The following is a 127,549-nucleotide window of genomic DNA, read 5'->3' on the forward strand; positions in this document are numbered from 1 at the left end:
CCCATGGAGTAAAACCCAGGAGCACAGCAGCTCATCTGCCCCTGAGTGCCAGCTGTATTTGGGGGTGAAGTGCAGAGCTGGCTGGTGACAGCACCTGGATTTAAGGGGAAGGTGCAAAGGCAGCACCCCATTTAAAACACATGCCTTTGTACCACCCTGCTGTGTGAAGCACACCCTGGGAGCTCTCAGGGAGCTCGAGGTCACTACAGAAGAAGAGGAAATTTTGGATGCTCTTGCTACCACATGGATTGAGGAATGTCCCTCTAGCTGGCATCACCTCCTGGTGTCCCATCAGCCTTGCAGACCCCACCGGGTGGCTGAAACCAAACAATCAAGGTGGTTGCAGTCACCCTCTGGGCCTGAGCTCCTGCCCATCCCCACCAGAGTGGAGGGAAGGTGTGTGAGCACACAGGAATGTGTACAGTGCTGCCTGCTCCTGCCTGAACGCTGGCTGGGACGGGGCTCATTAGTGCTAATAGCTTTGCTGAGAGAGTGAAAGATTTGCTCCATCCCTGCCCTAAGAACACCCAGGTCCTCACAACTCAGCTGGGGAGCACAAAGGGTGTTTGCCAAGGAATGGATCCAGTCCCCACTCAAGCTAGGTGAGTTTTTGTTTCAGGTTGCATGCAAAGTGAGTGGTGTGAGCCAGGAACACTTTCCCAACTCTCTGTCCCACTGAGCACCAGACAGGCACAGAAGCTGCATCTCTGCATTCCTGCAGCTCTTCCATGACAGATGGGGCCCAGAGCCACCCAGTGTCAGGTGAAAAGCATCAGCCTCTCCTCCCACCCCAGCACCACCCTGCACACTTGGACCTTTTCCACCTCTGCTGCCATCAGCACCTCCAGCCAGGATCTGTGTGTGGCCAAAAATGTGGTGGTTGCTGTGAAAGATACCCACAGGATCAGAGGAAGAGATAAAACCACCAAAAACAGCAGCAAGCAGCACAGGAAACTCCCTGATGACAATACTGTGGCACAGACGAAGGGGAGTGGACCTCAACAGAGCAAAACACACCCATGCTCTGTGCATCCCTAAACCGACCCTGTGCAGCCTCCTGACTCAACTCAGTTTTAGTTCAAAAGCAGCCCCAAGAAGCCCACTAGATTTCCTGAGGTGCATTGCCTGGCAGAACTCATCTCTCTCCAGCTGTTTTGAGTCACACATTGCTGCTGCTCACCCAAAAGTAGCAGTAAGGGAGTCACCACAATGCCCTGCCTGTCTTCCTGAGATGCCAGGGAGGGAGGAGGGCCAGGAGCCCCAGGAGACTGCTGTGCTGGTCTGGCCAAGGCTGCAGTTTTCCCTTTACTCCAGCTTACATTCGAAAAGGATCCAGAAGGTTATAGCTTCACACTAACACTTGGACCACAGGGTTTGGAGGCCAAGCCTGGTAAGCATGCAAGTGCTACCCCAGTTACCCAGGCATTTCCTTGGCAGAATGTGGCCAGTACCATTACAGGGCAGACAACAAAGAACAATGGCAACAGCCAAGTCCTTTGGAAAGCCAGGAGCTCAGTGTATGTGCTTCTAAATTAAGACATGTCTTGTTTTGCTCAAAGCTCCCAATCCTGTGTGTGGTCCTGGAAACAAGCCCCCAAAGCATCTACCACAAAGTCCATCCTTTTCTGCACACACTTATGTGTCCTTACAGTGACTTTCTCATCTAACACCATCCCCTGCAAGGACTAGTCAAACTTTTTTTTATCAAAGCTCCTTTTAAGTAAAAAATGCAGTTTCACTTTTTCTACAGACTGTATTTTTTTTGCAAGCGGGAGAAGGGGTGGCAGTCCCACGATGCCAAAAAGTTTGCCTGAAATCTTACCCTTATCTATTAGGATAAAAATGCGTGTCTTTCAGTGTATTCAGTCTTCCTGTTCTTAAGCAAAAGCTGACATTTTACAATAATACTCCCTCCCTTCTAGCTGATGCTCATGCTCACCAGCTCGTGCCCTGTTGCTCTGTCCACCATTCATCCTGAGGTGATGGGCAGATGTCAGAGCGGCCTGGCGTGGCTCACCCTGTGTGACGCGTGGTGTCACAGCCTTGAGCTGACTGACCCAGCTGCAGCCACAATCAGCCTGTAGTGGCCCCTGCTTTACTCACACGTTTGTTTTGGTGAGGTTTTTGTATCCAGCTGCCTCATCCTGTGCTGTCCTGCGTAGTCCAGGATCGATGGTGTTGCCATTACCACTCTGGACAACTGGAGGTTTGGCTCTGCTGCTTTTGACCTTGCAGTTGGTCTGCAGTGAACGGTGAATTTTTTAGTTCCGTGCCACAGAGTGGGATGCAGAGAGCAATGCCCCGGGGAAAGGATGGTCTGTTCTGCTGGCTGGCAGCCCCTGCTGTGGGTGCCACCTTTGTTACTCTGGTGCCACATGGGATGGGAGAGCACGGCTCAGGGAAGAGCAAGAAGCTGCCCTGCAGGTTGACTGTCAACCTTTAGCTGGAAGAGGGACAAAACCAAAGCAATCTTAGAGGGCAAATGTCAAAATGAGGTGAGAGTATCCCCAAGGGTGCAATGTAAAGAAGCCCAGCCCGAAGCAGCACGGCCGTGCCGGACTGCACGCTGCCTGCCCGGCAAGGAAAACCACCAGCACAAAGGACACTCCGGGAAGCTCTGGAGCCCAAGGAGACAGGCTGTCACTTCAGAAGGATCTGACCTGCCTCTGACCCGAATGTTTTTGCAGCCTAAGCCTCGCTTCCCTGAGAAGCCCGTGCTGCCAGGGCTAGAGCAGCGCGGTGGCAGCCGCCGGTGTAGCACGCAGCCTCCCCACGTAAGAGCAGCTTCCCCTGCATGCATTTCCCAGGCACTGAGGTCTCCGTGTCACTTGATGTCATCGAGATTGCAAGGAAATGTGGAATGGCACAAGATACGCATGGAAAAAATGTGACAACCTGTTTTTTTCCAGACTTCCTCTCATGAAATAAATACTCTAAATAAACAGTTTTTGATCCAAAAAACCCCCACAGAACATATTTCACTGATGTGCTGGGCTCCCCAAGGCAAGAGTGGATATCTTAAGCCACCAAATAACAGCTTCACTTGGAGATTCATGAGAAGAGAAACCAACAAGTAAAAGCAGCTTTAGTGACAAGCCACTCTTTTTGCTGTCAAGGGAGGGACACAGTTTGCTGTTGATTAGGGAAGGGAGGGTGGGTGTTGGGATGTCTGAATGAATTACCCAGTGTTCAGACCCATTTTGTTTTTATAAGAGTTGCTCAACCAGAAAAGTTCAACAAGTGAAACACAAAAAAGCTTGTAATGAGGCTAAACTCATTAGTGACCCCCCTCCAGGGTCACTGCTATTAACGGGCAGGGCTGAGGAGCTGAGCAGGGCTGTGGGGAGCCCTCTGGGCACTGGGACCATGGGGACACAGTTGTGGCTGCTGGCATGGTGGCTCTGTGCGGGGCTGGCATTCCAGCAGGGCAGAGCACACTCAGAAAACTGTTTACTTTGAGCTGAAGCTATTTTTAGCTGCACTAATCTGTGCAGAGATGATAAAGCTTTTCATTGCGAAGTGAGTGGCTGTGCTTTGCTTCTGGGCAATTTCACTCCACGAGCTCATCCCTTCCCCCTTCCCGGCCACTTCTTTCCACTGACCTTATCTCCTCTGCCTCTGTGCCAAACAACACCAAAAGGTTTGTCCCAGCTAGATATGTGGGAGTCTCAACCCACATTATTTTTTTCATTTTTCCCTAGGGAACCGCTTCAGTTTAGAAAATAAATTAATTTTGTGTTTAATAGTCCCCGAAGCCTAGTTCCAAGGCTTTGGTGGAAGCCCATCATGGACATGCACCTTCTCATCTTTCATTTCTGCAAAATCCCTTCTGTCCAAAGGCTCTTGCAAAAGAAATCACCTGACAGCAGAAGAAAGAAGTCACTGGACAATTACCTCTTTGCAGCTGCAACAAATACAAGCAGATCTCCAACTCAGATCTCATGGCAAGCCAGAGTCCCCAGGCAGTGGGGGACTGCCTACACCCAGCTTACACCACATTTTTCCCAAGGGGTCCCACAGCCCATTCCAAAGTCCCTCACACACTCTCTATAAGAAGCACTTTACCTGCTGCTGATAGGAGCAAGCACGGCGGCTGGTTCAGGGCACAAAGGCTACAAAACATGCATAAATCCTGCTTGGTCAGGGCTTTGTTTGTCTAAAGGACTCCAGAAGCTTCTCCAGTGTAAACCCACAAAGGTCACACATCCAGCACATGCTTCATCAGAAAATCATCCCTTGTGGTAAAAGCTTTCTTGTCTGGGGCACAGGGTGAATAAGGTCTCTGTCAGCTCAGAGTGTGTTCAGAGGGGGGAAGAACATGCAAGTATTAATTAAATAGGTTCATCCTGCTTGCTAGGAAGGGTCAGATATACAGAAAAAGCCAAAAATGATTGTCAGGATAAGAAGGTGCAGTAGGAGAGGTATTGCTTAAGCTGATCATGACTGACTGCTCAGGTGTCACTGGCAGGTAAGCAGGAGATGTCCTGAGGTCCACAAACAGGTACTTCTTCCCTTTGTCCCTCTGAGTCTGACAGAGAATGTAGCTGGAAGAAATCAAGGACCAGGCTGGGTTGGCAGCTGTGCTTCTCCCTTTTGAAGAGCAAAGGGGTTTGCTGATAAATGAGAAGCAAATAGTCATCTGTGTCAGTGTTTAATACATGCCAGAGCCACCCAGCCAACAGCTGAATGTTCACCGGTGGTTGGCAACCAGACAAGGATTCCTGTTGCCCATGTGCAGCAGACAAGTAAATATTTTGATTCCAGCTTGTGCTCTCAGCTAAATGGGCTTTTATATGACTTTATTCCACAAAGTCTGCAAAGAGGACTCCTGCTCTGGAACAGTGAGGGATCCAACTCATGATGTTAATCCTCTGTGTGAGGCAAAGGACTGCAGCCTTCCGAGTTCTCCATATACACTCACGCTCTACCTGTGGTTGGGAAAAAATTCAGCCTGACCTCTTGTCAAGTTTCCTTGCTTTCCATGATTAAGGGAGTACATGTAACCAGATGCCTTCTTGTGAAGCAGCTGACCACTGCAACAGGCAGGATGAGCCCAGCAAGGCTGCTCCTGTGTCCTGGGCTCTCCCATGCCCTCAGACATGGTGCCATTTATCTATTCCAGCTCTTCCCAAGCCAGACCCTGAGGTCAGGGAAGTGCAGCATCGCTGTGACTTTGAGAGCAGCAGGAATTCACAGTGCTCCATGGGAAGAGCTCTGTGTTCTGGTCAGAGAACAAAATATTCTGTTTATGCCAAGAGTGTACATCAAATAAAAACGGGGTTTGGCTGGTGACCTGGGAGCACTTCCCTGGAGCCCTGCACACAGCCCTCTGCTCCCAGCACCGTACTGGCAACATGCCCTGGGTTTCAGGTGTTGCCCAGGTGTGCAGTGGCTGACACAGGGAGGTGGAAGATGCGGTGACAGGGCTGCCCTGCACATTGGGTGGCCCAGACAAGGGCTCTGCCACCCCAGTGTGGACACAGTGGCTGAGCCCTGTTCTTTCTTACCTGCTGTGGGCAGAGTGGAGTGCTGGCTCCTGGGAGGAATGCAGGATGCTGTGGGGCATGGGATTTGCCAGAGGCAGAGCCATCAGCTCTCAGTGAGTTACACCAGTGTCTCCATCTGAGATCCCTTCCTTACTGAAGCAGTACATCCTACAGCATAGACCCAGCCTCAGAAATCTTATTCCTTTAAATAGCTAAGACAGACAAAGTTAAAGAGGTGCCTGTATAATCATCATCTTTTGGCAGGTGCCTGGTGGAAGGACAAGCAGCTAAATGACTGCTACAGGAGAGATTTTCACCCAGCCCAGAACATTCACCACGTCTGCTCTGTTACTGGAGCTCCTCTATGGCCATCTCAGATGGATGTCTCGATGCTCTCGTGGGTCTGTGCCAGCAGACAGACCTTCCTCACCCTATCATGGCCAATCTCACTCCCTGCTGCTTTGAAAAGTATTTTATCTACTGCTGTTTGTGTCATGACTATTCCTTTATGGTTATTCCAGGACTTCCAGGGAAGGGTTTTTCTTATTCTCTTAGTTCACTACATTTGTTTCAGATTCTTACTTTCTCCCAAAGCTGGGCTGGGTTTTCCTGGACAGGTGTAAAATTTTCACTTTCATGCAGGATTATGGCTTTTTGGAGACAGAGTTAAATGTTTTCATACAGATCCCTGTTGCCACTCACTTCTATGGATTAAATAATTTATTTTTATAACATCTCTCAAGCAATTGTAAAGCTCTCAACTTTGTAAAACTCACAAAATATCAAGGGTCTTATTCAGATTATCCATTGCAAGAATAATCTAGCAATAGCATTTAAACAGACATCAGCTTTCTGGAGCTATATGTTAAAACCTTAGCTCCACACCATCCCACGTTAGATGTTTCACAGGAAGGTCTTGCAGAAGACCCTTTAATAAAAGCCACCATCCAGGCTGTCTTGGGCCACACACTTTCAGTCGTATTTGATCTAAATGCTGTGTTTGGGGCTGGTTCCTTGCCCTCTGAGTGAGAAGCAAATGCCAGTCACTGCCCAAAGCCCCCTTTGCCCAAATTGCTGTGGCTCCCAATGCTCCTCACTCACACAGCAGTGGGGGCAGTGATGTGACCTGTCAGGTATGCAGCCAGCCAGCAGGGTGACAGTTGTGCTGTTATTTCTGTATGGACAGACACATCACTCTGTTTGAGCCACTTTGATGTGCTGCCCATCCTGCACAGGCGTGTTCCAGGGAGGAGCCTCTGCAGCACACTGGACACCTGCCCGTGTCCCATGCCAGGGCTGAGCTGCTGACAAGGGGGACGTGGTACCAAACAGGCACTTGCAGGGCAGAATTGTTACACAAAAGGGCCTCAGCTCTCCATCTCTATGGTAACCAGCAGGAGATCTTGCAGGTCAAACAAGAAGTAGCATTACCTGCTTTCCTGCAGGAACGAGGGCCCAAACTGAGAGACCAGGAGGGAAAATCCACTTTATTGTGACTAAGAGGCCCTTTCAGTTATTATTTATCCAAGTCACTGTAATTTATCATTAATAATAAAATAGATTCTCATCTGTCTTCAAGGATGAGTTGAACAAGAATGTAGCCAGCTAGGCACCTGGAAGCATTCTTTTATGCCTCTTCTTTGCAGGGGAAGTTCATCCCTGTCTCTCCAAGAGCTCCACCAAACACACCGCTTCTGTCCTGAAGACAAACAGCCACCAGCTTTTCAGTATCTAAACAAATTTGGAAAGAAAGTCTGCTAGATGTTGTGTTACTGGCGAGCAAGAAATTGCATGAAACTGAGAACTAGAATGAATAGAAAAACAGACCTGCTTTTCCCATCTTTATTTGCACAAGAGAGAAAAACAGACTCTTTAATCTCCTGGTTTATTATATAAAATTAAGACGCAGAGTTAGAGAAACCTGATATATTTGATATTGAAATGTTGGATGTTGGAGGGAGAAGAGTGTGATCCCACGTGCAAAATAATTACTGTTTTAGAGTAAACCACTACATGACAGGGTTCTTTAGCCTAAGAAACAATATGGAGGGGCTTGTGTGCTCTGAATTTCATCACAATTTGCTGCATGCTGACTTCCTCGTGTAAGCAGGTCATTTTTGGCAAGGCTTGTGGAATATTTACCACTATTTGTTCCATGTTGCTTCAAACTGGGACACCACCACAGTCCAAACAACTGAGCTGTGCTTGCTGGCCACGGATCCAGCCCAGTGAGAGCCAGGAGCTGGCACTGTCAGTGATGGTATCCACACAAGCCACATTTGGGAAGCAGTTAGGAGTCATCTTTAATCATTCAGCACTTTCTGTTGGGTTCGTTTAGTTCCAAGCTGGGTAATTACAGCCTCATTATTTTTCTTTTTACAATGAAGACAAGCCTGCAAGCCAGGCAGAATAATTTCTTCTGCTACCGTTGCCAAGATATGATAGCACATCTACGCCATAAGGAATTTGTCATGGTATCAGTTTTATTAATGGTAAATAATGACTCTTCAGTTAAGCAACATCTTCACATCAGCTGGTGCCTAACCATAAAACACTAAGCAAATTTGAAACCCTACAGACAGGTAATTGAGTTGAGATTCCCAGTGCCCAGCATGTTTCTTGCTGACCAGCATGTGTCAAGTTTTCCACGTTATTTTTTTCACTGAAATTAATACCCAGCTACAATCAGACTTTAATTTTAAAACCACAAAAGCTCATCTAAAAATAAGACATCAAAGTTCCCGTGGCAGTAGATAGAGGCCAGGACTAAGGGAACGGTGGTAGATCAGGTATCAGGGAGTAATTCATCCTGTCTGTCCACCTTCACTGGCTGGAGGGACAGCTCAGTTCTTGCAGGGACTATTTCTCAGCCAGAACCCACTGCTAGTGTGCCATACACTGAAACACACAGGGACATTGCTGTGATGGATCTTGCATCAAATTATTTGAAGACTGTAATGATACAAAATACATGTTTGAAAAAACAGCTTTCAAAAGAAAATAGCCACTGGATTAGTCCTGTGGGCCTGTCCAGGCTTTGGGTTCTGCACAAGCCCTGAAAAACAAGGTAGGAAATACAGTTATACAGTTTAATTAAAAATTTTAAGTCGTCCTGTAGAGTCTGAAGAAATTTCTGCCATTAGCTCAAAAAGCCAACAAATCCAGAAGAGAGCTATCATTTGTAACAGGGGGAAATGACTCTGCTTCTGCCACTGAAACACCTGGGTACGTCAGGCTGAGCACTGTGACCTGCTTTGGTTTCCTACGGCCACGCTCAGGTTGGCAGGAACACGACACACTCAACGAGCGCTTTCAAAGGACTGTGCGCATTTGTGGCTCAGCTCTCTCAAGCGTGCTCTGCAGCAGGAAGCTGGTTGTAAGATCCCCTGATAAACCAACACTCAGCCCTCAGTTCTTCCCCTTCCTTCCCTTCCAGGATTAAGATTGTGGCTGTTTCTGCCCCCAGTGCACGTGGACGCTGTGAATGCTGAGCCTTGCCAGCCCTTGCCCTGCACTGCCTTCTGCAAACCACTTGATTTACACCCTCTTGGGCAGCAGCTCTATGGAACCCAGAGATGTGACTAGCACGGCATCGTATTATTAGACTTCCCCAGCACACTTTTACTTCTAAATCATCTGGGATGGGAAAAACAGTTAGATAAAGAAGAATGTCATGACTCATTCCCCAATGCCACGGAGGTTCAGAGCAACCAGAAAGGAGTTAACAGCACAGCCACCCCCTCCCCCCCCCCCCAGTAGTATTTCAGAGTTTCTAAATACAGAGTTCCTTTCTGAGCTGGATGCCCATTTTGGTTATCTTAAAAGTATTTCTGGAACTCTTGGCCAACTTTAAACAAACAAACAGGGAGAAATATTTGTGAAGATAACACGGCTGAGAGCGTTTGGTCACTGAGTCTTTCTAAGTTTAAGGTTTTAGTTTTTAGGCTATTTCTTTAAAGCTTGTGAATAGAAGAAAAAAGTGCTCTGGAGATGTTAAATCACACAACCATCCCAGCTATGGCTTTGGAATAACAATCATTCAACTTAGCAAATATCAGACGTGGGAAGGGATTTATCTGACGCATCTATATGATCATGTGAACTCCTTTCTCAAGGAGAAACAGTCTCTGCTGGAGACACAAGAGGAAGGAACTGTTTTGCCTTCTTTAAAAAATATAACAACATAAGCAACAGTAACATGCTCAAAGCTTCCTGGCACAAATGCAAAAATGCAACATCTGAAATGTCAGCTGGTACGCTGGGAGGATTTACATGATTTAAAAGATTTATGAGAAAGAACTATTTCACTGGCTTCAGAGCATCTTGGAAAGCAGCAGTGGGAAAAAATCTCCAGCTAAGAGAAATTATCATGGCCAGTATGGTTCTGTATTGCTCTTTTTAATGCAAGGAAAAAAATGGGTCAGGCACTCTTAGGATTTTAAGCTGAGTTTAAAGATGAATGAACGGAGTCTGCCATGAGTCTGGGATATGCCCATTTTCTCATATTGCATATTGACTCACATAGTCCTGTGGCTCACCTAAAGCCACACAACTCATTGCTGCTGAAGGCAGGATTAAATCAAGAAATTCCTGACTCTTCCTCCCACTGTTGTTTCACTAGAAGCTGTTCTGCTGATACGCAAAGGCTGGCCAGCTGGATTTCAGTGCAGGCTCTCAGGGGAGAGATGGGGTCACAGAGACAGGGGAAATAAATCCTGCCTTAATAAAAAGATAATATATCAAGCAAGGAAAAGGCATGAAACCATTTGAAACTATAAACTCTGCAACATTTATAGATGTGCTTTGGCAATGCTCAAGTGGAAGATTAGCTTGCTTTGTGGCTCCTGAAGCAGGTACTGAAGAGCATGGTCCTCAACGTCTGCGCGCCTGAGGTGCTCCAGCACCAAAGGTGAGCCCAGCTCAGCTCTGCCAGGGGAGCAGGGGTTGGTGCTGGCTCTGCTGTGCTCTGCTGGGCTGGGATGGGGGTAGGTGCCAGCTCCAGCAATGCCTCTGGCTCCAAGGCTCCTCCTGGGACAGGTACAAGCAGCTCACATAAGCACAGGGCTGGGGCTGATCCACGGTGCCAGCCCTGTCTGGGTCAGATCCTGCACCCCTGGGGGCCCTGTGCTGTTTGCAGGGTACCACATTCACCAGTCATGAAACTGTTCACTTCCTCCTCCTTTTTACCAGCCATCTGTTGCTAGTGCCTTCCATGGTTCAGTCACAGATGTCACCGCAGATCTTTTGTGCAAAATATTCCTTCCCGTCTATCTCTGTTTATGTTTTATTGTTATGGGGTCTTTTATATAAGCTTTTATTTAATTTTATTTAAATACTTTTCAATACATTTAAGTTTCACGAATGCTTCCATAAACAATGAGATGAAAGAGCTCAGTAATATCATTCCAGGGTATTAGATTGAGGTGGACATTTTTCTCCATCTGTTTCACCAATAACCTAAACTAATGCAGTTTCCAGACCAGAGCACATGATCTTAAGTGAACTGAAAGGAGCGAAAAGGTCTCTGGTGACATATAAAGACTTAGAGGAGATTGAACAAAGGTGTCCAATAAAATAAATTTCTGGCCAAACAGAACTGGAAAGACACAGAGATTACAATTCCTCTATCATAACAGCAGTGACTCATCCAGTTGCATAGTCACTTGGGGTGAAAAAGAAAACAGTTACTCAATCTCTCAGGGATTTAGGCACAGAAGAATATATTATGCAAGTTTTAGCTGCGTTACTAATGGCCTTGAAGCACACAACTCTACTATGACTCTCACTCAGCTCAGCAGATCACAAATAAGATGACTCACGTATCCATGACATGATAGGAAAATAGAGAGCCTAAGAAGTGCAGAGGCAGGTGCTAATACAGTCACAGAGCATGCAGTCAAAGGAAGAAGAGAGTTATAAAATCAGGAGCAAAGGACTGCAGAGAAATCAGCTTGTGTGTTTGGAGGCTCGAGGGCACGGACTGGGTTGATTTTTCTCAGTGTCACATCAGGAGGTTGTGAGTGTGAAGCCAGGCTGTGTGCAGAGAGGAGCCAGGCCCCTGGGGACCCTCACCTGCATGTGCCCAGGGAATGGCAGCAGAGCTGGCCCTGCTCTCTGCACAGCAGAGCTGTGCACAGCACACAGTAAGATCACACACCACTGAAACTCATCCGCAAACTTAACAATATTTATACTTGGCAGGACTTCCTACCCTGCTGGTGCATCGTGATTTTGTAGAAGCTGTTAACTCTGATTGTTTAAAGACTAATTAAACCCGCTGGTGGTGCCAGCCACAGCAGTATTTTGCCCATTATCTCATGACTTACCTCCTCATGGATGAGGGCTTTGACAGCTATTCTCAAAGCACTGGTTAAAATCTGAATGGTTGGGCAGAGCTCAACTCAAATTCTGCACTAAACAGCTGGAAAAGCAGTTGTTCCATGAAAACTGCAATTCTTTATGCTCTGGAGCTCAAATCAAAGCACAGGTGTAAATGAAGCTTAAAGCTAAACACTTTACAGAAGTCCAATAATTAGGAGGATTATATTAGAAAGGTATGCCCATATCTCTAAATTTGGAAGTTTATGCAGGTCAGAGCACAGTAAGATGTTTAAACCTGAACATAAGTCAAGCCAATGCTACTCTAGAAACATAGACTATGTCTGATTATAATTTTTAAATTTTTACAGACAGTTTGGCACAGCCATCCCAAGTTGCAGTTCCCATCGCCTGACTGAAAGATTCTGGATGGTCAAAGGATTATTCAATTATAATGTGTCTGTGTGATCCATTGCCTGCAAAAACACAGCCCATGCAAAGCAGGAACTCTCACATACTCAGGGGAAGATCGGGAGAAATTCTGCGTTTTTGTTATCACAGAAAGGAGACCCTTGAGAGTAACAAGAATAGCACTAACGCACAAGCTTGAGTGACAATTTTTATGAGCTCAGTTGCACAAAGGAACTGCAGAGAACTGCTTTCAAATGACTAAATCTGACACATTTCCTTTAGATATTACCTAATTCCAAGGGGTTTATTCTAGGCATTTCAACTCACATATGTATGGGATATAATGTATAGATACAGAAGGGATGCACCATTTCTTTCTGCTGTCAGAGCTGATTAACAAACCAGAGCAGGGTATTTTTGTACTAACCAGGATAACCTCCTGCCATATCCTGTCTCCTTCCCAGAGCTGACAGTCCTTAGGCTGACTTCATCCTTATCTCCTGTTAAACATGCAGGGGTTTAGGTGATGTGATGCAGAATCAGAGGGGGTTTATGCTGGGAAGTAAAATGAGCACTTGGAAATGTCTTGTTACGTGGACAGTGGAAGGAAAAAGCTTTTTATCTGCATCCTTTGTCACTGCCCAGCACAACCCAGTGGAGGATCACCAGTACTTAACAAAACTATTTGTCTCATAAGTTTCCTAAGAAGAAAGCACTTGCAGGTTCAAGATTTAGATGAGTTTCATTCCTGCATTACTAATACACAATATTCCAATGTATTGGAGTTATTTGCCCAGGATTACTGGGAACACAGAATTTGTGATTGTGCCTTTATTCTGCATTTATTCACTGGAACAAACAGTGAAGGAGCAGGGATATGGCAAAAGCCTTCTTAGAGATCCAGCTGGTGCAACCAGAAGGGTAATAAAAATACATTAGCAATAAAGTAAAGGCTCATCTATTATCTGAAAGAAGCACAGTTCCAATGATTTATGGAATGACCTTTTTCTGAAAGAAGCCTGTATGTCCTCCTGAATAAGGCTGATTGCAAGAGATGATACTGCTAACATAGTGTTCATATATTCTGAGTGTTAAAACTGCTGTGGAAAATAAGTGGCAGGTTTACTGGATGCTCTTTGTCATTTCTTGGCAATTTTAGAGGGCAGTAAAGCTGTCATTCTGATTTTTAGTGCCTTTCTGTGATGGAAGCAGGTTTTTTGGACAGGGACTGTGTGAAGGGTCTGACAGAGCGTAAAGTGATGTGCAATAGCTGGAACTGTTACAGCCAAAAAATATCCTGTAACCCCAGCTGGTCAGTTCTGACCCTGCCCTGTGATATTGTGCAACACTAATGCCAATTAAAACCAATGCAAACCGCTTTCCTAAACCTCCGTGCAAACTTCTGTCAAATCCTTGTGCTGTTACATCATCACAACCAACACTCACCCGTTTCATTTGCTCCCAGACTTTTGTGAGGAGGAGTGAAATCACTCAGCTGTCCCTCTCCAACTCCTCCAGGCTGCAGCCTGTGCAGTGTGCTGGGAATCCAGATCCAGGGAGGCTCCTGTGCTCTGGGCAGCAGCAAAACAACCTTTCCCATCCCCTGGCTCCTCCACCTGCCTCTCTTCCCTGTTAAAGGAGCCCACCCGCAGCTTTTGCTGCCGTGCACCTTCCAAATACGAACTGAGCCAGGTGTGAACTGCTGCAGAAATGTCTCCTTGAGAAACTCCACCTGTGTGTGACAAGCTGCTGAGCTTTCCCACTTCCACACAGAGCTCTGCTTAACACTACGGGCCAAAATTCACGGACAGTGCTCGGCGAGTCATAAAGGAAAGGAGGGGCAGCAAAGTGGTACTAGGAAAAGGTTCTTCATCCAAAAGGACAGGCTGGGACAGGCTCCCCAGGGCACTGGCCACTGCTTCAAGCCTGCCAGAGCTCAAGCAGTGTTCGGACAACACTCTCAGGCACATGGTGGGATTCCTGGGCTGTCCATGCACGGCTGTGAGCTGCACTCCATGATCCTGATGGATCTGTCCCAACCTGGGACATTCTGTGTGAGTTCTGGGATTCCTGGGCTGTCCATGCATGCCTGTGAGCTGCACTCCATGATTCTGATGGATGTGTCCCAACTTGGGACATTCTGTGTGAGTTCTGGGATTCTTGGGCTGTCCATGCACGGCAGTGAGCTGCACTCCATGATCCTGATGGATCTGTCCCAACTTGGGACATTCTGTTTGAGTTCTGGGATTCTCGGGGCTGTCCATGCATGCCTGTGAGCTGCACTCCATGATCCTGATGGATCTGTCCCAACTTGGGACATTCTGTGTGATGTGAGTTCTGGGGCACAAGCACTTGTGTCTGTCACCACGATCGCTCAAGAGCGGGAATGAGTTACAGATTCTGCCACGGCCAAACAGCTTCGAGAGGCTGAGCGGGCCCCTGGCGCCCCGGCAGGGCAGGTGACAGCAGTGCCACCAGCCCCCGGGCCGCGGCCATCGCTCGCACCACGATCCACAGGGGCTCGACGTGAAGTGGCAGAAGGCTCCCCGCTCGCTTCCTCCGGCATCCCGCTTGAGGCGGCGCCGCCGGTGAGGTCACGGTGACGCGGGTGTCACTCACCCGGCCGTGACGCCTGTCACCGCGCCGGGTGCGCCCCGCGGGCTCGGGGTTACCCGGGCCACGAGCCGCGCTAAGGCGCCCTGCGGACTGCTGGCGCCCAGGGGAAGGGAAACGCGGTGTGCTGTGTCACAATGCCGGGCGGGGCGGGGCGGGGGAGGCCCGGTACCAGCCCGGTGCCAGCCCGGTGCCCGCCCGCTGCCGGCCCGGTGCCCGCCCGGCGCCACCCGCGCTGCTGCCATGGCAACGGCTGCGCGCCCCGGCCCCGCCGAGCGCCCCCAGCGGCCGCGGGCCGCTATGGAACCCCGCCGGGCTACCCAGCGGCGTCACTCATTGGCTGTCACGCTGTAGGAACCTCCCACTCACTGACCTTTTAACCAATCAGCGCCCTCTCTTCCCCTTGGCGAAGGCGGAAGAAGTGTTGATAAACAACATCGCCCCGCCCCTGCCCTCGCCGACCCTCCCGCTCCTCCCGCGGGCGCGCGGCTGCATCGCGCCTTCTCATTGGCGGGCGGCCGCCCCCGCGCTGGGAAGCAGCCAATGGGCGGCGGCGGCGGCTCGGGGCGGGGCCCGGCTGGCGCCGCCCCCGGCCCGGGCGGTGGGCGGAAGCCGGAAGCGGGCGGAGCGGCGGCGGCGGCGCCATGGGGGCCGTGCTCGGGGTCTGCTCGCTGGCCAGCTGGGTGAGTGCGGGGCTCCGCTCCCGCCCCGAACCTGCCCTTCACACCCCGAACCTCCCCTCCATCCCGGGGAGCGCGGCCGGCCCGGAGCGGCGCTTCCGCTGGCGGCCCGGGTCGGGCCGGGCGTGGGGAGCATGCTGAGTCCCCGCGGGCGCAGGCCCGGTCCCGGTCCCGCCGGAGCCGGGACCTCTCCAACCCCTCGGAGCACAGCGGTGCTCGGCTGGAGCCAGCCCTGTCCTTGCCGGAGCCCGTGGCGGGCGGACGCGGCCCGCCCTGGCGAGGCCCAGGGGCAGCCCGGGCCGATAAACCCGCTTATCTCCGGGCTGTTCGCAAGCACGCTGTCCAAACCGCCCATTAGCGGTTTATCTGCGCGGCCCGCGAGTGGAGTGTCTCGAAATGGGGCTCGGGTTTTCCCCTCGGTGTCGCCTGACGCGCAGGTGTCAGCTTCGAGGGGAATGCCCTTACTATTCCTGTCTGTGCCCTTCAGATTCCCTGTCTGTGCAGCGGTGCCTCGTGTTTGCTGTGCCGATGTTGCCCCAACAGCAAGAATTCGACAGTGACACGTCTCATCTATGCCTTCCTCCTCCTCCTCAGCACTGCGCTTGCCTGCATTATGCTGGCACCAGGCATGGAAGAGCAGCTGAAAAAGGTATGGAGGGGGAAAACCTCTTTCTGACTGTTTTAAATGCCATTACTTGTGCCAGTGACTATTGATTTTCTTTACTTGGAATGGATTCTGTGTGAGACACAAACACCCAAGTGTCCTTGTTCCCGAGTTAAGAGGCTGCGTGTACTGAATGGCTTCTGGCTGAAACAGCAAATTCAGTCAATGTTCCTTTTTTAGTGCTTGCCTGGTCTCTGAAATCTGACCAGACCTGGAGACTGTCAGTTGTTATCAGAGGCCTGCTGCTGTGCTCTCTTAATCTTCCTGGGTGAAAAGTGTTGACATGGGGAGAGACAGATGATAATAAGGTCCGAGCACAAGGTCTTTTGTTCTCTCATCTCTCAGAAGTTTATTGACTGAGAGCCTTGGCTGCTGCAGGACTTAGAAAATGTGATTGCAAATGCAGACATGAATTCACAGTGGAATGTGTCTTTACCCAGATACCTGGATTTTGTGACGACGGGCTTCACACTCAGATCCCCCACCTGGAGGGCTTTGTCAGCTGCGATGTGTTTGTGGGCTACAGAGCTGTCTATCGTGTCAGCTTTGCCATGGCCGTGTTCTTCTTCCTCCTCTCCCTGCTCATGATAGAAGTGAAAACGAGTAATGACCCGAGAGCTTCCATACACAATGGGTATGTGTGAGCCAGCTGGCTGCCCTTCCAGCTGCTTTCCTCCTTCCAGCTTCCCTGCTGAATGCAGTGGAAATTCCTTTGTGCAAACACAGACAGCTTTGGCTTTCTTTTGGACCCGATACAGGGTTATGCTCTGGGCTCCTTAAAAGCTCCTGTTTATGTTCAGTGTCCTGGTTGAGGGTGCCACTCTGAGGTGGGGTAAGCAAAAGGGCAGTGCTCTGTGTTTTCATAGAGGTGCCAGAGTGCAGCTCGTTTGTATCTCCAGCCTTGTGCTGCCTCTGGCACTCATTGGGTCACTCTCAAGGCCAGTCTGACTCAGCCAGCAGAAACTGGTTTCTGATTTCCAGTTCCCTGATTTAACTGAGTGAGTTTTGGGCTAGATGACTGAATCATCATAGAGGCATTTAATTGGAAAGGGACCTTTGGAGAGCCTAGAATCATAAAATTCCAGCATGGTTTGAGTGGGAAGAGACATTAAGACCACCCACTTCCAACCCCCTGCTGTGGGCAGGGACACCTTCCACTAGACCAGGTGGCTCAGAGCCCCATCCAGCCTGGCCTTGGACCCTTCCAGGGCTGGGAAATCCTCAGCCTCCCTGGTCAACAGGAGCACATGATCCAAAGCCCTGGCTGGAGCAGGACCAAGCTGCTTACAGATCATGTAGCACATGACTGCTGTGTGTGAACTGACCGTGTGTGGAGTAACACCAATATTTATGACTTCTATCTTCTTTTAAAGGTTCTGGTTCTTCAAAATAGCTGCCATTGTGGCTATCATGGTTGGAGCATTTTATATTCCTGAAGGGCCTTTCACAAGAGGTACAGTTAATGTTCATCATGGAATTCTGACTTGTATAAGCTCAAACCTTTTCACAGATTAATAGGCAATAGTGGAAGTTTTTTTGTAGAAGATGCATTTCTGCCCATCTTTGTTGGAGTACCTTGATCCATCCAGTATTTTGGTGACCAACTGAAGTTATGGCAATAAGAAATCCCTTTTCAACCTAATAGATTTTGGTTATTAATAATTTTCTACTTCATGAGGCAGCCACTACTGAGCTGAGTCTTCTGACCCTAGAATGGGGGCAGCTCAGAACACTGACAGGTGCTCAGTATTTCCCTAGAGTCTCTGAAAAATCTCTGTGGGAAAGCTGTACTGTCTGAGCTCAGCAGAGGAACTTGAAAGGGTTGTTGACCCTCAAAGAAATGTGGCCTGATGGCACTTACGTACACAAAGATGCCACATGTTAGATGTTGCCTCATTCTGAAAATGTGTTAGGCTAAACATTGCCATGCTCAGCTTGACCAGCATTGGCTGCATCTCTGAAGAGCTGGGACTCCTTCCATGCTCCTGCCAGACTGAGGCAAAGTGATTGACAGCATCTGCATTTCTAATTACAGTTTCAATTTTTTTTCATTTAAATGCAGTATAATCAGGACCTTTTTTGTTTTTAAACAGAGCACATGATGAACATGAACATAGCATGCACATGATGAAAGCTGACCTTTTTTTTTCTTGCACCCTTTTCTAGCTTGGTTTTGGATTGGTGTTTCTGGAGCCTTCTGCTTCATTCTTATCCAGTTGGTTCTACTCGTGGATTTTGCTCACTCTTGGAATGAGAGTTGGGTTGAGAAAATGGAAGAGGGGAACTCTAAATGCTGGTATGCAGGTAAGAATCTTAACCTGGAAAGGATTTGTTTGTACTGGCCAGTAGCCTGCAGAATATAATTTACTGGTTTGCAGACGTACCTAGAATTAAACTGCAGTGTCCCTGAGTCACAGCTGTGAACACCTGAAATTAATAGCAGCAATGGTTCCTTTTTTTCTTGTTCCATAAAATATTTTAGCTTGTGAGTGGCACATCTGACAGTCCTGATAACCCCACTTGCCTGGTTTGCAGGGTGTGTGCAGAGCTCAGAGCCTGGTTCTCTTCAAGCCTGAGCTTTGCTCTGCCCCTCCCCTGCTGTGTCCCCAGGAGCTCAGCTGTGTCTGTGACAGTGGCTGCAGCACCACACTGATGTGCCTTGGTGCCTGCTCCCCAGCTGGCCACTAATTACAAAGTGCTAATTGTTGTGGTTCTTAGCTCATAGCCAAGAGTGCTGCAGCAGCATTTTGTGGCTTCTTACAAAGAACAGAGTGGAAACAAAAATGGGTGACCTCAAGCACAGGAATCCAGGGCAGGTAAATGTCCATGAAAAGTGTGCAAAAAGCACTCCCTCATTATGCCACTGTGGCCTGATACCAGTTAAACTAATTAAACTGCTGCTGAGAGGCAAGTCCTTTCCCCTGATGGAAGCCCTGGCCTTTCCCTGAGCTATGCTGCTTAGTGACCCCAAGCAGAAATTTAGCCATACCTTACAAAAATGCAGTCTCCTGGTCTGGTTTTGTGCCCCAGACTGCCAGGTGAGGAGTAAAGACTGTCTTATTGCAGTTAGCTGGACATTAAGCCATTTTAGATGTACTACTAAAGCTATTTCTGTAATGTAAATTTTTTTTCCCTCCAGCTCTGTTGTCCTGTACAAGCTTGTTCTATGCCTTGTCCCTGGTTTTTGTTGTTCTCTTCTACGTTTTCTACACGAAGCCTGATGACTGCACTGAGAACAAGTTCTTCATAAGCTTTAACATGATCCTGTGCATTGCTGTCTCCATTGTTTCTATCCTTCCAAAAGTTCAGGTATTATTTTTCTCTGCTCTTTTCTTCTGACATACCAAGCAGGGAAGTGAGAAGGATGTAGCAGCAGTTTAGTCAGACATTAAAACTTTAAAACTTGGCAATCATGGCTATGCTAGTTAGGAACTTGAAAAAATCTTGCTCTGAAACCATTGCACTACATAGTGACACATTTTCTGAAGAGAGGCTTCTTTTAGCTACCATGGTTTTGGACTTTGTTTCCATGTGGAGGACTGCTGGCATGGTTTTAGTGGTGAAGGTCCTGGCAGAACAGAGGAATCTGTTAGGGAGTAGCAAAGTAGCTGGAAGTTTATTTGCTTAATACTGTGGCTTTGAAATTAGGGGTAAACTTGTTTAACATAAGAGGGAAGCTGCATGTTGCTCGATTCTGAACTGGTAATCCTCAAATCACCTGCTAGATTCACATCTACAAAATTGTTTGAAAAGGTTGAGATTAACTCAGTAGCAGCTGTAATTGGGCACAAAAAAAAAGGATTTGGTTTGCTTATTCCTTCTGTTTGAGTTGCTTTTTGCATAAATTATATAACTAAGGAGTTTCTTCCAGTCTTTTGAACGTAGAACAAAGCCCAATGCATTTCCACAGCAATGGTTTTCTTGCTGGTAATAGTTTCATCTGTGGCAGTGGGGGTAAAGCCATCCAGCTCTAGGTAAAACTTGCCCTTTTGACCTTGGCTTGCTCTTCTGCTTTGCAACAGGAACATCAGCCTCGCTCAGGCCTCCTCCAGTCCTCTGTCATCACACTCTACACCATGTACCTCACTTGGGCAGCCATGTCCAATGAGCCTGGTAAGCAACTCGCTGTCTCGAGTCATATTTTGGTGTGAAAGCAGAAGTTGATGGTTATTACAGATCACTCTGTGGGAATTGCTGATCTGTTCAGATGAAATCCAGTGAGGCTGAAAACCTGACTTGACTGAAACCATCAAACTGCCTCTTTGCAGAACAAAACAGGAGTGTTGTAAGGGGGAAAAAAGAAACAGTGTCAGGGCATTCTGATGATACTTATTTATTATAGCCTTGTCTAGCTCACAGGCAGGAAAAATATTGCAGGCAATTTCTGCCTCTGGGGAATCAAAGAGATCAGCAGTTAAAGGGAATGAAAAATTGCAAGCTTACCTGTCATCTTTTCTTAGCTACATGCTGGCAAAGCTCATCTCTCTAATCTGCCTTGAAATCCCTTTCAGAAAGAAACTGTAACCCAAGTCTGCTGAACATCATCACCCAGATAGCTGCCCCCACAGCTGTTCCAGCCAATGCCACTGTCCCACCTGCCACTCCTGCTCCGCCCAAGTCCCTGCAGTGGTGGGATGCCCAGAGTGTTGTTGGACTGGTTATCTTTGTCCTTTGCCTCTTGTATTCCAGGTAGGATCTGCACTGCTACCCACTGATAAAGAATTGGGGTTTGCCTCCTTTGTTTGAGTCTGGGTCTAGTGCAAAGTGTACCTGCATTTATTCACACCCAGCTGCTGTCTCAGGCCCGAGGCCAAATGTGGCTCATAAAGCTGTGTTTTGCTTTGGGCATGAGGATAAGCCTTGTAAGCCCAATCCAGATAACAGAACAACATGTGCTACCAGATGATTGGAGGGATGGAGCACCTCTCCTGTGAGGAAAGGCTGGGAAAAACTGGGTTTGTTCAGCCTGGAGAAAGGAAGGCTTTGGGGTGACCTAATTGTGGCTTTCCAGTGCGTGAAGGGAGCCTACAAGGAACATAGAGACTTTCACAAGGACATGGATTAAAACTGGAAGAGTAAGTTTAGATTAGGAAAAAAATCTTTACTGTGAGGGTGGTGAGGCACTGGAGTGGTTGTCCAGAGAAGTTGTGGGTGCTCCATCCCTGGAAATGTTCAAGGCCAGGCTGGATGGAGCTGTGAGCAACTTGGTCTAGGTTTAATGAGTCCCTGCCCACAGGAGGTGGATTGGAATGAGATAATCTTTAGGGTTCCTTCCAAACCACACCTTTCTATGATCTGGGACTAGGAATGCTGTTTAATTAAGTTAACAAAAGCTTGGATGAACACAGTTGGAGGAATTTCCTTATGCTTCCAAATGGATGTAAAAACATATTATGTGCTAGTCCCAGACATTCACTGGGGTCCATTGCTTGCTTGATTATCAAACACAGCTGCCTGTAAAAGGAGTTGTTAACCAGGTCTCTCTTTGGGTTACACTGCAGCATCCGCTCTTCAAGTAACAGCCAGGTGAACAAGCTGACCCTGTCTGGCAGTGACACTGCCATCCTGGAGGACACCGTGGGGACAGGCAGCAGCACGGCCGAGGAGGGAGAGGTGCGCCGTGTCACCGACAACGAGAAGGATGGCGTTCAGTACAGCTACACCTTCTTCCACTTCATGCTCTTCCTCGCCTCTCTTTACATCATGATGACACTCACCAACTGGTACAGGTAAGGCCAGAGGGGAAGTGATGGGTTCTGTGTGCATAGGAGACTCCTGCTCCTGCCAGGCTGCTGAAGGTGCTGTCCTGTGCCAGCTGCAGTAGAGCTGTGCCTCCTCAATTTAGTGCTACTGAATTCAGATGCGAGAAGGCAGCACGGCACAATCAGCAGGCACAGTGGTTCCAGGGCACTACTTCAGAGCAAGGGCAGAAAGCGTGGCTGCCGTTCTTCAGCTGCAAGAGTAGCAGGAAGGATACACATGGAATTGGTTATGGTGGCCTCCTGCAGAGTTTGTTAGAAGCCAAACTTCTACACTGCTGTTAGTGGCTCTTCATCCTGGCAAAGACGGGCAGGGACACCATACGTGCTGCTCATCAAAGATGAGATTTCCTACATCTGTTAGAAACACTTGGACATGTCCTCTGCTGCTGCAGCTCAGGACCACTGCTCCCAGGACATTGTATAAATTAGCAAATACCTCCTTGAACAGCAGCACATCAGCAGGGGTAAGCAGGCTTGAAAAGTGGGCTCCAAGAACAACAGCCTGTGAAGGAGCCACAGGACACTGCTGGCTTAGTTGTCTCACTGTGTTCTCACAAAGGGTCTTGCACTGGAGTGCCCCCAAAGGATTGCCCTCACTTCAGATTCATATGAGAGGTACCAAGGAACAGGGGGAGGTGCTTTCTGTGTCTCCTAATGGACTTCTTTACTTTTTAGCCCTGATGCAGATTTCAAAACCATGACAAGTAAGTGGCCAGCCGTGTGGGTGAAGATGACCTCCAGCTGGGTTTGTCTGCTTCTCTATCTTTGGACCTTGGTGGCTCCTCTTGTCCTTACTAATAGAGACTTCAGTTAAGTTCCTGCACCTGTCTGAGCTTACAAAAGCGGGGAACTCTTTGCTGACAGCCAAAATGTTCATTTATTGCTTTAGTTACTGTTTCTTATGTTGGTATTAAAATGCAGTTGGATAGACAGTTATATATTGCATAATGCTTGATGCAGCATCTAAGTTATCAGTTATCTTTCTATTTTAACCTTTACCAGGGTTATTGTATTACTGCATTTTTAAAATTCACTACATCTGTGTTGTCAAAGCACAAAAGAAATTATCTATTCTGTCTAAAAGCCACAACCTTCTACTGAATAGAAGTTAACATTTAGTTAAATATGAAGTAATATATTTTAAAGAACAATTATAATCAGCATAATGCACTACTCTGCTCATGCTTCAGTTTCTGGAAGTGTAAGCCATGCTGCTTGATTTCTACATTCCACTGCTAAAGTTTATTTACAGGAAAAGTTTATTTAAATTACTTGGTGTTGTGGCAAAAAGCACCCTTATTCCTCACCAAAAGAACAACTCTGAAGTTGAAAAACTGGTTAACTCTTAATTCTTTTGAAGACAAACTTGCCCTTTTTAAGAGGCAATTTCTATGGTAACTTCTTTTTTAGGATGTTTGCCAAATAGAGTGGTAAGTGTATGAGCAGCTTAATCAACTCTATGATTATGTTGGAAAATAGAGCTTATTGATTGATTGGTTTCAGTTGTCCAATGTGCTTAATAAAAGTAACATACATGGAGTTATTATTATTGGCTCTAAGGTATTTGCACTGTAAACTCATTTGAATAAAGCAAACTAACTACTGGAAGTGGCCCAGCTCTGTTGAAGTGTTAAGAAGCTGCAGCTCCTTCTGCAGTGGAAAATACCCCAGGCAGTGCTCAGCTGCTGCAGTGTCCAGGTGGATGTGACTGGGGGTTTTTCTGTGCAGTAAATACTAAGTGACAGATTTTTTGAAACAAACCAGTATCTTCCTTGCAAGTCTGTGAATCTCAAATCTTATTCCTTGAAGTTGCTCAGTTCAAGTAAACTTTTGTTTCCAGCAGAAAGCAAAACCTTCTGCTAATGCAGTGCTGTGCTGATTATGTGTAGTAGCAACTGTGTGTAAATGTGGAGCTTGTGTGTTGTTACTGACATTTACAGTGAAATATCTCAACACCACACAAGACAAACATATTGAAAATATCAAATGAGCAGCTGTTACAATGTGTTTAATCACCCAGTCATGCATCATAAACTTACACATTTTTGACAACTTTCTTTTATAAAATGCAATATAAAAATAAATTTTATCAAAATAAGATGTACACTTAACCACCCGACACCTCTAGGCCCACATATAACAGAAAGCAAAATTAATATCTGAATAACACAATGATTAAGTCAAGCCAAAATGAGATTTAACAGAAACGATACTTAAGCCAGTTCCTGAAAATACCTCAGGGCTCATAACACCCATTTACAAGAGTATAAATTCAAGTACTTTTCTGTACAATTTGCAGCTACCTTTTGTGCCACCGAATGCCAATGCAGTTCAAGTATCCTTCCTTAGTATGTGTTGGATTTGGCAGGGATGGCTTATGTACTGGAAAGGCAAATATAAGCATGGAAAACAAAGTTATTTCAAGTGGGAAGAAGGAAAAAAGTGGTTGTAGTGCTGTAAAAACAAAAAAACTACTCCCCCTCCTGTAAGCTTTCCTAGCTATTCTCTTACCTTGCAGATAAGGAGATGCTATACGTGACAAAAGTGTTTATTTTCTAAACATGAGAAATTCTGGGAACAAACTGATGTCTTTAGCACTTAGTAGCAAAGCTCAAAGAACATTCTCAGCTCTGTAGCCAGGCACACAGAAGCCAGAGCTGTGCTTTCTGTAAGACATGCCAAGCACTGGTCAGAGAGACTCCAGGGTTAGAGACAGCTCAGTGGAGCTGCAATTCCTGGCTCGGTTCTAAAGCCAAGGAACAGCAAATTAGAAGTAACAGATGCCTGATAAAGCCTGGCTTAATTCAGTATCCTGACATCCACTGCCCAGAAGCCAGCTTTAAGAAAAAGAAGTTCTGGAGGCACAAGACTGGCACTTTTCAGCGTTGGCAGTTGTGGTGGTTTAACCCCAGCCAGCACCATGGCTGCTCACTCACCCAGGGCCCCACCAACTCCTGTGAAGGAAATTCTACCCCAGCCAAACCCAGCACAACCCTAGAACCTCATTTATTATGTTTAAATCATATTCTTTATTCTTGGTGAGCAGAGGAAAGAAGAGGGTGAGGTGGATCTAGTCTGCCTACTATTTAAGGCATGCAAGAAAATATAAAAGCCTGAAAAAGGGTGAGTTTTGTAGAGGTTCCTCAGCCTTCTGCTGAACACCACTAGATTTATTTCTTTTTGAAGGACACTAAACTGAATTTTGAATATCCAACCTCCCTCTCTAGTAGTAACATAAGGGGATGAAAGGAGCTGTTCCTACAGTCACTATACCCCCACTTCTAACCCTGCAACACAAATAAGGAAAGACTATCAGTGAGGCCTGCATCTCTAGGTAAAATGGTCCGTTCTGGTTTTTTTTCAGTGGTACATTGTGACTGGAATTAAGAGGCACTAAAACAACAGAGGCATCACTCTGTTCTAGCAGTTCAGCAGTGTGGGCAGCCACTTATCTGTCCAAGTCCTGGTGCTGTGTGCTACTGGCTTCTAGGTAGCAAAAAACTGAATTAATTTCTGCAAAACAGCATATTCTGGTCACAAAGGAGGAGCTGCCCAGCAGTACTCTTTTACCTTAAGCAGATGAAAAGGGTAGTTGGTTTTTTCCCTGCACTAAAGGTAATAGTTACCAAAGAGGAGTTAAAATTGACTTGTAAAGGTAAGAAAAATGAGATGCTTTCACTGAGGAAAATTAATCTCTTCCCACCTTTAATCTACAACTGTTCATGTGATGAGTTTTCTGCTCCTATAGATTCTGAACTGCCACACAGAAAAGAAAAAAGCTTCATGGTTTTACCCCTTTTCAGAACCCAGTCTCTTTTTACAATGTCAGGATGACAGGTATGGCATTTGCCACCCTTTACTTCCAGGATGAGGTCTGCTGCCAGGTCAGGAAGTCATCACAGAAGTATCCTTTTGGCAGTGCAGTCATGCTGCAAGGGGGCTAAGAGGAAGAAAGACATTCAAAACAGAGTTTGGCACTTTGAAAAATGAATGTCTGAGATCCTCAAGATAATTTAGTTTTATATTTACAGAAACATAACTGGTGCCTATAATCACATTTGGCACTAAATCAAGATTTCATCCAGAAAAAGTGCTCTAGTGATAAGTTCCCAATTAGAAGGGATGTTCTTTTCCACCAAATAGTGAATTATTTCACCTTGAAGTAACAGACTGTGCTTTCCTCGTCCTCGTGAGGTTTCCCATCTCCACACCATTACAGTGCAGAAAAATGTGTGCAAAGAGTGTGCTGAGAGTTAAGTCGAGACCATTAAATAAAATGAACTTGGGGAGTGGTCACAGCTTATTCAGACACAGGTATCTTACCCTGGTTTGACATCAAACTTAGTTCTGTCTCTAGACAAAGACCTAGAAGCACAGGCATACAAGTTATGGATAAATATCACAGAGGTGATTCAAGTCTAACTTCATACAGGAACATGACAACCAAGGACAAAAGAGGTCAAAAAAGTAAAAAAAACAAGTTGTAACATTTCACAGAAGAGCTGACAAGCACAGTGAACAAAATGCTACAATATCAGGAAATTTAAGAATGTGCTTTTAAAAAAGCCTGTCTGCATTTGGTTTCACAGACTTAAAACTCAAATTCAGCCCAAAGTAACAAGCTAAAGCAGCACCTTGCTGTCTTACATGAAGTATTGCCTTCTATACATCACATGCCAACTGCTACAAAACCTCCTCACACACCCTGGGTAGGAGGTACTTACCCAAATTCTTTATCTCAACCAGAAAAGAACTGTCAATGTGGGAAAGTGGCTGACACAGCTTTCTTTTATTTGGTCCTGAACCTCATTATTTGAGGCTGTTGTCCAATCAAAAGCCTTAGTAAATGATCTGAAAAACTTGTTTTCTGAAAATGAAGATTGCATCTGCTGTGTAAACCTTGGTATAGATGTTAGGGTAGTTAATCCATCAGTCACAGCTCCTCCAACTGTGAAGAAGTTTAGGAGATGATCTCCAAACAGGTATTCATGAGTAAATTTTGTTCTGTAATAATTTGAAAGAAATATTTACTGAGATATTTCAGAAACACCAACTCACAATCTGAACCACGTGACAGAGGACAGGCCAAATTAGACTTCTATGGTTTTAAGCAATCTTCACTACAGAATTATATTTTGCAGGGTTCAAAAGCCATTTTCTTTCTTTCACCAGTCTTTCATTACTGGTGTTTGCAGAAGGGGAAGAGACCAGATAATCACAAAGCTGGTACATCATCCTCACTTTTCACCTGCGTGAGGTGGGGACAAGAAATTGTCAAGCTTACCTATCTGCAGTAATTTTTTCCCTTTATCATTAGAAAGAAGAGGCCAGTTTGCACCATTCACACAGAGGCTGATGAGCCTCAAGTCTTCTACAGAACTTGTGCTCTTTGCTTTTACCCTCCCCGAACTCTGCCCTGCCCCCATTGTGCCCTCCCCAGCTTCCTTTGGTTCTACAGTGTAAAGTGCCTCAGCAGTCTGTCCCTAAACTGCAGGTTTAGGAGTAAGGCAGAGTTCACAACATCACCTAGCAGAGCAGATCTTAACTGTGCTGGGAAACTTCCCTCCAGGGCTTTGTTAGTAACAGTAATAGAGCTGAGGTTTCATCCCTCGCAGGGAATCATCACACTGCTTTTCATCAGCATCCCCACTCACTAGCAGGTCATGGGGAGAGCTGTCACACGGGAGCACCAGCTCTGAGAAATCATGCAGGAAGTCCTCCTCCGAGGCCAGCAGCAGCTCGTTCCAGGCAGAGATGTCCAGCTTGCCTGCAGTACCACCATACTCTTCAGGAAGGATCACTGGAGGAATGTTTTGGTGAAGGGAATTCAGATCACAGCCATGAAGAAAAAACTGAAGGAGAAAGCAAAAGAGCTTTAAAAGTGCACATCAAACACTTCGCAGCAAACTGCTAGAACAGTCAGCTAACAAGCTTATTTTGAGCTAAAGGACAGCTTTAAGAAGTGATGTGCTCACGGGCAAGTGGCAGCACAGAACAGTGGGCAGGTACAGTCAGGCACACCAGTGAGAGAAGTCTTGAGACAAAATCCACACCTTGTGCAGATTACATCCCAGCAAGAGAGACATGACATGTGCCTGGGCTCGAGTTCCACATTCAGTTCATTCCCAAGTTCACTCATGGGATTGAAAGTACTTATCCTTGTGGACAAAAAAAAAAAAAAATCATCCTTGGCAAGAACAGTCCTGTGGAGAGGACACTGGTGCCACATAGGACCCCTGTGTAAGGGAAAAGAGCAAGGAAGGGGCAACACAGTTTTCCTGTGACACCACCTCATGAACTAAGTGCCACTGGGCCAAATAATCAACCACAGGGATAATGTCCTGGATACAGAGCATATGTACTAAAGTTCCATATTAATATTTTGCCAGTATTGAGTTCCTCGAAGTTTCTGCCTCACAGAGAATTTTCCCAACAGGTGTATTTTTAAAATTTAAAGCAGAAAGTAAAATGGCACAAACAATTTTCTAATTGTCAAGTATTATATTTGTTTATTTTTTTTAATTAAGACTGGCCAAGCAAGGAACTTTCAAACATTAATATTAATGTTAAAATCACATAGATCCTTACCCTGTTTGCAATTTTTTCCTTCAGAAAAGGCTTGATGATTGCAAAAATGCCTTTGAATATACGAGGCTCATTTATTATGTTAACAGCCTTTATTCGAATGGGGAATCCATCCTGAAGGGTAAAGAAGATTTTTATAATGCAGTTTAAAAAACATTTGCCATCTTTGTCTTCTTAAAATTTTCTGAGACTGACTGCCAGCACAACCCACTGGCTCCCCAACTTTAACCTGAGGTACTGACATAAGCCAATACAACAGAAATTCAACTTGTTACAGAGGATGACATCTGTGAGCATAAAAACAAAATCAAGGGACAAGAAAACCATCAAAAATACACTGCTGTCAGTAAATCCTCATTTCTAATGTTGATGCTTATCTCCCTTGACAAAAACACTTCGATAACCCCTGTCCTCTGGGTATTCCCAGCCTTGATAAGGATGCAGTCACAAAGTGATGTCTGCAGCTCCCGAGGAGTGCATCACACTCAGTGCCAGAGCAGGCTGCTCCTAACAGTGTGTCCAACAAGATTTAATGCCCAAGACACTCTAAAATGTGTTTTTATGTGAAGAAGGAATCTAATATCACTAGGAAACACAGTTTCCCATACAGGCCAGTTTAAAACAACAGCTTATTATAGAATTTTTGCTGCAGAAATTTATTTGCAGAAATATTTTTCATAGGCAAAAGCTCATAATCAGCACTTAAGGACTCAGTGAGGTTTCTTTGCCCTATAACCAGCTCTACATATACAAATCAGTCAGTGCTTGGAGTGACAAGCAGACAAGAGGCACTGCTGGAATATTTTTCTCCATAGGAACATCAGTGAATTACCTCATCTTTACAGGAGCTGCAGCTCATCAAGGTTGATGCAACACATTTATATTCCACCATACCTTTATGTCCTTCCCCAAGTCCAGCTATTGTTTTGTGAATATCTTCCAGTAGGAACAGCAGGACACCCATGGCTTTATTTGTACAAATTAAATATGGGCTTACAGTTAAATGATACATTTAGATCATAATGTAAAGGAGTGACTTCTTATAAAGGCCTTCCTTATCTCAGCAGTCTCATCTCCTACACTCCCCTGATTCACCCTATCCTTCCTGATCCCCCCATGGATACAATAAAGGGTGTAACCAGCTCAGGCCACAACAAAAGTAATGATGGAATGAACCCATTCAAGAGAAGTTTACTCATCTCACTCCTCCAGACTGTATCAACATCAAATGAAATCATCAGACCTTTGGCCAGGCTACTCCTGAGACCTTTTCCCTTCCCATTTTGTCCAGCTTCACTGTGGTTATACCCTTGCTCTAACTTGCTCTCCAACACTTTCCTTCCACACATCCAGGCAGAGCTATCTTCATTATATCTCTTGTGCTAAAGAAGTCTCTGCCTTCAGGGCATGGATGGAAATCCTCCTCAAATCACACCCTTTCAAAAGTCCTCTTAACATTTTTGCAGCAGCACTTGAGCTGGAACCTGCACTCGCCCCATGGTTGGCTCCATCTCGGCTGACAGGAACCATTTAAATACAGGAACCATTTAAATACCCTCACTGTCTCATCCCTAACTGTAATTCTCTGCTCTCTTTTCTTCCTCACCACTCCCCAGCAGAACTGCTTTTGTCTGTTCCAACTCAAAGTCTGCATTTCTAATGCAAGTTTAGTTTTGGGTATGCAAAAGTCAAAAAAAGGGGCAAGCGAGGTAAGTTGGCTGTAAGGGTGTGAGAAACTGGTTGGGCAGAGACTTGTTTAACTCTGCTAGTGAAAGCCAAGATGATGACATTTGTGGTGACATAGTCAAGAACTCTACACACAGAAGCAGTCATTTACAATGCACAAGCTTATTTTCCCACCAGTTCAGGTCTTACCTGAAGAATTCCAATCACTTTTTTGGCTACAAAAGGACCAAAATGAGACGCCTTAGATAAGCTGACTCCTTTGTAGTCTGCCAGGATTACAATTCCATTCACCTGGGTCTCTTCGGACTGAATGAGTTTTTCTAAGGTTAAGTATATGGCACGAATGTTCTCAGTAATCGGATAATTACTGGGTGTCCATCTGTCTGAGGTTACAAGACAGGGATGGTAAGTCGGAGAGTGAAGATAAGCTAACAATACACATTCCAAAAAAATGATTTTCTGTTCTCCTGGACTCAAAAGTTAGTCTGTATAGCCACAGTTCTAGTTCAGAGCAGCCTTTCTTAAGCAAGAGGTAAATGGCAACTCACGTTTACTTCAGGGAGCAAAGGCAATGGTTTTAAGAACCCCATTCTCCACCCAGCACAGCTCATTAATAGCACTTTCAGCTCAGAAAGAAGGCAGGTAAATGGAAAAGAGGAGAATAAATGGAGAGAAATTTACAGCAAGCCTGGCAGCACCAAAAGCACATGAAGGACTCTGATTATTTACACAGGAGTCAGAGCTATAGGTTTCTCTCTCTGCTTATTGTAAAAACAAATTATGAGCTTCTAAGGGTAGGCCAGCAGCCCCGTTTCAATTTGAGTGACTGCATAATAATTTTCCTTGAGAAATTATATTTCCTTGAAAATTTTCATTGACCCACCTCACTGCATTTTCATTTTGCCCTGACTGCAGTTATTGCTGACACAGGGAAAGGAACTGGAATAATGCTGGCTAAGGACCAGCATGTCCCTTCCCCAGTCAGCTCTTCAAATTTGAGAGAGCCCACATACTCTGTGCAAGCCACCACTGCTCCCAGCAGAGCAGGGCACAAGCTTTTGGCCCAGACACACCTCGAGGAAGGGCAACAGAGACACTCAGGACTGAGTACCTGGGCGGATGCAGACGACGTGACGTCCCTGCGGGTCCCGGTGAGGCAGCACAGTGACAAAGCCTGACTCCAGGACAGGCTTTATTGCGGATGGCTTCAGGTTACTGAACACCTCTGGCCAGGTCCTCCTGCAGGTGTGGTAGTTCACCAGGAGCTGAAGAGCTCGATCGTAATCAAACTTCCTGGCTCGGAGGAACCTCAGCAAAAAAGCATCGTCCAGGCACGTCCCCAGGGAGGGATAGTCCTTGCACACCATATCCCGCAGCGCCTGCACGTCACGGAGCCTCCATTCAGGCTTCTCCTGGAGCTCCTCCCGGGCTTTGGTAACAAGATCAGGAGACAGGGTACAGACATACTTTGGCCGGTCTGGCAGGAGCTCACTGTCTGATGGAGACCCTGCTGACGGACTCGTCCTGGTGCAGTCGCTCTCTCCTGACATAATGCAGCAGGAATCTGTCAAGAAACAAGTGCTGCACGTGACAAACAAACCCACAGACTTACAGCCACAGTGACTGTTTACATATTTCTTATCTTCTGTATCCCTCTGTTTCCTAACCGAAGATGCTGCCTTTCCAAGAACCAGCGCTACGGTCAAGGCACAAGGTTCATTTTAATGCTCCTACCAGGATTAGAAAGTGCAAGTTACTCTAATCTCTTTATCCTACCTTGCAGGTAGAATGCTACCTTGGATGAAATCTAACCAATTAAAGTGAAAATACAGACTTACACAGCTCCACTGCAAAACACAGAATTTAACATTTATTTCCTATGCTTTAACGTTTATTTCCTAAGTCCAGTTGAAAACTAAAGCAAAGCAAACACCCCATTTTATCATGATTCTCACATTTGGCTGAAATACACCCTCTTCTGAGATGCTCACCCATCTAAGCCCAGACAGCCAGGTGTTTTCCTTAACTTCTCTGGCAAAGACATGCACTTTCCAACACCTCTGCCCAGGTGAATGTTTTGAGCAATTCAGGAGGAGCAGCACTCGGGAATATAAGAAATGGCTGCAGGGCACAGACTGGATGAGCAGGTAGGAAAATTGCAGACTCTTATGCCAGCACTGCATGGATACTGAGGCTAGCTTAATCTACTTCTAACTTTTCAGTGTGATGTCAATATGTCTGACCTGGGAGCTGAAATTCCAAATCGAGTCACAAGCGGATAGAGAAGAATAAAAATTAGAAAATCACGAGCCTGCCATAATTCCTCTAGCTGGACCTGGGGCTGGCAGTGAAACCTGGATGTATTTTGCTGAGCACATCACACCGCTCCTGGCGATCACACGGAACCGCCTGCCACAGGGACACTTGTCACCAACACCCGCCCTCCTCCCGCCCTGACAGACCCTCAATGCCCCGCTCCCACCTCACTCCCCAGCTGCTCGGGACGGCCCCGGGACCGCTCCCAGGGAGCGATGGAGCCGCGGGGAACAGCCTGGGCTGGGCAGCACCAACCCCGCCGGAGCGGGGCACGGGGCGAGGAGGCTGCCAGGGACCGCCAGAGCCCGCGCAGCCCCCGGGCCGCAGCCCGCCCGTACCGGAGCCCCCGGGCACACAGCCCGCCCGTACCGGAGCTCCCGGGCCCGCAGCCCTCCCGTACCGGAGCTCCCGGGCCCGCAGCCCTCCCGTACCGGAGCTCCCGGGCCCGCAGCCCTCCCGTACCGAGCCCCCGGGCACACAGCCCGCCCGTACCGAGCCCCCGGGCACACAGCCCGCCCGTACCGGAACCCTCGGGCCCACAGCCCGCCCGTACCGGAGCCCCCGGGCACACAGCCCGCCCGCACCGGAGCCCTCGGGCACACAGCCCGCCCGTACCGGAGGCCCCGGGCACACAGCCCGCCCGTACCGGAACCCTCGGGCACACAGCCCGCCCGTACCGGAGCCCCCGGGCACACAGCCCGCCCGTACCGGAGCCCTCGGGCACACAGCCCGCCCGTACCGGAGCCCCCGGGCCCACAGCCCGCCCGTACCGGAGCTCCCGGAGCCTCAGAGCTCCCGGGGCCCAGCAACGCCCGGCCCCACGCCCGCCCGTACCGGAGCCCCCAGACTCCGCACCCGCCCGTACCGGAGCTCCCGGGCCCGCACCCGCCCGTACCGGAGCAGCCGCGTCCCGGCCCCGCCGCCCCGGAACGGCCCCGGCCGCTCGGAAGTGACGCGGCGCCGCGGCTGCGCCATGGCCCGGGGCGGGGCGCGGCCTCGGGAGGGGCCCGAGGCTCCGGCGGGGCCGGCGCCGCTGCGGTTCGGCCGGGGCCCGGCATCGGGGCTGCCTCCGGCTCTGGCCTCTGCTCCGTGCGGCGAGAGGGAGGCCCGGGGCCGCTCCCCGAAGGGACAGCTGTCCCTCAGTTCCACCTCATCCTCTGTGACAACGGCAGCCACTGCCTCCAGCCGAAGGCAGAGTTTTATATTTTATATATACAGATACGCACACGTATATACATACATATACCTACACACAAATATATGTAAATAATATGTATATTTTATAAAATCAATAAATACATTTTACACTTGCAAAATACATTTTGTATGTATAGAATGTATTGTATAAATGATATATATGTACAGAATGTATAAAAATATTTTTATTATGTATATATGTGTGTATATATATACATACGTATGTATGCATAGACATTTAAATACACTTGTGTGTACACTTACGTGTACATATGCATATATGTATGTTATGTCTATATAATAATATTGCTATATAATATGTGTAATTATATAACATACAGTGAGTATATTTACAGATATAATCTATAGATTACATCGTATTTTATATAATATAGAATCACACCTTTAAAAATACATTTTATTTTTACACACACACACATATATATATATATACATACATAAAAACAAATCCTAATATTTTCTATACAAATATGTATCCCAGGGCCTGTCCCTGCCAGCCTGAGCTGGTGTGGGATCACTGCCAGAGCTAGGGCAGCCTCAAAGCAGGCTCCAGGCAAGCACAGCTGGATGGAAGCAGGGCTTGAGAGATGTCCTGGCTGTATCTTGGATTAAAACCCCAACAGAAGGACTAAATGTTAATAAAAGGAGAATTTTGGGGTAGTTTGGGTTTGGATTGCTTTTTGACAGGACAGAAAACCATATTATCCCACGGGAGGTGAGGCCTGGCCTGTCTGCATGGAATTTGTAATAAAAAAGATGGTCACTCCCAGGTTTGCTGCATTAAAAAGGGCTCGCTGGGGAGGGGGAAATGTCTATGTATATATGTAGATGTAGGTGTATATTTGCCACGTTTAACCCCAGAGCTGAAGGGACGCAGAGGCTGATTGCAAAGGCTCCGCACCCTGCAGGGACTGTCCCCAGGGCGCGGTGGCTCCTCTCTCCTCTCTCGCTGTAAGCCGTGCTCTCAGCCAGGAGAGGGAGTCGAGGATAGTTGGACAAAGAGTGGGAGCCCCAGGAAGCTACAGTGGGAATCAGGGCCCTTCTGCAGCATACAGGCTTCAGCTATGATTTGTTTCCCTTCCAAAGCAGAAAATGTTTCAGTGGCGCTGTACCTGGTAAGCGAGGTGCCAGCATGGAAACAAACGGTGTGTCACCGGTGTCACCCGCTGTTCCCGGGAAGGGCAGTACATTCATTCCAGACCTGGGTGCAACCTGGCAAGCTGGTGCCTGAAGCTGGGTCCAGTTTGGATCTGAGTAAACTGGACCTGTTTGTGATGTTGCTCTGTGCCCTTTCCAGTAGATTTGTGGGATAAATGAGGTTGGAAGGGACCTCAGGAGGACAAAAGATTTTGCATTGCTCCCATTTCCATTCGTACAGCTCCTGGGCACAGAGACCTGCTCCTCCTGCACAGAGACATGACAGAAGCAGCCGGGTGGGACCTGGAGTCCCAGGTGTGTGCTGAAGGGGTGACAGAATTTCCTGGATCACCTGATCCACCTAATTGCTGATCTGAGAAAAGGCTTCAAAACACCAAACAGCTGGGAAGCACTGGAGCTGCAAACAGGAATTTATGCTTAAGGTTGCAAAATCCGCTTGGAATTTGCGCCTCTCAAACAAGGGAGGAAAATTTAGCAGGGAAGTGACAGTTCCAGTCCTGACTGGTTAATGTCTGCTGCAACAGGGTGTTAGGAGTGAGCAGGGGTGTTTGAAAGGAGTGACATGTGAATGAAGCTCTGTTTTGAGGAACAAGAAGGGCAGGAAATAAGGGAGAATCAGTAACAATCAACTGAGATATGGACAATGAAATCAGAATAAGAGCAAGAGCCTTAGGCAGGTGAGAGAGAATGATGAAGGAAAGTAGAAGTGAGGATACTGCACAGTGAGGAAGAGCTGGGAGTGGGATATAATCTGGGGATGGCCCCCAAATGAAGCAACTGCCTTACCTCAGCTTTTTTTACATGGAGAATGTTGAACTCATGGAGAGCAGTGGGTAGTGAATGGAAGTGAGGGGGTTCAAGCATCAAGCCAAGTTGTTGGAGGAGTTTGAAAATACTGGCACAGGAAATCACAGGAACTGTAGCAAGAGCTTCTGTAATTTACTCTTCCTGGTGCTGGCATCCTGTGACTAGAAACCAGTAAAGGCAGAACCTGTCTACAAGGAAGTAAAAGCTAAAAACTGAAGACAAACATCTAGGAACTGACAGTCCCAGGAGATGTGATAGCTGTAGCCTGAATTTAAATTCTACTTCCTAGGAAGGAGAGTTTTGTCCCTGTCCACTGCATCAGAAGGGAGAAGGACATGCTGCACCACATGCCCATAACCCTCCCCAGCTTAGAGGAGGTGAACCCCACCAACTCTGCCACTCCATCAGGTCCAAACCTACAGGCATTGCAGGAGTTTTTGTCAGGAGTTGTGTTGTGACCTTGGGAACCACACCCCGAGCCCCATGGGGAGTCCAGCCCTTCTCATGTTCATCTCTCCTATCACATGTGATTCATGCCTTTCTCAGCTCGGCTCCTGGGTGCTCCCATGCTCTGCCGTTGTGTTATAAATGAGTGGCTGTTGGTGTTGGTTGATATTTAATGAAGTCCATGTAATACTCTTCACTTATTTACTTACCCGATCCCAGTCTTAATACCCAGCCTGGGAAAGTTATCTTGGCTTCTTGAAGCTTTTCCACCATTAGCAATAAACGTTTTACAGTCTTGGCAAGCTGAGGCTGAAAAGCGAGAGCATGACTTCAAACAGCACTGCTCACAGAGAAGGCTTTAAACTGATATTAAATCACTAAACTGTGCAAACCTAACAGTCCTGTCATAAAGATAATCCGTGAGCAGTTCAGTCCAGGAGGGGCTCTGGTCCTTGGGTTGCAGGTGGAACCTCTGGGCCCCACAAACTACAGAACCCTTTTGGGCAACTCAGAGTCGGAGCAGAGAGCCACTCATGCTGCAGTGCTGGATAAGGTCTGCCTGAGTGTCAGGGCTTCCATCTCAAACCTGAGCAGCTCCTCCTGCACCAGTGCAGCAGAATGGGAAGGGCTGTAGGGGAGCAGCCTACAAATCACCCCAGGCAGGGCCATCCCAGGCTCCAGACATGGTGCCTGGCTATGACACAATCCACCAGCTCTGCTCTGCGCTCAGAGGATGAAGTGACAAAGAAAATATGCCCTAAATGACCATAAATATTCCACTTAAAGCCGGGAAGTGTGCATCCTCCAGGACAGGCTTCCATGCCTGCTGTCACCCTGCGTGTGGTGTGTGAGGAGGGGATCTCACAGACGGGAGCCTCAGCTGGGAGCAGCACACACTGGGCTGCAGGGGCCATCCCTGCTCTGCTCATGCCCTCCCCACGCACAGATGGCACGCCAGACCCACACACAGAGCTATGGAAACAGGCACTAATGTGCAAATGCACACAAATCTGTAGCATCTGCTGCCAAAGCAGCTGTACACAGGCAGCACCACCACCCAGGCACATAAAGCTGGGCTAAGGTGCTGACAGACCCCCAGAAAGCCATGTGTGTGGTGGGACACAGACACACAGCCTTACCCAGCCCAGGCTTTGAGGGAAGACTTCCCCTCTCCTTGGCTCTGCCAGCTTCAAGATGAGCAGTGTTTTTGCAAAAGCTTGGTGAGGAATGTGCTTGGCAGGACCTCTGAATGTTTTAAATATTACGGGATTTCTGCAGTTTAATTTTATAGAATCACAGAATAACTTAGGTTGGAAGGAACCTTTAAAGGTCATCTAGTCCAACGCCCAGTTTGCTCTGAACTGAGCATTTCCTTTCACTGCTTTTCATGATGCTCTCTGGAAGGAGAACAGCCTCTCAGAGGCAGGATGGGTCCCTGGCAGGATTAACCCTTGAAAGGGGCTGGGATGGGACCTTGGCAGCTGCTCCTTGCGGCCCCTCCATGGCGCAGGCTGCGGCTGTCAGAAGCACTCAGGTTAGCTCCTGCAAGAAACCAGTTGGTAAATGGTGGAGGATACTTTCCAGGGGCAGAATTAGGGAAGCATTGCTGGGTTGCACTGGGAGCTCCAGCTCTTGGGGCTTTCAGCCTGGGGTTCATCAGAAGCCCATGTATCAGTGGGAAAGAGTGAAGCAGGGCTGGGTTTTAGAGTAACCCCTGAGTGATATCTTTGCACATCTTTGGGGTGAAGGAGTGCAGCTGCATGGTGGAATGTGAGGGGACGAGCTGCATGCAAGAAATAGTAGGATTTCAATGGAAAATTAAGAGCCTCTGGATGCTGGAGCTCTCTCCACTGCCTCCTCAATGGGTGTGCAGCACAGCAGGTCTCGAGTGTGCCCTCCCAGGTGACAATGTGCCACTCTTATCCCACACCTTACAATATGGTTAAGAGAGGGATAAAACCCATTTAGAAGCGAGGATCCCAATGGTTGTTCTTTATCTGTGCTGGAAGTGCTGTAGGTCTGAGTCAGGCATTCTGGGTTTGGCACTAAGGTTTCTCTTTACTGCTTCTGCCTCAAGCTTTTTTCTCAGTGGCTTGTCCCTGCAAATCAGCTCTGAGTGGATTCCAGGATATGCTTGAGCCAGTGTGCTCCATGTCAGTGGTTAATGGTAAGTCACCCATCAACAGGATTAATTAAAAAGTGTTTTTAAGGGACAGTAGTGGTGTTCTGGGGAGTCCTGGAAAGGAGCAGAGTATTATGAGTTACTTTATTGTAATGACTTTCCCTGTCAGTGAGGGGGAACATGTCCTTTTCCAGCCAGTGCTGACACCTGGCTTGGCAGCAGCAGAGAGGAATTCCTGTCTGACTTGGGATGCTTTCTGTGCTGGGTGTCTATCCAGGCATTCCCTCAGGCAGCTCTTGTGCTGTTTCTTGCACCCAGAGCAATTTCTAGGAGGAGCTGGGGAATCACAACAGCTCTCCCAGACCCCTCATCTGGTGTGGGGTCCCTCAGACTCACAACGGGTCCCTGGTCTTTGTGGCACCAAGGGACTGCAGGTTCCAGCCAGGCAGAGCCAGCAGATGGGAGGAGCTGGAGTGGAGCCTGGCAGCAGAGCTCGGGGCTTTGTGTAACCCACACCTAAACCCCAGGTTAGGGGTGTCCTCAGGCCTCTGGAAGATTTTGGCCAGGCAAGCCTGGCATCACTCCAGATCCAGAGCCAGAGTAAACCTAGGAAATACAGTTCCCAAACCACCTCCTATCCCAAACCCAGGTTAGACTCAGAGCTCTTCTTCCCCTGGGTTTGAACTGGGAGCACTCTCTTGGTCCCAGCAGCCTCTTCTCTCTCACAGGACACTGAACTGCAGGTTGTGACTGCAGGGTTGTTTGTGCCAGGCTCTCCTGCTCGCTCTCACACAACGAAGCTGACAACGTACTGCCATTTTTATTGGCCTGGCTGGCAATTTTTCAGGTGCTAGGTGTGTTTATGATTGTCAGGGTCACACCTCAGTTTGGAATGGGGAGAGGGATTTTAGACATACCCACACCTTACCATTCCTCTTCCAGCCTCTCTGAGTGGAAAGGACTTGTGCAGTGTGTGGCCTGAGTTCCCCAGCTGCTTGGTGATATTTGCATTAAGCCCAGAGGGAACTGGCCAGCCTGGCACATGGAATTGCCTGGCTCAGCAGTGCCACGTTGCTGAGCTGTTCCTGCTGCCTCTTGGTGTTCATGACTATCTGTGCCTGTGTGTGCACTCGTAAGTTTAATAGCAGCAATAGTTGCTTTTGTCAGAGATGATATGCAGGTCATAAAACTTGTTTGCCTTCCCCCCCGCCCCCCCTAAGATATGAAAGCTGTGGAAAAGGCTCCAAAGCCTGCTGGCTCTTTCAGATGGAAGTTATATAAGGAATATGAAAAGAATGCATTTCATGGTGGCCAAAGGACCTAAAAATACCAATTTCACAGATCTTTGCTTGGACATGATGAAAAGATTTCGCAGCTGGAGATGGTGCTCTCCAGGAAATCATCCCTAGGCTGAGCTGCAGGCACAGAAAGCTCCTGTGCTCAAAAACAATGTAAGGGAAGTTGTGTGACAAAGGCCAGTCCTCAGAACCATCTCCTGTGACATGGGACATGGCCTGTAGGCTCCAGGGAGCCCAGCAGGATAAAACACAGCCCACAAGTGGCAGGACCAGTGTTTCAGGGTGATTCCAGGCTGGAGTGACAAAAGAGGTGAGAGTTGGGATTGAGGTCGCCAATTAAGGACAAGGTTGCTTCTGGGACAGCTCATGGAGGTTTTTTCCCAAGCGAGCTGAATCCAGCAATAAGAAATCTCCTGTAGGAAGTGCACTGATTTAAGATTAACCAGGTAAAGGGCAACCTTGACAGAGCAGTTCATGGGAAGGAGCCCAGGAGAATTTATTGCTTCGAAGATTTGATATTACATATATGGAGTTATATGGAGTTTTTAGGGCATATACCCAGGTAAAACTAACCATGAGTCACAGCAGAGGAGTCCCAGGGGGTTTTTATTTTAAAAAGAATTAATGAAGTCCTTTTCTTTCCCTTGACTGGACTAACCACTCAGTCCTGTGTGTGCTGGGATAACATGTCCTGTGCCTGCCTTTGGTTCCCTTGTTCAGGCACCCAGCAGTGTTGCTGGGGCTCTGGATCATCACAGGTGCACAGGGAGTGAGGGCAGGTTATTTGAGATCAGTCCTATTCTCCCAGGTCCTTGACTCAGAGTGGAGACAGGCTCTAAATGCTGTCTCCACATAGTCCTCAAACACAGTCTGGATGTCATCTCTGCATCTCATCCCTGCTGACAGTTTTCACCAGCATCACTGTCACTGGGACACCCCTGGATGTGCTACTGGGATGGAAGATCAGACTGCTTCTCATCCCTTGTACCTGGGATGAGACTGCCCACCTTGACTCTCATCAGAGGCAGGAGATGGGGGAACACGAGGGCCAGCTCCTGCAGACCAGAGCTGGAAATGCTGGAACTTGTTCCTTCCCAGAGACCTAATCTTTACAGCCATCTACACCTCTCTCCTCTCTTCCTGTTCTCTTCCTGGGCATGCTACAGCTGAGCACAGGCTCCCGTGGTCAGAAAAGCAGGTCATTAAGAGCCTTCTCTAATTGCCATTGTATTTCTTCACCTTTACAGCCAGTGATAAATTGATTTTCACTTGATCATCTTACTGTGCCCCACAGGCTCAGTCTGGCTCCCACCTGCTGCCAGCAGTATGGTGGCTGTGTTTGAAACAAAGGACAATCACTCACCCCAAAGTGCTCAGAAATTACCTTTGAAATACAAGAGGGACAGAAAATGAACATCTTTGAAATGTGAATAATATATTTTAGCGTCCTTTACCTGGCTTTCAGAATGTGGTTACTTCAAGCCTTTAAGCTCCCTGGAATCATGAAAGTAAATATTTATTATTCATGTTTGTTTTTCTTTTAATGAAAATTGGGATTGTCATTCAATCTTATGATTCCAGCACACGTGGCTTCAGCACAGACACGTTGGGCTTGCCAAGGAAATAGTGACAGCTGGCAACAGCATCAAACACTTGTTTGGGCTTTTTTCTCCATACACATAAGCTTTGTGCTCAGACCAACAGGGAAGTTATCCCCTTGATTTAAAATAAATCCTCCCAGAAGAAAGAAATCCATCTGTCTGGGAAAAGTTAGAAAATATTTTTTTTGTTTATTTTTCTTTTTTTTTTTCCTTTTTTTTATGAATACAAACTCTTGTGAAGAAATATTCCTCTGTTTCCATTGGAAGGCAAAAATTAATGTACAATATCGAGGAATACTTGGTGCAAATGGACCAAAAAGGATTCCCCACAAAGTATGTCTACGTACAGGAAAAAACGTTGCTGCAGCTGGAAAAGACAGCCTGGTTATTACAGGGTTGGGTGTTTTTTTTTTTTTTCATTTAATCTCCCAATTATAAATAATCAATGTGATTTACAAAATAATTTACAGAAAATGATTGGATTCATCATTGCAATAAATTACTTGGTACGACGCCTCCAGCACTGGGGCCATACAATTCCTCTGACACCGCCAGCACGACGTGTTTCATTTTGCATTGGAAATCAAGGGACAGACCTGCAGCTCCTCTGGCTGAGCTGGCTCAGATTTGTCCCCACCAGAGACCTCTTGGCAGCCGTGGGGCCACCATCCTCATCCTCCTGAGAGGCCAGCAGTGGCTCAGGCCTGCCGTGGTGCAGGGCTCTGGGAGCTCCAGCCCTGCTGGCACCTGGAGCAGGCGCTGGGTGCAGGAGGGCTCCTTTCCTGCTTTCAGCTGTAAACCAAAGGTCAGATCCACCGGGTTTTGGCACAGGCAGGCACAGAGGAACAGGGGCAGGAGGGAGCAGAGCAGGCTGGGCAGACCCAAGGCTGGGGCAGGCCCAAGGGGCTTGGGTGAGGCAGGGTTATTGCTTGACCTCTGTGGCTTTTATGTGCAGGACTCAAAGAATTGTATTTTTGAGGTTGGTGCTCTCAAACACTCTGAGGTCTGAAGGAGTCATAACGAATTCTTATCATGTTATGAAGACCTATAAACCTGTTATCAGCCACTCACTCTAAGTTGAAGGAGTGGCACTGCACTAGAGAAGTAGATTGTGTGGCATATCTTAGCATTAAGTTGGGTCTGAACTGAAATCCTGGGTCCCAATGCTCCCAGCACTTAGAAAGCCCAGAACCTTGGTCCAATCTGTGAGGCTCAAGCTCCTCTCACCCCATAGGTCTTTCCCCTTCCTACATCTTTCCCCCACTTCCTTCCAAACAGGCATCCAGTGGTCTTCTTCTGACTGCTGACAAGCAGTAGCTTGGCCAGTGATATTTGGGCAGTGCTGCCAGCCTGCAAAGGGGTGACCCCATCCCGTTAGCTGAAATCTCTGGAGTCCCATGGTCCCTCTGATTGCCAGGAGGCAGTGAGCGGTGCAAGGGAAGGGCTTGGCAGTGGTTGCCTCTCCGAGCATTGTGGTGAGAGGGCAGGCATGGCACGGAAATATCAAACCCCCTCAAGAGGCAGAGGGATCCAAATAGTGGAGTATCTTGGTGGGCCAGACTTTGCCCCAGCATCAGCTGAAAAGATTTGTTAGGTCTGGCTGGGGGGCTTAGTGTGCTGGTGGGTGACACCACACAAAGACCTGGGACTTGCCAAGGCTGAGGAGCAGTTCTGGCAGTGCTGCCTGGGCAAACCCCATGTGCTTCACCTGCTGGGAAGCTCCTGGGGGAGCTTCCACCTCCACCAAGTCTGGCTGGACTGGGGACTGTCAGGGAGGCTGGCACGGCTGTGGGAGGGAAGCCCTCCACTCCCACGGCACAGGGAATTGCTCGTTCACAGGGTCTGTTGTGGCTGAACCAGTGCTGAGGTGGCAGTGGGGCAGCAGCCAGTCACTGCCACCTCCCCGCAGAGGGAGGCAGGAATCTCGCCCTCCTTACAAGGACTGAGGGTTTTGGCAAGGCTTCAGCCTTAGCTCTGGGCCTCTGGGGCTGCCCATGGCACGTGCTGTCCGTAGCTGCAGGAAGACACCTTCTGGTGGTGGTCAGTCCAATAAGCAAGTCCGTGTGTCCGTGCCCAGGGACCTCTGGATGGCTTCTCTTTTCACAGTGGCAGAGTCAGTTTGGGCTTTTCTCCCACATGGTGTCCTGAAGGAGGCTGGTTGGGTGGGGGTTGCTAGATGACCTCCTGTTTTGTGATGGCAGGCTGTGGGATGGATGTGGGCTGCTTTGCCACGGTTGCAATGGCTCCAGGCAGCAGCTTGTACTGCTCCGATCCTGAGCCCGCCGGTGGAGAAGGCTGTGGAGTTTCTGGAGTAGCTGAAGAGAGAGAAACCGAATTAAAAGAGGGCCTCCCAAAACTGACAGCATTGAGATCTGTCCTCAGTCGTGCAGGGTTCAGACATCAGCACAGCAGAGGCTCTTAAGGGCTTGTGTGTTTGCTGTGGGGCAGCTCAGACACGCAGGCATGGTTTGATGCCCCAGGAGAACCACAATAACCAACATCAAATAAGGGGAGCTGCTGACATTTTGACCTGTACTAACCACATTTTTGGTCAGCCAAGCTCATCTCAGTGCAAGGTCCCCAGTGGTGGCTCCATGTGATGGGCCAGATCCTCCTGTGTTTTTGCAGAGGGCAAACTGAGGTGTGTCTGAACCACTCAAGGGAAGGGAAGCCTTTCCACTGATTTCACTAAGCTCTGGGTAGGATCATTCATCCCTTAAGGGCTATGTAAAAGTTGCAGTCTGCCAAGGAGTATCTTGTTGAATCAGTTAGTCTGGCCTAATCTAATCTAACCCACTTCTCTGTTTGTCTTTCCCTCTTTTCTGCATAGGAATTTCTCACACACTCATTATCTGAGACTTTGTCTTGCTTGCAGATTTCCATGCAAGGTAGAAACTACCTCCACAGGCACACTGGAAAGCTCCTGGTTTCTCCCAGGAGCTCTCTGTCTCTCTGGATATACTCACACATCTGCCCGTTGTGCATCTGAGGAGGCATTGTGTTTGCCACAATGACGTTTGTTCCCAGGTTCTCCTGGATCAGGTGAGGGTGCAGGTGGTGGTGGGTGTGCGGCGTTTCACTTGATGAGCCTAAGAACATGCAGAAGACATTAATTGCCACGATGGCAGAAGGAGACAGTTCAGATGGGCAGACCCACTGCATCCAAATGTCCGAGGCTTTGTGCACCATCAGCTTGTGCACAGGTGACTGGAGCACACCCTTGCCTTTTTCCTCCATGCATGCCTTGAACTAACTAACCCCTGCCTGCTGCCTGCATGTCCACTTATTCAGGATTATATTCCTTAGTCACACCTCCACATGAAGAATAGCACAGTGGGAACTTTTCATTTCTTTTTGTCCCATTGGATGCTCCCACTAGAAAATCTAGGGTGTTCTTTCAACCTGAGCTTTCAGACCTCTTTGTTTTAGTGAGTCCCTTCTGACAAAGGAGGATTGGTGAAACGGCTGCCAGGCAGGAGTCTGGGGGGTGCACATCAGAGCTTGTCTGTGTGCAGAGGGCTGGGGATGCCTCTCTGTAAACAGAGGCACAGCCGATGCTTCTCTTTAGGTGAGAAGAAGTAGAGGACCCTTGGTTACCCCTGTCAAGGACAGGGGAGATGATTTTCTGTGAGTCAAGGGCTGACCTGCAGACTGGCTGTCTCTAACTTTGCTGGATAGGGAGCAGTGACTAAGGGGGGGTCTCAAGGGGACAACAGTCAGGGAATGCCAAGAGACCTCTTGTCAGACCCTCAAGTACTCACCTCCCAGCAGCATCTCCTGCAGCAGGTTGTCAATCTTGGCCATGCCGAAGAGCTTGACGAACTGGATCTGCTCTATCATCTGCCAGGTGATGCTCTGCAGCACGGGCAGCAGCAGCAGCAGCTCCCCGAAGCGGCCCCGCGAGTCGTACTGCCGGTCGTTGATGTAATCCTCCAGGCTCACCTGCACCTGGTACCGCATCCGCTTGATCTTGGACGGGTCGCTCAGCCCCTTGGCATCTGCAACGACCCGCACAGCCAACTCTCCAGGCTGCTGCCCTGGGAGCTGCCTGTCAGTGACAGCACGAACTCTGGGCACAGCCTGGGAGCTGCCTCTGATTCCCCATTGTCTGCTGCGATGGACAATTTTTCTTTTCTTAGACTGACTTCTCTCCCTCTCTAAGAACAGTTTGGCCCACACAGGAGACCAGGTAGCTTTTCCACCGCTCGGGACTGGGGTTAGTCAGCACAATCCAGACTAGACCCCTCTGATGGTAACCCTCCCCAAGCTGGGGCATACCTGGGTCAAAGAAGATGATGGCTTTCAAGCAGGCATATTCGTTGTCATCTATCTGCAGCTCCTGGAAGGGCAGGACCAGCTCGTCCAGGATGCGGATGGCCACACGGTTCACCTCCACCAGCTCGGGGCAGTTCCGGGGGATGATGTGATCATTGCCTTCAGACAAGCAGCACAGAGACCAATTATCCTAATCATTGCTCAAGACTTAGCTGGGGTGACAAGGAGTTCAAAATTCAGGTAGCTAATGCTGAGATAATTTTGGGGTGGAGAAATTAAGAAATTCCTCCTTCAGCCCCTGCTCTGTCTCAACACCAGAAATTCTGATCTGTTTTACCAGAGCAGCTACTCATTACACAGAAGCTGCTCAAGTGAGGAAAAGCTGACCAAGGAGTGAGAGCTTTTTTTCCCAATCCCACCACTACCTGCTTACACAAACCTGGGGGTGCACCATGAATGTTCACACAGTCCCCAGTTTTGCCACACCTCATGGCCTTGATGTCAATGTCAACCAGGCCTACCTGTGCTGGGCTTGCTAAAATACAGAACAGCTCAAGCCACCACCCTGCAAAAAGGATTTCCACAAACACTGAACCACCCTCTCCTTCACCCCAGCAGGGAAGTGTCACAGAAGCAGATGGGCTGGGAGCAGAAGTGCAATTTTTACCTAGCAGCAAGACATCCTTGAACACCATGGACCTCTTGGCAGCTCCCAGTAACAGATGCTCCCCTGCGTGTGCACGTAGCAGTGCTACCTGCAAGGGCAGGGAAAAGTTATTTGGGTGATGCAGAGACTGAGACCAATCTGTGATTTCATGTCAGCAAGAGGGAAAGCTCAGCACTCCTGTACTGCACTCAAGGATGGGAGTGAGGGCCCCTCTTCAGTTACAGACAGAGAAAGAGATCAAAAAATGCTCTGTGCTAAACCAGTTATAAATCCAGCAGAACCAGCAGGTAGGAGACAGCACCTGAAATGTGCCATATTCAGGACACATGCCATGAGCAGGACCATGCTAGACTGTCCCAGGACCTCCCACCAGTGTGGGCTGTTTGCAGACAGCTCCTACCAAGTGCAGAACCAGGACTACACTCCATCCTGGGAAGTGGGGAGAAGTACAGTCCCTGCTGTTGGACATTGCTGTCCCTCTGGGCTGTGCCCACCTCCCACTGCAGTCACACCCATGGGGACCCATGTCCAGCTGGCCACTGGGGTCACCCCCTGGCCATTCATCCCCTGCACAGCCACAGGAACTGGCGACAGGGAAGCCAAAGGGATGTTTTTTCCCCCTGATGTTAATGATTGAAGTGTTTCACTTTACACCCTCCAGTGGCTCCTGAGAATGTTCTGAATCTTTTGCCCTCCTTCAGTTAAAAATTTCAGATATTTAGGCAGAAAGAGAAGTTAACAATTGGACATCCTGACACAGAGACTTCTTAATGTCCAGCCAGGACCTTCTGCTGGAGAAAACAATCATTAAACATTAATAGAGAAATGCTGAAAAGTATGTTCTGATGGGAATGATCCACTTTTCCAGTGTGTTACTCTCAGCATCTGTCAAAGCCAAGAGAAGTCTTACCCTAGCAGGAATGCAAGGAGAATGTATCACCCATAGAAGAGAGCTCTGGTTAGGAAAGATGCTGATGTCTAGGAGAGGGGTTTTTGGCTTTTTTTTCACCCCAGATGGTAAAAAAGGTTATGCAAAATAAATAGAGATCCTTGCAAAAAGGCTGTGCACACATGATACTGGGGAGTCTTTATCTAGATGCCAAAATCTAGCCTCTCTCTGTTGCTGTCCAAACATGGGTGGATATGTTAGAACTGAGCTGTTGGAATTACCAGAGCAGCACAAAACTCAGCTTTCCTCCCTGACAAAGCTATGACAAGGAAAAACTGCCACTCTCAGGAAAGAGTGAAGCTCTCAGCTAAAAATTTCCTGCCTATTGCAAATTCAAGAAGGTTCAGTTTGTAACCACCTTTTTTTGTGTCCATAGAATTTCCTTGTTTGAGCAGGGTTAAAGTGAATTACTTCAAGAAGGCCAAAGCATCTCATTTGGTATTTGTTCTTGCAGTGATGAGCCTGAGATACATCGTTCCAATGTGAATTAGGATAAATATACAGTTGTAACACAACAAGGCAGAACTTGAACTTTGAGATGAAACATCTTTGCCCCACCAAACATGGTAGTTTGGATATTTTGAGAATGAGGGCTTGGGTACAATCTTTTCTACAAAAGGAGATCTGTTTTATGGAGCAGCCTCTCCCTTGTGGGAAGGCAGGGTTCAAACTGTGCCATCTTTAGGCTTTGTTTTCTCCTTTGAGGAATTTTGCAGCCCCACAACTGTAAAATGAGTTCATGTGGAAGTTGCTGCAGTTTGCAGAGTTATTGGCCAGGTTTAGGGCCTCTGTTCCAAATGGCAGAAGGATGTGATGGGTTGTGCAGAGCTGTCCCAGGTCTGTGCTGGGCTGCAGCCTGTTTATTTGTATATTCTCTGTAAATGGCATTTGCCATTGGAGTCCATTGTGGTTTTCATAAATTATTAATTGTATTTTCCTTAGCAGTTTAACAGATTTCTTTTAATTTTAAACAATTTAGCACTTGCACACAATAGAAAAGAAGGAAGCATGCTCCCGTTTTAGGAGCACTGAATTCCTCAGAGCTCTGGGTGCTGCTGGGTGGTTATTAAAGAGCTCAGATTTAGGATTTAGGGGGTTTTGATCAGCTGGACCCTCTCAACTGGATATCCTAATTCTTCATGATATAAAAATTACCTCCAAGTCAATAGGGATGAAGACTGGTCCTAGCTGAAGAGAACACATTCTGGTTTTGTGACTGCACACTGGACAGACTGGAAATACCTTCCTGCCTGTGACAGGACCTGTGCTGGCCCTGCCAGAAGTGCTATCCCAGCCACATGTGCTGTTCAAGGCTGGGCACACATCATGTCCTTCAACATCTATTGCAGATCTCTGAAATTTAGACACCCACAGGAGGCCTCTCCTTGTACCTCTTTGAGGCTGCCTGAGATCCTGCAGTGCAGTTCTACAGAGGACACCAAAGCCACTGTGCTTATCTTCATTGGGGAACCCACAAATGCCATTTCAGTAATTTCTGTCAAATGCAAATATATCCTTGCTTCTTAATCCTGGAAAAAAATTTTCCACTGCCCTGGGAGCAAACTAGTGTAATTCCATACAAACATACCCCTAGGCAGGAAGCAGCAAGAGACAGGCAGATTTTAAATTCTGGGCAGACCTTAGGCCAGAAATCTCTCCTGCTAATTCTGATTACCCCAAGCATTTGTCAAGCACTTCAGGTTTTCAAAGTGCTGTGCAAACCATAATTAATAAATGACTGGCTGACCCCAAAATGCTCATCTGATAACGACCTAATTCAAGCTCAGTGTTATCTGGCTGTGTTCATGGGCTGATTAGCAGCACATGCAAGTGGCCCGTGCTGGCATTGTATGGATGCCTGGCCCGGGCTGGCATTGTATGGATGCTGTTCCCAATCAGCTGCAGCAGTCAGGATAAGAGAGTGCACAATGAGCATTTTCTCTCAAGGTCTCAGCTGGTTTTGGCTCCCTGCTGCCTCTACCAGGGCAGAGAGAGGTGGGGTGGATGGGGGGGACTTGCCTGGTCATCCAGGGGCAGCTCACAGAAGGGGGGGATGTACTTGGCCCACTCCACCAGCACCAACAGCTGCTGCTTCATGGACTCACACACGTCGGAAATATTGGCAATCTTCTTCCCTCGGATGTCTCCGTTGAGCACAGGAACTGGGGATGATATCTGGAAGGAGAGAAGAGATCCTTCAGCTTTCAGTGCCACAGAGGACCCACGGAGAGGAAAATCCCCAGCCCATGGGTTGTGTTGATGCAGACTCCAGAAATAATAATTAGATTTTTCTGTTGCACACACCCAGCTCCCAGAACAGGTGAGCCAACAAGAGTCATTTAAACTCAGATCAGCTTGGGTATCTGTGAACATGAAACACTGAGAGCAGAGGCTGTGGATCATCTTGGTAAACTGCAATGCCTTGAACAGACTGGAAAGCACAGAGGAAACAATTCTAAAGCCAGGATCTTCCTCCCGCTGAACAAGTGTGCTCAGTCAAGGTCCAGGAGGGAACAGAGGGGCTTGTGTGGCAGTCAGCCTCACCAGTAGAAAGGGCACATCCCCCAGTGCTGCTGCACAAGCTACTTGGTCCCACCAAAGCACAGAGAGCTGCTCCCCTTTCAGCCTGCTCCAGAGGCTGGGCTTGGCCAGAGCTGCCATGTCTGCTTTCCACAGGAGGCGAGCAGGCTCTGCTCCTCTCCTGAGTCATCATGAGCTCACCAGGCCACAGCTTTCTAGGTCTGACATTGCTTTCTGTGAGCACCAGACCATTAACATCACCCGCTCTGAATAGCTAAGGACAGACTTTAAAGATAAGGGTCTCACACCTCCCATTGGCTTTTAGGTCCTTTTGGCAAAACTGGGCAAGTTCAAACATGCCCACAACACGGGTGACATTTGTTACGTGGCAAATTACTTGTGATTGCCACTTCATTTGCAAAGGACAACCCTGACAACTCTGCAAGTACTGTCACACAGAGATGGACAGAACATCTCCCCCAAACCAGGCACCCAACCTTCTGCCTGGTTCTCATGCATAGCTGCTCACCCAGGTCATCTAAAAATTTGCCCTTAGTCACTACTTTATCCTCATGCTTCTGTAAGCAATTAACTCAACCCCATCACTGCCCTCTGCCTGCCCTCTGTGCTCTTGTACAACATCAGCTCTTCCTGTCCTATTCCTGCCAGCATTTTCAGCTCGGACCCTGCTGGCCTCCCCAAGGAAATGGAATTCAAATGCCACCTGCATTTTTTTTTTTTCAGGTTGCATTACCTGGAGGCTTTCCAGCTCACCAGCTATTATTGAATAAATAAGATTGTAAAAATCTCACCATGTATTACCCTAATCAGAGGGCCCGGAAGGCTTAGCAAATAAATAAAGACCTCTGGGTGAGTGACCCTAGATCTTGGAGAAAGCAGCTCCTCAGCAGTATCTTGGTCTAATTAGCAAGGCACATAAAAGTTACCAATTACCGTGCTGGAGCCTGCCTTGTTTAATGAATCTCTCTGTGCTCTGTGGGAGAGCAGGAGCTCCCCTGGATTTGTCCGTGGTTGTAGTTTTTATCAGCAGACCCTGCTTACATGTGATGGCACTGCAGGAGTCTGAGCCCCAGAAATGTCCTTCCCTTGTAGATTTGGTGACTGGAGACCCCATTATCTCACACCTCTGGGAGCAGCATCAGTGTTATTTTTACAGGGTATGTAGATATGTTCAGGCCTGCTCGGGACAAGGTGGGATGAGATTGGATGTGCTTTTTGTGTACAAGATTGGCCCTTGGCCATTCTGGCATACCCCTTCTTTGGGGAAGTGGACCTTACAGCCTGAGCCTCATGTGGAGCCCAGAGCACAGCACGTCCTGTCCTGGAGCATCTCCCAGGGCAGCCTTCAGGGCAACCTGACCCTTGAAGCAGCATGGACTGCCAACTCAACCCCCTGCTCGTCTTCCCCAGGACACAGAGTTCTGTTCTCCCCAGCTCCATGAAGAGTGGCAGGTCCTGCCTCCAGCACAGCTCCATCCTTGTCACTTCTTCTCACAGACAAACCCTCCCTGCAGGCTGTGTGTGCCCATCCTGTCCTGAGCTGTGTACACCATTTGCAGTACCCAGCCTCTTAAATCAGAGTCATCTTTTCAATGTGAACTCTCTAGGAAACGAATCTTGGCAGTATGCGAGTGGAAACAGGGAATTTCAGGCAAGCACTGGAAAAGGTATCTGCATAAAACAAGCAGGAAACTGATTCCTCATGAAACTGTGCAGGAATCCAAAGTTCCTAACAGCTCATGGGGAAGGGAGGCTGCTCACGCAAGGCCAGCCTCTCGTAGGCTTAGGCAGCCACAGCTCTTTGGATTGCAATGATTCTACCCTACTTTATTCCATCAGGCTCTCCAGCCTTCCTGTGTCCCATTAAAGCAGAACAAATCACTGCATATTGCTACAACTGAGTTCTGGAGTAAGGGGATTCAAAGGGAAGGTTTCAGGTAACAAATGCTTTTTGAAAAATCAGTGTTGAGTTGGCAGATAATCCACTTAAAAAAGAGGTGATAATTTGAAGACTTGGCTATTAAATACTCAGCTGGCTCTACACACCAGGTAGTGCCTGATGCTTTTGTATTTGATAAAGAAGGAAGAAGAGGTACCTGCTGTGCCAGGGCTTCTGCATGCAGGAGGGCATTGATGGAGGGCAGGCTGCTGTCCTCGTAACTTGATCTGCGGGTGCTGATTCGGTCCCGTTCATTTTGTACAGCTGCAAGAGAGGATTTTGGCTGAGCTGCAGGTGGTTCATGGCAATGCACACTGAAAACTAGCACAGACTTTTGGCGTCCCCCTTCCTTAGCTGCAGTTTCCCAGCTTCCCTGCCAGGCAGGGCGGAGGTGCAGCTGTGTCTGGTTTGGGATGGATGCCAGTGAGAGCTAACTGCATCTGGTGGATCTGATTTCTTATTTGCTTTATTAGACTTTCCAGAGATGGGGTTGATTCAGAACCCAAACACCTGTAGAGTTCAGTGGGGAAAATTTCCTGGCAAAGAATCTGAGTTTTTTGATTTCATGATATGGGGTTTGAAACGGTGGCCATGCTCATGTATGCAGCCCAAAGCTGCTGTGTGAAATGGAGGAGTATCTGCAAGGTTTCCTTGCCCACATGGCTCCTGTGAGCTCCATTCAGAAAAGCTGTTGCACTGGGTAGGTGTAGTTGGAAAACTTCTGTCTCAACTACAGTAAGGAAGTGCAGAACTGCTGCTGCTTACCCATCCAGAGCAAAAGAGCTCTCTCATACCTTATTGTAAAAGCATCCCAGGACAGGTTTGACCCCAGTGTGCGTCCCTGTTTGGTCTAGTCTTGAGGGCTTGGAGGGGGAGGATTTGCCTGCTCTGTCTGTCACGAGGCCTGGGCTGGCTGTAACTCACCCTGGCCACGCCACTCAGAGCCATCTGCTCAAATAAGCTATTGATCCATGGCAGGGGAAACAGCACAGTCCCTGCCTTGGGCTGGTGGCTCTCTGGATTGATACGTTCTCCATGTATAAATCCACCTGATAAAAAGCAATAATGAGGCTGGGCCAGGAGAAAAGCCCTGCAGTCAGCGGCTGTAAATAGGAGCTCTCAAGGTTATGCTGCTTGTTATCAGTAGCAGGCCCCTGAGTTCAGTCATGCCACGATGTTTTCCAAATGTTTGCTCAGTATTAGCTGGTCATGCACCTAATGTAACTTCTATTGAATATTAACAGACAACAGCACAGCTCTGGGCAGGGGATGAGCTGCATGGAGGGGAGGATTCCTATATTCTTCAGGAAAAGTCAAGAAAAGTTGCTAGTGATACCACATCTCCTTTTACAGGGAATAAAGGTTCCTGCTCAGAGGTCTTCCTGCAGCCACCAATGTACCACTGGTATTTCCCTGTTGTCTTCAAGGACCCTTTTACTCCAAAGTTTCTCCTTGAGGCAGTATGAACTGGGAGGAGCATGGGGTTTCATTTCCCTGCATGGAATAACAGGGCTGAATGCCTCCCAGTTATGCCTTTGCAGACATGAGTGGGGTGGGTGAGCTCTGTGGGATGCCTGGAGTGGGTGAGCTCTGTGGGATGCCTCTGCCCTGGCAGTTTGTCCCTCCACTAACAGGAGAGCCATCAAGGCCACCAGGTTCTCCTGCCCCTTCTCAAAACAGGACTAAACAAGGGGAGAATCCTGACAGGGGGACCTGTATGGGCTGCAGAGACAGGGAGGTAGGGGAGCTGAGGGGGTGAGCATGGCCCATGTAGGGATATCTCTGCTCTTTTCATACAGTTAAATAGCAAAAATGCTCCACTTTACTCTGGATCCTTTCTGCTGTGGTGAAACTAAACTAAACTCACTGCCGCTCTGCAGAGGGTCAGCAAGAACCTATATATCTATCAGGGAAAAAAGGTGCAAAATGTCAGTGTCACTTTTGCTGGCCAGCTGTGGGTTTTGTGGTCACTCTGAGATAACAGCACTTGGAGCAGTTTCACCAAAGTATTTCCAAATTCCCAGGCCTTCTTTGAAGTTTCTGCTCCTCAGTGATGTGCAGAAGCATTCCCAAACCCCTCCAGTGCACTGGCCGTGTGGGAGCCCAGGTGCTGTGTGTGTCAGTGTGAGCAGGAGTGAGCTGAAGAGCCCTGGGGTGTGATTTGTGTGCACAAACATGGGCAGTTCTGAGACACAGGCATGGACCCTCCCTAAATCCCCCTGTGGTGGGGGTCAGGATCTGTGCCCAGGAGAGAACAGTGCAGGGAACACAGGGCTGAGGTGGCTGGGCAAGTGTGCACCTGGCAGGGACCAGCCTTGGCTGCAAGGGCTTCCTCAAACACCCAGGCAGCGTGAGGGACTGCTGCTGGGGGAAGCCAGAAGCACCCACCTTCCTTCTTCATCCCTGCTCGGAAGCACTTCTTCAGCCTGCAGTACCGGCACTGGTTTCTTTTGTCTTTGTCTACCACACACTGCCTGTTAAACCTGGGAAGGAAGGAAGAAGGAAAGGTGTCAGGACTAGCAAGACTGAGCCTGAGGGCAGGACAAGACTGAGCCCCAAGCTCCAAGACATGCTCAGAGAAGGTTCCCAGAGGCTCACCCTTAGAAAGGAGCCCCAGTCTGTGATTTTTCCACTCTTGCTTTAGCCTGTGGTTTCTTTTTTGCATCAAAATCTCAGCTCTCCCCTCTGCCTCTGGAGGGTCAATAAGGACAGACTAGACTGAGTCACATGCAGGAGCTCAGAATACTCAGTAACCATTAGGGATAGGATGTCTATAGTGGACTAACAAACCCCAGGGAAGTTAAAAGTGTGATCTAGGAGGGTCAGAACCAACTTGGAAGCTGCTGTTGTAAGTTAGATCCCAGTAGAATGGAAGGAAGAATGCCTTTATTGTGAATTTTAATTTTAAAAAGAGGTGGAAGGTTGTAGTAGCCCATTTGTGAGGTTAAGAAGTCAGTTTAAGTCCTTGCATCTCTCCAGAGCTGGGAGATTCTCAGAGGTTGTTTCTGACCTCTGGACAGCGTTGCTGCTCTGCAAACTGCTCTGCTGCCACTTGCACTTCAGAGAGGACTTGGGAGGGAACCAGCTCCTTCCCTCCAGGCTTGTGTCCCCAAATCCCGTGCGCATGGTGGGGAAAACTGATCTCCCATGTGTGTGACTCACGAGCCTGGTGGTCACTTGCAGCATGAATTTCACTTGCAAATTTGCTCTAATTTACAGCAGATTGATCCAGTTTGCAGAGTGAAGACAAAGGAGTATAGAGCTAGAGAAGGGCTCCCAGCCATGCTGAATTCTGTAGCTTTTGAAAGGGCTTCCTTCTACTCTGCTTTTTAAAGCCCCCAAACTACAATTTGCCCAAGTGGATGCCTGAAAGCAGCTCTTAAAATATTCCTGTAGTTCATATAAAAGCCTCAGTTTCCAAAGAACTGGGCACCTTGGCTTTTCTCATGGAGCTGTGGGGAGGGGGCTCTCTGGGCAGCCACCTTAAATAACCTTGGGGTGCAAATGATGATGTGCTTCACAGGCACTCATAAACCTGGGGCTTTCTTCTGTCACTCAGGTTTTAGAGTCATGTTGCTCTTCATGCTCTCCAAGTGGCATCAGGAGTAACTGACTCAAAAAGCCCAAGGGATTTAGACACTGTGAACTGAGGATTGAAGAATCCTCCGTTTCCTTTGTGACTCTCTTCAAGTGAGTTGCTCAAAGCCAGCAGCAGGCAGGTCACAGCTGCTGATGGCACAGGAGAGCCATGGGCTATCCCCAATGGCTTGAGGTGCAGTGCATGAATCTCAGGAGCAACACAAGTGCCTCATCCTCAGAAAAGCGCGTGTAATGCTGCCCCTCTTGGTGCTCCTCAGGTGTTCTTGTGTCATGTCACAGGCAGTGACAGCATTGTAGATGGATGGCAGGCACACATCCATCTGGTGCTGGAGAAGGATTGCCCCCCGGGAGAGCAAGGTTTGTGGTGCCCTGAGTAGTGAGGTTCTAAGTCCCTGAAATGGGGCTTCTCCCCTGGCATCTTGCTGCTTGCTGGCCACATTCATGGTTGGCCGTACCATTTGCAAGAACATGTGCTTGGCCCCTAAAGTATGAGGCAAGACCTGCCAGGGTCTTTCCCCAGTGATCAGTGCAGGGCAGTCCCAAAGTCGGGGCAGTCACTGACCCCTCCCAGCTGCGGGTTTAGCACTGACCCCTTCCTTAGCTGAGGAAAGCGGAGCAGGGTGCAGGGAGGATGCAGGGCCATGCTGCTGCATTTTGAGGGCCTTGCCATTGAGCTGTGAGGGGCTGTTCTGTCTGAGCCAGGGTCTCTGTGCCCTCTGTCCTCACCTGCAGGAGTACATGTGGTTCTTCCTGACGCTCCTCCTGAAGAAGCCTTTGCAGCCATCGCAGCTGGAGGCCCCGTAGTGCTTGCCGGTGGCGCGGTCCCCGCAGATGGCACACAGCGTGCTCACCCCAAGGCTGCTGGAGCTGGTGAGGCTGGCTGCTTCTGATGGAGATGTGTCTGCTTGGGGAAGGACACAACAAGAAGAAGACAGTGAGACAACAGCCAACATTTGCTAACTCAGCTACCGGTCAGAGACTCTTGGAGAAACCTGGCAGCTGTGTGAGAGGTGTGTAAGGAGAGAGGGTGTAAGATCTCAGTGTTTAAGTAATTGCATTTTGGGTGCACTAAAACTTCCTGTATTCCATGGTGAGACCCCTCTTCCCAAAGGCCTGGCTGCAGCAATGCCTTCAGATAAAGTGGAAGCCCATTTGCAGGAGTCACAGGGCAGAGCCAAAATTCCTCGGGGATTTGCAGACACTTTGGGCTGCAGTAGTGTGGCCAGAGAAAAAGTTGATGCAGAGTTAAAGCTGTGGTATTACAGCTCAGGGTGAGCAGCTGATTTGTTAGGGAGGTGTTTGTGCTGCAGCACTGAAAGAGCCCAAGACAGCCCTGAGCAGATGAGGTGAACAGTTCCCTTCTCCAGGCATGGAGCTCCAGCCTGCACAGCCCTTCTTTAGGAAAACAAGGCTTTAGGTAAATAGCAAACTCAAATGACTTCAGCTGGAAAACTCATGTGGACAAAGGCGACCCATGCAAGGAAGGACTGATTAAAGAAAAAAGGTGTCACTCTGGCATGGAGAAGGCTGTAGGCTACTTTCTCCAGAGTCTAGTAGGATCACAGTGGAAATTGATTTGTCTTGCAGTCCTTACAGACCAAGGGGGACTTGCAGGGCTTTTTTGGAGGACAGGGAATTGCAGCAGGCTCTGGAGGAAAGGACATCTGAAAGGCTAAAAACCATACAAGGGCTACACTAAACCCCTCCAGCAAGCCAAACAAACCTCAAGGCTGAAGGGATCAGCCCTTAATTCAGTTGATCTAATTGTCCCCTCCCATGTACATTTTTCTGTGTCAGCACAGGCACATCCCCCTCCCTCAGTGGAAATGCCAGTCACAAATCATACCCAGGATCTACAAAGCCATAGAAACCTGCTGGGATTTTTAATGCTTGAGTCTACTGGCCCCTGATTTCTGGGTTTTTGTAGGGACTCAGTTAAGGCTCACCCTGGAGGGACCACAGCTGCTCCCACCTGGCACCCAGCAGCAGGGCTGGTCCCAGCTGGGCTCCCCATGGTAGCCCAGCTGTGGTGCTGGGAGGCCAAGGCAAGTCTGGCTGGGGCAGGGCTGCATTTTTAGCTTCTGTTTGGCAGAAAAAGGGGTATTTCAGCAGGTGCTGCACATCCTGCTCATGCCGCCCCTCAGCTGGAGTAACTGGCACAGAACCAGCAGTGAGTGAGTACCGGGGTTCTTGAGCTCCCTACCTCTGGCAACTTCTTTCATTTCCCTGCCTGCTTTCTGTCTTTCCAGCTCCTCGTGTCCCTCCTGTATTTCTTTGTGAGTCACTTTGCTGCCTCTCTGTCCCTGCCTGGCACACCCTGTCACGCAGCTCCAGCAACACCAGTGCAACGCTCCTGTCTCCACTCCCAGAGCCCTGAGCTTTCCCAAGGCTGTTCTGGCTGTCTCTTGTCCCTGTGAGCAGCTTGCTTCTGAAAACAACCTTCCTCCCTGCATATCCCGAGGGCTCAGCTAAATGCAGCTCACTCCAGAAGGAAAGTCAAATTCCCAGCTCCAGCTAAACATAGGACTTAGATGTGAGAGGAAGAGCTGATCTGCCTGTAATCCCATTGCTTGTATATCTGTGGCAGCCCAGATAAATCCCTTTTTAGCAATCTATCAGGCTGTAATCAGATGAACATAGAGCAGGAAAAACTGGCACTCTTATCAAAGAAATTGCAACATCTCAGTCTAATAGTCAACAACAATGAAATTATTGCCTAATGGATAATTTTCCAATTAAGGTTATTCTGACAAATATGTGCCAAAAATGTGGGCTCTGTCTGCTGCAGTCAAGTGGTTGGAGTTAAGGTAAATGGAGGAAAGAAAAAAAATCTGACTTTGATACCTTGCAGCTGAGCTTTTTCTTAGGACAGGAGCTACTCAAGAGATCCCTGAGCCTGTCTGAGCACAGGATGCATTTTACCTGTGAGAGGCAAACTTGGTCCCTGCTGAGCTGCAGCCCTGGGGCTGAGCTGCAGAGCTGTGGCTGGCAGTGGATGGGCTCTGAGCAGTCCTTGGCCAGAAAAAGAGGCACAGGTTCTGCTGGTGGAGGTCCTGCAGGAGGTGTGTCCTCCAGGACAGCTACTGCAGTGCCAAAACAGCCCGGGAAGCAAGGGCTGTCCCTGGCCTGGAGCTGGGCCCAGGAGGAGAGGAATTGGTGCTGCCTGCCCCAGCTGACTCATCCACCCCTGGAGTGTCACAGCACACTGGGTCTTGTCACAGGAAACTCTCCTGTCCCTCTGCTCCATGGAGCCCTGGGTCTGGGGTGGGCAGATCACAGCCCCTTGTGCAGATGCTCGCTGGATGGGAGAGGAACACGGGGAGGGAGCAGGGCCTGAGCTTGTCCCAGAGTGTCCAGGTGGACATCAGCAGAGCCAAAGGGGGCGACTTTTGGTCCTGAGGCATCTAAAGGGGTAGGACCAGCCCCCAGGAGTGGAGAAGGGGGTGGGACCCACAGTGGTGGGGGGGGTTATTGCACAGCAGAGCCACTTTGGCACCAGTGTTACATACCTGACAGAGCAGAGCCATAACCCAGGGAAGACCCACACAGGCTGTGATGGAAGAGTCCACACAGCCAGCACAGCCCTTCTGGGACAGAAGTGCCCAGCAGCCCCCATGCAACACATGGGAGGAAAGGGCTCAGAGGCCCACTTTCTGTGGCTTCATTTAGTCATTAACCTCATATTTAGAGAGACTTTAGGGGGAACTTGGAGAATAATCTCTTGTTATCTCTGAGCATTTAATCACCAAGACCCTTTTTTCCCCTAATGGGTGGGCCAGCATTGTGAATTCTTCAGGGTTAGGTGTGATGCTACCCTCCTGAAGGGATGGGAACATTTGTCTATCCTCTCAAGGTCCCCCTGTCCCTCTGACTGGGGGCTGAGCCAGGGAAGGGGATGCCACCCCACACCCCAGTGCTGCACTGGGGAAGGGCTGTAGCTCACAGCAGCTGCAGCGGCAGCTCCTAAATCCCTTCTGACAGTGATTTTCACCCTTACCAAGGGCTAAATGCCTTTCTGCTCCAGGGAATGGCCCTCAGCTCTGCAGGCACAGGGTCAGTTGTCTGTCTGAACCATCAACAGCACTTCATGCAGAAACTTTTGGCTGGGGTCTGGGAGACCCCCACCATGTTTAGCCCCAGCCCCATTCCCTGGGCTGGATGTCTGGAGGGGACATCTCATTCCAGCCAGCTCCTGGTGCGTGCCTGCTGCCAGGGGCTCTGGGCTGCAGGACACCATCCCGCCTGTACCAAACACAGCTCTGCTCTCTCCACTCTATTTTCCCCCGGGGAAACAGAACCCCCCTGGGAGCTCCCCATCTGACACCCCTTCCCTCCCCGGGAACATTTTTGTGGCCACCCCAGGGACTTCTCCTCCTGCAGCCCCCAGCTCATCCCACCCAGCAGAGGGGAGAGGACAGAGCGGACTCACCATTGCCCATAGCCAGCACCTGCATGTTCTCAAACTCCAGGGTGGTGTATGCCGGGTCTAGCGCCGCGCTGTAATCTGCCATCTCCATGTCTATGAGGGCTTTGGAAAGGCGCATTATCCTCGGCAAACACGGGCCAGATTGCACCGATTCCCTTGGCCCAGGCTATTGGCCCTCCTGCCTCCCTCTGCCTTCACTGCGTCCCCTACCTGTTGTCTTTTAATTCAGATATTTCTCTGAAAGGATTTGCTGAGCCTCAAGGCCTATACTCCCAGAGGGGTGGAGGCAGGAGGCAGGGGGTTAATCTTTAATCATCTCACCCATTGCCGAATACTGCTAAGCTTTTTTTTTTTTTTTTTTGGTGGAGCAGCAGTGATTCTTGTTGACTGTTTATTATTGAATGCCAAGGTGTTTCTGATCCTGGCTCCTGGGTGCAGGCAGCACCACAGCAGCAGGCACTCACCAAGGGCTATTGACCTTGATGCTGAGCTGCTGGTGTTGCTCTTAATTATACCTGGGGTGGAAAACTTGGAAAAAACCCTACCCAGAGAACAAGGTTCTTCACCACTTCTGTCATTGCCTTCCTCTCCTCACCACTGATTGCCTACGCCCTTGTTTTTCCCTTCTCTTGCTCCCTGCATCCCTTCTACTCCTTCTCCTTTTCTCTCCCTCATGGTCAGAGAAGGTCAGCTCCTGCCTGGAAATTTACACGTTGCTATGTAAAGTGAAATGTATGACTCCTTTTACTTCCCTATAAACCAAGTTTTACAGGGGTTTGGATGCCCTATAAACAGATCCCATTCTGCAGCCATGCCCAAACAGTGAGCGGGGCCAAGGGGTGGCACAGACACCCTGGGAATGGCCAGGGTGGCTCCAGTCCCACAGCTGAAATCACTCTGTGCTGAACACCCCCAGCCTCGGGTACTGGCTGATCTGTCATAAAAGTTTCATGAGACAGGTTTCAACAGAGCAGGAGGAGCTTTCCTTCTGTGGGTGCACTGTCTGCTGTCAGCCCCAGCAGTGGTTCTGTGCCTCACCCAGACCTGGGTCTGACCCTGCTGGTGCTGGGCAGTGGGGCCAGAGCTGCCTGTGCTCTCCTCCCCAGCTGCCTCACATCACTCCTCCACTTCAGCCAGAACTGAGAGTTTTCAGTGCAATTGCGAGATCATTGAGTGGGAATTTAATCGATCTCTGAATGGCACTGGCTCACGGTGCAAGAGAATCAGCAATTAATGATTTGGTATCAGTTTGTTCTGCATTGAAAACAGCCCCGTGGTTTCGCAACCAGCGGCAACTGAGTCCACACGCTGCTGATCTGGGCTCTCAATGCCTTGTGTTTGTTCTTCCCAGGCACCCCAATGCAGCCCCAACCCCACTGGCACCACAAGCTGCCCTGGCCACTGTGCCATCACTGCCACTGCGTGAATCCAAGGTCTCTGGCTCCGAACCAGTACATGCCTTTGGGCAGTTGTGCTAGTGATGATTTTCTATTCACATTTTAGGAGCACACGGAATTGTTCAAGCAGCCCTTTGCCCCCCAAAACCATGACCTACATAGCACTTCTAAACAGCTCTTCTACCCTGAGGCTACGGGTCTGCAGGAGTGAATCTGAGCACAGGGGAGAGCCCCTGCTTTCTCACTTGGGAATGGTGATAAATGATCCTTTGCCGCAGGGGAAAGAGTCATTGGGTCAGTGTTCCTAAAGGACAGGCCAGAGCACATGTGCTGGTGGCTCTTTCTTTAGGCAGATACAGTCCTTGCCAGAAATTGGTTTTATGATGTGCAGACTGGGATGGAGATGCAAGAGTCGAGTACAGCCCCCTCCACAGCCTCATCCCAGGGACCTCAGTCCCAATCCCAGCCAGGCCACGGTGATCCCTTTGATTAGATAAATGCTACAGACACCAGGTCAAATATGTGCAGGATTTGCCGCAGCGTCTAGTAAAATATCATAAAAGCGGGGCCTGTTCTGCTCTGCTCAGCAAAACAAACCTTTTGCTTCAATAGCCTGCTGAGCAAGGGGGCTGCAAAGGCCATTTGCTTCCCAGGCAGGAAGGATTAAAAGGGCCAGGAATAGAAATCAGAGAGGCAGCGTGTGCAGGAGAGCAGCAGATAAGGAGCAGGGAAGTTTGGAGAGCATCAGGTGGCTCACGAGGCCGGGGCTGTCAATGGGACGTGGTGTTTTCCGCCCAGGGGTTGTTGTTTTCTCACTGCCAGTGTCCTCTGTGGGTCACCAGTGGCCCCTCCCAAATCCCTCATGTTGGTGTGGAGGTCGAGGGCCAGACCAGCCAAGGACACCACACACTTCCTTTGCCCTGGAGATGGGCTCTGATGGAAGCATTGTCGGTTCCCTGGGCGCTGTTGCTGGAGATGATGTCTTCCATGGTGTCTCCCCCTGGCATCCTCATGTAGTGGGTTTTGGGAGAGCTTGCCAATGCAGCTTGTCATGGCTTGTACTGGCCAACAGGACCCCGCAGCTCTGTAGCTGTTTTAGGTGGGAGATGTTCGAGTCAGCAGCTGTTTGTGGGGCTGTTTCAAACACTTCTGGCTACAGAAGATGTTTTGCCATTTTTATTCCACACAAAGAGACAACTCATAGCTGGAAGACCCCCACTGATAGGTGAAGGTTGTTCCCAGACTAGGTGCTCCAGGGAAGTTCAGCTCCCAGATCTGCTCCTCTCTCCTGTCCCCATTTTCTGTACACTCCACCCACTGTTTCCTGTGTCAGGACATGGTTGCAAAGGAGACCATGACAGCTCTGGGGCTTGTCCTGTTCTGTGCCAAGTGATTATTTAATTTTTGTCTGTTGAGGAGCAGCAAATCTTTTCCCACACTGGCACATCATGGCACTCATTCTGCCTTATCTATATATCCATGTCTGGCAAATTTATACAAACCTAAAGGGGATTCCCTGAAGATAAGATCTGTGCTTCTCAATAGGTGAGGATCAGGAACAGAGTATTTAATAGGGCATTTTTGGAAAGGATTCTGTCACCTACTGTGCTTGCTAACTCTGCATGTCCAGCAGGTGAGCAGGCTCCTCTCAAGGGGCTCCTCCCTGGGGCTTCTTGAACAGGGTGTTGTAGAATCAGAGGATAACTGATGTTGGAAGGGACCTCAGAGTCTCTGCCCCAGGCTCCTGGGCCAACTGTGAGAGCAGCATGGGCTCCTTGCTGCTTTATCTAGTTGGTTTTGAACACCTCCAAGGATGGAGAGCAGCCTCGGCAGCTTGACTGTCCTCATGGTTAGACACTGGCTGAACCTCTCTCCAGTTTTAATGCCCCGTGATCTCCGGCCATGCACCCTGTGAGGAGCCTGGCCCCATCCTTTCGATGCCCTGTGTGTGTCATGCTCCCGCAGTTCCTGCTGGCCCATCTCTCCCCCTGCTGCAGGACACAGCCCTGCCGGCCTGGATCGACCAGGCCCCCCACTCTGGGGCTGCCTGCAGACTGTCTGAGCGTGGACCATGATCAGGGGCCCTCCTGCCCTGTGCTTTTCTCTCTCACAGCTCTGCACTCTTAAGAAGTGCCTGGCAGTAAAGCCAGTGCCCAGAGCCAGCAGGACCCCCTCAGCGTTCATGAGCAATGCCATCGCTGGCCTGGCAGCCCGACTCCAGAGCTCTGCTCCCTGTCACTCGCTGCTCCAAGGCCACTGTCGAGCTGCAATATTTCACATGGCTTTTTTTTTTCCCCCCATGCACACGAAGCAGAGATGGGCTCAGGTGTGAAACCTCTGCAGAGCAGCAGAGCCCTGAGCACGGCCCGTCAGGCCCTGCCAGGCCCGTCGCCATTTCACGAGCGAGCCGTGGGGAAGCAGGAAGCCCAGGTACAAGACAAAGAACAAAAGTCCCAGGGGAACGTCACCAGCGTAGTCATCTCCACACATGCAAAGGTCCCTTCTGCCTTTTTTTTTTTTCCCCTTTGAAATTTCAAATTCCAGTTTGTGGACAAAGTCCTGCCTATCTGAGAATATAGATCTCCGACCACTGACCAAACTCCACTTCAAGCAGTCCCGAGGACTGCTCTTCCCCTTGCCCACGGATGTGTCTGCTCAGTCCTTGGATTTCCTAGGATCACACTGAAAATTTTGCACTGGAGCACAGCACTGGTACTTGCACAAAGTGGATTTTGCACGTAATGTCAGCAGCTTCCTTTCTGGGAAGAACCTTGGGAATAACCAGGTAGGAGCCTTATCACCTACAATTCATTTGGCCAGCCATTGCAGAGAGAAAAGGAGAAGGAGGAACAAGGGCTTCCATTGTGCTTGTAACAGCAATTTTAGCTCATCATTAAAGTAAGGGAAGGGGGAAAAAAAGCAGCTTCAGAGGGGATGATAAACTAGAGGGAACATGAGCTTGTGGAGGCAGAGCCACTCTGTATGGTTAACTGATAACTCCAATTTGCCTCTTCCCTCTCATCTTTTCTGATTCTCTCAATTAAGCTCAACTTATTCTCATGCTAATCATTTCTTGACCTGTTTATTCTGCATTAAAAAATTAACAGAGAGCAGTTTACTGCATGACTTGCTCACACAGAATTGCTACAGATTAGCAGGCATGCTTTAAGCCCCTACACAGGACTTTTGGGTCTCGCAGCCAGTCTGCACAGCTCGAGGATGAGCTTTTTTTCCTGTTTTTAAAGAACAGCTTTTTCTAAAGTCAATATAAACCCCCCTCCTTTCATGCCTTGAGTATATTTGCTCGGTGACTATTTCCAAATGGGAAAGATAAAGCCAAGGGCTTGTGTTTTGTCAGACTTTTTGTAAACAGGGGTATTTAGGCCATACTGTCAAACCCTCCTGCCTTCTGCCTCGGTGTGCTGTGACTCCAGAGCAGAGTTGTCAGTGTGTTAATAAGCAGCTCCAAGGAATATTTTGGGGTGGAGGGCTGCAGGTCAGTGCAGCTGCACAAGCCCCCAGCTCATGGGGCAGATCTTTGCCTCTGCTCTGGGCAATCATATGACAGACACAAAGATGGGGGTCTGCTCCCATGTCCCTCCCCAGAATGTCCCCAGAAGCTGTGAGAAGGCTCCAGGAAAACAGATGATTCAGCAGAGGTTGTTTAGAGTCTGTTTGCCCCTTGCCAGCTGCACACTGCACATCCCTGCCCCAGCAAAACACTTTGTGGAGGTGAAAATGAGCCACCAGCTCCATCCAGGGAGGTGGATCTGAAAGATCCAGCAATGAGAGGCAGGAGGAGACCACAGCTATGTGCCAGACCTTGCCTGGGGAAGATGCAATCAATTTTATCATCCTGTTCCACACCAATCACTCTTGGTGATTTACTTTCCCCAGGGCTGAAGCGCCTGTCTCTGGGGTTGGGGCAGATTTGCTGTTTGGAGCTGGGGGCAATGGCCAGGACAGACAAACCCTGGGCAGACCCCAGACACACTGTCACTGATGAGCACGTGACATGTGAGCACCCCAGGCTCCCCAGCACAGCTCAGGGTGACAGAGGCAGCTCCGTTGCAACCTTAGGCTGTTTCTGAACAGAGTTATCCAAATGTAGCCAAACCAACCAGTACTGTCCTGGTCCCCAGAGCACAAAATCCCCATGTGGACAATTGAGGCAGCTTTTGGGCATGGGGAAGAGTCACTTTAAAGAAGGTATAAGACTCTGCCTGAACTCCTGTCCAAAAGCAACATGTGCATTTCAGACAAAGCTGGGATGATGCTGAGCCTGGAGGCAATTATTGGAGCTAAATTAAATAGCTGCTCTGCAAAAGTGGTAGGGAAAGAACTGCAAACATGGGGACAGACAGACCATTTCAGCATATACTGCTCTGGTGATAACACTGTGCTTGCCTTTCACCCCAGGACTGGAGAGGGGTTTATTGTCCTGCCTAACAAGGGCTCTGAACTCTTGAGGAAGTACTTATTATTTCTCCTCGGAGCTCTTATTATGCAAGAACAGTAAATTTGAGCTGTTCCAAGAAGGGTGGCTGTACTTGAAAATGCCAGGGCATTTGCTGATGTGTATTTGCCATCACTCTGCCTGCACTGGAAGCAGCATCTGGTTCTGGGACCTGCAGTTTTGCAGTTGTAACTCTGGAAATCTGTCTCTCTGTTTTTATATAAAATCATGCAATGAGCCCGGGCCCAAGAGAGGAAGGGGAATAGATTCATCTTCTTCCATTACACCACAGGCTGCAACTTGGCCCAAGCTCCAGCTCCCACCACTGATCCCACTTGTCCCCTTCAAACCCTACACCACAGGCTCTGCACTCCATCCAAACCCTAACCCAGCAGAGACCCAGACACTTTCCTGCTAAACACTCTCCTGCCTATTTGGGAGGAAGTCCAGAAAAGCTCTTTCTTTGCCATGAGCTGTTCCAGGTTCACTGACTACAGTGGCAAAAGCTTGGCTGAAATCCTGTGGTTTAATCCCCATTGAAATGGGGGAGCAGGAGCCTCAGGGAAGCAGCAGCACTGGAGAGAGGGTTTGCTGCCAGCAGGAGACACCTATTGCTGTCAGTGCCTTGCCAGCTCACACATTTAGTGTGGCAAGGATCTCAGCAGCCTGCTCTGGAGCTGGGGAGAACTTGTTTAGCAGGTGGATATGATTCCTTTGCACCTGAAGTAATCCTGAAGCTTCCAAGGAAAAGGATCCCTACTGAGCTCACAGTCTGGCAGGCAAGTGAGTCTCTCCCTTCAGCCCTGCCAGCTGTTTGCAGGGCTTTTAGGTTTCATTGACTTTATACATTCATTATACACACATGAAACAGCCCCTGAATCATTTCAGCTGTGGAGCAATAGGTGAAGGAAGAGAACAGCCAAAATCAACAGTGGTTACACATCAAGTTTTACCTTTTTTTTTTTAATATCTTTTTGCAAAGCTAGGTGCATCAGCAAGCCATGCCTGGAAGTGACCTCCAGTGGCTGCTGGGGCTCTTGGGATCAGCCCTCCCTCAAAATTAAGGCAAAAGACTGCAATGCTGCTGAGGAGTGGAGGGAGAGCTGCAATAGGGCAAGGGTGTCAGGGCCAGTCTGAGCCCATGGCCCTGGAGGAGGGCAAGTCAAGGGCAAAAAGCATCTTCTTGGACCCAACAGCTCCAGCTGCCCTCCTGCCCCAGTCTGGCTGGCAAAGTCAGCCCCAGCTGAATTGGAAAAGCAGGCTGGGCATGGAAAAAATAAAACAGACACAAAGAGGTGGTCAGTTAAAATTTGGGAGATTCTAGTTTCTGGAAACAGAAGGAAATAAGTAGTGCAAAATGCTTTTTCTCTGCAGGGGTGTGCGGAGTGCCTGAGTAACCTGTTGTGTCCCCAATGTCCTCAATCACCAGAGCACAGCAAGGGGTGAGTGAGAACCAGACAACACTCAGGAGCTCCACGTCCACAGCAGCTGCACGCCCCCCACACACCCTCCTGTGTGACACAACCCTCTTGTCCACTGCCAGAGAAACAAAAACACAGCAGAAAGCAAGGTATGGGAACATGGGAACACAGCAAGGGCAGGGGATCACACGTCCCTACAGTTCCAGAAACCCACGGCCAGGACACTGCAGGGACAACTGCCTGGCTTCCAGCTAACAAACATGGGAACTGCTGATCCGCCTGTGAGTATTCAACCTAGGTCTGCAACACTGGATAACACTATTGTTTGTCCCTTTACATTCCTGCAAGTCCCAGTGCCATTAACCTCTTGTATCATAAAGAAATTAAAATATATTATGACCATAAACGACATCATTTGAGGAAATGAACCACTTCTAGTGAATGTATCATGGGACACTGAAGCCATGAACTCTCCTAAATCAACTGCCAGCTTATAAAGAGTGCAGGTACTGCTGGGAGCAGCCCCCAGCATGTGACTCCCCACTGGCATGGGGTGGTGGGGATGGTGACTGGGGGTGCAGGCTACCCCAGGAAGCACAAACCCCACCACCAGCACAAGCCCTGCTTGGGAGGAATTGCTCAAGCAAGAGGAGCAGCTCAATTTTTGCTGAGTCCCAGAGAGGAATGGAGACTGTTGGGGTGTTTTGGGGATGAGGTGGTGTGAGGCACAGGGGTCCAGGGCTCAGGAAGCACCAAACATGTCCAAATTCCTCACGGTGCTGGCAGTGGTCTGTAGGAACTTGGACATGTTTGGTGCATGCTAAGCCCACCCAGCCTTCTGACCTCCACACCAAGGTCCCCATGGGTGATGGGGCTGAGGGGCTGAGCACAGAGCTGGCTGTAGGGGGCCACAGAGGGAACCCTAAAAACCTTCTGGTAAGGACTCTGTACAACCAGTAAAGTTTACACTGGAAGTGCTTTTCTCTTAGCTGCTTCTAAGCTTTCATTCTGCGGGCTGGGAAGTCCCGCTGCAGATCTGGCTCAGGAGCAGAGGCTGTGCTGCGAGTGGCAGGATCTGTCCCCAGGCCAGCTGAGGCTGCAGCCCAGGGCAGCAATGCCAGGCACTGGGAACTGGCCTGACAATGACTGAATCACTTCCCAGACAGCACAGGCAATCACTGGGGTATCCATGGGATGCCAGCCTGACTGTACCACCTCTTCCCCCGGGAGTCACAACACCCACCATACTGCCCATGCTGGGGTATCTGTCTTGAGCCCCAGAACCAACCTAGGGACATGAGCCATCACCACCCACAAAGCTGGTATGTGCACCCTGCACGAAGCAAAACAGAAACCAGAGACATGGGGGTCCATGCTCTGGGGACCAGCAATACCAGTGGAAATGAGCGTATTTTGGCAGCTCCAAACCCATACTGGACACCCTGTCAATGCCCTTCATTCACATAAACTCTGCAGCGCTGGTTCTGCAGCTGCTTCTCTCCCTGCTGCAAGTGCTGGGGGAGCAGGGGGGTACCTGGTGTTTCCTGGAACAGGTGGTATCTGCTGCCATTCATCTTCCAGGGGCGCTCAGCTCCGTGGGCAGAGCTAGGGGAGTCTGGCCCCTGGATGGGGCCGTGCAGCTGGCGAGCCCCCCGTGGGCAGCGGAGCATGAGCCATGCCCAGGAGCTGCTTGTGGCGCAGAGGCAGGGACAGGCTAATCCCTTAATGCTGGTCACAATGAGATTTGATGGGGAGCAGCAGTTTGTGCTGCAGAGCCACGGGTTTTAAAGGGTTCTGGCCACTACGCGGAGGAAAATTATAAGGTGGCTCTGGGTCTGTGCCCCGCTGCCAGTGCCCGCAGCAATGCCCGCTGCTTTCTGGGCCACCTTTCTGAGGTCCCTCAGCATGCTCTCTGCCCTGCCACTGCGTTTCTTTAGGGCAGTGGTACCTGACCATAAGTTCAGGCCTGGAGGTTGATCCAGAAATTGTGCTTGGGTGTGTCTAACAGGAGGAGTGGGTCTGACTCCTCAGGGAGAAGCTGGCTGCTTTTGCTTTAAAGTGTTTCTATATAAATAGCCAGAACACCATATACTTGAGCAACAACCTTGGTCTCCCCTCCCAGCTGACATCACAGTGCAGATGATTCAGTCCAGAGGGGAGCAAGGAGGCTGCTGAGCACCCAGAGTTTTCTTCTCTGCAGGAAGTGTGGTCTGGCAAGCGTGGCCCTGTTTGTAATGGAGGAGGAAGATCGTGTGAGGGAATAGAGCGGCACTTCACTAGGGTTTCACAGGCACTGAGTGACTGAACTGCTGAAAGGGAGACCTGGGCACCTCTGAATTCAGCCTTGGGCTGCATGCCTGTGACCCAACTAGGGCCAGGTCTCATCAGCCTCTGTGTCCAGAAGAACCAACTCAGGGACAAACCCATCTGAAACACCCATTTTCCTTCCTCCTTGGATGACTCTTCATGCCAAGCCCACCTCTGCTTTTGCTGTGCCAAGGAGAAGAGAGCTCATTCCTGCCCTCCAGATATCACGCCTCAAGCACCACCTCAAAGGCACTAGTCTAATGGAGCAAAAGCATTCCTAAACCATTCCTGTCCTGTCTCCACAAGCTTCTGCTTCCACTCAGGCCTGCCTGAGGCATATTTGAGTTAATTTGGAGTGCCCATAGTCAGCAGCTTCCAGAATGCTCCTGGTGGGTCAGGAATGGGGAGTGAGCAGCAGCTCTGTCCCTCAGTTCTGTGCCCAGGGAGGGGTGTTGGCAACAGGGGCTGATGCCCAACATTCCCACGTGGAGCAGGGAGCAGCACCAAGGGCAGGGCTGGGACTGAACTGTGTGTAACCCCATGACACCTCCCTGCACCCCTGTGTTGCCACACAGGTTTTAGTGGCTGTAACAGGGAAACACACCCAAGTCAACCGACATTTCTCCCAGACAAGGGCAGTCTGCAGGCACACACCCACGGATGAGCCACAGGCAGTGCTGGGCTCTGCTTCCACCACCTTGGTCCCACCACCTTGGTGGCAGCAGGGCTGTGGATCCAAAGCCTGGCTGCTTGTCCCCTTGTCCCTCCTGCCTCCTTATTCCACTCTTCGTTTTCTGTTGCTACCTTTGGCCTGCCAACAACGAAACTCTGCATGAGCTGCGTGAGCTGCTCCCTCAGGCATCCATCAGTGCTTTGTCCTTTCTTCACTGCTGGGCCACCTCCACCTGAGTGTGCCTGTCCCTGGCACAGGACCTGCTCAAGCAGCAGCCTCTTACCATGGGGTACCAAGGCTTTGGGGACTGTGTGGCAAAATGATCAGCATCCCTTGGGAGCAGAGGAGGAGAGAAGTGGCTGAGTGGGCCCAGCAGGAGGAGCTGGGCTCTGTCTCCATGAAGGGCACTGGGCCATAAACCCAGCACGGTGGCTGTCGTTTGTGTGTCAGCAAACACGTTGAGTGAGCTTCACTGTTGATTCTGACCATATAAACCAGTGTTGTGGCACTTGTTCAGGTTTGTGCAGGTTTTACAGCTCTTGTTCTGAGAAGTACCCATGTATTTGGTTTTGCTCCTTCCTTCAGGTCTATCTGTTGACATTGGCTCTCCTAACCAGAGCGTTAGGCCATGCCAGGAAGCTGGGTGTGCGTCTCTCCTTGTGTTTCCCACTTTCCCAGGAGTTATCACCTATAAAATCTCACACACACCCATGGCTGGGACTGGTTTCTGGTGCAGAGGCAGGTGAAAGGTGTCTGCTGGTCCCCACCACTGGTTGGTGGGTTTGGGTTCCCTGTGCTCAGTGACAGGAGATGAGCCACCCACCCTGAGAGATGGATGAGCAAAGCTGCAGGGAAGGTCCTGCCCTGGAATTCTGGAGTGGAGTGAGCAAGGCCTGGGTTCTGTAGGGCTGTGATGAAAATCAGGCTGTCAAACCAACTTGGATGTGCAGAGAAAGAGAAGATGCTCCCAGAGCACCATCCCAGAGGATATGGGCTATTGCTGGTCACCTACGATGGAGGCACACACTGTCACCCATTCCTACCTCCAATCCTCTTCCCAGCAGGAGCTGCCAGCAGCAGTTGTGCCCTCAGGGACAGCTTGGTGCTGGAGGCTCAGAGGGCTTGAGCTCACAGTGATGGTCCCCATCTGTCTCTGAGCACCAGAGCTCCATTACCTTGGGGATGCCACTGGAATCCCTCTGATGACTTCAGGATTTTGAGATAGAAAATCTGGTCCAGCCTCGCAGAGCCAGAGTCTATTTGCTCCTTGACAGCTGGTGCATTTTCACAGCCACTTGCTCTGCCTGATCTACTCCTCCCATCCCTTTGGTGCAGCATCCTGAGCCTACCTTTATTTTTTGAGACATGTATTTCCTGAAGGGATTTGCTGAGTAATCTCTGTTGATGCTCAGGCTGAAGCTTGGACAGAAGCTGTTCCTGGGAGGAATTGCTTCTGGGACCCAGCTTTGCTCGGTGGCCCCGGTGCCTCTGCCCAGGTTCACCCCACAACCCCTACCTTGAAATTCGCCTTCCGTGAAAATTCTGCAACATTTGCCATTTCCACATACATTTCTGCCAGGAACCTTGTTTGCTTGAATATTTGAGGAAAGCAAACAGAGAAGGAGCCTGAACACAAACAGTCATGGATATTTTTTCGCTGTCTTTGCCCTGTTCTAACCCCAAGCCTGCTGGCAAAGATACTTGCAGGCATCCCCTGATGTACCCCTTGGCTCTGCCCTGTGTGCTGTCCTGTGCCCCACTCCTGGCCCTGGTCCTGCTCCAAATACTGCTGTATGTAAAAGAAACTCACTCAGCCCTCGCTGTCTGTGGGACCACCATCACTCACCACCCCTTTGCACTCATGCTAAATAAATATTTTTTAATGCCATTTGAGAAATGTCAGCAGATGACTAACAGAGTATGACTGGCAGACCTACATCTGCCCTGCTGAGCTCAGAACATTTCTCAGGCACTTCCTGAGCCTCTTGCTGCTCACCTTCCAGAGCTGGAGCTCATTTCCTGCTGACAGCAGCCCTCTGGGCTCAGTCCCCCTATAAAAATACCATTGTGTTTCAAGCAAAGCCGAAGTTGAGGGTGTGCTGCTGGCCCCATAAATGGCTGGAATGAGGTGGGAGAAGTCACAGCCCTGTGGGTAAGTGCAGACACCCTGTGACACTGTGCAGCATCCCCAGCTCTTCCCCAAGGAAACCTTCACCAAGCACCAGCAAACAGCTCTTGGGAGCAGGCCAAGGTGCTAACACAGTGATTGTCCCTTTTTCATCCCAGCAAATACCTGTGCTTATTCCTGGCTGCACCAATACCCTGCTCAGGCACTGGAAAGTGCTGACCTTGCCAGCATCAGTGTTACAGCCACCCCAACATGCAGCAGGGGTGGCCAGAGTGGGGACAAGGAAGAGGGCTGTTCCAGGTGTCCTAAAGACCCATCGGTTCCTGATGGCTGCCAGGCCTTGGACACAGAGACCAAGGACTAAACAGAGGAATTAAAGAGCAGATGATGTGAGCAGTTGAGGAGGAAAAGCTCAGTTCAGGTCATATCTAGAGGAAACCTGTAAAAAATTCAGTGCATCTAGCAGTGAAAATTAAAAGTCCTCAGAAAATTGGCTCCCTCTTATGTTTCTCAGTTGAAACTATTGCCCACATCTGACCAGAGCTCCTGAGCAGCAGTGACGTCTGGCATTTTTCAGCTGTTTTCCAAAGCTGCTTTACTGATCAGCGCCAGCCCTGATCAAGCACTGGTCCCTGCTGTAACCACCAGCCCTGGGCATCCCTGGCGCTGAGGAGATCCAAAATATGAAGGGGTGGTGCTGCCTGCACTGGGATTGAGAGCAATTGCCCAAACCATGCCCAAGTCTCAGTGGGAGGATAAAGGTGGATCAAGGGGCTCATCCCTTCCTTGCTGCCCAGAAGGAGATGTTCCCCTTGCCCCCTCTCCATCCTTCACCTTCTCACACATCTATTTGCAACTTCCTGCAGGGATTTAGCACCAGTGGAGCCCTTCCCAGCTCACAGCCTGTCCTCTGCAGGTGCTGGTGAGGATTGTGAATGTGCCTCCAGCTCCACATCTCTCCAGAGCTGCAGCATCACTCCCTTCTCCCCCAGGGACCCACCCAGGGTGCTGGGGGCAGGCCAGCTTTGCCACTGCCTGGCAGGGCATCCTCTGAGTCCTTTACACAAGGCACAGGTCTGATGGGAGGGAAATAAGTACCCCCAAGGGGTCATTTAGGGAAAATGCTGGTGAGAGTCTGGGAGAGGGATGGGTGGGGAGGGTTGCAGTAACTGCAGTGGAGGGATGCTCTTACTGATGCCACCACTGCCAAGAGAGGGCCAGACCTGCCCCCAAGGCTGAATGCCAGTGCCAAGCTTCCCCATTAGAATGTATCCCTGGCTTCAGATGGATGCTGAAATCCTGAGGCTCTTAAGACAGATGAGGAGAAGGGAAAACCAGAAGAATCCTTCCATCTATTAAAAGAAACTGAAAATAACTTGTGATCTTCTCCAAGGCTGAAGGCTCCTCTGGAGGACCCAGGTGTGTCTCCATCAGGCATGCCAGCTCCATGGCCTGTCCTGCTGAGGGCTGGGAGCTGCTGGCTGCAAGGGCATCACTGTGGGCACAGCTGGAGCTCAGCACCACCACTGCTGTGTGAGCTCCCCTACTGCTTCGCAAGGGAATAAACTTCCCAGTGACCCTGGGAAGGGTTTGGCCACCACTTTGCCATCTGCAGGATGGTGCATCCCAGCTGCTGTGCCCACTCTGCTGCCCAGCCCCAACCCAACCCTACAGAGCTGCCAGGGAAGCTGGGCACTGCCCAGTCGCCATCCCACCGAGCCTTCCTCACCTCTATTTGGATAACTTTTTCACCCATTTTATTTATGAGGACTCCCCTCCTTCTGCCAACACTCAGTTTCCTCTCGCTTTAGTCTGGGAGGCCCATCTCACTTTTTTATTCTCATTATTTCTCTCTCCCCCTTGCCTGGCCCCAGGCTTGCAGCGGGTGCTGGCCAGAGCCTGCTTTTGTTCGGCCCCGGGAGCAGATGGGGAGAGTGGCTGCAGGAGGGATGGGCAGTGATTCCTCCCCATCCACCCCACAGCACCTGGCTCTGCCTGCACTTGCCCAAGCTCAGCACGTGGCTCAGTTACTGACTCTCAGACTGAAAAGTTAAAACAAAAACAACTTTAAAAATTGTAATTAATAAAAATAATTTTTAAAATTTCAGGAGAAAATTACTGTCAGAAATGTTTATCTGCCTGTGTTTAAGGTCACTGATGTGCCAGGGCTGGCAAGTGGCTGCTCACATTAGAGCCAGCTGCAAGTGGGCAGAATAACTTCATCCTAAGTGATTAAAGAGCTTGTTCAGCTCCTGTTGCATGTACCAGGCAAAGCTGGTTGCTCACTGCAGAAATAAGGTTGGCTTTGCACCTTGGGGCAAAGCTGGATGCAGGCACCCTGGGTGTGGGGACAGCCAGACCTGACCACCCTGCACCACCAGGTCTCCCATGCTGATGGGAGCATCCCTTGAGCCTCCCCTTCTCCTGAAAATGAGATGCAGGTCAGTCCCTGGGAGCTGGGTGGGTCAGGAGCCATCTCCCACCAGCAGCAGGGGCTTCAGCCTGGAGGATGCTCAGCACTGGCTCCTCCTGGGTCAGTTCCTGCTCCAGGATCCCACCCTCTACACATCTCAGAGGAATCAATCCTTTGTTTCACCAGCTCACACGTGTCCTTCACCACATGGCTCCTTGCACTTTGTCCAAGCAGCACCAGCTGGACACAAAGACACAACCTGCACTGAAGAGACCAAAACCTGGACAGTTTTCTGGGCATTTTCCTGCTGCTGGCTCCTGCAGCTCAGAGGCAGGAGTGAACAGAGCTCCTCCAGAGACCTGGCTGCTGCAGCTGGGGATGCACTGCCTGATAAAAGCAGGCTAAAACTCAGCATTCTGTAACTGCATGATCACAACTGCCTGCTCCAGTGACACTACAGCAGATCCTATACAATTCCTACACATTTCCATTGCCATAGGCCACGGACCCACCAAAATGCTGACATGCTGACATGCTGACATGCCCTGGGTCTGACATGCCCTGGCCATGGCTCACCGTGGGGTGATGTTTCCTGAAATACAGTGATCTGCAGGGTACTAAAGTGCTGGGGGCTGGGGCAAGGAGGCGCAAGGCAGCATGAATGCCACAACAGAGGTGTGTCAGGGCTGGGGGTGACACCTGTGGGAGGCTGCAGGCCTGGATCAAGAGAAGCAGCCACCCAAAGAGAGGCCATGAGCAAAGTGCAAAAAGGTGGTCTGGGAGTCCCACGAGCCCTGCTGGGACCTGGGTTTGCACACATAGTACCTGGAAGGTGGGCTGGGCAGGGGCTGCATGCTTGTAAAAGAGAAGAGGAGCAGGACATGAAAAATAGAGTGAGAAAAGCAAGGTAGTATGATGGAGAGCCCCATGGGGTGTGATGGAAAGCCAGGCAAAGCAATGGAGAGCCCTTGAGAGTGATGGAGAGCCATGAGAATGTGATGAAGAGCCTCTTAACTGTGAGACCTCAACCGCTGGGACCTCACTCCACAGCCTGTCCATGCCCAGGGAACCAGGGTTCCCAGAACACACGGGACCAAACCAGCTGTGTGGGGATGCTACCATACAGGCACAGTTGTCCCATCCTGAGGATAACTATGGGCTGATGTCAGCCCAGGCAAGGGCAGCTGTCCCCAGGGGTCCACGTGCATTTGTTGGGAGCTGGCATCTGTCACAGCCAAGGAGCACAATACGGGCTGCTCCAGGCTGGTGCCCACCGTGCCACACCGGAGCCCGGACACAGGCCTGGCAGGCATCTCGCTGTGGCCAGGTGACCAGGCAGCATTGTGCCACCTGATGCTGTGTCCCGCAGAGGCTGGAGGCTGCTGCTTGTCCAGGCACTACACTCCCTGCTGGGAAACCTGCCCAGCCGTAACACCAGCCCTCAGCAGGAGCACGGCCCTGGCAGGCGCTCGCTGTGCCCACTCACACGGCCCGGGCGTTCCACGGGCCACCCACAGCCTGTGCATCGGGGCTGGCTCTGTGTCCTAGGGCAGCACTTCACCTCCTCTAAACTGCTGCCACTTGTGCAGCGAGCCCGGCAGCAGCAGCAGCCCCTCTGCCAGCACGTGGGGCCGCTCTGCTCCCTCAGGCACGTGCCTTCCTCTTTGGGTCAAGCCGAGTGAAAGAGAGAAAACACACATAGAGGATTTACATCACATCCAAATCAACCAGAACCCTTCTCCTGCCTCCACCTCCAGCCTTCCCTGGGGCGGGGGGAGCGCGGCGGGGCTGGGCCGTGGGGCTGGGGGCTGCTGGCCGCTGCCAGCCCCGCTCCCCGCGAGCGACGCCAGGCCGGCAGCGCGGGCGGTGGGAACGCTGTACTCACCATATGGAGCCTCCATCTTAGCGCTTAGCTGGGTGCCTACATTGACCATGTCTCGCCGGCTACTGCTATGGGGACTTGGGGCGAAAACCAGAGGAAGTAGAGGAATAAAAAAGAAATCTAAATAAATAAATAAAAATGTCTCTCACTAAGGAACTAGGTGAAGGCAGGAGGGAGCGCAGAGAGGCAGGGCGAGGAAACCTGCCTCTCCTGTTATCTTATTGATTCGCTTAATCAGGGCTAATGTGGGTGGAGATGTTAAATAGTAACCAAGCTCTTATGGAAACCAATCTGCAAGGTGCCGTTGCTGTAGCTATAGTAACTGCTGCCAAGCTAGAAACTCAAACACGGCTTTTACTGGACTCTTTTGGGGCTCCCTCTTCCAGATGGTGTCAAGGCCGGGGCAGCCGCCGGGCCGGGGTTCACCCCTGGCCACGGGGAGTGGGGGCAGCTGGATCCAGCTCTGCAGTGCCCCGGGTGCTGCTGGGTTTTGTGCCACTGCCCGCCCAAGACGGGAAAACCAGGTCTGAGCCTGTGTACTGTGAAGGGAAAACACAGTACGGGGGCCAGGGGCCGTGGGGCAAGTGCTGGGACTGGCAAGGGCAGAGCAGAGCCTGGCTGAGGCACAAGGGGCAAAATGCCCAGGCCACGAGTCAGGGCTTGTCCACCTGGTACCAAACCAGAGAGGTTGCTTGGGGATGCTGTGGTGGATTCAGGGTGATACCCTGCACAGGACTGGGCGCAGGGTGTTTGCAGCTCCTCCCTGTGTCTCTCTGTTCCCCAAATCACAGGGTGCCACAGCCGCTTATGGTTATCTGTGCTCCCTCTGGGACTGCTGCATCCAGGACCTCATGGTAGCGGATGTGCAGATGGGCTCCCCGTGAGGTTGTGGCAGCCCCTGTGCCACTGGGGGCTCCATGTCAGGAGCAGTCTGGGCTGCCAGGGGCTGTGCTGAGGCCAGCAGGACCATGTGCAAGAAGTGTTGCTGAGAGGACACCAAGTACCTGGGGAATCCAGAGCTGAAGCTGAAAAAATGATTATCCATCAGGACAGAGCCTTCCATATCTCCTGTACATCTCAGGAAGAGACCAGGCTGGAAGAGGCACAGGGGGGTCCTTGCCAGTCTCAGGATCCCCCCAACACCTCAGCTATAGAAACCCTGCAGCCCTGAGGGGACCAAATTAAGGGTATCTGCTCCTCTGGAATGGAAAAGCACATCCCAAGGGAGCATGCAGTGGGGAGAGTGCTGCTGGGTGCAGAGGGCTGCAGCACAGGAATCCACAGCTGAATGCTCAGATCCAAGGACTTTTAATTCAGGAATCCCTGAGTTTGCTGAGTGCTGAGAGGTTCTAGAGAGGGAGGGGATGTGGATAATAGGGTGTTCAGTGGCACTGGGGGTGAGGTAGAGCAGTGGGATGGTGTGGGACAGCATGGGCGGGACACTGAGTTTGTGGCCCTTCAGCGTCATCACCACCCTGTGTCCCAGCAGTGCTGGCTTCTCCCACACGATGGAGCAAAGCGCCCAGGCATCTCCTGTATCCGTAGCCCATGGCCCCACTGAGGGCATCTGCCCCCCCCCCTTTGCTGCTTACACCCCAAACCAGAGCAAAGGCACTGGCTCGGTGTTACCCCAAGGCTTCAGGCTGCGAGTGAGGGAGAGCCAAGACAAGCATGGGGGTCTCCAGGCTGCTTTATTGGGGGACTCAGAGCTGGGGGCCCCACAGTCAGAGGGGCTACTGTGAAGCAGGAGCATGCTTGGGGCTCCCCACTTACCCAGCTGCTCACCACGAGGGGAACATCTTGGTATTCACTTACACCAGCCTCTGCCTTAGCACCGGGGGGGCAGTGGGGAAAACCCCCTGAGTCTGCAGAGCAGGGACATGCCAGCCAGTCCCACTCCCTCCACGCACCCCTAAACCATCCCCATGTCAGAAAATAGGGACCTGGACTGTCCGTAGTTCCCCCAAAGCGGGAAGCAGCCAGACAGCACTGCTGGAGACATGTGTTAGAAAAGCATTTTCCTACGTGGCATTAGGATGAAGCAGGTTGGACAGCCAGGCTGCCGGGGGGGTCAATGTTATAAATAATTCTTGTTCACCCCATCTCCATTCCCAGGGCTCCTCCTGGGGCTGCAGCCCTAGAACCAGCTGACTTGGTTGGATTTGACTCCGCTGAAGCACATGTTGTTGGAGCAGCCCCCGCCGTAGGTGGGAGGGCAGGCTGAGCACGGCCGCCCCACCTTGTAGGGCGCTTCTCCCAGCCAGTTGCCCCTAAAAAGAGAGGAGGGTGTCACCTCTGAGCATCATCAGCCCACTGCTGACACTGCTGTGGGGAGGGAGGATGGCACGGGGGGCTCTCCCCAGTCACTTACTTGATGGCATAGTTGCAGACCAGGAGGATGGCGTGACGCCACGTGCTGCCCCACACCTGCACGTTGGCACAGGTGCCGAGGGCACAGCCCAGGCGGCTCGAGGTTGCCCACACCATCTGTGCCAGGACAGAGAACAGACACTGTTGGTGCCCATCCACCCAGACATCCCACAGCTGATAGCCCCAGGATGCCAGCACAGGGCTCTGCTCCCCCAGGGAATTGCGTCCCAGCTGCCCCAGTCTCTCTGGCTGGATGCTGTCCCATCGCAGGCAGTGCTTTGTTACCAGAGGGTGACTTTTCATTCTCCCTCTCCTACCTGAACCTGCCCTGCTCTGCACAGGATTGCCTTGCCAAGCTCACATCCATGAGCAGCAGAGTCTGGGTCACTGCTCCAATTTACCCAAATTAGCTCCTAAACCTCACACTGAATCATGGCCAGCAGCTTACCCTGCACACAGGGAGGTCGAGCAAAGACTAAAGCTCCTCCTAAAGCCTCTCCAGGTTAAATCTCTTCCATAAAAAGTGTATATTGCCTTTTTGTAACCAAGAGCATCCCTGACTATTCTCATGGATGAGCCACCAGATGCTCAGGTGAAGGTTGGAGCCATGAAGAAGAGGTAATTAGGGGTTGGCAGAGCTCTGCTGCCAGGCAGAGGAACAGAGGAGTTTTCCACTTTGTGCTGGCCAGGCTGTGTGGGGATGTGCCAGGGGATGAAGAGGCTGCATTCCCAGAGATCCAGAAACAGCTGGGTGCTATGAAGCTGTTCCATCAGAGAGAAGAGGATTCATGGTTGGCAAAAGTACAAAGCGGCTTTTTTTTTTCTCTTCACCACCTTTAAGTTGCCAGAGGTGGAGTGAGGAGAGAAAGGCCAAAGGAGAGGGAAAAAAGCCTTTTAAAAAATGGAAACCTCCTTGTCAACTGGCCAGAAGGTCCCAGTTGCTCCTCCAGTGGGTTGTGAACCCCTGGGACCTTTCTGCAACAGCCCAAATGCTGGAAAAGCCCAGGGTGGGAAGGCATCACCGGCATCCCTCCAGCAGATACACTGCCAGCTGCCAGGACCGCTGCCTGATCTGAAGCTGGCAGCAGCCAGGGTTTGACCCTGGATCCCATCTGCTGCTGGGAGCAGAGCTGTGAGCTGCACAAGGCACCCTTTGCACCTGGATCCTGGGGGGCTGCAGTGCTCACCTGCGTGTAGTGGCTGCAGACAGAGCCGCTGCATTTGGAGGGGCAGCGGGGGTTGCACTCACGGGGGTGGGGGAAGGAGTAGTGCTGCTTCTCCTGGTGCCAGGATTTCACCATGTCCATGATGGAGCGGTACCTGCAACGGTGCTACAGGTGAGGTGGATCTCCTCCACATCAGAGGTCATGGGAGAAGGAAAGGAAGGGAAAGCTCCACACTGAGGAAGTGGAGGAGAGAAATGGTTTGAGCCAGGGCTCATTGGGAACAAGCATTGCTGGGAAAAGGGGGGTAAGGACATCCTTGTGCCAAGCCCACTTGTGCTCGAGGCCAGAAGACCAGAGACACCTGAGCACTCAGCCAATGGAGGAGATCCAGGACCCATATCCCCCTGGTCCGGGTGCCTGGCAGAGAGGGGAATAATGGCAAACTTCCCAAATGAGCAGCAAACACCTCTGCTTTCCTGTATTTACCCTTCTGCGGGAGCTGGGCCCTCCTCCTCCACCCCAGAGTCCTTGACGTGCCTCTCAGCTCTATCTCACTCCCGTGCAATGCCAGCTCAGAGCCCCTCTGCTCCTTGGCTGAGGGGCTGCCGCTGCTCCTCCTGCAGTATTGTGGGGTGTGGGGGTTTCCCAGGAGCTCACTGTGCCCACAGGGCACTCACCTGCCCGATTGGATGGAGAGGTTCTGTCCCACATACTTCATCAGCTCGGGGGGGCCGTGGTCCCACAGGCAGCGCGCAGCCCACGCCTCCGCTGCCCTGGCCAGCCGCTCATCCCACACCTGGCCACGGGAAAGGAAAAGGGCAGGCAGGAGTTTTGGCTTCCCAGAGGAGGGAAGAGGAGAAACCTGCTCCCTTGTGCTATGTGGGCTTTCTGAGCACCCCTGAGTGTCCAAAAAACACTGACTCATGCATCAGGCTAGAGAACGCCCAGGGGAAGGAAGCACAGCAGCATGTCCAGGAGCCATGGACCTCCCCAGCTGCTGCCACAGCTCTGGACACACAGTGTAGCAGAGCAGGGATGCCCTGCAGTGCTGCGAGCCCTGTGTGTGTGATTCCCTCCAGGAATGAGCTCCTGCACAAGGTGGAGCTGAGCACGGGGGTGAAACCCTGCAGGCCTGTGCTGCTGCTGCAGCTCACAGCTGTCCCAGCCCTCAGTGCAGCCCCGGCCACAGCCTGACCGGTGAGCACAGCTGGTTCCTTCATGCATTATTTAAAGCTCCCTTACCCATCCTGAATGCCTTTGGGGAGATGCCTGTGTGAGTTACTTTGGAAGGCAGGAATTTAGGCCAAGCCAGAAGCAGTGCAGGATGCTCCTGGGCATGTCTGACCTGCTCTGGTACCCAGCAAGTTGGGCTGCTCTGTGCTTCTCCAAACCACATCCAGGGACCACCCAGCTGCTCCCCCAGAGCTGCTCCCCTTCCTGGGAGCAGAGCAGCATGTGGCACCTCCTGCCCTGAGGTCCTGCCCTGTGTAGGCTGGAAACAGCTCCTCTTGGAGGACCTTTAGGGCTGGGTTAGGAGCTCAAAGCAGGGAGGACAGAACCTGGGGAAAGCTCTGTGCAGAGTGACCCTCATCTGGAAGTGCCCAACCTGCACATCCCCTCCTTGACTCACTCCTGAACATTTATTCTTCTGGGAGCTGGCGCCACTTGGAAGACTGAAAAGGCACCCTGGAGATTGTGATGGGATCATCCTTCACAGGTGTAATTGGGGAGAGGCTCCTACTTGGGCTTTGGGTTGGGAGCTGAGCTTTCCATGCTTGTAGCCACCTCCCAGATGCCCCAGACACAGGCCCACTGATCCTAAATCTGCCCTCACGGGGAAACGTCTCTGTGCTAGGACTCCATCCCTCCTGCACAGAGGCTGCATGGGTCTGCTTAGCCCCTGGGACACAAAAAATCCCCCAGGAAACGTGTTCAGCCAGGATTCTGGCCAGCACCCTGACATCCTACCTAGGCTGGGCCTCCCACATCAGACGTAAGCCCCTTGATCCCACCAGAGCTGTGGACCCCAAACTACCCTGCCACAGCCCAACTCACCATGTATTCCATATTGGCAGCGGGGGGGGACACCTGTGCCCGCACTTGGTTATGGAAGTCCAGGATGACACTCATGTCGTGGGGGGAAAGGAATCGCTTCCGCCGGCCCCGCGGGAGCCCCTCGCCCCTCAGCAGCCCCGCGGCCGAGCCCGCGGCCGGGGACAGCAGCTCGGTGGCGTTGGGCAGCAGGAAGGAGCTGGACAGCTGTGTCAGCCAGCAGCCCAAGGCTGTGAGGTACAGGTGCAGGTGGAGCACAGCCATGCCAGCCCGCCCGGTGGGATCAGCCGGCGGAGTTCTGCTCCTGCACGGAGTTAAGCAAGGACAAGGGGGATTGCTGGTCCCTGCTGCTGGTGTGCAGATCTAGGAGAGAAAACAACACAGGCACACTCAGGATTGCAAACACCATGCAAGCACCATTTCCCAAAATAAGGTGGAAACAAATGTTCTTCTTCTTTTTTTTCCCTATTTATAATAGTAGTTTTTCCCTATTAAAATAGTAAAATTTAAAATTTATCCCTTTAATAACCTTATTTATCAGAACAAGTTCCCTGGGACTGTCAGGGATATGCCTGGGGAATTGATTTTCTTGTTTGTTTTTTAAAAAGATAAAATCAGTAGAAAGTCTCCCCCATTTTTTCGCTCATGGCACGTACCTGTGGCACAGGGGATAGTTAGGAGTATGCTGAGAGGCACTGCAGCCGCCTGCCCTGTAACTTCCCAGGAGTTTGGTTTGTTGAATAAATCCCCAGCACAAACAGAAACCTCACACAGATAAAGAAACTCACGGCAAGACTTAAAAGCATTGTCGAGAAATCCCAACGACTCATTAGCATTTAGGTGGAAAAGAAAAATTGCCGCTGCAAAAGCCGAGTATTGTAATTTTAAAAAAAAAAAAAAAAAGGGGAAAACGCTGGAATATCCCCTCATCCGTCAGCCGATGCACCTCCTAGCATCCCTGCCAGCCTTCCCGGAGCAGCGGGAGGATGTTCCCGCGAGCACGTACCGTGAGCGCTGCGCTGGGAGCGGCGGAGCCCGGCGGCGGCGGCGGGACCGAGCTGCGGGAGCAGCCTGCCGGGGCAGATGCGGACACAGCCTGCCGGGGCAGATGCGGACACAGCCTGCCGGGGCAGATGCGGGAGGCTCGGCGGGACTGAGCTGCGGACACAGCCTGCCGGGGCAGATGCGGGAGGCTCGGCGGGACTGAGCTGCGGACACAGCCTGCCGGGGCAGATGCGGGAGGCTCGGCTTAGCCCCGGCGGGCAGCCCGCTGCGGCCGCTGACGCACAAGCTGCATCTTAACTCTTCCCCCGGGGAACGTCCTGAAGTTTGGGAAGAGCCCTGCCAGGAGATTTATAGGCTGGTGAATGCCTCCGCGCACACGGGCTCACGCAGGCACACGGAGCCCCGCACGGGGCCGGGGGGAGCCAGCAGAGCGCGGCTCGATGCCTCGGCGGGCGGAGGGGCTGCTCCTCGCTGCTGGCTGGGGGTTTGTGCGGGCTACCTACAGGGAGAGATTCCCAAAGTCATCTCTTTCCTGTTCGTTCTCTAGGTGCGATCTTGCTGGAAGCAGTGGACAGAGAAGTGGACCCAGGGCGGTGAGGGATGCGCAGGGGGCTTTGCCCCGGTGAGGAAGCAGCAGGAGCCCCAGGGTCACCCCACTTGGGTGCAAGCTTAGCAGACGGCAGAGATGTCCCTTATGGGGGTGGCTGGGAGGGGACCTGGTGGCCACACACGTCCTTGGGTCAGCAGCTCTCCCCGTTATAGATGAAGCCACTAGCTGGGCTGGGCGTTGCCACCTGTGTGGAACCCAAGGACAGGCTTGTCACAGCCCACAGGGACTCTGCCGTGGCCCCACCACTGACCTGAGCTGGCAGTGCCCAGCCAGGGTTATCTCAGGGGAAAGCAGTGGGCTGTGCTCCCTCCACGGTGCCCATGTGTCTGTCCCCAGGGAGGGGAAATGGCTGCAGCATCTGAAAGCCATATCCTGCAGCATCAAGTATGTTTCCCTACAACATCCCACACAGTCACGATGCCAGGGGACAACTGAGTTATTGCAGGTCACAGAGACACCTGGCTAGCTGGAGGGGTGCTTGCAATGCCTGTCACATCTCCCTCCCACCATGCTCAGAGCCAGCACAGGTGGCCATGTGTGACCTGCAGCAGGGCTCGCTGCTGTCATTGCCCCATGCTACAGTGCCCCAGGTAAGCAAGGTGCTGGTCCCCCTGTGCCTCACCAGGTTTGGGTTCACCACAGGGGGCTTTGGAGCCAGGATCTGGCTCTTCAGTTGCATCAAGAGGAGCCTCAAAGCCAAACTCCCACTCCTGAGCTGTCAAGGGGCACAGAGATGGAGCGCAGGGAGGAGAAAGCAGTCCCACAGCAGCAGCAGGTCCCTGCTTCTCATGCCCACAGCTCTCCCCATTATAGATGAAGCCACTTGCTGGGTTGGGAGTTGCCACCTGTGTGTAACCCAAGGACTGGGACTTGTCACAGTTCACAGGGACTGTGACAAGAACTGAGGATCCCATAACTCCTGCCTGGGCAGGGACTGACAGCTTGTCCCAGAGCTGCCATGCAGCAGAAGCTGACCAGGAGCTCAGGGAGGTGCAGACCTGAGCATGGAGCAGGAATAAGGCCAAGGTGCTGAGCTGATGTGCTGTATCAATACAGCCTCACCCTGCTGGGAGCCTCCAGCAAAAGAGACCCCTTTGTACATTTTTTCTGTCATCGTCTCTCTCGTAAAGCAATTCAAGATGCCGTGGGCCCCGGGGGGCTGCTGAGACGTGTGCCATAGGGTATTTCCATCTACCCCTCTGCCAGCAGGTGGGATGATGGTTGTGCCAGTGAGGAGACAGGGAAAATGCAGCTGGGGCATCTCTGGCCCCACTGCAGCACTGCAGGAGGGGATCCCTCAGTGCAGAGAGCAGCAGCACTCCATGAACCAGCAGGGCTGGGTATCCTGTGGGGGGCTGTGCTGTGGATGGCACTGGGAATGCCAGGGTGTCAGGGTGGCTCCCATAGCCCTCTGACTTTCTAGGCTGCCTGTTGTAGGAGTCTAACCAGCTCAGCTTCACCTTCCAGCACCAGATCACCCCAAAACACCAGCCACCTCTCTGCAGGTGCTGGGCAGAGTGCCATTCCCAGTTTGCCTGCCCTGCAGACACCCCTGATTCATGTTCATCTACGGGGACAGGTGTGTCAGCCCCAGGGACCAGCAGCAGGACAGCGCTTCATGCTGCACCAGGGGGCAGGCACTGGTGCTGCCTCCCTCCACTCAAACCCAGATATCAAATCTCTCATTAGCGAGGCTGGTAAAGGCAGTTTCATTCCCAGCAGATTAAAAAGGCAGATGGGGACATGCAGCAGTGATCTTAACTGGGCAGACCGGGAGGTGCAGCTGCTGCCAAGTGCACACTGAGGTAAGGACGCTGGGGCTGTGTTGTGGAGAGGGTGATTTTTAATGATCTATTATTTCACAGAAGACAGAGCCCTGAGCAGCAAATGCTCATCCAACACTGTGAACTGCAAAGCTTTTAATTTGGGATTTTTTTTTTAAATTTTTGTCTCCCTGGGGACTCGGGGAGATTGAGCCCACCGCAGCTGCCTGTGCCACGCAGCAGCTGAGCCTCTGCGCAGAGGCAAGGCGAGGGTTTTGTCTTGGGTGCAGATTGAAAGCACTGCTTAATCAGCACTCCACGAGACAATCCAAATTCCAGGAACTGGAAGGGGTTTGTGTCCCTGCCAGGCGTAATATCCTGCAGCCCAGACTGGCCCGGCTGCCAAAGCACACGGTATCTGCAGCGAGGACCTCGCTGGGAGCCAAGAAGCACATGCATTCAGCTGGATACAGCCACAGCAGGCAAATTCCCATTTTAATGAGCATCAGGGGGAACAAAAAAGATAAATCACTGCGTTCAAGCACTCTCTTGGCAGAGACACCCTCTGATGTTTTATGACCAACAGACAGCAGCTTGCTCCAGAATAAGACATAATGGGACTTGCAGGATTTCTCTGTCATGTTTATTTCTCCCATCTGTTGGCTTTGGGTATCACCCATCACCCACATTCCAAGGTGGCAGACGGTGACATGAGCCCATACAGGACTGAGCAGGGCTCTGCCCTTTGCTGACGTCAGGATCTGCTGTGCTCCCTGAGCATCCTGATGCCTGGAGCAGGTTCATGTGGATTTCCATAGCAGGGGCCTTCTCTTTATTGGGGTAAAATACAATGAAACCAGGGTCCTGTCTGAACAAAACCTTCCCCAGGCAATGCAAAAACTGTTGCTTGAGTAAAATATTCCCCACCTACCAATGGACAGAAAGGCTCATTTTCCATCTTCGCTGAAAATTGTTCCTTTCCCTCAATCCCACCCCAAAACATCAACAAGCACTCCAGCTACTTTGGTGCCCAACCTGGGAGAGAAGGAAAGTGGGGCTTTTGGTGGATGTTTTTATTTCTGGAGCCCTGTAGAGGTCCAGCATATCCAGAGCTTGGTTCCCCCTAACACATCATGAAGGGAGAAGGGAGATCTTCCTTCTGACTTGGAGGTTGGAAGATTTGATCTCCAGGGCTTGTGACTTGAGTAAGCCCAGGCTGAGCTCCTGTACATTCTTTTGTGATCCTCCAGGAGTGAAACACCCATTGAGGTGTAATACAACTGTGATCAGTCCTGAAGTCTGAGGACTCCAAAGTCATCCTCCTTCCTGTTTAGGAGTTCTTTGTAAATGCTGAATCCCTTACTGAGCTAAGCTGAACCTTGGAGGAAGATCTACTGTCAGACCTCACTGAAGAGGTGACCATCAACAGGGACAGGAGTTCTCCTGGAGCCTTTCATACAATGCCCAGCACATCCCTCTGCTGCAGGTGTAATGTCCTCTTATAACCCACAGTTCCTGCTTGTGTATTTGCTAAGGTGAAGAAAACCCTTTCCCATTTTATATATATTGATGGTGTAGGGAGCCACCAGTCGAGAGTGTGGCCAGGAGCCTGCACGTGTGGATCTGACCACCCAGGCTGGCTCAGCAGGGCAGCACAGAGCAGCCTTGCCCTCAGTCTGGCTCCTGACCCCTCTCCAAAAGTGACCTGGGCACTACAATTAGCTCCTTTTAGTGGTACAGCTGGCCAGGACCAATGCTTTTGCTTTACTTCATGTCCTGAAGTAAAACCCACTTGTTTTGGGGTATTAACTAAGGCGTCCCTCAAGGCTGACGTGATCCTCCATGAGCTCCTTGGTGAAGAGGTGGGTGTCAGCCCCCACCTCTCCCCACAGCACCTGTGGCACTGTCAGAGCTGTGGCCCCACCATCAGCCCATGACTGCCTGCGAGGAAACTTTAATGGCCAGTGGCTCCAGCCAGCACCAAGATATATTTAGAACCTTTGAAAGGTGAGAAATTTTTCCACTAGCTCTAGAAATAAACACCTCTGAAGTCAGGCTCTGTGGACAGTAGTTGCTCGTGAAGATATTTTTTACAGTAACTGGGCTAAGTTTAGAAATTCACTTAAATAACACGGAAGCTCCTCTCAGCACAATTTGGAAGATAGTTAATTTGCTGCTTGCTAACAAATGGTCATTTAGCCTGGTGCTGTGGGTGTGTGATGGTCTCACTGCACACTGCCAAAGTGAGAAGAAACCCTCAGCTCAGTGGGAACAGGGACCCATCACACCCCGAGTCAGCTGAGACCAAGACAGACCCAAACCTTGGAGCTGAACATCAGCTGTGAGCTCCTCAACCAGGCTGGGTCCTGAGACCCCTGCCCCACAGCAGTGCTGTGCCCACCTCCCCATCCCCACTGCACACCCACGGCTCACCCAGCAGGTGCAGCCCACATCCAGCTGTGCCCACGGACACGTGCCAGAACCAACAGCCCTGGAAATACGGTGCTGGTGGGGTTTTTACTCTGCTGCTGCCAGATTTCTGCATGATTGTTTTCCAGGCTCAGTGGTGGGAAACCCATCGCTCACACCCAGGAGTCCTGGTGGGAATTTCCCATCTCAGCAGCCTGCACAAAATTCATCATCTGGGGTGAGCTGAGATCATGTCTTTCCTCATCATCTGACACAACCACTGTGTAGTGGTTGGGAGTGGTCCAGCAAAGGGCTGGATCAGCTGCTGGACGGGGGCTAGTGGATCCCCGCCCCGAAAGCCCAGACCCAGGGAAGTGAAGTCAGGACACCCTGGCAGCCTCACCGTGTAATTTTCTTGCTTGGATGGGGGTGTGCCACAGCTTGACTGCAGCCCCTGTGTATTCACTCCATTCCCTTTTTTCCAAGACCAAAATTAAGATAGAAACTGAGCACCTGGCAGTGGTTCACAGGCAGGTTTTTCGTGGCTGCACAGGGAGGTCTTGTTCCCATTGCTCCTCTTCTTGGGGTGGCCCCACTGCTCACATGCCCATAACTCCACTGGGGCACCAGCAAACACCCTCTGACAATCCCACCAGTGCAAGCCTCCTTGTCTCCAGCTGAAAAAAGGTTTTTGCTGTAGGAAAACGCTGCCAGTGTTTGTTTGGCTCAGATTAAATGACTGGGGCTAAGAGAGATCCTGCTTTTCCTCCCTGCCTCTGAAGGAAGAGGGCGATGTTTGCAGTGTTTTTTCATGCCGTGGGATGTTGGGATGGGTGTAAATTCTCCCAGGGGTCTGCCTGGGGCAGGAAGGTGGAGATGCAGCTTAGGTGGGTGATGGTCATCCAAAGCCTGGGGGGATCTAAAAGCAGGCTCTGGTGAGCACAGTAAGGTGGTGCAGAAGGAAAGGCAGAGCACAGGAACTCTCAGGGACATCCAGAGGTGATTCAGGGGCTTTGGGCAGGTAGGACGTGCCCCCAGAGGCTTTGGGTGTGTTAACATTTCTGCACGAGGCTGGGAAACAGCAGCAGTTCAGCTCTCCCCAGCAGTGCTGAAGCAGAGCAAGCCCCTGACAGGTGACACAGGGATGAAATCCAGAAGCTTTCCATCTCCAGAGTGACCCTGAGCAAACCACTTTCCATACATATTTCTCTGCCCATACTCTCCCATCTTGATTGATCACACCTACCAGAGGGCTCTGAGGGGTTCCTGTGACCTGTCCTGCATCAGAGCCAGTCCTGCCCTTCCAGGTGAGCAGGGCAGGACTGTGCAGGATTTCTGCAACATCTGTCAGTTCCTGGCATGGAAGCTGAAAGGAGCCTATGATACTTTTCCTCACTTTTAAAATCTCTTGCTGTACCTGCACATCTTGGGGCTTCCTGACTTCTGCCTACAGAAAGTGAGAAGTTTGATGGGCATTTTGTATTTCCCCTCCACTCTCCCATAAAGATGTATTGTGAATCTTTGCCAAGAAATCTCCTTTTTCTCGTGGGACTTCCAAGATTTCTCACGTCCAGCTGGCTGGATCCAAGCCACCAGATTTCTCTCTGCCTAGACCTGAAATTACTCAGGTTCAACCATGGAGGCTCAGAAGTTTGCAAGAACCACTTTGCTCAAAGTTGGAAGAAATCTGGGAAAGCAGAAATTGAGACTCTTGGGATGCTCAGCAAAATGGGAGCCATTATCTCTACATCTCTCTGAGAAGGGAGACACAATTCTCAGGGTCTTTCCTCCCTGACCAGAGGACAAGCTGACATGTGAGTCCCAGAAAATCCTGGAAGTGGGACACCTCCTCTGAAGATGAGTGCTCTGAGGCTGGTGTGAGTACTGGCAGCTCCACTGTCCCTGTGTCCAGCCTTAGAAGGACAGAAGGAGCAGAATGGGGGATTCCTGCAACTCACTGGCCTCTCTGTCCATCACTCAGGCTGTGTCCCCTCTGTGACACAGAGGCCTGACGGTGGCTTGTGCTGACTCACCCACATTGGTCTGACCTTGCCCACGAGCAATGGGGAGGAAGGAGCAGCAGAGCTGGGCACACCCCAGTGCCAGGGGCACACATCCCACAGGCACCTGGGCTTGTGGTGGCCTGTGAGGACCAGAGCTGATGAGGTTCATGCTGTCTTGATGCCCCTCCTGTGCTTCCCCTGCTCAGAAACCAGGGGAGGTGAGAGTACAGTGCCCCAGGCACAGGGAGGTGGCACCCCCAGAGCCTCCCCCAGCACTTCCCAGCCCGTGTTCCTCAAAGACACCCTTAGGGGCTTTGCATATACCCAGCTGGACCCGTTACAGCCCCTGCACTTCCTTTTGTGTTTTTAACATCCAGCTGAAGCTTTCTGGCAGTGAGAAAGGGAGGGTGGCATTTCCCTAGGGGCCGTGTCAGAGCAGTGAAGGTGCAGGGTCAGGTTTGGGAAGGGGGGTGAGGAATTAGCCCAGCCTCATCCATCTGCATTCATCTCACCTGGTGCTCAGCTGTTTCTACTTTTTCCCTTCCCTTTTTCATATTGAAGCTGCATTTTCATGCTGAGCTGATAAGCAAGAGGAAGCCTGGGGGCATTGGTGGGTGGTTTGGTGGCTGAGTGTGTCTGAGTTTCCCCCTCCAGCAGCTGCTGCAGTACAGGCATCATGGGCAGAGTGGTCCAGCAAAGCCCTCTTTCCAAAACAAACACCCTGAGTCCGCCTGCAATGGGTTGGTGGGATGTCAGAAGCCAGAACTTGATAAATTCACGGGAGTGTTGTATGGTGGTGGTGTGTCTGCTGGAATAGGTGACTCACAGCGTTCATGGCTGAACCTGCAGCAGCAGGTGGGACATACAATGTGCTCCCTGAGCAGCTGATGCCCATCTGGAGTAACTGGCATCAATGAAGTTGTTGTAGAGCTACAGCAGCAGTGCTGGGAGCAGGACTGGTCTTCTCCCCAGACAAGAAAAGGATTTTCCCCTCAGCCTGCTCCAGTGATGGAAAGGATGAGGTGTGTGCAGGAGTTCATGGACCGTGCTGAGGGGAGGCCTCCAGGTCTCCTGGCAGTGTTTTGTGTCTGCCCACCTCCTGAAGTGGTTCAGTAAATCAACAAGGCTCCCCTCTGTGCCTGCTGAAACCCCTCCAGCCGTCTCACACCGATGACCATTGAGGTGATGAGGGGGGTTAATTGACTCTGACAAATATTTACCTGTTTCTCTGGTTTGGAGAAACCTCGCTCCAGCCCCCGCTTTGAAGTGCAGTTCAAAGCCCCAGCAATGCTGACGTCTTGGGAGGATGGAGCTCACCCCAGCATGCAAAACCTCTCCTCTGAAAGGAGGGAAATGAATCCCCCATCCTCCTCCTCGGGCACCAGGTGCAGTCCTGGCATTTTCCATCATCTCACAGGGTCCTGCTCATCTTCCCACCCCAGAGCAAGTTCTGCTTTGCCAGTTGTTTGGGGCCTACATCAAATAATCAGCCCAAAGAAAGGCCTTGTTCCAGCAAAGAGGCAGAACATGTTACACGTGTGTTTTTGTTCCTAACCTCCGAGTGCTGCCAACAGAGATTGGGCTGAGTCGCACATCTGTGGTGGGCTTATATTTAAAAAATTGTCTTGTTTGAACTGTACAAATAAACACTTGTGAAAAGAATCTTGTTTCTTTAAGTGAAGTTGGTAAATGCTCTGATTTAGTTAAAGCATTAGGATTTGGCTTTAATTTTATTTTTCACCAGAATTAAAGCTAGAGGAGGAAAAAAAAAAAAAAAAGTTGTTTATTCTCAGAACAGGTAGAGTCTAGGCAGGAGGAGTACAACCCTCATCACCTGCCTCATCCTCCTTGGGCTGTTGGTGACAGGGCCTGGTCTCTGTGCACTGTTGGCCACCCTCCACACCTTCCTCCCACTTGGTGAGGTGCAGGCTGGGTTGCTGTATTTTGGGAGATGCTGTGTGCCTGGCAGATGGGATGTGCTTCCTTGGTGAAAGCCAAGAGCAGCCAGGCTGGGCCCCCTCACACTGAAAATCTGGGCCAGCCTGTAATGAACCAGTAATGGTGCTGCCAGCCCCTCGAGCCTGACAGTGAAACGCCAGGAGATGCTTGGAGAAGGTTCAGAAGCTCAAGAGCAGACACTTCAGGCTAAATCTGATGTTTGGGAGCATTTAAGCCTACTGGCAGTTCTGTTCATGGGGCTCCAAAACTCCTGCAGATGCTAAAGGGAAGGGTCCTGGATGGTGTAGCTGTTCCATTTAACTAAAATATGACACCACACGATGGGAAAAAGTGGGGAAAACTGGAGGCCAGGCACCAGAACAGCTCTGAGCTTTTACTTGAGGCAAATTCCTTCCTCCCTGCCCTCACCCTGGGGATGGCCGAGCATCCTCACACTGACCCACCCTCTCACCTCAGTGCCTCCCTGCCCCTCTTGTCTTTCAGGTGCCACCCATGGCTGATGACCATGACAATAAATCCCATGGCCTGGGGCATCCTGGTTTCTTCTGCCAAAGGTTGAAATGTGGGGCAGCCCTGTGGTGAAAGCATGGCAAGGTTAGCAGAGGTGTTGAGCTCACTGAACACAGGGAATGCATAGGTAAAATCCAAACAAATAACTTTCAAAAATAATAATTTATAATATTGGGTATCCAAATTAAGCCTGTGACAGTACTGAGTGCACTGGCTCTTCAGCACACCCTTTGAACATCTTTGTAATTATTATTTTTTTGTCTGCTGAGCATTTAAATGGTCATTGTGGTCAGGAAAAATCCAAATCACATTTCCAGCCAACACTTTTATCATTATCCAAGCCAGTAAAGCGCAGATTAAATATTATGTATGCATATATTTTAGATTTATACTTAAATATTTATAATTATACATTGGATTGAAATAGCTCATGTTTTGTGGCTGGCTGTACCTGGTATCCAGTCAAGAAACCAGGACTGTGAACTGTGGTCCTGCAGCTAATCAACACAAAGTCACTTCCAAATGTTACACTCTGATTCTTTCCTGCAAATATATGAGCTAAAAATGCACCAGTGAAGTTTGAAAAGTCCATATTTCTGAATTTGCAGTAATAAGCACAGTTTCCTTCCCATGTTTGATCAGTTGCAATAAAGAGTAGTTTCTCAATCTAAAAATAAAATTTAAAAAGCAACATTTTGGTACAGTAGATCAAGGGCCACCCAGCAAATGGTTTCGTGGAAGTTGTCATTGAGTTTTGTGTGATCTTTAATCTATGCTTGATAATCCTCATAGAAAGGGAATAAAAGGGAACAATAAATAATGCTTTTAGTGCGTGGCTAACAGGAAGGTTAATTGGTCTGGGCAGGAGTTAATTCCCCCTAACTGCTGCTGGAAGAGCACTGCCCACTCAGCCTACAGGGAAAAACTGAGCAGCTACCCCTGAAAGAAAACATCGAGAATCAAATTAATTCAACTGCACAGGTGTGAGGATGAGGAGGTTCTCTGGCAAACACAGAAGGTGTGAATTATGTGTTGTGGGAAAAAAGGGGAGTATTTCATCAAGGAGCTGCAAGTGCAGCCACCACAGCTGCTCAAGGAAGTCAAGCAATTAGAGATAAACATGAGTAATTAAGATCATTTTATGCCCAAGTACATGTACCCTTAATCACATGAATTATATATTTTTTCACATGTAATCTCATCCCCACTTCATCTGCTAATGGGCTCCTTAATCTGTATTCTATGCAGAGTAGCTGTTTCACATCTTTGTGAACTCTGTTTATTTTTAAGCCCTTCAGACCATCATTGCACTCCTCTGCTCCCTCACCATTTTCTCTGAAAGACGTTTAGGAGGGAAAAGAACAGAATCTCTCCCATGCTCTGCTCAGGGCGTGGGGATACAGAGCCTAAGGGTCTGTGGCTGGGGAGGAGTTTGTCAGAGCCACAAATTAAACTCAGCTCCTCATGCTGGTCACAAGACCATTCTCTCCTGTAAATCAAGCCCTGTCATTAGTCTGCTCTGCTGTGATCTAGCTGTGCCAAACAAGAAATGTAAATATTTTGTAGCAAGAGGTATTAATTTTTAGCATTAATAAAGTTTGCGCCGCTGAAAACTGAATTGGTTCTTTCTTATGCTTTGCCCCATATACCAAAATATTTTGATTTTTGGATGTAACCACCAAATGCTGCAAATTCCCTGCAGCTCAGATCATACCCTTTCTATTCACTTGAGGGGAGCTGGGGAGGAAATGTGTGACCTGCAGAGGTTTTCAGGCTGGGTCCAGCCAGGTTCACTCTGTCTAAATTCCCTGGGGTAATTTCCACAGCTTTTTCTAAAATTCTTGGTGTTTCAGGACAGGGCAAGACCTTTCCCATTTATTTGGGCAGCCACACAGGTGATGAGTTACCAACATCTCCCTTCTGTTTCCCAGCTCAGCATCTCCACTGTACACAGCACATCATCCCCTCTCGGGTCAGCCTTGGCTCTGCCTGGACCCATGGCAAGGCTGGGGCTGGCAGGACGAGCATCCCTTCCCCTCAGAGATGGGCAGCAAAGATCCAGGCCAGCATGACAGAAAGGCTGCTGCGCCTCCACCCTGGGCTGCATTTCAAAGGCATCACTGACACAAGGGAACAAAGCCCAATATTATTTTTTGATCTCTTTTCCTAAGCCAGCAGTGAATAGAGAAGGCTGTGGGGCTCAAAGCACTGAGGCTGATGAAAGTGTCTCAGCAAAGGGCCAAAACTATCTTAACTTCAAACTTAAGCTCCCATTAGGCAAAGAAAATACAGCCCAAATTATGCTTATGTAGCACCTCTCATGCAAACATCCCAGGACACTCCAGGATCAAACCCAAACACAATCAATCATGGAGATGTGAGCAGTGCTCACCAAGGAAAACAGAGAGCAGGGGAGGCTCGGCAGGAATGAGCACCTGGCTCCCCCAGGGAAGGGCTGGGGGCTGCCAGGGCCCCGGGCGGGCAGGGATGGCAAAGCAGGTGCTGGCAGGCTGTGGGAATTGCTGGGAGGGAGGAGGATGAGCCGGGAAGACAGAAGATCTCCCAGATCCAAAGGGGTTGTTGCCACTGGGGTAACTCATCCCCACCGAGTGTGGACACGGGCTGAAGGCTCTGCCAGCCCAACAGGCTGGACGCTTGGATGGGCACCCACCATCTGCTCCTGGTGCCCCTGGAGCACACCTTCCCAAAGAACCCACCTTACCCCAAACGTGGGTCAGAGAAGAACCATTGCTTGAGTTTAGTAAAAAAAAAAAATAATTGTGCTATTTTCTCTCCTTCTCCTCACAGCATCCCTCCTTGGCCACAACACAGAGCAGTGAACCCAGAAATCTCATAAAATAAAATTATTCCTATTTAGCACTGTTAAGAGGTTTAGTTTGACTGCTTGAGCTGAGATTTCAATTCAAATGTCTTGGTCCTGTTCCACAGCAAACCTCCCAACCTTTGCCAAATTATTTTTAAATGTCAGGACAGTCAAGACAGCTGAACATCCTGCAGAACTGAAGAATTAAACTCCAGTAACTCATCCTGTGATGGCTTTAAGGCATAACCAGCTTTTCAGTAGCAATCTTGCCACTTTCTATCCTGAAATATTTTTAAGTGATCAGCAGGAAGAACTTGTGAGCAGGGGTCTCGTGACATTGAGGGGTGAGGCTGTGACCCCACTGCAGCATCATTTTAATCTCAGCATTGAGGCGACAGCAGGTCACAAATGCAGCACTGGGCAAAGTGCCACTGTCTTGCAAGGCCTGAATTTCTCCACAACTAAATTTAAGTGTGCAAATTAGGGGAACAGTTGCCCTGGGCTCCTGGAAAGGGCTGCTAAGGCTGTCTTTCCACTGACTATGTAGAAAGAGGTGTCTGTTTCAAGATGAGGAGGTTCAGTTCTGCAGAAAGTATCCATGCCATAGTCACACATCAAGGAAGCAGACTTCTTTGCACTCAAAATGATTAGCAGATAATTAACAGAATCACCAAAACAAGACAAATAAAATTTCTAAGCAACTTAATAATTTAAAACAATTAACAACTCCTAGTGCAATTATTCCTTCTCTAATTAAGAGTTGATACCATGTGGCTCTATGAACAGGAAAGATTTCCCCCCAGCCTGCTGCAGGTCACAGGTGAGGATGCTTTTTTCAGCTCTGCTGGATCCAATTTCAAATCTCTGGTCAGGGAGCTGGGATCTCCCCATTACCTGTCCAATTAAGTGTCCTAAGCCCTGGTGACTGGGCATGAAGGGACAAGCTTACCAACCACTCTTCAGCTCTGGAAGTTCTTCTACAGCTCCTAATGAATCTGTCTCTGTGGATTTTAGAGGCAAAATGGGATTTCTCAAACAGAAGCAATTTGTTGGAGGCCTTGGTTCAAAATAAACCAGAACAATAAATTACTCCCAAACCAGTTTTTAAAATCAAATAGTCTGAAAAATTTTAGCTCCAATAAGGCAGGGATTTGGTGGGGTTAAGGAAGAAGTTTAAATCATCCACATCTTCTGTACCTGACAAATTAACTCAATTTAGTGTGGTTTATACCTGCCACACCTTGACCAAGTATCCATGAGAGCTTTTTAGGAGCCTTCTGCAGTTCCCTTAGGACAAACCTTAGTCCTTTTTAGGAGTGAAGGCTTTATCTGCTGTTTTGAAAGACCTAAATTCCACTTCTCTGATTCTTTACAGAGGTATGGCAGTCGGCTCCTCAGAAGGTCCACTGGCCTTGGCTTGGTGCTCAAGGCAGCAAATACATGGCCTGAAAGTAGAGATTTTCTCTAAATCTGCAGAACACCTGGACCCAGCGAGCTTTGCTCACTGCACTCGCGAGAATCCGTGATTTACAGAGATAATCCTCAGACATTTCAGGCTGGGCTGAGGATAGACAACATTTGCAGCCCATGCCATCAGCTGCATTCATCTGGAACAGGTGCCAGGCTTACGAAATGCCCCTGGTGTGGCAGACACCACAGCACGCCTCATTAGCAGCCAGCCGAGCAGCTCCCACCTGCAGCGCCGGCACTGCAGACAGTCTGCACATCGCAGAGCCGGACCTGGGAGGCACAGGACGCAAGGTTTCAAAGGCAGAGGGGATTTAGGCAGACAATGAGGGACTCTGTGAAACCTGCTCCCAGCTTCACTCATTTGAGTGAGCGCAGCTGCCTGTCGTTTCTAATTCGGGGTGCGACGCTGGGGCTGGGAGTGCGAGACATGGCCGTGGCAGTCTTGTTAAAAACAACAGCTAATAAACTGCCAAATGCCATTTACCCTGGATAACCTCCTTAGCCCAAACCCTCCATATCTGCTGGGGCTGCTTTGATGTGTTGCTCTGCTCTCTCAGCCCAGATGTTGTCACAGATTTGCTGACGATGACGGTGAAACAGCTTTGAAATACTCTGGCAAGAAATACTTTCCCATCCTGTCTCAGATAGGATCTGCTTCTCCCCCCCACCACTCTCACATTTTTCTTACTGAGGCCATTGGGATGAATAAAGGCTCTTTGTTCATTGAGCCATTTCTTTTCTTGCTGATGATTTTTTTATCTTTTAAAAACTAAGCTGAAATGACAGCGGCAGCTGTTCAATAGATGAAATAGGTCTCAAACACCACAGCGATGGCTGGTGTTTGGACACCACTTTTAGCCATAGACATGGAGAGTGAAAAGGCATGAGAGCCTTAATAGCTCCAGAAATTCTTTCTCCCTTCCTCTTAAGACCTAGGAAAAATTAAAATAATTCTACTGATTGAGAAAATTCTCAGATTTTCTCATTAATATCACGGTAAGAACCTCTTTTCAGATGTAGTGGTAACCTAGTTGAAAGTAGTCCTTGCTCCTTTATAGGGCAAGAGAAAACAGCCTCAGGTTGCACCAGGGGAGATTTAGATTGGAGATTAGGGACAATTTTTTCACCAAAAGTGTTACAAGCACTAGCAGAAGGTGCCCAAGAAAGTGGAGGGGTCACAATCCCTGGAGGGATTTAAAAGATGTGCAGATGTGGCACCTGGGGACGTGGTTTTGTGAGTGGGTCTGTGGGGAGGCGTCTGTGTGGATCCATGTGGGTGGGTCTGCATGGATGGATCCGTGTGGATGGATTCATATGGATGGGTCTGCATGGATGGATCCGTGTGGATGGATTCATATGGATGGGTCTGCATGGATGGAGCCATCTGGATGGGTTTGTGTGTGTGGGTCCATGAGGATGGATCTGTAAGGATGAACCTATGGGAATGGGTCCGTGGGGATGGATCTGTGGGCGTTGATCCTTGTGGGTGGATCCGTGTGGTTCCCTGTGAAACCGTGTGGATGGATCAATGTGAATGGCTCTGTGTGGATGGGTCCCTGTGGATGTCTCCATGCAGATGGATTCACATGTATCCATGTAGATAACAGAACCTTGCAGGTCCCAGTGGATGGCTCCCTGTGGATGGAACTATGCAGGTAGATCCCTGTGGATGGATCCGTGTGACCAGATCCCTGTGAATGGATCCCTGTGGACAGATCCCTGTGAATGGATCCCTAAGGGTGGATCCCTGTGGGTGGTTCCCTGTGGACAGATCCCTGTGAACAGCTCCCTGTGAGCCGATCCCTGTGAACGGATCCCTGTGAATGGCTCACTGTGATCGGATCTCTGTAATCGGATCCCTGTGAATGGCTCCCTGTGAGTGGATCCCTGTGAATGGCTCCCTGTCAGTGGATCCCTGGGATCGGATCCCTTTGAGCTGATCCCTGTGATCGGCTCCCTGTGGTTGGCTCCCTGTGGTTGGCTCCCTGTGAATGTCTCCCTGTGAATGTGTCCCTGTGAGTGTCTCCCTGTGTCTCCCTGTGAGTGTCTCCCTGTGAATGTGTCCCTGTGAATGTGTCCCTGTGAATGTGTCCCTGTCAGTGTCTCCCTGTGAATGTCTCCCTGTGATCGGCTCCCTGTGATCTCCCTGTGAGTGTCTCCCTGTGAATGTGTCCCTGTGAATGTGTCCCTGTGAATGTGTCCCTGTCAGTGTCTCCCTGTGAATGTCTCCCTGTGATCGGCTCCCTGTGAGTGTCTCCCTGTGAATGTGTCCCTGTCAGTGTCTCCCTGTCAGTGTCTCCCTGTGAATGTCTCCCTGTGTTCGGCTCCCTGTGAGTGTCTCCCTGTGACCCGATCCCTGTGACCCGATCCGCGTTCCCGGCCCCGCCGCTCCGGGCGCGCTCCCGCGGGCTGCCAGCAGGGGTCGCTGCGGGCGGTGCGGGCGGCGGCCGCGCGGGGGCGCTCGGGGCCGGGGCGGGGCGGGCGGCGCGGCGGCGGCGGCCATGGAGCGGCTGGAGCGGAGCGGGCGCTGGCTGCGGGCCGCGCTGGCCCGGGGGCGGCTGCGCCGCCGCCTCCCCGCGCTGCTGCTCGCCATCGCCGTGCTCGGCTCCGTGCTCAAGGACAGCGACCTGGTGCCCGACACGCCGCTGCAGAACAAGCGCAACCCGCTCAACGTGTGAGGAGGGGCCCGGGGGTCGCGCCGGGAGGGAGCGGGCTGAGCGGGCAGACCGGGCTGGGGGCCCGGAGGGGGCCCGGGGCCGGGGCCGGGGGTCGGTGCTGGCCGCGAGTGCCGCGCTGGGCCCGGCGTTGGTGCTTCAGGTGATGATCCTGACTCAAAGGTTTCAGAAGATCGGGCATTTTCTGGCTCAGTCTTTATCGGAAAGGGAAAAAATGAGTTGTTTGGTTTTCTTTTTTTCCTTCTTAACGTCGCAGATAATTCCTCGTATTTGAGTAAACTGATTTCACTTTCTCCGGCGGGCGCTGGCAGGAGCCGAGGGCAGGGCCTGGAGCTGTGTCGGGGAGGGCTGGGGGTCAGGGAAGGGTTCTGCATCGGGAGCGGGCTGGCTGGGGGTCAGGGAAGGGTTCTGCATCGGGAGCGGGCTGGCTGGGGATCAAGGAAGGGTTCTGCATCGGGAGCGGGCAGGCTGGGGTCAGGGAAGGGTTCTGCATCGGGAGCGGGCTGAGCACTGGGGCAGGCTCCCCAGGGCAGTGCTGACAGCGCCAAGGCTGACAGAGCTCAGCGTTCTGCCGTTTTGACAGCATTTTCACAATGCTCTCGGGCACACGCTGTGACTCTTGGGCTGTCCTGTGCAGGGCCAGGAGTTGGACTCCCTGACCCTTGTGGGTCCCTTCCAACTCAGCAGATTCTGTGATTCTCTGATAGTTACTGAGCTGATCCAAAACCCAGCTGAAGGAAATAGGTCTTTTAGCATCTTTCCTAAAAGCAGAGTGGCTGCCATCCTTTTCTAGCACTTAGGCAATGAGCTAACTGGCTTAGTCATTCTGTGAAACTAGTTTGAGCATTTTGAAGGAAGCAATGAGCTGGGCTGGAGCACATGTGCTGTCCTGCTACAGGTCTGAAAGTAAAACTCGAATTGCTGTTCTCTGTGACTTGGGGAGCTTTGGACTTTACTCATTGAAATGTGTCATTCGGTGACATGGGAGAAGAGCTGTTTTTTAGTGTGGTTGAAAGAGCATTGACAGGAAACACTTAGAGAGCAATTGATCTTACAGTAAAAGCATATTTCAGTTCAGTTCTTCTTTTTAAATAGGAGAACTGTACTGACAGTGATCTGTACTGACAGTTTGTGAAGTATTTTTCCCTGCAAATTACTTGCCTCCTGGCTTGTCAGCAGTAACCTTGGTAGCCTTTCTTGCTTTTAAATAAAATGGGGGGTTTATTTTCAATTACTGTTTCATGGTAGCAGCTGCAGTTGCCACACAGGCATCGCTTCTGTAAAGTTAAAGAGTGAGTGAGGTCCTCCTCAAAATCCTGGGCAAGGCCCTGACAGGTTTGTTAGGGTCATAAGGAGGATGCAGAACTCCAGACTGGTTTGGCTTTGCCTGCCAGGCTCAGGTGAGGATTAAATGATGACTGTGTGTGTCTGTCCATAGCTCAGCCACAGAGCAGAGTTCAGCTGTCTCTGTTTTCAAACTGGATGACAAAGGGGCTGCACAATTCCCCTCTCCCACCAGCTGAGAGGAAGCAAGCTCCATTGGAAGGTGCTGGTGGGAGAAGCAAGATCCTGCACTGTAGCCTTCTTAACTCATTAATAAATTCACTTACACGTGCTCCAAATCAAGAATTGAAAAGAGAAGGAGGTAACACAATATTGTCTTCTGTTAAACAAGATATCAACACATCGTCAGCTGTGCTTCAAGATTTTATGGGCATCATAGCAAAAGTTTTCAGGGCAGAGAGGGAATTTAGAGATGAAAGGATTTGTGGATGCTAAAAGAAGGCTCTCATTGATTGAAAGGACAACAAACGAACAACATTGAGCTGCTTCATTTATTTAGAAGGACGTGAGAGAGGAGAAGCTTCACAGGCTGATGAGGGGAAAGAGCCAGCCCTTCTGGCTGTCCTAAGAGGCTGAGGTTGTGAAAGGCTTTGTAAGCAAGGATAATTGAGATGGTGGAAGAGTCAGAGAAGGGGTTACTGTGGTCAGGCTGGCAAGCTAAAAATACATTCTTTGCAGCTGCATTTTGAGTAGGGCAGAGTTGAGCTGCTTTGTAGGGTCAAAGTGATTGCAAAACTGAGCTGCAAATCTGCTGCAATGAATTGAGGGCTCGTGGTCCAAGGCAGTGCTGCCTTGGGAACCAGTACCTGGCTGGCTGAGGAAGTATTCAGGTTTTGGGCTTGAGGGAAGTACTGGAGAGAGGGTTAAGATTGTGGCTAAGCTGTATTTTGGAGGAGGGCACACGTGTGGCATTCACATTCTTTGAAAAAATCCTTTCTCCCAGGATTTTTCTCCTGGCAAGCTGAGAAGCCTCAGAGAAAAGGAAAACAATTCTTATATTGTTTGCTTCTCCTGTGTTGTGCTCATCTGGAATGAGTTTGGGGATTGTTTACCCACAGGTGATGGTTTATTGGATTCTGCTGTGAGTTGTTTTCACTCTTTGGCCAGTCGGGGCCAAGCTGTGTCGGGACTCTGGAAAGAGTCACGAGTTTTCATTATTAGCTTTTTAGCATTAAGTATCCTTTCTGTATTCTTTAGCACTGTATAGTAATCTTTAATATATGGTAGCATTATAAAGTAATAAATTTGCCTTCTGAGAGCATGGAGTCAGATGCATCACTCTTGCCTTCATCGGGGCACTCCCTGCAAGTACAATAGGCACAAGTCTCTAATTTAGACGGTTCTGAACACTGACCTTGAGCACTGACTCCACCACTTGCCCCACTGCCCTGGCGTTTCACCCATCTGGTGTCTCCTTTGCCTTTCCTCTGGCAGATACTTCGTGAAGGTGGCCTGGGCTTGGACGCTGTGGCTGCTGCTGCCCTTCATCACCCTCACCACGTACGAGCTGGCCCGCAGCAAGTTCCTGTACGGCCGCACCAAGAGCGCGCTGCTGGTGCTGCGGCGCCTGGGGGCCCTGCTGGTGGGCACGGCCGTGTGGTACCTGTGCACCGAGCTCTTCATCTACGTGGAGAACCTCACTGGGGAGTGCTCCCTGCAGGCCAGGCCCGGCCAGCCCCCCCGGCTCTACGCCTCCAAGCGCGAGTGCCACCGGGACAGCGGCGTCTGGAACGGCTTCGACATCTCGGGGCACTGCTTCCTGCTCTCCTACTGTGCCATGATGATCCTGGAGGAGCTGGCTGTGCTGGAAGCGCTGTCCCTAGAGCACGGCTCCAAGCTGCGAGCGGTGATCAACGTGCTGCTGGTTTCCCTGTGTTCCCTCACCGTGATCTGGGTGTTCATGTTCCTCTGTACTGCCCTGTATTTCCATGACTTCAGCCAAAAGCTTCTCGGTGTGCTGATAGGTCTGTCAGCTTGGTATGGGACGTACAGGTTTTGGTATTTAAAGCCCTTTTCTCCTGGACTACCTCTTCCAAATATACCTTTGAGTTCAAAGAAATACAGCCATAGCAGATAAAATAAGGTTTGAAACGTTGTGGATTTTGCTTTCAGTACTGGAGTAGTTGAATGTAGGAATGGTTGGTTACTGTATTTCCACTGTAAGGAACAAGGTGATGGGTTGGAGGAAACCAAATCTGTATAGCCATTGGCTGGCAGGTGGTAATGAGCTTCTTCCCTGGGAGAAGAAAAAAAAATCAGGATTGGAAGAGGTCTGCTCTTGTTTAGGAGCTGACAACTGGGATTGTCAGCAAAGAAATCAGGAGCTGAATCTGTTTCTCTCACTAATAAATGCAGTAGCAGACCCAAGGCTAAAAGAGGCCTTTGATCTTTAGGAGTGTGATTTATCTCAGTTAATTCTCCCTCTTCCTTTTTGAATTATGTCAAGATATTGTGGATGATCCAAACCTCAGGCTTTTTTTAATGTTCCTATTTGTATTGCCTTATGGGAAAGCTCTAATAGCCACAGTGCTGCTAAGCATTGCAAAAATATCAATTCTTGTGGAAAGCAGTTCTGTTGTGAAACTGGAACATCTCATGTTCTCAAGTGTTAAAAACACTAACTTGCAGAAATGCCTCATAGCTGCTTCTGGAACAGAGAGTAAAGCTGATGAGCAGTGTCTGAAGCAGACTGTGACTCTCAGTTCAGGCCATGTTGGAAAAGGAAACTCTTGGAAAAACAAGCCTTAATTTTCTCCTTAGGTGAGGTAGATGTAATAATATTTTTGTAATTTTATTCTTGTCACTAAAAAACCCAAACTCATTTCTGTTTTGCTAAAAGGTCTAGTATGAGGATTGGGGTTTTAATTTTTTAAAAATCTAATCCGCTGCACACTTTGCAACAACAAGTTCCTTGGGTTTGTTCTTTCTTCTAGAACAACAGTGGAATTCTGGTGTTCTGAACGAGCTAGCTGATCCTGCTATTTCCCAAATAGTCTGCTTGGTAATGAGTGAAATGCATTGTTTATCCTGGGAACTGCAAAGCAGAGTGCCTGAAGCAATATTTATTCTTGCAATACCAATAAGGTATTTAATTTTGATTGCACATAAAGCTGTGGCCACTTTTGATGTGGCTGTAAACCCACTACTGAACAAAACACTGCTATTAGATAATGAATAGGGGTGAGATGGGTTTGCTCATCTTACCAGTCTGATGTTTAGCATAGTTTTTATCTCCAAAAGCTTTTAATTGTTTTATAGAGGCTCATTGGTGATGCAGTTGCATGAAGTGTGTTTGACAGTGACGACAGGACAGCCAGGCAGGGCTGTGGGTCACCTCCACTGACCCCACAGTGGGGCCACTCACACTGCAGAGTGACTTTTTCTGGATACAGGGTGTGATGCTCCATCAGGTAATCTTGGCACGTTTTGCCAGCTCAGCATCTCTCTTCCAGCAAGAGAGTGGAAGCATTTGCAATTCCTCCAGCAGTGTTAGTTCCATGCTGTGGTGTGCCTCTGAGGAGAGCTAAATTCACTGGAATTCCCACTGAATTTGGTGGCAAGTGGGAGTTGTGTGTCCTTAGAAAGAGCAATTCACCTCTCAGAAAGAAGCTGTCCACAGGGTTATGTCTTTTCTGTCAGACTCCTCTTGGTTTTGTATTAAATTGCCTTTTAAGCTGACTCTTTGAAAATTGCACTGATTAACTCATGTTGGGTTTAACTAAATTTGTTTAAACAATGCAAATATATTTGCAGACACTCTTTTGATGTAATTTAAGCCTACTCCCAATAGAGCTAAGCTAGACTGCAAGCCACTTTCACCATGAAAAAGGATTATATACCCAGAAGGTTTTATGATTAATTTCATTAAGTTCCTATTTTAGGTTATCTTTATGTAACTTTGCTGTATAGACAAGCCCTTGGAACAAGAAATGCTGTTTACTTAAACCAGCTGACTTGCTGAAATGATGTTCATTTTCACAAATGTTTTGTGCAATCACTGTGGATATTTCTGTCCACTTTAACCAGTGTCATGCAGATTATTTTTTTTAAATGGAAATAATGTAGGATATGGTTATTCTCTTATTTAAACAATGAAAGAAAAACATTTGAAAACCATATCAGTGTTTGTGTCTTTGAGAATCGGTTCCTGCTGTCTGTGAAGATGCTGGTGTTACTCTCCACATCCCTGGATGACCCTGCCCCCCAGGGTTTGTGTGGCTACTGAGATGTCTGATCAAGCTGGCACTGAAAGTTCTGCACTGTTTGAAAGGGTTAACAGAGGATGGGTTCTCAGGAGTGCAGGGTTTTAAAAAGAAACAAAACCAAACAAAAGCCATGGCTGACTAAAGCCACTTTCCCAATGGGTGCCTGTTACGCCAAGCAGTTCATTTTGTAAGCATGGACATTGGTTTATTGCAGCAGAGGGAAAGCCTAATCCATTGAAATGTATGGGGAAACTCCCATGGGCTAGAATACTCCTTGTGAGTTTGGAAATCTTGGGGTCTTTCTCAGTGCCCAGACACCATGGGCCAGCTCTTGGCTCCCTTGTGCTCCAGACCTTATTTGTGCTTTTCGACTCTGCTCCAGAGCAGCAGTCTGCTTCCTTGTGCTTCATCTGGAAACTTAAGGCTGCAAATTTCCTGTTCACGTATTTGCCATCACATTTATCTGACTTCCCTTTCTCTCCCAAATTTTATCATTAAAATAAAAATTGCAGCCTCTCCACAACAGATTTGCAGCCAAAGAGAAACAGTGCTGGGAGCAGCGGTATTTGGTATCCTGTGCCAAAGGCACAAATCAGCTGTCAACAGGTATTACTGGTTTGTTTGAAGTGTTGGGGTGGGTGGTTTTTTGCTTTTTCTGCATTAAAGTATTCCTGTTGTTCTCACAGAGCTGTCTTTCTTTCTGTAGAATTACCTAGGGAATTTTGGTCTCCGGCATCTTACTAACATATTTCAGTGTCTGTCTGCTGATCGTTCCTTGCTGTGTTGGGGCTGTTTTGTGGGCCCTGTTTCACAGTTCTTTCACAGTTCTTTCACAGGAGCAGCATTTGGCCTGACTGCAGCCAAGGCAGCTCTTGGTGCCTTAAACATTCTCCTCTGCTGGGAACAGGTAGAGCACAGTGGGAAGAGAAACTGCCTTAGGATTCATTTCACTCTTCACTTACCTGGGACTCATTCAAACGTTGGTGTCACTGCAGGTGAGATCAGGCAAACAGGAAAGTTGAGGTCTTTCATAAGAGCCATGTGAGCAGCTCAGACTTTAAACATGCCTGAACCCAGGGTTTGATTCTTCCTCCAAGTGTGTTCAAAGCAAACGTCATCCATGAATGCTTCCCTGGTGCTAAATGATATTCCTGGTTTCCCAATTTATTTGCGTGTGCTGAAACTTGGGTTGTGGGTGGCTGCAAAAAAAAAAAAAAAAATCCTGTTTTCTGTTTTGGTGTGTGGCAATTGGTGACAAAGTGAGAAACACCCAGTTATGCCCTGGGGTGCACTTCAATGGAAGAAACTGCTGTGATACGTTAAATATTTTGGGAAATCAGTCTTTAGTTGTGAACACTGGTCACCTCATGAAATGGTAACTGATTTTTCCACTGTAGCTTAATGTTCCTCAAACCAGGACACTTAAAGTAGCTCCCTGCAGCTTGTCTGCAATTGGCCTTCTCCAGCTCTTTGATCACCTTGTGTTATCTCCTTTTGCTCAGAAACCTGTTTCCTGGGATTATTTCTTTTCAAAGCTTCATCTCTCCTCCTGGAGCACAGATTAGTAATAAATGCTCTCCACCTCTGCAGGATGTGTGCTCACTCAGTATTTTGCCGTCCCTTCTTTGAGGTATTTTGCAAAGCTTAAAATGAAAGTAATTAATAGACACAAAAAGGCTGTTGTGACTCTGAACTGATGTTTAACTGTTGTTAAACAGAGCTGCTCTGTCACTGCACTGGTGGAAAACCTGGAGAAAACCAATGCTTTATTCATTGAAGCAGAACTGCACCTGATGTGCTTGAGCTCAGGGAAGGAAAGAGGTGATGTGTCAGCAGAGCTCGATGCATTAGGAGAGTTACTTTTGTCCTTCTCTTGGGGTCCAAGTGCTCACTTCAATGGAGGGTTCTTTCATCCAGGTGCTTAGCAGGAAAAAGGTAATTTGGATATGGGAAGAGTCCCTTGGTGCTTAAAAGAAAGACAGAATGAGAGCATAAAGTTTAAAAGCTGAAAAATCAGACATGGAAATGGCTATCAAGATTGAGTGCAGTCCATGAAATCTCAGGCAATTATGTAATTGTATTATTTTCTCTGAAAGGTTATTTATTTTTAAACTACTCCCTGTCCATCACAAAACAAAAAACAATGCCATGTGCTTATAACAAGCCAAATTACTCCTCTGTAAAGCTTTGGGACTGAAAGATCGTGCAGAAAATTAACAGTAGGGGAAGAGCTTTACCTTTCAGGAGGGTTGGATATCATGGGAAAGCAGCGGTTGGAAAATTTCCTTTCCCTGTTGTGCTCTTCCTGACAATGTGTGCAGTGGCCGGAGATCTGTGGCAGAGCTGAGCATCTCCCTGGAGGTGAAGGCTGAAGAAAGGAAAATGTTCAACAAGAAAAAATGCAAACAATTCCTTTTTTCCTCACCTCTCCAAAGCCTTTTCCCATGTCCAGTCTGGGTTAATTTTGCAGGTCTGGGCTGTGCGTTCCCTCAGTCCCGGTTGATGTCAGAGCAGTAACTGGGCACATCCTCAGTGTCAATGTCAGCTCTTCTGAAATGCCGTCCCTGGATCCTGCCCTGCCTGCAGAGCCTTCCCATCTCACGGGCTCTGTGCTGGGAGGTCACACGTGGTGTGGCCGTGTCGGTGACAGCCGTGGCTCACCACCGAGGAGAATCCAGCTGAACGGGCTGTGCCTCGGAGCAGCCGACTGTGGTGGGGAAAGCCACGCAAAAGGGGTGGAAAACAAGGATACTGCTCAGCCCACAGAGCCTGTTGGCCTGATCCAAGTGTGTGAATTGTTCCCACACCCAGCAGGACTGCGCTGCTGGGAATGGCACCCTGGGCCTGCCCGCTGCAGGTTTTGCAGGTGATGGCAGCGAGCAAGGACCTGGTGTGGGCTTGGTACAGTGTCACTCTAGACCACAGCTCTGGTGCTTCAGCTTTGTCACAGCCCGACCTGATTCCATTCTTAGAAGAATGGGAGTGATAGAGGTTTGAGGTTTATAAGAATATATGTATTTTTTGTCTTGATTGTCATAGTTTGGAAGTTAGGAGGAAAAAATGGTTTTTTGCTTTATTTTGTTTACTGAGGATTTTTCTTTTTTGTTTTCAGAGCTTTTGTTTGGGTTTTTTTCTTGTGACCAAATGAGGAAAAACCTATTGCTGTTGTGTAGTGCTTAGATCCAAGGGCAGAGAATGGAAAGAAAATGCTTCCTGTAAGCAAAAATAGAAGAGTGTTCAGGAGGCTGGTGGTGGAGTGACATGACCTCGTGATGTAAAGAGCCTGTGCGAAACTGCACTTAACTATGCAGGAGACTTGGTTCTGTGTCAAGAACTGCCTGCAGCATTACACAGCACCCTCAAACCTGGTTACACTGCTCTGATTGCAAAGTAGCTTTATTTGGATAACTCTCCCGGTGCTAAAAAGGATTTAGGTTGCAGGAGAGATGAGATGCTGGTAGGAAAGGGCTGAGAAGGGAGGCAATGCAAGTAGGGGGATGGATGGTGTTATTTTTAAAGGAATGTTTTAGAAATCATTGATCTGTGCTGTTTGTTAAGAGGTTTTTAGCAAGATTCCATCTCCTTCCTTTCTCAGCAGTTCTTCCTCAGACGGGGGAAGGCAGGGTGATGCAGAACCCGACAGCCCAGGGACTCCTGACAACAGGAATATCTCTGGGGGTGGTCATGCATGGCCTGCTCTCTGTGACAGGAGAGTGACATCAGGGAGCCCAGGAGAGAGCAAAGGGGTAGGACAGCAGGGAGGGGTAAAGAAAAATAGGGGCTGAAAGTAGATCATTGTGCAGAGGGAACAAAAAGGAAGAAAAAATACTGTGAGCTCCTGAGAAGTGGGAGGAGGTTGACATTTTGCTTATTGAAGCTCTTCAGCACCAAAGTGACATGGAGATGGAAATGATCTCCTCTCTGCAGGTAGAGCCTGGCCAGCAGCACACAGGTACTGCTGCAGTGATGGACACCTGTGTTCTGACAAAGCAATTCTTCATCCTCATTATTTATGGCAGAGCAGCTATTCCTTCTTCCACTGAGAGCTGTTCAGTGCAGGCTGTTTCCTCTCTCTTTAATCCTCCAGAGGAAAGCGAGTTAAAAGGAAAGACAACGACAGTGAAATGTCCTTTGGGCACATTTGGGGATCAGCACCAAGGGAAAACCAGGAAATGTATTTGTCATGAATGTGCTTTATCAGAGAATCCAAGTTCCTGTGTGTTTTTATTACTGCTTGCAACTTTAGATTCAGTAGAAATGGCAGGGTCTGAAACATCTGCAGTTTGGCCACTGAGGCCATGCTTTGGGAACTCTTTCAGGCATGAAAAATCTGTTCCTGTTCACTACATACAGAGATGATTTCACTCTCATTCACACCATTGAACTTTTCCATGGGCACTGCTGCTGAACTGGGGGCTTTATTCTATCCCACCATGACAGAAGGAGCTTTTCTATAGACTTGTGTAGCAAGAGCAGCTTTGCTGTGAATAGAAATTGCCCTTTTATCCCCAGCTATGCCACAGGTAATTGCAAGTTTGGGATTACAATAGTTAGCTCTTAGGTTGTACATTATTTCCTGTTTCTTTGGGGTTTTAGTTTTTAATCTCATATCATCATATTTTATATTATCCCTAGCCATCTCAAAATACTATATTCATATTATCCCACGTAATTTCAATCCCATATACCTTTCAGCAGCCTGAGGGGTTTAGTTGCTGTCATTGCCTGCATTGTGGATCCAGTCTGGATGGTTTTGGTTTGATCCTAGTGATGGCAGTGAATGCCACCAAACACAACTTGATGTTAAATATTTTCACAAGCTTCAATGTTTTGGTGTTATGTGGGGAAATCCTTCATTTACTTTCACAGCAGAAAGGAAGGAAGGGGCAGGTCTTACACCATCCCTCTTCCCTCTGTAGCCTGGATTCTGAAATTGCAGTTGGGTGGTGAGGATGGTTTTTTTTCATTTGAAAACAGAGGAGCACTTGGCAAATACTTTCTGACAGGGCCACCAAATGGTCACTAGACATTCTTAGGCAGCTCTTGATCTTGATTTCTTTGGCAAGTTGTGAGAGGCTCTGTGGTGTGTTCCCTGTCCCTGTCCAGCTTGGTGTTGAAATCCTTTGTTCTGCATGGAGAGATCTTCTCCATCCCTTGCCAAGCAAAGGAGAACGCTGCCAGCCAGCAGTAAGCCTGACATGTACATTTTCAGTTCTCATAATCGAGTCTTTTGAGCAAATCCTGTAGGAGTAAAAAGATTCAGAAGCTGTAGCTCTGCAAATGTGACCACTGGGAGCCTGTTAAACAAGAGGCTAGGGAGGCAGGAGGGAGAGACTGTGTGTCATGAAGCTGCATCTCAGGGGTGCTTGGACTTGATGTAAAGCCCCTGATTTTCATCCCGCTGATAATTAGAAGTGCCACACCTCAGCACAAACACAGATTTTAAAGCACTGAAGTGTCTCAAAGCACATTTGTCTCTAAAACATAAGGATTTCAAAGGATAAATATTTTCTTGGGTAAATAAGTACATCTAGAGTAAAGAAGGAGCCTGGCTGGGGCTGGGTCAGGCACACAGGAGTGTTGGGTCCAGGACACAGCAGGAGCCATTCCCTCTTCTCTAAAATATAAAATAGCACCTCTGAGGTGCCTCACCTTCCAGCTCTTCCCCTTGGGTGCTGCACCTTGCTGAGAGCAAAACACAGAGTCCTGGAGCGAGAAACCAGATTTTTGCCATCATTTTCACGTTTCTGTGTACAGAACATGCCCTGGGCAGTGAACAGGCCAGTGCCTGGCTCATGGCCAGGTCGTGCAGTGGGCTCCCCTTCGCAGTGGAACTGGAGCAGAAAAGGTCTGATCGGGCTGAGATCAGTCAGAGCAAGAGCAGCTTTTTATGATGACAGCCGGTAATCAGCCCAGGGCTGCTGATGGACCCGGGCTGAGGGGATTGATCGGGGCTCTGGCATTCATTGAGGGATCTCACACATCAATCCAGCCTCTGCCTGCCACAGTAATTGTCTTTTATCACTCTCACCAATTGCTTTTCCCTGGAGCAAAGTCCTGGGACTTTTTCATTACCAGGACAGGAAAACAAGGCTTAGTGACAGGGAGTGGTGCCATATTTTTTTTTTAACATTTTATTTTTATTTGGTCCAGAACAAAGTCTTATTATTGACTATTTCTAGCTGAGAACCTGTACAAAATCCACCACTACAGCATCAGTGGCTTCCCAGCAGCCCACACTGCAGCACTGGTGACAGCTCCTGTCCATGCCTTGTTCCAGTTGCTGGATCTGCCTGGCTTCCCTGTAACAGCTGCATTTTAACAGTGTGCTCCAAGCAAAACACACACCTATTTTCTCCAGTGTTTAGAGATCTGATTTGTTCCATGACTTTAAATTTATTCTGTGGTTTAAAATACAGAAGTAAATAAAATTAAGGAGCAAAGTAACCAGCAGCAGTCTTGCGAGGCAGCTTCCTTCTGCCTCATTCTTGGGCTGAAATCCTGGCAATGGAGGAAGTATTTCCTCTCCTTCCCTCTGGCTTTCCTGGCCTTGTAACCCATTAATGTTCCTTTCTACACCTGGTGTGTGCATTTCATCAGCTTTTGGAGATCACCAGGGAATGTGCATGTAGGACCACAAACAAAGGGAAAAGGCTGAAATCCTGGTAAGGGTTTTATGTTGGTGTACCTTTATGAGCCTTTCCTGGGGGGTTTATCACCAGCTAATTGACAGAAGAGAGGATGACCCCTAGTTCATCTTCGTACACCTTTCAGATTCAGCAAAAGGGAGGAGCTCAGGGCACCCTCCTTCCTCCCTCTTCAAAAAGAAGGAAACTAACTATTTCTTCTGAAGTTACCAACTCCACGAAGCAGATACTGAATGTATTTGGGAGAACGTGTGTCTGCAAGGTTTCACTCAGCAGCCTCAGCTGCAGGGGCCAGGTGGATCTGGGCTCTCACACACCGATTTTAAGTGCTTACCCAAGCCCGGGGTGGGTAACTGGGATAACACAGAGCCTCTGCAGCTACACAGCCTGTTGTATTCCAGAAGCCTGTCAGATCAGCCTTATGACGAGCACCATATAAATGTGTGTTTTGCACTCTGGATGTGCTCATCCCCTGTAATTCCTGCTAAATATTCCCAATTCTGTGGCTGCCAGCTTGTATCAAAAGGTCCCGGGAAATCTTGCTGTTTGCAAATGCATAAAGATAACCTTTGAATCAGAGGCAAATGCAATTCCTGTTATTTCAGCCACACTTGGCATTCGTTCCCAAGCCCTGAGATGCAGCATGGCTCCCAGGGATCACTGGAGTGCCTGGAAAGCCAGCAGGCTGAGCACTGACAAAAATTAGTGGTTGGAAGAGGAATACATATAATTTCCATGCAAGTTTTATACCAGTGCAGTACATGAGCCAAAGCACAAACCACCTGCACATCCCACTGCCCTCGGGCGTGCCTCGCACTGGGACCAGAAGGATGTGGAACACATTTAGAGATGCGAAGCCATTACTCCTCCCATATGGTTTATTGAGGATCTCAGTTTCCAAAGCATGAGTAGCAGTGAGGCCTGTTATTCTTTCCAGCATGCAAAAGGCACAAGAAAGTCATCAATGTGATTCTGTGCAAAGTGTCCCTAAGAAAACACACAGCGAGGAAATGACAGAAAAGAGCCCCCGATGGAAGAAAGCCAAAGCGCCTTCAGGAAAGTGCTGAAAAGTTCTGAAAATGGTGGTACTTATTCAGAGTCCAAATATGCTCAGTTGGTGAAAGATGCTTTGCAAATACGTGAAAGAAAACTCAAGAGACAGAGCCAAAAGGCTTAAAACAATAATCTCCTTCATGTGCCAGAATTCAGGATGAAAGTCAAAATGATTTATCTCAAGAAAAAAGTGCGGCAGTTAAAGACAGACATTAAATTCTTTAAAAAAAAGCCCACCAAAACCAGACGTAGAAAGTGGATACATTCTAAGAGCAGCTCAATAAAAATATTCCTTTTAATGAAAATAATTTTTAAAATGGATACTTGAAGAACAGAAATCCACCTTGACTGTGACCAGCTACTGCACCCTGCTCCCAAGAAAGCCTCTGAGCACGACAACACAACGCCTTCTAGAAGAAGAAAGTCCCCACTACCTGCATGTGTGAAATGTGGCCAGTGAACAATTTGGAAACACAAACGCACAGGACCAAGTATCCAAGTCCCAGTAGTCAACTTGGGTGCCAGGAAGCCTCCTGGGATGCTGTCTCTGCCCCTGGAGCTGGCTGGTGCTGGAGGCAGTGCCACTTCCCGGTGGGCACGGCTGAACCCTTGAGCCTCTGGCTGGAGTTGAATACCTAAACCTAAAAAAGGCATTTACAAGTTGACGCTGTTTTGTTGTTGTTGTTGTTGTTGTAGTCTTATTTCCTTGCAGTATAGGTTTCTACTTCTAGACTATGGAATGTTACATTAAACAATATAATTATTCATTACCTTGCTTCAAATTTCATTACAGTTACTGAGGCTTCATCATAATTTCACACAGCACAGAGACACCAAACTAAACACCAAGCAGTCAGCACTAGATGTATTTTTTCTTTAAGTACCAATAAGCAAAATATCCCATTCCCCCCAGAGATCCCATCAGGAAGGAGGCTCCAAGGAAGGAGGGAGGTTTCCGCTTGACCAGCCTGAAGGCATTGGGTACCACTGCAGAGAGGAGCGTGGTGTGGATGTCTCCCAAAACTTTCCTGAAGGCGAAGCGTTTCTGTATCCTGTCAAAGAAGGACTGTAGGTTAGGTCTGCTGCCATCTTCCCAGTATTTCTTAGAGAGTCCCAGAAACTTGAGGCGGTGCAGGGTGGCTCCTAACAAGACATCGGCCAAAGTGAAGACGCATCCGCAGAGCCAGAGTTCACACTTCTGCCCTGGAGAGAGAAGAGACAGAGCAGAGGTAAGAATCCCTCAGGTGGGCACCTAAAATCTTGCTCAAAAGGTCCACATAGGCAGGAGCATTTGTAGATCTGGGGTGTTTTTTCCCAGCTCTTTCCCAGCCCATCTACTGTGATGGAGAGTACAGAGGTGCCAAAAGTGGCAATATGAGATGATGATTTATAGCCTGTGTGAATATAGAAATTACTGGCTGCAAAGCAGCTCTGCTGCCTCTCCCCCAAGTCAAGAGCAGCAGGAGATGGCATCCTCCTGTACCCAGGAGGTCCCTGGAAAAGAGCCCTTTGCCCCCCTTGAAGGAAGATGCCATGCAGTGACCCCTTCTGCTGTGTCAGTGCTCGGGGACAGCAGCAGTGTCTGCCCTTGGCTGACAGGAGCTGTTTCAGGAGTGTCACGTCAACTTGGACTATTTTAGGGATGTGAGAAATCCTCAGGAATCAAAACCATTTGCTGGATGGCCTGGCCGCTCTCCCGTGTATGCTGCTGGGGAGGTTCTGCCTTTGTTCTCTCTCCTGTACCAGGAACCTGCTCCAGGACACCAAAACTGGCAGCACCTCTGTGCCAAGAGCCAGGCTTTTGGGGAGACAGAGCTCAGTGTGAGTCCAGGACACAAAGAAAGACACTGAAGGGTTGAGAACCCCTGATAATGGGTGATCCCAGAAACAACCCCACTAGAGAGACATCCAAAAATAAACCAAGTGCTGTTAGGCTGGAAAAAGCAGTTTCAGGCCAGGATATTGTTAAGCGCTCCCTCAGTGCCCTTTCAATACCGAGGAGCTGGGCTGGAGCTGAGGGAGATGAAAGAAGGTGCAGATAAAGAACACCAGAAGGGACACAAAAATCCACCCTCAGTCATCTTTGCTCCAGATTCCTAATTCTGGGGCTGTTCGTTGTGCTGTGGCTATTGTACCAGGAAAGAGAAGAGAGGCTCCAGTATAGCACCCCAGGGCAGGCACTGCTGCTTCTGCAGGGCTGCCTGCAGGCCCAGGCTGGGGCAATTATGGGTAATTAGCAACCCTCATTTGTAGCTGCTTGGCAGCCTGCCAAACCCTGCTGGCGGCACTGCCCAAGTGGACAGATTGCCTGTGCCTAATTAATCAATAAATATTTTCAGTGACTAATGACTTGTGCGGGTGCTGCAGCCAGAGCTTCTTGGGTGTGCTGGGGACCTTGTGGGTGCTTCTGCTCAGCGGTGAGGGGAGCGGGGCCGAGGCAGCTGCCTCAGTCCAGGCACTGCTGCAGGTGAAGGAGAAAGCACATGTGAGGATGGTGACCTCGGGAGAGAGCTGTGATCCGCCCCTGTCCCTCTGTCCCTCCTGGCTCTGGGCTGGCACCTCTGCTGAGCTCTGGAGCCGGCTGTGGCTGCTCCAGCCCCTTGCAGCCCTGCCCAGCACCGAGAGGGGTGGAAGCACAGGCAAAGGCACCTCTTCCCTTTGCGTGCCCAGCAGCCCCAGCTGGGCTCAGCCTGTCCCAGCTGAGCGGGGTGCCTGTGGCAGGGGTCTCCTGGTGCTGCAGCATCACCTCCCACCCTGCTCCCGCCGGCAGCGCGGCAGCCCGGGCTGCGTGGGAGCAGAGCTGCTGCACTGCAGCTCCTGCGAGGCTGCCAAAGGGGTGATCCTGCCCACTGCTGAGATCCTGGCCAGGCCACGGGCACGGGGTGGAGTTTGGGGGTCCGGAGCAGAGGGCAGGAGCAGCACACGAGGACTGAAGGCATTGGAGCACCTGGGTGCTGACAACAGCAGCAGCGATGCCTCTGCTCCAGGCACCTGGGATGTCCTCCCAGGGCGCCTCATTAGGCTGAATTCTGCTGTCCCAGCCCTCACAACGCTTAATGAGGGTGTTTGAGGAAATTAGGGCAAGGCAGGATGCCACGGTGAGCACAGCAGGGCTCTTGGTAAATCCCCAGCCCGATGCCCTGCAGGGCGTGAGCTTGGCACCTCCGAGGGCCCTCCAGTGTGGCCCTGAGAGTGACGCAGGGCTCCCCAGGGCCGAGGCTGGCCCCAAAGGCAGGGCCAGCTGTGGGACCATCCCCTGATTAACTGTGTCTGGGCCCTGCTCTGCACCTGGCACCGTGGTGCTGGCAGCCCTCCCGGGGCCGGGGTTCTGAGCCCTGCCAGCAGCGAGGAGGAGAGGAGGAAGGCTGGCGTCATCCAGGGGTGATGGCAGGACAAGCGCTGCCCAGCTGTGCCCAGGCACCCCTGACTGCCAGGGCTGCTCTGGCAGGCTCCCAGCACCGTGTGTTTGCTGTCAGGGATGGCTGGTGTCCCTCTCTCCCACCTGCTGGCATGTGACGCAGGTTCTGTAAAGGCTCTCCCCTCCAGGGCCCCTCACATTCCTGGGTTTCCCTGCCCATGCTCCTCTGGGATGTGCCACGGCCTGGTGATGTGAGGGCTTGGCTGTGGCACATGTCCCCATCTCTGCACTTTCAGCAGCCAGTGCTGCTCGTGGTGCAAGCGCCTGGGGCCAGCCTGCTGCTTCCTAAACCAGACAGAGCATCAGCCACTGTCAGTCCCTTGCTGGGGTAGAGGGCACCTGCCATCCCCCTGTGATGATTTTGGGGCTCCCAGAGAGGACAGGAGTCCTGCTATTCCCTGTGGCAAGGGGTGCAGGGGTGGTTTGCCAGAGGTTAGTAAGACTATGGCTGCAACAACATCAGTGTACCTAAAACCAGGAGAGCCCAGAGGCAGCCCCAGAGCCAGCAGTGGTTGCTCCATGGGAGTTGTTCATCAGGTACAAAGCTTTTGGCTTTTTCTGGTGTTGCACCGTGTGGAAAAATACCCCATAAACACAGCCCAGTGCCTACCTTGGTACTCCAATTTCCTTTTCTCCAGCTCAGCCTCAATCTGGTCTAGCACCATCCCAAGTTCTCCAAGGATCTTCTTCAAATAGTTCACATTATCGTGCTCCAGGATCTTGGCCTGGGTGGAGAGCAGGGTTAGAATGTGGACACAAAGCATCAGGTACCCATGGCAGGTCTGTGGGTCATGTTCCCCCAGCACCAGGGATGTGTGTGGCTTTGACCCACTCACCATGAGCTTCTTCTGCTTGGAGAGGTAAGGCTCAGATAGCTGCGGCTCCTCTTCATGGTCCAGCTTCATCAGATCTGTGGTGGCATTAGCTAAATGTCCTGGGGGAGACAGACAGAGAGGCTGGGGTGACCAGTGTGTCTGATAGCAAATCACCTCATCCTGCAGCCAAAATAGCTGCAGCACCAAGAGAAAACATCCCAGAGAAAACATCCCAGAGAGCTAAAATGGGCCAAATTCATGGCTTGCTGCTGCTGTGCTTCCACATCTGAGGGTGTGTGGCTCCATCAGGTGTCCCTGCACACGGGGATCTCAGGGGCAGGGCTGGCTCCAAGGTATGGCCAATCCCCCTCCCTTTGGTGAGTCCCAGCTGGGAGTTTCAGCTCTTCATTTCCCTGCTGGATTCATACTAGAGCTGCTGGAAGTTCTGTCTGTTGCTGTTTTAAGGCTTGCCCATAACCAGGCTCCTGCAGCTCCATCTCCAGCAGGCTGAGCCTTTGGGATGCCCGAGCTGGCTGCCCACACTCGGGCGTACATTCAGAGCAGTGGGGCAGGGAGGGCTGCAGGGGGGTGCTCCCACCTGGGCGAAGCTGTCCCTGCCTGGCTTGGTGTTTGGGACTGCAATTCCATGGTGTGGAGCCCGTCATGAGCATGCAGAGATGCTCACCCCTCTGCCTCTCAGGCACAGGGACAATGGGAAGGGCTTTGTGCAAGGGAGCCAAAGGAGGGAAAGGGGCAGAGTGAAGGGAAGAAAGGAATCCTAGAGGCAGAGTGACATCTAAGGGATAGCATCAATTACCCAAAGTTGGTCTAATGTCTTCCAGCCAGGGACCATCTGTCTTTCCCTCCTTGTTCCCTCCAACAAGGGAGGCCTTGGCTCTGCCAGTGTGCTGATGCGGGAGGTGCCAGGGCTGGCTGGGGTGGGAGCCAGCAGCAGGCTGTGCACTGCTATAAAATGCTGAAATTCCCATTTCTGCCATGAGCTTGTGCTTGCTAAGGCTGCCAACCAGCTCTCCTGGGGCTGCAACTCAGATGGAAACCTGGATATCATCCTGATTTCATTCCCCTTGGGAGAGCCTGGAACCTTGGTTCACCCTCTCCTTGGGACACAATGACATTGATTCCCCTCAGCACCCACTGCAACAGGGCAGTTGAGCCATTGCCTGAGGGCAGAAGATGAGCTGGGGAGGAAGGACACCATCAGCCCACGGACCTGCTTGTACCCCTCCCGTGGCTTGGGAAAAATGTCACCAGTGCCGAGGTTTGGACAAGGAGATGTGTTCAGAGACCTTGGCAGAGTGCTGGGGAGGTGATGTGAGGCAGATGGGGGCTGAAGCCATCACAGCCACACCCTTTGGGGAAGGGAGGGGCTCTGGCCTACATCAGCCCAAGGTCTGGGGGTGGAGGTGACACTTGGTGCCATGGGGAAAGCTGTCTGTGACGGGTGTCAGCAGAGGCAGGGCAGACCACAAGCTACACCTCAGGAACTGCCTGTTTCTCTCTGTGCACAAGTGCATCCCAACTCAGCAGGACCATCTGGGACCCAGGACACCGAAGGGATGGGGGTGGGAACAGTGTTTTCTTGGGGCTGGAGCCTAAAGGAAGGGAGAGACCTGGGACATGCCAGCACCCTCCTGACAAGGTCACTTTTCTGGCGAGGAATTCTCTCCAGGAGCAATCCCTGCCATTGAGTTATATTAAGCATCGTCAATGTTTCATGAGCACTTGAAGGTCAGGTACACAGACTTATGCCGATTCATCCACTGCCTGCAACTCAATCTGGCTGCTCTCTCCTGCCTTTGCCCTTAGAGTTACTGGAGGGAGAGGGGCATATTCCTGGGCCCCAGGAAGAGCTGAGGAGAAGCGTGCATGGCCCATGGGAGCCCGGACACCCCCGAGTTAGGAAGCCTCTCTAGGATGCCTGCAATTCCCAGATCAGCTGTGCTTTGCCATTTCCCAGCTGTGCCCTGCCCTTTGGCAGAAAGGGGAGATGAGCAGGAGCACGGTGGCCGGCCGGGCTGTGGAGCCTAAAGGAGCTGGGGAGCCCCGGGCAGCCCCGCTGGAAAGGCGACTTACTGCGGATCTCAGTGGTGGCGTACTTTGGGATCATGGAGTCGGTGGTGAGCTCGGGGTGCAGGATGCAGCCGTGCGTGTAGGCGTCCATGGGCAGCGAGTCCAGCAGCTCCCGGTACTGCAGCACCCGCGAGTGCAGCAGGCTGCCCGGCTCGGGGATCAGCTGCGGCACGTTCTCTGCAGGGCCAAGGCACAGCTGTTAGCGGCACGGCGAGGGCTCAAGCTCTCCTTAGCGGCTCCTCAGCCGGCTCTGGACAGCAGGGTGCACTCCTGCCCTCGCCCTCCCTGCTGCCCATCCCGGCCAGGAGTGCAGCCAGCCCATGCCCCAAGATGGACAAACCCGCAGGATCACAGGGATGTCATTACCCAGCCCCACAGCCCTCACGTTCCCTGGGGTCAGTGCAGCCAGCCCTGATCTCCACACTCTAATTTCACGTCTCTTAGAATGCGAGAAAAATCTTCCTGGTCTGCAGAAAAGAGCTAAAAGATGGGGATTTGAGTTTAGGATTTCCTGAGTTACATATTCTTTACTCCAGTGGCAGTGAGGTGCCTCATTCTCTTGGGCTTCCTTGAAAATCCCCAAAGTGGGCAATCGGAGTAGATGACCAAAGAAGCCCAGTGCCTCTTCCCTCCATGCTCAGCCAGGGTCTCAGCTGCAGGAACATCCCTTGCCCTGGCTGGCTCTGCTCCTCCCTGCCTTGTGGGGTTTATTCGCTCTGCATGGATGGTGGTTTGCATCGTGCCTTTTATGTCACTGTCAGCTCAAAATACGTGGCAGATGATACCAGAAGAAGAAAACATTGCTCTTGTCTCCCCCAAGATTTTTAACTCTCCCAGTTTTTTAAGGCATCATAAATGTTTATAGTGTCTGCAGAAAGCAGTTCACAGGCAGTGAGTAAATCCACCACCAGGACTCTGACTCTGCTACATCCTGTCTGCAGCACTGGGCTCTCCACATGCCAGTGTCCCCACCTCAGTTGGCTCATGTTGGCAGGACTTTGGCAGATGTGAGCAGGGCAGCCCCTTGTTTCAGGGCCTGAAGTGACAGCTGTGCTCTGCCCAGCCCTGCTGCTGGTGGCAGGAGCTGGGCTGCAGGCAAAAGGGAGTTGGCCTTGCTATTTTGGTGCTTGCTGGTGCCCATGGCTGGATGAGAACCAGGCAAATTTTGGTACCTCCTGTACTGGAAATCTCCTGGCTCTGACCCAGACTGTCCCTGCTGGAAGGCTCCACAGAGTTCCACTGATAGGCATCAGTGTCACTGTCCCCTGAGGAAAGGGAGGTTTTGGTGGCTCCTCCCTGCCATGGCCTGCTCGCTGCCTGCACTGCCTGGGCTCCAGCTCTCCAAGTGGGGATTTTCCACCCGAGAAAAGTGACCAGATGAATGACACAACAACTGACCTATAGCTTGTGTGCTCCTTCCACTGGGCTCCTGGCCAGCACCCAACGGGCTGGGGCTGGGAACAGCACATCCAGAGGGACTGCTCCATCCCGCAGGAAGATGGAGCAACCACAATGAAATAGCGTGCTGGCCACCAGCCCATGTCCTTCAGCACGTTCCAGGGAGAGTTTTCATTGGGATGGCTTGACTTGCCTTTACATGCCACGGCAACCTGCACACAGAGGCTGTTGTTGCACTCTATGGCTGTGCAAGGGGGTACAGACCTTGGAGGACACTTGCCTGGAAGAAATATTGCCCTGGTCAACTCATCAGTGGTTTCTGGGCACTGCTGCACAGTGTCGTAGTGAGAAGCATCCTCAAATGTGGCTTATTGGCACTATTCACTGCTATTTTGGGTGAAATGAAAACATTTCTTAACACACTACCCTTTACTGATAGCTGGACCCCAGCGTGTGTAAGCAGCTGATAAAGGCCATGCCCTTGGCCCGGGGAAAACATAGCTCAGTAAAAACACCTTGTAAAGGCCTTTCAAACTGCACACATTTCTGCAAGGTGGCTGATTCCCCCTCAGATCAGCACTGCCACATCCTGGTAATGCTTTTGGCAGCTGCACTGCTGGGTGATAGGATGGAGCAGAGCATGGAGCAGCGAGTGATGCTCTGGGCCCCCTTTCCTGGAGCTTCCCCTCTCCGTTTCCCAGCAAAAATGTAAGAAACTGCACCTGGCTGGAAAATCTCAATGACAGGAGTTTCCCAGCTCTGTGTCCCCCTCCTGCAGGGGACAGCCTGTTGTCACATATGTCAGACCACCTGCCCTTCACAGAGACCAAGTGAAGTGGTGCAGGGAGTGACACTCCCTGATGTCCCTTAGTGCTGGGGCTGCTGCCAGGCAGGAAAGCAGTTGCCATTCCCTAGGACGTGCTGCTGGTGTGGGATTCTCCTGGTGGAGCCATCCCTGCTGCCCCACCGGAGCGAGCTGCGAGCCTCCACGGAGCAGCAGCGCAGCGGCGGGGCCGGGAGAGGACAGCAGCTGAGCTGGCAAGGAGCCCTGGCTCCGGGAGCTATTTTGAGATGTTTTTGATGTCTCTGTTGCAAGGGGATGGATGCTGGGGCGAACATCGTGATGGCAAAGCCCGAGATTCCTGCTCAGCTTTGAAGCCTGCCCGGTGGGTGTCCAGCCCAGCAGCCCCCAGGATGGGGGAATGAGGGTGAAGGGATGCCAGGGAGAGGCTGCTCACCACAGCTGCTGAGCAAAGCTGACTTTGAGCTCTGTCTCAGGATCCCGGTGTGCCGGGCTCAGCAGGCCTGAAGCCCTGCTCCAGGGGAACATGAGCTTCCCTCTCCTGGCTGTCCCTTCCTCTGGGTTTGTGTCACATCATCCTCCCATGGTCCTCAGCACCGCTGGCTGTTTTTGACTTTAAAGAGGCTGTTTTCTCTGAGGCACAGCAGCAGCAGGGACAGCAGGGTCCCCTGCCCACGGAATGGCCCAGGAATCGTGGAGGAAGCGGGGAGAGGAGCAGCAGCACATGGCTTACACCCACCTGCTCTCAGCAGAGGCCCTTTTGGCCCCTTTATACAATTGCCCAGGGCCAAAGCACAAATGTACCTGAAGTCAGAAGTGCTCCCATGGGCTGTGCCCCAGCAGGGAATCTGGTGAAATGCCACCATGCACCATAGGGACTGAGAGAAATTGTCTGGTTTGGAAGCATGACTTCCAGGAAAAGGGGAACTTAGCTACCACACCCCTCTGTGCCCTCCAGCAGGGGATTTCTGCTGGAAATTCTTCAATTTCATGGGAAAACATAGAAGTCTGGGGAGGGCTGGCGGCTTGCTCATCTTCTGGGGTGAAAATAAAACTTTAAAGGAAAAAAGTGGATTCGTTTAGCAAACAGAATGTGGACTAGACACGAATTTTCTGTGAGGCAGAGCCCAGCCTTGCATTACCTCCCGTGAAGTTCTTCTCCATGTAGTCGATGATCTGGTTGTAGTCGCTGATGATGTTGTCCCTGTGGATGATGACGGGCACCTCCTCGCCCAGGTTGAGCCGCATGAACCAGGGCTCCTTGTGCTCCATCAGGGGCATGCTGACGTCCCGCTCCTCGCAGGGCAGCCCCTTCTCTGCGATCACCAACCGCACCTGGGGCGAGCAGCCAGGGAGAAAGGGCTCAGCCCCATGCACCGAGCTGGTCTCAGTCCCCCCTACCCCATTACACCCCCAAACCTTTCCCTAAAACTTAAACAGTGACATGCCAGCATCACGTGCTTGCCCTGCAAGAAGCCAAGCTGCCATGGGACAGCTGCAAAATCCAGGCAGCCGGGAAAGAATTCGTTTTCCTGGCAAAGAGGGGATACCCAAACCCATCCTGTAATCTCAGAATCATGGACCATCCTCCCTGGCCCTGGTGGCCAGTGGCCTGTGTGACAGGCAGAGGAGCTGGAGGGCTGACAGCCAATCCCTCAGCAGTGGGTGGAGGGAGGCAGGAGTTGTCCACTTGGGGAAGTGATGCTGCTGTGGATCCCAGCATGGCCCAGCACATACCTGAGGAAGAAAAGGAGGAGGAAGAGGAGGAAGGGCTGCAGCAATGTTATGCCTTGCACGTGCAGCCAGTGAGTGCTGTGTCTGCCTGAAGGAGAACTGGATGCTGACTCAGGTATGTCCCACTCTCAGGAGTGGACTCTGCCTTTACCGGGTGAAGGCTCTGTTCTGTGGGAAGTTGCAGGCAGCCCCTGTGACCCTGCACAGCATTCCTCCTCCTCCATGCTGACATTAGCTTGAGGGCATCACCCAGCACCTTCTCACCTCCTGTGTCAATCCTGCTGCCTGCCCCTTCCCCTTCCCCTGCCCTCCTCCAGCCCTGGGCCTGCCCAGCGCTGCAGGGGAGGCACCCACACATCTCCAGGGTGGGAAAGGTGAGTCCAGCCTTGCAGTGGGGCAGGAGGAAGCAGGAGTGAGGCTGGATATGGGACACCATCACCATCACAATCCCCACCCCGATCGCCAGCCCTCGGGGCTGTTCCTGCTGCTCTGCTCTGTGCATGAGACAGTGTTGAACATGCGCTCGGGGATGGCATTTTAGGCTTCTGGCTTATAAAACCTGACTATTATGAACTAAGTATGTCAAACACAAAAAAAAAAAAAAAAAAAAGCCCACGGGGGATGTGAGAAAGCCATGATTTACAGAACCACAGAATGAGGCAAAAGTACTTGTTTTCATCCAACTAGCAGCAGCTAAAAATACAATTTAACATATATAAGCGTTTCTATGAGTACTTCAGAGTTCCTGGGGAATTAGTCATTAATTATTCACAGGACTGGCAAGTTAATTTTTTCTTTTAAAGTCAAACAAGAGAAAGCCTGGGTTCCTCAACTGCAACTCACTGCTGGCCTTTTCCTCCCAGCTGATAAATAAACCTCAGCCAGTACCACCTGGGATATCCAGCCCCAGGCTCCCTGTGCTGCTTTCAGGGGCTGAAGGCCTGGCAGGAGGCAGCTGCTGGGCATGAGGCAGCCCGGGGTCCCAGGGTACCCCCCCTGCCAGCACCCCAAAGGGAATCCCAGACTGGGGTGACAAAACATTCCCGGGGAATTCGGCGGGGAGCCGGGCACGACCATCCCCCGGCAGTGCGGATCCCGAGCCCGTCAGTCGGGGCCGACCATGTGCAGCCACCCTGCTGCATTGGGCATCCTCCCTCCTTTGTGTCGGCTCGCAGGAACGGGCACCTCTGCCCCGGCCTTCCCGCGGGGCTGTGCAGCTCGGGGAGGCCCCGGCACCGGGGAGCTTGGTGTTCCACCACCCACCCCTGCGAGCAGCCCATTCTCCATATGGTGTCCATGGCTTAGGAATGATGGGGGCTTTGGGGCCGGGGGGGAAGGTTGGGTTTGCTACACAGCTGCCGTGCTGCGAAATGAGCGTTTACTATTGTCTGGAAAACGGGATTTCTTGCTGGGGCAATCCGGGAATAGAATTCCCAGGGCGCTGCTGCAGTGTGAGGGGTGAATCATCGCTGCGTGCCGGGGTCCGGGATCCTCTCCCGGGCACCAGCCTGGCTCGGGGCTGCCTCTCCTCCCGCAGCAGCAGCAGGGTGGTCCCGGCCCGGCTCTGCCTTTGTCTGCGCTCCCGGCCACGCCGGTGTGGGGCTGGCAGCGAGCACAAAAGCCGAGGCGGCTCCCGGTGCAAGCCGAGACACCAAAGCAAAGGCGAGATGTGGCTGAGCCCCCCCATCCCCATCCCCATGCCATCCCCATCCCCTCCCCAGGCAGATGCTGTCAAAAGGTACAAAGATCTGCCTGGCCGCACGTCGCTGCCCGGCCAACCGCGGGGCTGAGCCCCTCGCTCTCCCCCGAGTGCATCCATCCATCAGTCCATCCGTCCATCCGTCCATCCACCCTCCCGAGGCAAAGGGATGCCCAGGGAGCTGGAGGTGATTCTCGCCCGGGAGCCCGGCCGAGCGATCGCTCTCTTTACCTTTTGTGAGCTGAAAGACTGGGTCCAGTGGTACAAAACCAATCTGTCCTGGGATTTGAGAGCGGGGTCTGTCGGGTCGTGATTTTCCTCCCCCTCCGTGGATTTCCCCGCGTTGTTCTCCAGCGCCGAGATGGGCCACCAGCTGCAGTTGGTGGGAGTAACATTATTGGGAGTCGCCATGACAGCAGCGAGCGAGCGGGAGAGGGACGGGGACGAGCGGCGCTAGCCCAGCATCACATGGGCTCCTGCCAGCCCATCTCCCGGGCAGCCCCGCTCCCGGCCGGGGTGGGCGGCGGGCGCGGGGTCCCGGCAGAGCCGGGTGGCGGGGTCACGGCAGATCCTGGGGCGCGGGGTCCCGCAGAGCCGGGTGGCGGGGTCACGGCAGAGCCGGGTGGCGGGGTCCCGCAGAGCCGGGTGGCGGGGTCACGGCAGAGCCGGGTGGCGGGGTCCCGGCAGAGCCTGGGGCGTGGGGTCCCCGCAGAGCCTGGGGCGTGGGGTCACGGCAGAGCCGGGTGGCGGCGGGGCTGGCGCTGGAGCGGGGCTCGCAGCCCGTCCCCGCTCGTGGCGGGGCTCCCACGGAAACGTGCAGGCATCGCTTCAGGAGAGGAGTCAGCAGCGGAGGCTCCTGCCTGCCTGCTGCCTGCCAGATCGGCAATCCGGGGCAGCTCCAACCCCTGCGGCTTCCTAAGAACGTTTTTCAGCAGAGATTAAGATTTTTTTTTTTTTTGAGTGCTTTAGATATGGCGGATGAGCAATAAATAGCCACAGTGATGGACACTGGCTTTAAGATGCCTAGAAGGTGTCGTACCTGCCTTGCAACCTTCATGGAAAGAAGCAGCAGTGGCTCTTTAAAGATATTCAATTATTTTTGAAGAGCGCAAATTAATTCCTGCCTATTGGGTATTATGTAGCCCATACAAAAAAAAGCCCAGGAGCCTTTGGTGTGTACCAGAGCCTGGGGTGCCTGCCCAAACTGGACAAAGAAGGCACAGCTGGGGGTCACTTCCAGAATTAGCAAAGTGTGTCACAATTCCAAACTGGCCAGAAGACTCAGAGGGCATTCTGGAGCTGTTGCTGCTCTCCAAGCCCTCTGAGCATCATCCAGAGGTTTGCAGGCACAGGTGTGTAGGCAGCTGGATACAGTGTCCTGGACATCTGGACTTGTGCTTTATGACATTTGGCTTTGTCATGCTCCATCTCCAGCAATCTGGGAGCCTGGAGATAATTGCCCACCCTTGGAACTATTGCCAGTGCCAGGGGATAAAGCCACTCCAGTTAGGGGTGTTGTAGGGACAGGTTCTGGTGAGGATGGGGGACAAGCTCTGCAGGCACAGGGAGCCAGCCCGTGTCTCGGGGCTGTGTGAGGGCTCTCACTGTGAACCACTGGGGCTGCTGAGGAAAGAGACAGGAAGGTTTGGAAGAGCTGGTTTGAGTGGGGAAACTGAGGCACGCTTCTCCCAGGAGCACTGAGAGGAAGCAGGGCCAAACTAGTATCCAGCTGCATGAATATAGTGCAAGGAGCAGTTCTCTAGGGACTGGGAGATGAATTATTTGGTTGTTGTGATGTTCTGCTCCTCAGGGTGTGCAGGAAGGTGATGAGAGGGGAGAGGCTTGGAAGTGCTGTGCTCTGCCCTGGCTCCTCCCTGCCCTCCATCCCCCCGTAGGCAACAGCCCCACTAACAACCTCTCTCCCAAATCCCTGAACTGGCCTTAGGGTCATCCACAGGGACAGGCTCTTGCTTGGCCTCTGCTTTGGGGCTGCAAAAATGAGGGAAAACAGCTTTGAAGAGCTGGCACCCCGTGTAGCACCACCTTGCCCTCTGCTCCGCAGCCTCCCCTCATAGCAGGCGTCTTTGGGGGCTCCTTGCACGGGAGGGGACACGGTGGGCGCAGAAAAGGCAGGGAGCAGGTTGGCCGGGCAGCAGCTGCTCTCCCTGGATCGCTGTCCAGAAGGCCCCATCTAGTGGTACAGCTGGTGATGAATTAGGGCTGCGCCGTGGGGAGTAAAACATGCCAGGTTGCTGCATCCCTCTGGGTCCTGCAGGTACACGGAGCCTCTGTAGGGGCCTGTTTATTTAGCTGGGTTTTGGCTTGCTAAACCGAGCAAGGCTTGAAGGGCACGAGGGGTGCCAGCCCCCTGCAGGGGTGCCCTGACCTTGTGTGACCTTGAGATCATCCCCAGCGTTCAACACAGCCTCCCTGACTGCCGGGGGGTCGGCGTGGGGCTGCCCCATGGGATGCTGTGCAGAGCCCCGGCAGAAGGTGCCACGGGAGCAGGGTTGTGGCTGCTGGCACTTTGGGAATACTGAATCCAGGGGAGGGTCTCATCTCAGAGCGGATGCAAAGGTTACAGAGATGAGAGAACGGGAGGATGAAGTTGGTCACGGGACTTTGCAGGCACAGAAGAACCCTGCCTGTTTTAGAAGGAGGGAGTGGAAAACAGGCTCCAGAAACGGCTCCATTGATTTTTTTTTTTTTCCCAGTGGCCTGATTCAGTGTCTGCCAATGTAAAGCTCAGCTCGGATTCGATTTGGCTTCTGTTAGGTACGAAAGAAATGTCATTTATCCAGGGTGCCCTTCTGCTTCCTGCTTCGGTTTAACTAGTCCTGAAAGCAGAGGGACAAGGACTTGTGCTACTGGGAACACCTAGGCTGGCTCTGCTGAGATAGGAAGTAGAGAGTTGGGATCTGCCAAGAGGAAAGTCCTGGGAGCACTGCAAGGCCACTGGTGCTTTCTCAGAATATTTCAGATGTATTCTGTAGATTGACTGGGAACAGATCCTAGAGCATCCACACACAGAAAAGATCCCCCAGGCTTGTTGGGGCAGGTACAGCAGCAGCTGGGAGCGATAGGGCTGCATTCAGCACTCTGTACCAGGGCACCTCTACTCATCAATCAAGCTAAAGGTGCTGTGCAGGCATTCCCAGAGAAGATGCAGTTTCCCAATAAATCCTGAGGTTTCAAGCAGGCAGCAAAAATAAGTCACTGCATTATCAGAGTGATATGGATGAGCTGAACTGAGAAGGTTTTGATGGAAACAGTAAGTTTGG

General features: G+C 50.5%; 6 protein-coding genes and 1 long non-coding RNA gene across 12 annotated transcripts; 3 read left to right on the plus strand and 4 right to left on the minus strand.

Annotated features, from left to right (window-relative positions):
* The first annotated feature begins 15,358 nt into the window (after window positions 1-15,358).
* SERINC3 (serine incorporator 3) lies at window positions 15,359-23,542 on the plus strand. Its single transcript, XM_038159011.1, has 10 exons — window positions 15,359-15,511; window positions 15,996-16,157; window positions 16,613-16,806; window positions 17,546-17,625; window positions 18,339-18,476; window positions 19,312-19,481; window positions 20,195-20,285; window positions 20,684-20,861; window positions 21,674-21,901; window positions 22,610-23,542. Exons 1-10 carry the CDS (start codon window positions 15,473-15,475, stop codon window positions 22,746-22,748), a joined length of 1,419 nt encoding a protein of 472 aa, XP_038014939.1. The 5' UTR covers window positions 15,359-15,472; the 3' UTR covers window positions 22,749-23,542.
* On the minus strand, window positions 23,406-33,772 carry TTPAL (alpha tocopherol transfer protein like). Of its 2 annotated transcripts, none has more exons than XM_038159012.1 (5): window positions 33,387-33,772; window positions 31,317-31,769; window positions 30,395-30,588; window positions 28,523-28,633; window positions 23,406-27,786 (listed from the first exon to the last, which is right to left on the minus strand). In XM_038159012.1, exons 1-5 carry the CDS (start codon window positions 33,577-33,579, stop codon window positions 27,511-27,513), a joined length of 1,227 nt encoding a protein of 408 aa, XP_038014940.1. In that variant the 5' UTR covers window positions 33,580-33,772; the 3' UTR covers window positions 23,406-27,510. The 2 variants fall into 2 exon arrangements, with proteins under 2 accessions (XP_038014940.1, XP_038014941.1); XM_038159013.1 differs by having other exon boundaries at window positions 33,417-33,524.
* Window positions 33,773-41,330: 7,558 nt separating this feature from the next.
* HNF4A (hepatocyte nuclear factor 4 alpha) lies at window positions 41,331-69,005 on the minus strand. Of its 5 annotated transcripts, none has more exons than XM_038159182.1 (10): window positions 68,378-69,005; window positions 55,870-56,047; window positions 53,932-54,026; window positions 51,701-51,807; window positions 49,083-49,238; window positions 46,115-46,202; window positions 45,451-45,606; window positions 44,934-45,170; window positions 44,139-44,261; window positions 41,331-43,487 (listed from the first exon to the last, which is right to left on the minus strand). In XM_038159182.1, the coding sequence occupies exons 1-10, from the start codon at window positions 68,511-68,513 to the stop codon at window positions 43,345-43,347; spliced, it is 1,419 nt and encodes a 472-aa protein (XP_038015110.1). In that variant the 5' UTR covers window positions 68,514-69,005; the 3' UTR covers window positions 41,331-43,344. The 5 variants fall into 5 exon arrangements, with proteins under 5 accessions (XP_038015110.1, XP_038015112.1, XP_038015111.1 ...); XM_038159184.1 differs by lacking the exon at window positions 68,378-69,005 and adding an exon at window positions 59,573-59,824 and having other exon boundaries at window positions 55,870-56,044; XM_038159183.1 differs by lacking the exon at window positions 68,378-69,005 and adding an exon at window positions 59,573-59,824.
* LOC119710290 lies at window positions 62,777-73,059 on the plus strand. Its single transcript, XR_005259534.1, has 3 exons — window positions 62,777-63,751; window positions 66,797-67,124; window positions 69,044-73,059. It is a non-coding gene; the product is annotated as an uncharacterized LOC119710290 (long non-coding RNA).
* Window positions 73,060-77,918: 4,859 nt separating this feature from the next.
* On the minus strand, window positions 77,919-82,975 carry R3HDML (R3H domain containing like). Its single transcript, XM_038159047.1, has 6 exons — window positions 82,841-82,975; window positions 81,838-82,197; window positions 80,460-80,578; window positions 79,804-79,936; window positions 78,618-78,733; window positions 77,919-78,516 (listed from the first exon to the last, which is right to left on the minus strand). The coding sequence occupies exons 2-6, from the start codon at window positions 82,096-82,098 to the stop codon at window positions 78,384-78,386; spliced, it is 762 nt and encodes a 253-aa protein (XP_038014975.1). The 5' UTR covers window positions 82,099-82,197; window positions 82,841-82,975; the 3' UTR covers window positions 77,919-78,383.
* A 15,893-nt stretch (window positions 82,976-98,868) lies between these two features.
* FITM2 (fat storage inducing transmembrane protein 2) lies at window positions 98,869-104,522 on the plus strand. The gene is made up of 2 exons (XM_038159307.1): window positions 98,869-99,061; window positions 101,841-104,522. The coding sequence occupies exons 1-2, from the start codon at window positions 98,889-98,891 to the stop codon at window positions 102,481-102,483; spliced, it is 816 nt and encodes a 271-aa protein (XP_038015235.1). The 5' UTR covers window positions 98,869-98,888; the 3' UTR covers window positions 102,484-104,522.
* Window positions 104,523-112,118: 7,596 nt separating this feature from the next.
* GDAP1L1 (ganglioside induced differentiation associated protein 1 like 1) lies at window positions 112,119-124,883 on the minus strand. The gene is made up of 6 exons (XM_038159371.1): window positions 124,500-124,883; window positions 121,978-122,170; window positions 118,639-118,812; window positions 116,566-116,663; window positions 116,340-116,454; window positions 112,119-113,514 (listed from the first exon to the last, which is right to left on the minus strand). The coding sequence occupies exons 1-6, from the start codon at window positions 124,677-124,679 to the stop codon at window positions 113,171-113,173; spliced, it is 1,104 nt and encodes a 367-aa protein (XP_038015299.1). The 5' UTR covers window positions 124,680-124,883; the 3' UTR covers window positions 112,119-113,170.
* Window positions 124,884-127,549: the final 2,666 nt, after the last annotated feature.

Source organism: Motacilla alba, chromosome 20 (assembly GCF_015832195.1).
Source record: "Motacilla alba alba isolate MOTALB_02 chromosome 20, Motacilla_alba_V1.0_pri, whole genome shotgun sequence".
Lineage (NCBI taxonomy): Eukaryota > Metazoa > Chordata > Aves > Passeriformes > Motacillidae > Motacilla > Motacilla alba.

Coding starts and splice junctions, on each gene's coding strand:
- SERINC3 (XM_038159011.1), top strand. CDS start 15,473: ATGGGGGCCGTGCTCGGGGTCTGCTCGCTGGCCAGCTGG. Junction 17,626..18,338: donor TGAAGGGCCTTTCACAAGAG/GTACAGTTAATG, acceptor ACCCTTTTCTAG/CTTGGTTTTGGATTGGTGTT. Junction 19,482..20,194: donor CTATCCTTCCAAAAGTTCAG/GTATTATTTTTC, acceptor GCTTTGCAACAG/GAACATCAGCCTCGCTCAGG.
- TTPAL (XM_038159012.1), bottom strand. CDS start 33,579: ATGCCGGGCCCCGGCCGAACCGCAGCGGCGCCGGCCCCGCCGGAGCCT. Junction 30,589..31,316: donor CGTCGTCTGCATCCGCCCAG/GTACTCAGTCCT, acceptor TTGTAACCTCAG/ACAGATGGACACCCAGTAAT. Junction 27,787..28,522: donor AGGAAAAAATTGCAAACAGG/GTAAGGATCTAT, acceptor TTTCTCCTTCAG/TTTTTTCTTCATGGCTGTGA.
- HNF4A (XM_038159179.1), bottom strand. CDS start 58,390: ATGGAGCAGAGGGACAGGAGAGTTTCCTGTGACAAGACCCAGTGTGCT. Junction 56,048..58,065: donor ACCAAGTTTGCCTCTCACAG/GTAAAATGCATC, acceptor TCCTTCCCCAAG/CAGACACATCTCCATCAGAA. Junction 49,239..51,700: donor CAGAAGCCCTGGCACAGCAG/GTACCTCTTCTT, acceptor CTCTCCTTCCAG/ATATCATCCCCAGTTCCTGT.
- R3HDML (XM_038159047.1), bottom strand. CDS start 82,098: ATGGCTGTGCTCCACCTGCACCTGTACCTCACAGCCTTGGGCTGCTGG. Junction 79,937..80,459: donor CTCTCCATCCAATCGGGCAG/GTGAGTGCCCTG, acceptor GCACCGTTGCAG/GTACCGCTCCATCATGGACA. Junction 78,734..79,803: donor TCTGCAGCCACTACACGCAG/GTGAGCACTGCA, acceptor GTCCTGGCACAG/ATGGTGTGGGCAACCTCGAG.
- FITM2 (XM_038159307.1), top strand. CDS start 98,889: ATGGAGCGGCTGGAGCGGAGCGGGCGCTGGCTGCGGGCCGCGCTGGCC. Junction 99,062..101,840: donor AAGCGCAACCCGCTCAACGT/GTGAGGAGGGGC, acceptor TTCCTCTGGCAG/ATACTTCGTGAAGGTGGCCT.
- GDAP1L1 (XM_038159371.1), bottom strand. CDS start 124,679: ATGGCGACTCCCAATAATGTTACTCCCACCAACTGCAGCTGGTGGCCC. Junction 122,171..124,499: donor AGTCTTTCAGCTCACAAAAG/GTAAAGAGAGCG, acceptor TGCTCGCCCCAG/GTGCGGTTGGTGATCGCAGA. Junction 116,664..118,638: donor CGCCACCACTGAGATCCGCA/GTAAGTCGCCTT, acceptor TGTCTCCCCCAG/GACATTTAGCTAATGCCACC.